The sequence below is a fragment of the Musca autumnalis genome, unplaced genomic scaffold, assembly GCF_047663935.1.
Source record: "Musca autumnalis isolate F117 unplaced genomic scaffold, ASM4766393v1 scaffold_4, whole genome shotgun sequence".
In the NCBI taxonomy this organism is placed as follows: Eukaryota; Metazoa; Arthropoda; class Insecta; order Diptera; family Muscidae; genus Musca; species Musca autumnalis.
Genome location: NW_027411977.1, coordinates 11,560,318 through 11,704,496, shown reverse-complemented (window position 1 = coordinate 11,704,496; position 144,179 = coordinate 11,560,318). Strand labels below are relative to the sequence as shown.

At 34.6% G+C, this 144,179-nt stretch overlaps 1 long non-coding RNA gene and 1 pseudogene across 1 annotated transcript; both read right to left on the bottom strand.

Annotated features, from left to right (window-relative positions):
• Positions 1-26,687: 26,687 nt before the first annotated feature.
• LOC141401819 (lachesin-like) lies at positions 26,688-115,006 on the bottom strand (annotated as a pseudogene).
• A 608-nt stretch (positions 115,007-115,614) lies between these two features.
• LOC141402015 (uncharacterized) lies at positions 115,615-116,860 on the bottom strand. The gene is made up of 3 exons (XR_012412497.1): positions 116,850-116,860; positions 116,741-116,761; positions 115,615-116,076 (listed from the first exon to the last, which is right to left on the bottom strand). It is a non-coding gene; the product is annotated as an uncharacterized lncRNA (long non-coding RNA).
• Positions 116,861-144,179: the final 27,319 nt, after the last annotated feature.

Below are 144,179 nucleotides of genomic sequence, written 5' to 3'. Positions count from 1 at the left end.
TTGGTTTCCTACACTTGCATGCAAAAATAGCATCGCATACAGTGGTCAAAGACTGTTTCTGCTATAATTTCGACCATCCCAAAAATAGCTGTTCATCCTTTTTGCTGACTTGATAATAATATCAACATTTGATTTGTTGTCGTTAAAATTGGTTTCTGACCCAGATCCTCGCTACTGTTAACCCAAATAGACCTAACGATTTTTTGAAGAATTTCCATCTTAAAATCCGAAGCGAAAGCAGATGAGGCCGTACTTGGTCCTCATCTGACTTCGCTTCGTTAATTTAAACAGTATGTTTTGTGCACAGTAGCATCTGTATTTTTAATCCTTTAAGTTTGTAACTCATCAAAGTACTCATTTAAGAACTAACAAGGTATGGATATTTATTAGCAGCATTGACTTCTACTTCGTTTTATTCACATACGTCCATTTGTGTGTGTATATCACTTTACCTTCAAAACGGATCGAAGTTCCTGCATACAATTTCGTTAAGTTAGTAGAATTTTTGGGCCACCGTGGGCCAAACAAGTCCACCCCATACACAGTCCAGACCATGTATATACGAGCCCTAGCCATTAATTCGTACACCAGGTATTTTTTCTCTCTTTAACTTCAAACGCCAGAATAAAGGTTTAATTAGTATAATAACACAGACATATTTATACTTTTCTGAAAGGTCATTTTATTTCCTCTAATCTGACATAGAAATAATACTAAACCCGGTGTTAAAATGCTAAAAATATTAAGTAAACAAAAAGGTCTTTAATTAATGCTGCAAATTATTTGACCACTATTTATTCGTTCAGCTTATAAATTGCGCTGAAGCTAAACGAAAAAGCAAAATTTAATTAAAAAAATGTAAATTTATGGTTACAATCAGAGAATAGGAATGTAAAGCAGTCAAAAAAGATAAAATTTTCACTTTATTCTATTTTAATTTTCATCGTTTCTAAAAATAGCACGTGGCAAACCTATTTGGGACGAAATTTGAATTTTAATCGCCGATAAATTCAAATCTGGAAAGACATATGGACATTTTTCTACTGATCTTAAAAGTCCAAGACCTACAATCTATATATATAAAAGAGCTTAGTGATGAGTGAGTGAGTGAGTGAGTGAGTGAGTGAGTGACTGACATATCATCGCCCAGACGAAACGGCTGAAGCTAGAATGCTGAAATTTTGACTGTGGGTTGCTGTCGGTGTGTAGGGGTGAGATAAGGCTGGGTTTTTGGAAATTCGACCTAGAAGGGTACGAAAAGTACTAAAAGGTACTAAATATGGTACCCTTTGTATTAGGCAAACGGGAAGAGCTAGAATTCTGAAATTTGGAATGAGGGTAACTGATGGAGAGTTAGAAAGATGTAGCAAAGGGTTTTTGGAAATTCGACCTATAAGTGTACGAAAAGTTACTAAATTTGGTACCAATTGTATATTTTGAGCGGATATAGCTACAATCATCATATTTGGTATGGGAATCAAGGTTGGGAAGTGTTGTTGACATAAGGAAATGATTTTGGAAGTTCGTACTTATGTGTACGAGTAGTACTAAATGGTACTAAATTTGGTAGAATTTGGATTTGGGTGAACGGATAGAGCTAAAAACCTGAAATTTGGAATTTAGATTTCCGTTGAAGTGTACGATTGAGATATGGGGGTAGTTTTGGAAATTCATACTTATGTGTACGAAAAGTACTAAATGGTACCAAATTTGGTACAATTTGGATTTAGATAGACATGGAAACCTGAATTTTGGAATTAATATTACTGATGGAGTGAAGGATTTAGGTAATTTTGGAAATTCTTACTTATGGGTACGAAAAGTAGTAAACGGTACTAAATTTGGTACAAATTATATTTGGGTGAACGGATCCTGAAATTTGGAATTTAATTACTTTTGGAGTGTAGGATTGAGTTAGTACTAAATGTACTAAATTTGGTACAATTTATATTTGGGTGAACGGATAGAGTTGGAATCCTGAAATTTCGAATTAAGGTTACTGTTGGAGTGTGGGATTGAGGAAGTTTTGGAAATTCGTACTTATGGGTACGGAAAGTACTAAATGTACTAAATTTGGTACAATTTGGATTTGGGTGAACGGATAGAGCTGGAATCCTGAAATTTGGAATTTAATTTCTTTTGGAGTTTAGGATTGAGTTAGTCTTGGAAATTCGTACTTATGGGTACGGAAAGTACTAAATTTGGTACAATTTAAATTTAGTTGAACGGGTAGAGTTGGAATCCTGAAATTTCGAATTAAGGTTACTGATGGAGTGTAGGATTGAGGTAGTTTTGGAAATTCATACTTATGGGTACGGAAAGTACAAAATGTACTAAATTTGGTACAATTTAAATTTGGGTGAACGGATAGAGTTTGAATCCTGAAATTTGGAATTATGGGTACTGATGATGGAGTGTATGATTGATGTAGTTTTGGAAATTCATACTTATGGGTACGGAAAGTACTAAATGTACTAAATTTGGTGCAATTTATATATGGGTGAACGGATAGAGTTGGAATCTTGAAATTTCGAATTAAGGTTACTGTTGGAGTGTAGAATTGAGGAAGTTTTTTGAAATTCGTACTTATGGGTACGAAAATTACTAAATTTGGTACAATTTGGATTTGGGGGAACGAATAGAGCTGGGATCCTGAAATTTGGAATTATGATTACTATTGGATTGACTTAGTCTTGGAAATTCGGAAAGTACTAAATGGTACTAAATATGGTACAATTAAATTTAGGTGGACGGATAGAGCTGGAATCCTGAAATTTGGAATTATGATTACTTATGAAGTGTAAGATTGAGGTAGTTTCGGAAATTCGTACTTATGGGTACGGAAAGTACTAAATGGTACTAAGTTTGGTACATTTTAGATTTGGGTGTACAGATAGAGCTGGAATCATGAAATTTATAATTAAGATTACTTATGGAGTGTTGCATTGAGGTAGCTTTGGAAATTCGTACTTATGGGTAGAAAATTAATAAATGGTACTAAATTTGGTAACATTTTGATTTGGGTGAACGGATAGAGGTGGAATCCTGAAATTCGCAATTACTGTTGGAGATAGTTATTGAAATTCGTACTTTTATACGAAAAGTATTAATGGTATTATGAATAGAAGTGAAATTCGGAAATTTTGTATTATAGCCGCTGTTGGTGTGTAGGGTTGAGATATGGATGTGGTTGTGGATATACATACAATAAGTGTACGAAAATTACTAAATGGCACAGAATTTGGTTCAAATTGTTATTGTGTAAAGGGGTAGAGCTGAAATTGTGAAATTCGGTATTAGTATAGGAGTTGACGTTTAGAGTGGAGATAGAGAGGAAGTTTTGCAAATTCGTACTAATGTATAAGAAAAATACTAAATCGCGGTTTGGATATAGTTTTGGAACTTATATATACTATTAGTACTAAATTTGGTACCAGTTTGGTGTTGCACGATGGGATATAGGTGGAATTTCGAATTGTTGTATGAGGGATTGTGTTGGTGTTTAAATAAGGATTTTTTGAAATGCATACAAATTTGAAAATTAGGCTGAGGGCTGGTTGATTTATTGAGAAATACGAAATGTACTAAATGGTATTAAATTTGACGTTGGGTGTAGCAATTAAGATGGAATTATATCATTAATGCGTGAAAAGTACAAAATTGCAATACATTTGATACAGAAGTGAAATTCTGATATATTATTGATTTGTCAGGTTCATTGTTAGAGGTGGTCGTACAATAAGTGTACTAGAAGTATTAAATAATACTAAATATTGAAGCACTGGTACTGGGTGAATCGATAAATGAAATTTTTTATGAGGATAACTGTTGAGATTGGATCAGAATGTTTATTTAAATCCGCCTTTAAATGTATGAAAGGTTTCAACATGTAATACCATTGACATTGGGTGAACAAATATTTGAGCTATTGTTTCTATGTTAACACGAATGCGGTTTCTAAATAATGTACTGAAATCAAAAAGTCAAACGTACCTTTTCAACAAAATTGTTTTTATCTTTGTTGTCTATTCTAAACCTCATTGTAAGTTCATTTGAAAAGGTAGATCTATGCGGCTAATGTTTTACAAGAAGGTTTTTACATCCTGAGAAAAAAGGCCTAAAATAAAATGTTTCAAAAATTAACTGTTATATAGGGTAACATCTTCTGAATAAAGGTTTTCAACATTTTGATATCACAAATTCCAAAATTCGGTTGAAAAATGTGGATAAAATTTTCAAAATACCCACACCGTTCTAACAAAACATGGACTGGAATTTAAAATGTAGGCCGCTGTTGAAGTGTAGAGGTCTTTTTTCGAACAAAACGTATACGAGCAGTACTTGAAAGAAATTAAATATTAATTCAAATAAGTATTAGTACATCAAAATTTTCAGTGTTCTCCATTATAAATAATGTTTATTTGTATATTATTCCTTTTCCGCTTACGAAGTGGCGGGCATTTTGCTAGTCTATATTAATAAAAGAGTAGAGTGACTGATTCACTGACTGACTGATTGATTCATCAACGCCCAGACGAAACGGCTGAAGCTAGAATCATGAAATTTTGGGTGAGGGTCACTCTTGGTCCGAAGGTGACAGATAAGGCTTGGTTTTTGGAAATTCGTACTAGAACGGTACGAAAAGTACCAAAAGGTACTAAATATGGTACCATTAGTATTAGCCAAACGCGAAGAGCTAGAATTCTGAAATTTGGAATGAGGGTCGCTGATGGAGAGTTAGAAAGGTGTACCAAATGGTTTTTGGAAATTCGAACTATAAGTGTACGAAAAGTACTAAAAGTTACTAAATTTAGTACTATTTGGTATTACGTGAACGGATAGAGCTAAAATCTTGAAATTTGGAATGAAAATCAAGGTTTAGAAGATGAGTTGATAAAGGAGGTGGTTTTGAAACGTGTACTCATGTGTACGAATAGTACTAAATGGTACTAAATTTGGTACAATTTGAATTTGGGCGAACCTATAAAGTTGGAATTCTGAAATTTGGAATTACTATTACTGTTGGGGCATAGGTTTGAAATATGGAGGTAGTTTTCGAAATTCGTACATATGGGTACGAAAGGTACTAAATAGTACCAAATAAGGTACAATTTGAATTTGGGGGAACGGATGCAGCTGGAATATTGAAATTTTGAATTAGGATAACAGTCGGGGTGTAGGATAGAGGTATTTTGGAAATTCGTACTTTTGGGTACGAAAAGTACTAAATGGTACCAAATTTGGTACAATATGAATTTAAGTGATCGGATAGAGCTGGAATAGTGAAATTTGGAATTAAGATTACTATTGGAGTGTGGAATTGGGATACTTTGGAAATTCATACTTATGGCAACGAAAAGTACTAAATGGTACTAAATTTGGTACAATTTGGATTTGGGTGATCAGATACATTTGGAATCCTCAAATTCGAAATTAAGATTACTTTTGGAGTGCTAGATAGAGGTAGGTTTGGAAATTCGGACCTATGGGAAAAAAGTACTAAATTGTACTAAATTTGGTACAATTTTGATTACGGTAATCTGATGCAGCTGTAATTCTGAAATTTGGAATTAAGATTACTGTTGGCGTGTAGGATTGAGGTAGTTGTGGTTATTCGTACTCTTGGGTACGAATAGTACTAAATAGTACCAAATTTGGTACAATTTGGATTTGGGTGAACGGATATAGCTGAAATTCCGAGATTTGGAATAAGGAGTACTATTGGAGTGTAGGATTGATAAAAATTTGGAAATTTTTAGTTATGGGTAGGAAAAGTACTAAATTTGGTACAATTTAGATTTCAATGATGGGATACATTTGGAATCGTGAAATTCGGAATTAAAATTGCTGTTGGAGTGTTGAAAGAGGGAGGTTTGCAAATTCGTACTTTGGATACGAAAAGTACTAAATGGTATCAAATTTGGTACAATTTGGACTACTGTGATCGGATGCAGCTGTAATCCCGAAATTTGGAATTAAGATTACTGTTGGCGTGTAGGATTGAGGTAGTTGTAGAAATTCATACTCATGGGTACGAAAGTACTAAATGGTACCAAATTTGGTACAGTTTGCATTTTGGTGAACGGATATAGCTGGAAACCCGAGATTTGGAATAAGGAGTACTGTTAGAGTGTAGGATTGATAAAGTTTTGGAAATTTGTAGTTATGGGTAGGAAAAGTACTAAATAGTACTAAATTTGGTACAATTTGGATTTCAGTGATAGGATACATTTGGAATCGTGAAATTCGGAATTAAAAGTGATGTTGGAGTGTTGATAGAGGTAGGTTTAGAAATTCGTACTATGGATACGAATAGTACTAAATGGTACCAAATTTGGATTTGAGTTATCGGATATATCTGGAATCCTGAAATTCGGAATTATGCTTATTGTTTGAACATAGCACTGTGGTAGTTTTGAAAATTTGTACTTATGGGTACGAAAAGTACTTAATGGTACTAAATTTGGTACAATTTGGATTTCGGTGATCTGATGTAGCTGCCATCCTCAAGTTTGGAATTAAAATACCTGTTGAATTGTAGGATTGATAAAATTTTGGAAATTTTTAGTTATGGGTTGGAAAATTACTAAATTGTACTAAATTTGGATTTGAGCGAATGGATAGAGTTGGAATCAAGAAATGTGGAATTAAGATTACTGTAGGAGTGTAGGATTGAGATATTGAAGTAGTTTTTGAAATTCGTACTTATGAGTACGAAAAGAACTAAATTTGGTACAATTTGGATTTAAGCGAACGGCTAGAGCTGGAATCTTGAAGTTTGGAATTAAGATTACTGTTGGGGTGTAGGATTGAGGAAGTTTTGGAAATTCGTACTTATATGTACGAAAACTACTAAACGGTACTTAATTTGGTACAACTTGGATTTGAGCGAACGGGTAGAGCTGGAATCAAGAAATTTGGAATTAATATTACTGTTAGAGTGTAAGATTGAGATATGAAAGAAGTTTTGGAAATTCATACTTATGAGTACGAAAAGTACTAAATTTGGTTCAATTTGGATTTGAGCGAACGGCTAGAGCTGCGATCTTGAAGTTTGGAATTAAGATTACTGTTGGGATGTAGGATTGAGGAAGTTTTTGAAATTCGTACTTATATGTACGAAAAGTACTAAACGGTAGTATATTTGGCACAACTTGGATTTGAGCGAACGGTTAGAGCTGGAATCTTGAATTTTGGAGTTAATATTACTGTTGGGGTTAGTTTTGGAAATGCGTACTTAGTTTTGGAATTGCGTACTTATGCTTACAAAAAGTACTACATTTTGTACAATTAGGATTTGGGTGAAATTATAGCGCTCGAATCCTAAAATGTGGAATTAGGTACACTTAGGGGTACGAAATGGTTCCATGTATGGTACAATTTTGTATTGGATGAACGGATAGATCTGGATTCGTGAGATTTGGAATTAAGATTACTGTTATCATTTGCTTATAACGTCCGATTTAAGAAATATGTGCCATAAATATACGAAAAGTTGTCAATGGCACAGGATTTGGTACAATTTGTTATTATGTAAAGGGAATTTTGAAATAATAGGAGGAGGTTCGTATTTATGTATTTACATGTAAAGTACTTAATAGTTCTATAATTGGTTTTAGGGGAACAGATAGAGCTGAAAATGAGGATGGCGGTTGTTGGGTTAGGCCGTATTTGCGCTGAGAACCTCAATTAAAATATCTCAAAAATGTGGATTGCTCTTGATGTGTAGGCGTGACGAAAATCGAACTAAAGTGGTACGTATTAGTACACAAAATGTTTCCACCATTCTATATTATATATTGTTTATTTGTTTTGTATATTTAACGCATACGAAGTAGCGGGCACTTTGCTAGTACAAAATAAATATGAGAAAAGAAAATATAAAAAAAAGAAAATGTGAAAAAGTGAAAATATTAAGAAATTTCAGCAATAATATTTCAAACGGAGGCCGGACTTCCAAAATAAGTCCTTGCGATAAAAGAGCTTCGGCAAATATCATTAAACCAAATCGTAGAAGCACTTTTCAAGATATAGCCATATAGTGGTCTGAAGCAATTGGAAAGCCCTTAGATCGTGTGTGGACCCGACTGCATATGAAAAGGTTATATAATTTATATAATTTGTTATGCCAAGGAAAAGGCATTGCTTACAGCGCTTAAAATGAAATAAACGCCTATTATGGACTAAAAAGAGAAGATTTTGAGTACAATGGGACATCAATATCTTTAGTGACGAATCCAAGTTTGATATATGTCTGTTTTGGTGATGTAAGAAAAAGGGTAGTACGTAAAAGCGCCAAGGCATACAATAAAAACTGCTTAAAACGTACAGTAAAGTTTTTAGTTTGCGTTATGGTATAGGGATGTATGTCTTCAAAAGGTGTTGGAAGATATGCATATTTTAATATCACGTTGTTGAAAAATGCTATGTGTATGAATTAATAGTGGTTAGGGCTCGTAGTTTAGAAAATGTTTGTCACTCCTAACAGATTTCACTAATGAACTGATAAGTCTTATTGACACCAACAACAGGCCGTGAATAGCTCGACTGGCAGATAATCAGCTATTGTTTTTAAGCCGATTAATTGCTGTATGACCAAATTTCGACTAGTGTAAGTCATTTAATAATTTGTATTGGTTTATTGCCGCCAATATATGTCAGTAGTGCAATTTTTTTTTTTTAAATTCAATCTCCACAAGGATTTATGTAAATTGTGGGTCACTGTACACTACCCACATACGCACTTATGTACGTACGTACATAAACAATTTACAAATACAACATTTCTTGCATCGATTCTATATTTATTCAAGTAAATTGAAATTCCATGGAGTTTAACGAATATCATTAAAAGTTGTGCTATAAAATAAATATGTAAGTAAAAAAAATAACACACAGCTACAACAATGCATTTTATGATCTAGACAAAGAATATATCGCTCATTTACTCAAAGAGTGACACATCTCAAAAAATCAAGTTTCGAGAAAAACACGTTTTAAGTTGGCGATTGAAATTTGACTTCCCAACTTATAAAGATTATAACACAAAAAGTAAAATAACCACTTAGACCATATTTTGTAAACAGCTAGCCAGATATCAGTGCTAAATTTCTGTGCAAGACCAATCATATTCGGAAGTGTTTCAGTGCTTCATAAACTAATTTTTTTTTTTTGTTGAATTATGCCATACCAGTAGTATGATTCTGTAATTACTTAGCGATAAAATTTGAGATATTCATCGATACCTGAACATATTTATTTGGTTATAATTTCTCTAATTAATGAAATTTGTCTGAAAGTTAGAGATTAGAATAAAGAAGTCGTCAATACCTACTGATACGAGGGCAGTTCGGAAACTTCTTAGCCTAGCACAAAAAGCGCGGTATAAACAGAAAAAAGTTAAGTGTTTTGGAAACTTTCATCTCTGTTATGAACACATGTTAAATTTTGTTTCGATCTGGCAACTCCTTCATATATTTTTTTACAATGGAAAAATTAGAAATGCGTGCTGTCATTAAATGTTTACATAAGAAAGGTTTATCGGGAAAAGAAATTCATAATGATATGGTGAATGTGTTAGGTGAAAGTGCTCCTTCATATGCAAGAGTTAAAAATTGGGTTGCTGAAATTAAACGTAGTCGTAGTCCACGTAGTGGACGTCCAAAAACAGCAACAACAACAGAAATTGTAGCCAAAGTGCATGATATGGTATTAAATGATAGACGAATAAAAGTGCGTGAAATTGCTAATATCATGGGCATCTCAAATGATCGAGTCCATTTAATTTTGCATTAAGAACTACAGATGAAAAAGCTTTCTGCAAGACGGGTGCCGCATTTGTTAACAGTCGATCAAAAACGCATAAGAATGAACATTTCTCAAGCTTGTTTGGATCGTTTTAAGCGAAATAAAATTGAATTTAAGCGTCGTTTCATAACTGTTGATGAGACATGGATCCACCACTATACTCCAGAAACAAAAGAACAATCCAAACAATGGACTGAAGCTGGAGGAAGTGCCCCAAAGAAGGCAAAAACAATTCAATCGGCTGGTAAGGTTATGGCAACGGTTTTTGGGACTTCAAAGGTATTTTATTGATTGACTATCCGCAAAAGGGTAAAACAATAAATTCAGAGTACTATTGCAACCTTTTGGATCAATTAAATGTACAAATTCAAGAAAAACGTCCTGGCTTACAACACAAAAAAATAATTTTCATCAAGACAACACAACAGCGCACAAGAGTGTTTTAACAATGGCTAAAATCAACGAATTAAAGTACGAGTTGCTTGACCACCCACCTTATTCTCCTGATTTAGCTCCCAGTGACTTTTACTTGTTCCCAAATCTAAAAAAAATTCCTTGCTGGCAAGCGTTTTACCTCAAATGAAGATGCAATTACAGTTGTAAACCACTATTTTGAAGACCTTGAGGAAAACTATTTTAATCAAGGGATAGAATTGCTAGAAAAGCGTTGGACTAAGTGTATTGAAGTTTCAGGAGATTATATTGAAAAATAAAAATATTTTTGAAAAAACTAACTATTCTCCTTCATTGATAGGCTAAGAAGTTTCCGAACCGCCCTCGTATGTAAAGTGCTGATAAATTTTGTTCAACATTTTAGTTACCGATTTTCGGTAATAGCGTTAAAATTTTTAAGAATTTCACTGCATGGTAATTTAATTTTCATTTAAAAGAAAATAAGTTGTTGACCTTTATTAAATGTGTACTTACATAGATACATAAACGTGGCACAAAAAAGGATTTTTTTCAAAAGCTCAACCTCTAAATTTTTTCCATTTGATTAACCTTAAATATGAAATTGGATGGCAACTGAACACTAAAAATTTTGAATTGAGTATTCGGTTTGGACGTAACTTTTCACATCGTAAAATGTATCCCTAACGTACATCAAGTTCTAACAAGGATTACATTGGAAGACAAGTTCGGTTACCTCCCTCACAAATGATCTACATTTTTCGCAAAAGTCTATTTACAGAAAAGGCTCACAGCTCTCCTATGGTTTTCATAGCAACAGGTAATTTTCGTGGTCCATACTTTCCTACCGGACGAAAGCTATAAAAACTCTGCTGTCATCAACTATAGTTCTTACAGTGAGTCGTCGATTATGTCAAATCTTTGCACATCGTCCTTCCAAAATTACTTAAAATTAAAAGATGGACTATATCGGTTTAAACACATAGGTTTAAGAACTGGCTCAGCCGTGATCGCGGATAAATTTTGCGTCTTCTATTAGGCTGAGGGCATATCTCTGTCAAAGCTGACTGAAACTTTTTTAATTGTTTTAATTAAGTTTCAGATGTTTCATTAATTTCCCAATATTGGAAAATACGTAATTTTTGCAAATTTTTGGAGAAAGAAACATCTATTTCTCGGAAACTTTAACAGATACTGTCTTTATTGCATTTGTTAGGTGATTGTTTTTAAAGAGTAGTTTTATAAAATTACCATAACATGAAGTGAGCTATTTTATTATACCCTACAACACTATGTGGGGAGGGTATTGTAAGTTGGTTTTGGCCAAAATGTGTGTAATGCATCGAAATAATGGTCGTAGACCCATACTTATATATACCAAAATGAATGTTTCGACGAGCTCTAAACCTTGTAATCACGCTACAGGTCGCAATTTTGATCGGATCGTCACCAAATTTTGGGTGTTGATGAGGGTCCCGGAGGGGAAGAAGCCTATTAAGTTTGGTGATGGTCGGATAATATTCAAGAGTCGAAATAAGCAAAAAGTTTATGTGGAGAAAAGTCAACTTTATTCTTATGCAAGTATCTCCGCTTCTGGTAGGAGTATTCCAAAAGGAAAGCCCGTCAATGGAAGAAGAAAAGATCTCCTTTATACTGATGTAAAGTATGTTGGCGTAAGTGGGCAAATAAGTCAGTAATATATCCAATTTTTCCATTTTTTATAATCACGCTACAGGTTGGAATTTTGATCGGATAGTCACCAAATTTTTGGCGTCGATGGGGGCCCACGGTGCCACCGTGGTGCAATGGTATGCACGTACACCTTGCACGCAGAAGGTCGTGGGTTCGATTCCCGGGCCAGCCAACATCAAAAATTTTCAACGGTGGCAAAATACCCCTCAGTAATGTTGGCGACATTTCCTGAGTATCTCAGTCACGAAAAACTTCTCTAAAGACACGCCGTTCGGACTCGGCGATAAACAGTAGGTCCCATATCATTGAGCTAAATATAAATCGGGGTGCACTCATTGATATGAGAGAAGTCTCCCTTGTCCCGTATGGCATTTTGTGGAATTTTTGTTTTAGATAATATTTAGGGGTCGGAATGGGGAAAAACTCATGTGGAGACAAATTCAAAGTTTAATTCTTTGTGAATATATCGGCTTCTAGTAGGTGTATTCAAACGGCAAGGCCTGTCAGTGGAAGAAGAACATATTACATTTACATTGGTGTAAAGTAGGTTGGCGAAGGTGGTCAAACAAGGGAGATACTACAATAGTCGGTAATGCATTCCATTCTTAATTTTTTTTGCAATCACGCTACAGGCCTCAATTTTGATCGGATGGTCACGAAATTTTTGTTGCTTATGTGGGTCCTAGAGAGAAAGAGGCATTTTATGTTTGGTGGTAGTCGAATTATATTCCCTAAATGAAATGTTTACCAGTAAAAGATTATACACAGGGGTAGTGGTATAGGGTATCACATGGTCGGCTTCGTCCCGACTATAGGCTTTGCTCACTTGTTTTACCTCGGGTACTAAATTTTAGTAAAATTCCAAGTTTAGTGGACTAGAACTTTTAGGGAACGCCTTGGAGCAAAGTTCCGTTTTCACAGAATGGTGCCTGAGAGTGTTCTCTTTAAGTTGATATATACTTTTGTAGCCGTCGCGTTCAGTCCGTTTAACACTTTTTTAATTTTTTTGAAATTGCATTGGTTAAAATTTGTGTTTTTTTAACAGTTATCATATAAATTTCAGCTTTTTCACACAAATTGACGTTTTTTAATATGTGAGATTTTGTTTAAATTGTTTGAAAGTGTTATCTGTAGAACAAATAAAGAATTATGAAAATATCTCCGCCGCCGTTTTAACTTTTTGGTATTTACACGATTTTACCAATCGAAAAAATTTAATATTTCGTCATATAGCATTTTCTAAAAAAAATCTATTTGTAGAAAATTATCGATACAGGCTCATGTTTTAATATAGTCCCCGCAGATTGGGTAAGGGTATTTTAAAGCGTTTAGGCGCAATATCCAGTTAAACCTTTACATGGCGAGGCAAATGTATTTAATTTTGCTTCAATATATTTATTTTTGGAGAAGAGTATAAAAAATTCTCTCCAGGCCAGCTTAAAGTAGTTTCAACAAGTTTTCTTGGATACAACGAGTTTTAATGTCATTGTTTATTCCATCGCAATCTTTACCTTACCAAGTGTTGATTCCATATGACTTGGTATTAGGGAAATACCCATTCATTCTCCTTCTAATTAGATACGTTTAACTACCAATTATTTTATTGACCTTCAACCGAAAGACACGCCGACTATATGGTACCATACACCACAACGATTTTTATCCAAATGTTATCAAACTGTCTGTCTAATATATTTATTGTCGTAATTGCTGTTCTTTTTATTCTCTTGTATTTGTCACTCGTTGGTTCACGTATGTATGTGTTTGTTCCCAGCAAAAAAAAATCATTACCAAGTAATGACTTTATTCAGTAAGTTTTGGCAGTAGTAGCTACTTACAAATTGACCGTAAAAGCCATTATTTTTACATGGGAATGTCATAGGAAGGAAGCACTTCCGTAAATATGTTTTTAAGTACATAATTAACCGGTATAGTCAAAAAAGCTAAAAAGCATATGTTCTATTTTTAGAACAATTGAGGTAAAATTATATTCAAATTCAACACTCCACATTGTGTAGAACTTTTGAAAATTCTTTGAAATTATATGGTGATATAATTGTATGTATGCAAATTTATGTAAATACACACTTTTGTTCCTTGTACCTTTTTTCGGACAAAAAAAATCATTCTGCTGTATTATTTTTGGAATATTGTGATACATTTTGCAAATGAAAAATCTCTTAATACCCTATACACTTTGTTGTATAGGGTATTAAGATTTACTTTAATACTTTGCTAAATACCCTGCTTTTAGGAAAATCTTTTATTTTATGTTATATTTTCCTAAATTTCGGTACTGAAATCGGTATACGTATTGATGTAGTTCCCATATACATTTTTTTTTTTGAAACTATATGTTGCAGTTTTTTTTAGTTGCTCTCGGTGTTGCTTACAGTTTTTAGTTACTCACTAACACAATTAGAAAGGAGAGATTTTGTTTTTGAAATGAAAATTTTCAATACACAATTTTTTCCATTACACAAGACAACCCAACAAATCAAATTTCTTGAGAAAATATTATATTAGAATTGTAAATGTTTGTGTAGCAACTGGAGAAAACGAATCTTGAGTATATCGAAAATATTGAGTGTGCATTCTAATTATTAGTTTATCCGTGTAGATGTAGGATGTGACTATTCAAATTATTTTTCGTAAATTTTATTAAATCAGACTTAACTGGGAAACTATAAAAATGTTCTGTTTTAGAACCAATAAACAAGCTTGTTTTAAACCAAACAAAATACAATTTAGCATTATGAGTTCTTATAGTCACTTTCCCAAAAACATATTACCTCATAATTTGAGTAAACTCCGGTAAACTAAAATTAAGACAAAAACATATGAGTCTTTTTTATCAATTATTACCAAAATCGGGATCAGATTCTATTTACAATTTCGAAACGACCTGTTCACGAATGCAATCTGTAGTGGACGGTATGGACATTGACCATCCTTTGTAGTCTTGGCCTTCCACAACATTTATGTGACATTTTACAGTTACGACTAAGCCAAAGTAAACACTGATTACATATAACATAACACTGATACAACTCGTGGTTCTGACGATACCTATATTCACAATCAGCTCTGATTGGTTAATACCTATGTTTTGAAATGATTACAGAGTCTAATCTAATGTCCTCTTTTTTTAAATTAGGTTGTTGGAGGAGGGAGGATGTAAGGGTTTCATTCTATTATTCTATTACTTTCTCTACAAATTACCACTCATTCCAATACATAATTTTTTTTAAACTGTAATAAATAATTTAAACTTACACCTGAAACCTTAAACAAAAAAATATTTTTCCCTTTAAGCACACCAACCAACGTCCCTCCACCGTTATTCGTTTAAAATGTAGGCTGTACCATCATCATTAAATTATTAACATGTTGCCGCTATTTACCTCTTTGGGTTATTAGAGTTTGTAACCATTATGCATTACCTTTTTTTACAGACTTCATTGATGTGCGACGAAGTTTGACCCAGACACGTTTACAACTTTATAACACATACCATTTGCGATATTGGCTTAATGCCAGCTGCCAGTGGCAACACAAACGTTAATGATTCGTCGCACGCCAAAGAACCATGACAGCAAATATCAACACAAGCTAACGCGTGACAAGAAAACATGGAAGGATGTTACTCTAAATGTTGCAAGCGTGAATTTGTTATGTAACATATACGAGATTACATAGGCATACATATTTATTTCAGTATATACATGTGTATATTTTTTAATTGAAATGGAAGAGCTTGTAGAGTTGCCATCGTCGAAATGAAAGGAAAACTTGGGGAAAATATCAAAAGAAGTGTCAATCTACTAAGATTAATCCAACTTTGATTTTGTGTAGAGAGCTGGACTCATGATTTCTCATAATAATGTGGGTTATAACATTTTTGCAGAAAGTGTTTGCGGAAAAAGTAATTATTCGTGTGACTATGGCAGAACATTTGTTTTAGAAGCCGAATTGACTTCATATTAAATCGATGTTTTGCCCTACCTCCGGCATTAAACCACTCTATGGCCAACTCCTTTTGTATGTAACCTAATTTAACCAGAAATACGAATCCGACAATCTATGTCCAGATCCAACTCAAGGTTGAGAACAAAATGTCCTTTGAATAAAATTACACTTATATTTCGAAAAACAAAACATTTAAAAGTGTAATCAGGAGGCCTATTCTGTAACTTTTATCGATTAAAAAGTTGTTAAAATTTCTTTTGTTTTTGTAACAACTACAAAACAAACAAATGAAATTGTTGTAAAATAAACAATGAGTAAAGTTGTTAAAAGTTACTGAATAGGGGGGCTGGATCATAAAAATAAGATGCCTTAAAATCGAAATAATCCAGGGCTTAAACTGCTTCCAACAAAGGCAACGGAATTCCGTCCACAATTAATTAAAAGATTACTATTTGGCTTGGCGGCCGTATAGTTTCTATTTGTTGAACTGTCTACCCTTTATCGCGGGAAGTACACAGAAAAAAAATACTGTATTTTTGGAATAGTTTTCATAATTCAAATTGCTGAATTTCATGAACGCCTTTCATAAAGCAAAAAAAGGTTTCTTCTGAGAGATTGAAAGAAAAAACAATTTTTGGCGAGTTGTTTTGTTTTTATTGACTATTATGCTTTTATTTTGTATTATTGTAATTTACCAAACCAGAGAAAAATTTTGATGCTTTTTATAAAGCTTTTATTTTTATTATTGTAATTTACCGTTTCTTCTTATGATTTTCACTGTACTCGTAGTTGTTATGGTCTTGTGAGAATAGCAGAACATATGGCTCATGTACATATATGTTGAGTCTATCAACACTAGTCTGAGATATTAGATGTTGCCTTTATATTAAAGAATTTAAAAAATTGAAGATGAGAACTATAACGTACAGCCAATCACTTTGTTTTTTCGACACCAAACGCACTGTAGTTGTTTGGTTTGTTAGTTGTTATGACGGTGGTAGTTAAGTGTGAAGCGTTTAGTTGCATTTAGTGAGGTTGTGTGTTTTGTAGTTTGTTGATATAGTCGGGGAGGGGAGGAAAAACCTCGTTTGTCTGTATTTCAGTCAAGTTGTCATATTGTTGTTTGTTGATACAGTGTCAATGTGATGGTGAAACGGTGAGTCCATTCAAAAGAAAAAGCCCGCCGATAAACTAGTTAGGCATCAGTAACTCGTCGATTCTTAGGGTTACAGTAACTAGTTCCACTTTAGACCCCTCACAGTGCGTTGAACTGTAAACTTTAACATGGGGATGTCACAGGAGGTAACCAATTGACTTTTAATGCATTTCCTGTAGATAGTATTGTACTAGTTCCAAGTTTACAGTTATATACCAGTTTGTTTATCATTCCTCTCTTCTGTTGTTGTTCAAAAAAATTGTGGATTTAATATAAGAGTAAATAGTCGCAACTGACAAATTGTATATTTCCTTTGTATTCCTTTTTTATAACAGAACAATGTGAATAATACGTACAAATATTTTCAGTCTATCAGCACTAGCCTCTGTTATTGGATGCTGCTTTTATATGTAAGTTATTAAAAAAATGCAAATGTGAATTATTTATACAAATCGTCGTTTACGAAAAAAATGGTGGATTTAATTTAAGAGTGAATAATCGCAACTGACGTCTCGTCGTTTACTTGGGGGTAAAGAGGTGTCAATTGGTTCCCTTCGCATTACTTAGTGGTCATTTGTGTACTAGTACCGCTTAGAACTAGTTCTGGACTACTTAAATTACAGCAAATGGAATTTCCATTGCAAGCTTCAATATATAGCTTCAATATATGTATGTATATTCGGCCGATTTCATGCACTGTTTGAATTGGAATGGTGATGGTGCATGGAAGATAAGAGAAGATTCGCAGATCGTTGTCTATAAAACGTTTGAAGGGTGGTTAATATTAATAAAACAAGTAAAAAAGTATCAGTCGGCTTTGCCGACAGCGATATACCCTCAGTCTGTGTGGATAGAAACACTTTTTTCCCAAAAAACTTATGTATTTAGGGTGGGGTTTTAAAAATGTTGGGCTTATGAACCGACAAAAATATGGATTGGATTAAAGCTCAAAAAATTGCTGGGATATCTATAGATAGGGCTTTTGTGCCATACTTGCCTAATAAAAATATAATATCGCTGTAAACAGGGCCACTAGGAAAACCTCTGCTAAAAATTTCCAAAGGATCCTCGAACACACCATAAACCACACAAAAATTTTGAACATTTGACATAAATTAAGTTTAAACCAAATCGGTTGCTACGTTTATGAGATATCGCGCGAATATTTTCGAACTTTTGTGAGGGAGGTACCGGAAGGAGTGGACCTATAAGCACCACATACGAATTTAATTTAATATTCAAAGAAATATTACGATATCCAAATTGTGCACGAACACAGTCTTCTTTGAGGCAGCGAGTACAAGTTGTTTCACCAAAAACCAAAGTGATTCGAGAGCAGGTATTGAAGTGAACTTTTTCGAAATTTTGTGTGTGAACCTGATCTATATCTGGCGGATATATTAGGATGTGTAAAGTATGGACCAAATCGGTCACATCCTTCAATAGTTATAGTGCGCACAATTTTTCCGAACATTTTTTAACTTTTGTGGGGAGTTACCTGAAGGAGTGGACCGATATGCCTTATCTTCGATCTTAAACTATGTTTACACAAAATATTACCAAGGCCATATATTGGACCGTTCATCCGTTCGAGAGTTATCGTGCGTACCAGGCAGGATTTCCAATATATGGATGTGCACTTTTCCGACCTCAGGGACCTTTGTTTTAAATGAAACAGAACTGAAATTACGATAACCCTGCTTCGCAGCATTTCGCTTGCATATTCTCACCGGCAAGCTGACAACGAACGACATTATCAAAATATTGACAGAAGGTGAAATGTTTGCGTCACATAAACAGTTTATGCTTTGTTAAAATGAGCACGACAATGAAAATATTAGCAGTTGCAACACCACCAACACGAATATCAGCAACAAAGTTTTTATGCCTATTGGCGAAGAAATACTTACCGTGCACCACATCTTCGTTCATGGTATACACCTGTTTTTAAGTCATTAAAATAAGACATACAACAAAACAGCGTTTTTTATATTACATTTAATAATTTATTATTTTAAGTTTCTTTCCATTTTTTTTAATTTATGTATATTTTTTCTTTATAAATATTTGTCTGTCTATTATACATATCTTACTAACCCCCATTATTACAAGTCTTCTTTTGTTATATTTTGAATTTATCGAACAGATATAAAGCGTTCCGCTTAACTTAAAGTTAAAAGTGATGATTGAATTTCACGGAGGAGCTTTTTGGCATTAACTTTCAATGTAAAAATTATATTTTTAATGCTTTCAAATTGTTTTTTTGCGTTTTCAAATCCATCAGCTAGTAATAGAACACATATAATAATGGCCCTAAATGTTTAAAATGTGTCTGTATTTTTTTTAATTGTTGCTGTTTCCATTTAATTATGTTGTTATTTCTTGTTATATTGTTGTTTTTAGAATTAACAATTTTGTTGTGCCAAAAACTCGAATGATAGCTGTTATTATCAGATAAAAAGATTAAAATTAAATACGGAACAAATTGAAAATGTATAAAATTTATGAGTTTTAGTTGTTTGTTATTTTATTTAAATAATAATAACTTTGAAAGAGGATGACATTATTTATAACATATATTATTATACCCTACACCACTATGTGGAAAGGGTATTATAAGTTTGTTTTGGTAAAAAATTAATGTAACACCGCGAAATATTCGTCGGAGGTATACCAATGTGGTATACCAATCTTCATATCTCGGCGAGATAAAGCGTTTTTGAGATGTTTGTCCGTCCGTCTGTCCATTATAAATTGTAATCAAACTACAGGCCGCAATTATGGACCGATCGTCACGAAATTTGGTATGGAGGTCGGTTTTACATCAGAATAGATCGCTATTGTAATTGGTGATGATCGCGAAATATTTAGCAGGTGAAATGGGCCAAAAACATAATTTTTATCCGATTTTGTAGCTGCTCTGCAATAATAGGGACCACAACTTTTGTGTGAAAATTTTTAATATACAGCTTATATCTTTTTTCCTGGAAAAGACGTTCCGGGCGTGTAAGCTATATTTGGAAGAGGAACGCTTGACCTTTCTATTGATGTCAATTGTGTTGGTGTACATGATAAGATAACAGAGTTACAACCTAATATACCCAGTTATTTGTTTGTAGTGTTATCATAAACACGATAGAGTTCGCAATTATAGCTCAATAATCACGAAATTTTGCACGAGGTAAAAGTTTAGGTAGAAGAATATGCTTACAATTTGATGATGATCTGATATTATTTAGCGGGTGAAATGGACCATTACTTTTGTATGAAAAATACAAAAAAAATTGTTGATCTATATTTTATTTCCTGGAGGGCATCTGCCGGCAAAGTAGACTACGTATGGAAAAACAACTACTGATCTTCCCCCAGATGCAAATTGCAATCACGTTTCTGCTAGATAATGGGCCTACTGCTTAATATATAATGTGTTTTGTGTAGAGAACCACATTTTCCTATTCACAGTTTTTGCATTATTGCAAATTACTTTGTGCCCTAACGTTTTAATTGTCCAATTGGATTTTTATATAAACAATTGCAGCATGGGTCGCTTTGCCACCTTTTTGCAAAACGATTCCCCGCCAGGTAAAATCAAATTTTCAACGGTGGTAAAATATCCTACAGTAAGGTTTGCGACAATTTCTGAGTATTTCAGCCAGATAAAACTTCTCTACAAGTGGTGTCTTAGGGCACGCTGTTCGGACTCGGAGATAAGCTGTGGGTCCTATATCATTGAGCGAATATGAATCGGGGTACACTCATTGATATGAGATAAGTCTCCCTTGTCCCTTCTGAGATGTTTGTGAAACAATTATTATATTATTATTTAAGCTTGGTGTGATACGGTACCAGAATCCACAAATTTATTTCTTACAATAAGTTTATTTGTTCCATGAAGAAATTTTGATTTGTGAAAAGCTAAAGTGTAGGGTATCACATGGTCGGCCCCGTCCGCCTATAGCTTTGGCTGACTTGTTTGAATTATAGTTGAAATAATAAGCGTAATAAGCGTAATTTTTTTATAATTAGGGGGCTTTATAAAAGGAACAATAAATTTAAAAAAAGTAGTTTAGTTGCCAGACTAGATTTGAGTAGTAATATTTAGTTTTATTGTTCACACATATTCCACAATGTGGGAAGGGTATAAAAAGTTTGTGTTGCTAAAAATTCATGTAACACCGCGAAATATTTGTAGACTTCAAACGTTATATACCATTTTTCAAATCTCGATGAGATATAGCGATATAGCGATGTGTGTCCATCCGTGTGTCCGACTGCCCATTATAAATTGTAATCAAACTCCAGGCCGCAATTATAGACCATTTGGAATACAATTTTAATATATATCTTATACATTTATTCCTGGTAGACAGATTCCGCTCACGTGAGTAATGTTTGAAAGAGGATCTCTCCACCGTTCCATAGATACCAATTATGTTGATGTGCATTCTCAGATAACAGAGTTACATCCTAGTATATACAGAGATCCCACAATTTTAATTATGTGTAATGTAACCATAATCACGCAGGGGATCGCAGTTATAGTTCATTGCTGAAACAATTTTGCACGAGGCAAGTGTTTAGCTGGTGAAATTGACAATAACATTTGTGGAAGGAATTTATAAATTTAACTTTTGATCCATATTTTAAATTCCGCAAAGTTACGAAAACGACACTTGAAAACCAACTCTTGCATTTCTCGTAATGCAAATTACATCAATGTAGAGGGTAGATAATGGAACTACCGTCTAACATATAAGTGGATTCCTTTAGTGTTTTGGTTTGCTTTTAAAGTACTACATTTACCTTTCATGACACAAAAGCTTTGAAATCATCATAGAGAAATGTCAGGTTTTTTAAATTGGTGCTAATTAGAATGATGTACGGGGTCTTGAGATTTTTGAGCTATATTTTGTCAACAGTAATATATAGGCTCGAAATATTGGTCGCTTTTTCATTGGTTCTTTTGGTAAAAATCGCCGAAACCTATTTCTATTGGTATCTTGAACTTTTTTGTAACGATTCTCCATAAAATTTCTTTGGAATACATTTGGAGGCTGGACATTCTTCTCATTGACGATCTCTGAGTAATTTGATTTTGAAAATTACAAAATTCCCCAGTTGCCTATTCGCTAAACATGTACGAGTATGTACACATACCCAGCAAAATGTTCGATGCCAAGGATGCTATTAAATCATGGGTGCAAGTGATCTGGCATGTCATCTTTTTAGCATTTTCACTCATGAATTTTATATGAGCGTGACCACCATAAGATGACATTCATTTTTGGATCTAAGATGACATTCATTGTCGGATCCTAAGCATGTCATTTTGACCAATGCTTTGACATGTCATTTTCACCAACCCTTTGGCATGTCTTGTTAGGAAAATGGAAAATTCTGTATTGAAATATGATTTTCATGACAAACCAAACTCTTTATTACACTGTGCAACACTGAAAATGCAAACAACTTCTAGTGGACATTTACTGAAAGTACATATTAAGATTACAAAACCCCTAGATGGGTTTCGTGTTTTTAGATCGGGTTTGGACTTTATGGCCTCATCAATACCGGGCTAAAACGGCGCTTTTTTTAATTGATTCGTGCATTCAGAAAACTAATAAGAATTTTGCTTTGCGATCTTCCGCAATATTGTAGTCCTAAAGTAGTAGAACTTATGTGTATGACATACGAACTACGAAAAACCGCATATAGCTCATCAAAATTGATAAAATATAGGAAAGATTACATAATTTCTGGAATTATGGTCAGTAACTGCCAAACTATTGAGAGTTGAAGTAGCCTTTCGCAAAAACTTTCCAAATAATGTCCTTAGCAATTCTTCAGAACATTCTGAAACTGTAAAACACTTATTTCATGTTGTTTAGGCGGTATTTCATATCATACTTTCTACAAAACATATTTCAAACAACGTTCACACAGGCTGTTCATTCTCATATTTGAAATTGTTGATATATTTATCAAATTGTCGCTGAATAATATGCTAGAAACAACGCAATAGAGGCATTTTAAAACAATTTTATGTTCTGAAGATTTGTGTATTACATTCCAGTGAATATTTTTTCCCTGGATAACATTAAGAAAAATTTGACTGTTTTGGAGATACGCTGCGAAATGTATACAAATCACGGAAATTTTAGATATATTATAACATTTGAGGCAATAAATGAGGTTATTCGTGTTCATAATGTTTCCAAGTACATTCTTCTTGTTCTTATCTACAAGTTTGCTGCGGGTGTCATGGTTTCAAAGATATAGCCCCGATTTTCTTTAAAAAGTCAATATCTAGCCATGTTTAGATAGGGCCATAAAATCCGAACCCGATCTAACAAAACAAAATCCAAAGAGGGTTTTTGTCTATTGCGTCTGTATTTTCATGAAAACCCTATATGAAATTGTTTGCACAAAATTACTCCTTTAAGAATTTCTAGTTCGTGAACCTACATTTAGTTTGTAATTTTGTAATTTTATAACAAAAATTTTGGAAATGTATACTCTTTTGTTTTGATGTCGCTAGTTGTAGGGATGTACAAATCGACTTGTTTGTTTGTAGTGATCTGTACAAATGATTCAAATGCTGATGGGTTTAAATGCTAATGAAAAGATCGGATCTTTCACGACTTGCTTTGAACCAATGCAAAATATGCCATGAAATCACGTCATCGCATAGAACCCCTTCCTTCAAATTTTGCTGGGTATGTATCCCAAACTGTCCCACTGTCCATTATAAAATAGGTTTCCAGCAATGACGGTATATGTATGTGCTATATATCTGTTACGGTTGAACACACGATCCAATCTCTATAAGCCTTCTGCAATCTAATTGTCTGTCTACTACGGCTATCTTTTCCTCAAATTGTTCTCTTTCAGCACACTAGCAGGATGAACACAATGGACAATAATGTGTCCGAGTGGAGCGGGTGTCTAGTATGACATACGAGTATAAAAGAAATTCCGTGGAAAACTAGTGCACAGTAGAGGTATGACTTTTTGACGTTTTTTTCTCAAAAATTATTTCCTGTACTGAGAATGAATGAAATTTTGTCTATTAATGTCTAGAATATATATCCCATTTTATTATAAAACAAGTAAAAAAGTATCAGTCGGCGTTGCCGACAGAGATATTCCCTCAGCCTATATAAATTGAAACACTTTTTTCCCAAAAAAATTATGTATTTAGGGGTTTTTTAAAATTATGGGCGTATGAACCGGCAAAAATGTGGATTAGTATTAAAGTTCAAAAGTGCTGTGGAGAAGGTACTTCAAGAAATGGACCAACATAGTCCATTATGGAAGTGGATCTTATTTTCGGACTAATATATTTTTGATAGATATCGCGCCAACTAGTCATTTCAGTTAGGACCAGAATGCCAGGAAGCATGTATACATTTCCAAAAGTTCTTCGATCACACCCTAAACTGCACACAAATGTTGAACTTTTGTGGGGGAGGTACCTAAGGAGAGAACAACAGCGAATGCAAGTTGCTTCAAGAAAAATTAAAGTGAAGTGAGGGCAGGTCTTAATGTGAACTTATCCGAAATTTTGTGTGGCAGTTACCCGAAGTAGTGGACAAATATTGTCCATTTTCGAACCTGATCTATATCTGGTAAGTTTGGACAAAATATTACGAATCCCATATTTTGGACCAAATCCGCAGATCCGATCGAGAGTTACCTTGCGCTCCAACCACTACAATCGGTGTCATAGGCTTTTTTGCGACTTTCGGGCTATTTTCACAGGAAGTATGGACTTGTCCCTAATGAAACTTATACCGTCGTATGGAGGGCAGTGAATAAAAGCTGCTACAACAAAAATCGAAGCGCTTCGAGACCTGGTCCTTAACTGATTTTTTTCCGAAATGTTGTGTGGGAGTTACCCAAAAGAGAGTATCCGTTGAGTCCATATTGGAACCTCATCTAAGTCTGGTAGAAATTTTACGATGTGCAAAGTATAGACCAAATCGGTTACTCCCTTCAAGAGTTACCGTGCGCACAAATTTTCCGAACATTTTCGAACTTTTGTGGGGGAGGTACCTGAAGGAGTGGACCGATAAGGCCCATCTTCGAAATTAAACTAAGTTTGGACAAAATATTATGAAGGCCAAATTTTGGACCAAATCGGTTTATCCGTTCGAGAGTTATCGTGCGCTCCAGCCAGCCAGCCAGCCAGACAGACGGACGGACATTGCTTAATCGACTACAAATTGTCTGGAACGGATTTTCGTCCATACTTGAGGTCTAAAACCATTATTTTGATGAGGCACTTTTTGCCGTATGAAAGTGAATATACCCTCGTTAGCCAAAATGCTGAGGGTATAAAAAGGTTCCACACAAACCATTTTTTTTTTGAATAAATAATATGAAATGAAAAATAAATTCTAAAAAAATGATTTCTTGTTGCATGGATGAATGACCTTTTGTCTATTAATGATTAACATAACTTTTATTTCATATAAATATTGAAAAAGTTCCCGCACAAACCACTTTTAATTTTTAATTTTTTTTATGTTATATATAACATTGAATGATGTATATTTAATAATAAGACGATAAAATAGTGAGAAACCAACAGTTATGTCATATCGGTTATGTCGTGTGTTCCTATACCATGTTTTCAGCTAAATATCTGCTAATAGTAAATTCAAAAATTTTCAAAAGTTCTGAAAAATTAAAAATTTTAAAAGCTTATTGTGGGGAAGCTTTTTTATCAAATTACTTTATAATTAAGATTTTATGTAATCTTATATAGAAAATCATCACGCTTTGATACATGAGGTTGTAAAATGAAATGGTCGGCGCCTTCCTACTATCCCTCTCTTACTTATTTATATTATTGTCATTTTAACGAAGAGGAAATAATTTATAATCATTTGCCGTTTCCCCTTCCTTCCTTTCATCCTTTGAGCCGTTATGGTGTTATAACACTTTACCGTAAAGTCTTCACACAGAGCTTGTGTATCGAGCTTTGATCCATCACTTTTGACCTAGCATTCTTTGTATAAGTATTCGCACAAAATAAAACGGAAAAATAAATTAAATTAGTCTCCTATTGCCATTCGCCATTATTATGGCCGGATATGACTGCCAATTTCACGTTGTCCACCTTAAGAAAATCCACGTGAATCCACTGCAACAAATTATTATGTACAGTGGAGGTATGGGCACCCATGCAAGTAAAATATACAAAAAACGAAAATATGTGTAAGTTATATGAATATAAAGTTAGGATGTACTTTCAATTTGTAACAAATACCAAATAATAAAACAACAAGATAATAGTATCTCACGCTGGGTGACCCATGTTGCCGCTTTTATAGATATCTTTAAATGCTCTTGCTTATATTTCTACAGCGAATCACATGTGTGTTTCGTGTTAGCAAAAATAAAAAATACCCTTTTATTATTTATTTAGCAATAAAACACCGAATTTGGAAGTAAAATAAGATTTTGTACTTTTATTTTTATTTCTACATATAAATTATAAAACATAAAACTAGAACAATTTACCTAATGAATCTTTTAAGTGATTTGGTGGAAGTTCGGTTAAGGTATACTCGTTTTAGAGAAAAAGTTTTTTTTTTTTAAATGATTAAAGAGTCTCATAAATAATTTTAAGTTTTCTCCAAAAAAAATTCCCAGCGCTAACTGGGTCAATGATGGCACTAATGAAGTTGCACTTGGCAAAGCGGGCGATGTGGAACCACTCGTACCGAGTAATTAATTATTCAGTGATTGAGCATCAGTTTGTAATGACTCCAGAGAATCATTACGTATCGGTATGATATTGTCTGCGGAAAAGAAAAAAAATTAATTTCCAATTAATAATTGTTATAATGAAATATTATAATATTTAACCATACATTTGATTTGAAAAGTTTACTCACATTCTCTCGTATCTATTGTGGAGGGGGTCACCTGCTTTGAAGGTGTTGATGCAAGTTGAATTTCTGAAAATAAAGAATAATAAAAGTGGTTATGAATTATTTTAAAAATTTGTTCGATTATTATTATATTAATAATATCGCTTATTTACTCAAAGAGTGGCATAAGTAAAAAAAATCGTTTCTACTTTATCTTGTGTCAAATTTTCATGTTGATATTTCTAAAACTCAAGGAGGTACAGCCTATTTACTAGGAGTTTGACATAAATCAACAAAAAACTTTTTTGAGTTTATGAAGCACTAAACACTTCAAATCATGCTTGATTTTTCACATAAATTTAGCAATGTTATCTAGCTGTTTGCCAATAGTTATCCAACAAGTTAAATTATGTTTTGTGCAATAAGCATTTTAATTTGAAAAGTCAAATTTCCTGCAGCAGCTTAAAAGGTGTTTTTCTGAAATTTGAAATTTTTGAGATGGGAGTATATGAGCAATGTTAGTTCATATATCATTGTTTAAAAGTCTTTCGTCATATCCCATCGAAATCGCTTACAAAGTCTGTCTGTTGAAAACCATACGTATAGAGCTCGCAATATTTAAAACATAGTCATATAATTTAGTACAGAAGCTTACTTTACTTTTTTTAAGATAGACGTACCCAGCCACTGAAAGTAGTAAAATAATTCTCAAGCATAAAGTCCAAAAAAATATATCATTAAAACTCATTACAACGTGCCAGCACCGCGGACCGGTGTCTGCTAAAGTAAAAGAAAAATATATTTTGTGTTTGGAAACCTGTTTCTTTATGTGGGCATTAAAGTGAAGAATAAATGAAACCCGAACGTATGAACCACGAGCTGTACCAGTCGACCGACATCGACATAGTGCTGCCTCTTGCAGAACCTGCCAAAAGCTACTAATTATTATTACCATATTTTTATACCCTCCACCATATGGATGGTATAAATAAATTTGTCATTCCGTTTGTAACACATCGAAATATTCGTCGGAGACCCTATAAAGTATATATATTATTCATCAGCATACAATTCTATGTCGATTTGACCATGTACGTCTGTCTGTCTGTTGAAATCATGGTACAGCTCGCAATTTTAAAGATAGAGAGTCAAAATTTGGAACAGAAGTTTTTATTACTTGCAGGATGGTTGGTACTAAAAATGGGATATATCGGTCCACGTTTTGATATAGCCCCCATAGAACGGTACCTCCCGATTTTCGGTATTTTTAAGGTTTACCAAAATGGCTGAAATTTAATACGTAGACTTCTTTATGGGTATAAAACTTTCCCCCAGAATTTTGTCGGTATCGGTCCACACCTTCATATAGTCCCCATAGAACGGTACCTCCCGATTTTCGGTATTTTTAATATTTTAGCTTCATTATCCTACCAAAATGCCTGAAATTTGGTACGTAGTGTTCTTTATTTTGAAGGTTTTAGCTTCATTATCCTACCAAAATGGCTGACCGAAGTGGCTGAAATTCGGTACTTAGTCTACGTTATTGGTATAAAACTTTACCCCAGAACTTTGTCGGTATCGGTATAGAACGGTACCTCCCGATTTTCGGTATTTTGAACGTTGTGGCCTCAATATTCCACCGAAATGGCTGAAATTTGGCATTTAGACTTCGTTGGGGGTACTCAAACTTCCCCTTTAAATTTGTCGGTATAGGTCCACGCCTTCCTATAGCCCCCATGGAAAGGTTCCTCCCGATTTGTCGTATTTTGAAGGTTGTGTCTTCAATATTCCACCAAAATGGCTGAAATTTGGTATTTAGTCTTCAATGTGATATAGAACTATTCGCCAGAAATATGTCTGTACAGGTCTACGCTTTCATATTGCCCCATTTCTGAATAAAATTCGTCGGTATAGGTCCACGTTTCAATATAGCCCCCATAGGACGGTACCTTCCGATTTTCGTAATACTGAAGATTGTGAGGTCAATATCCAACCTAAATGGCTGAAATTCGTTATTTCGTCTTCCAAGAGTTATAAAATATTCCAGGAGAGTATTATCAGTATAGATCCACGTCTTCCTATATCCCCATAGAAGCGTACTTCTTGATTTTCGGTATTTTTAAGTTTTAGCCACATACCGAAATATTTGGTATTTAGTCTTCTTTGAGCCTAATTTGAGAAATTTGTCGGTATAGATCGACGTATTGAAATAGGCCCCGTAGAATAGTGCCTCACATTGTTTTACCGAAATTGCTGAAATTTAGCATTAAGTCTTTCATTTTACTGCAATACAACTTGTGGTGGAGGGTATAACAAGTTTGACCCAACCGAACTTAATTAAACGTATCGAGTTAAAATTATTGCGTTGGCAATGTCAACAGGATGGATAAAGATGCCCCCGCCAGAAAGGCATATGGATACGACCCATTTGACGTCCCAAGGGAAGGCCAAAACTCTGGAAGACCAAGTTGAAGATGACATCACAAAACATGACACCCAAAATTGGAGACGCAAAGTAGAAGATCGGTGCGTTTGGAAATTTATTCTTAATTCAGCTTATAGAACAAAACGTCTTGTTTAGAAAAATACAATTCAGAGCCTCCAAAAAATAGTTTCTATTACAGAATAAGTTCTTTAAAGATAACATAACAGAATTCAAATTATTACTAGATTTTCTAAATGAGGAGTCTGGCGCCGACTGTTGGAAAAAACGGAACGTAAGTTGAAAGAAATATCTTGCAGACGTCGAAGGAGACAATTATGCTTTTGGCAAATCAATGTAATATGTAATCTTGAACATTAAATAAAAATAAATTAAAACAAGTGAGCAAAGGCTATAGTCGGGATGGGGCCGACCATGTGATACCCTACACCACTACCCCTGTGCATAAGCTTTTCACTGCTAAACATTTATTTTAGGGAATATAATCCGACTACCACCAAAAATAATATGCCTCTTTCTCTCTGGGACACCCATAAGCAACCAAAATTTCGTGACCATCCGATCAAAATTACGGCCTGTAGCTTGATTGCAAAAAATGGAAGAATTCGATGCATTATCGACTATTGTGGTATCTCCCTTGTTTGACCACCTTCGCCAACCTGATTTACACCAATGTAAAGGTTATATTTTCTTCTTCCATTTACAGGCTTTGCCGTTGGAATACCACTAGTAGAAGCCGATATATTCACAAAGAATAAAACTTTGAATTTGTCTCCAAATGAGTTTTTCCCCATTCCGACCCCTAAATATTATCCGACTATCACCAAAATCAATAGGCTTCTTCCTGTGTGGAGCCCCCATATACCCCCAAAATTTCGTCACCATCCGATCAAAATTCCAACTTGTAGCGTGATTACTAAAAATGGATAAATTGGGTTTATTACTGAATTTTGCAAAATCTCGGTTTCCTCACTTACGCCAACATACTTTGCATCAATATAAACGAGATCCTTTCTTCTTCCATTGACGGGTATTCCTTTTGGAATACTCCAACCAGAAGCGGAGATATTCGCATAAGAAAAAAACGTTGACTTTCCTCCACATAAGCTTTTCGCTTATTCCGACTCCTGAATATTATCCGACCATCACCAAACTAAATAGGCTTCTTCCTCTGTGGGACCCGCATCCACTCCCAAAAAATTCGTGACGATCCGATCAAAATTGCGACCTGTAGCGTGACTACAAGCAAATCAGAAAATGGGATGCATTACCGACTATTGCGATATTTCTGTTGTTTGAGCAGCTACGACAACCTACTTTACATTGTTGTAAAGGTGATATTTTCTACTTTCCTTGCCAGGTTTTGCTTTTGATATACCTCTTAAACAAACAGAGATATTGGCTTTGAAATAATACGTAGACCTTTTCTCTAAATATGTTTTTGCACATTCCGACCCCTGAATATTATCCGACCATCATTAAAATCAGTAGGCTTCTTCCTCTGTGGGACTCTCATTAACCCCCAAAATTTCGTGACGATCCGATCAAAATTGCGACCTGTAGCGTGATTACAAAAAATAATCGGAAAATGGGATGCATTATCGACTATTGCCATATCTCTGCTATTTGATCACCTACGACAACCTACTTTACATCGTTGTAAAGGTGATATTTTCTACTTTCCTTGCAAGGTTTTGCTTTAGATATACCTCTAAAATAAACAGAGATATTGGCTTTGAAATAAAACGTTGACCTTTCTCCAAATAAGTGTTTGCCCATTCCGACCCCTGAATATTATCCGACCATAATCAAATTCAATAGGCTTTTTCTCTTTGGGACCCCCATTATCCCCAAAATTTCGTGACGATCCGATCAAAATTGCGACCTGTAGCGTGATTACAAAAAATTCGGAAAACGGCATGCATTATCGACTATTGCCATATCTCTGCTATTTGACCACCTACGACAACCTACTTTACATCGTTGTAAAGGTGATATTTTGTAGTTTCCTTGCCTAGTTTTGCTTTTGATATACCTCTTAAACAAACAGAGATATTGGCTTTGAAATAAAACGTAGACCTTTTCTCTAAATATGTTTTTGCCCATTCCGACCCCTAAATATTATCCGACTATCACCAAAATCAATAGGCTCCTTCATCTGTGTGACCCCCATTAACCCTCAAATTTTCGTGACGATCCGATCAAAATTGCGACCTGTAGCGTGATTTCCAAAAAAATAGAAAAATGGGATGTATTACCGACTATTGCGATATCTCCGTTATTTGGTTACCTACGCCGACCCAGTTTGCATCATTGTTAAGACGGGATCTTCTGCTTTCAAAGTCAGGCTTTGCTTTTGGAAAGTTTACAACTAAAGCTGTGATATTCGTCAATATAATTAAAATCGCAAAAATGAAAATTGGGGTTTTATTTGCTACTATTTTGATATCTTCGTTGTTTGATCACCTACGAGCACCTATTTTACATCAATACACGCAAAAAAAAAAAATCGGCCTCTCTAACATATGTCCCAAACATATTTTGCAGCAAACATATATATGTTTGCAACAGTCCCAAACATAATATATGTTTGGGTGGAAACAAATATATGTTTGGGTGGAAACAAATATATGTTTGGGTGCAAACATATATATGTTTGGGTGCAAAGATATTTATGTTTGGGTGCAAAGATATATATGTTTGGGTGCAAACAAAGATATGTTTGGGTGGAAACAATTTTATGTTTGGGTGCAAACAAAGATATGTTTGGGTGGAAACAATTTTATGTTTGGGTGCAAACATTTTATATGTTTGGGTGCAAAAAAATACAAACCCAAAAGGCACAAAAAAAAAACAAACAAATGAACCAGTGGGCGCTTACTGAGAGCAAGGGAGCGTAAAATTCAATGTAAAACACTTTAAAACGTGTGCTCACTTGCTCTCAGTAAGAGCTCACTGTCTATATCTATAGTATACACACAAATGTTGTGGTTTTTTATTAAAAGGCAAAAGAACAATAAACACATAGGTACATACAAAATTCCAAAGAAAAACATAACACACTTTAATAAAAGAAAAAACTGATTGAAATAATTTGTAGTCACACTTTTAAAAAGGAAAAATATATAAAAACGTAGTTGAACGCTTCTCCTTAGTTGTGAAATAAAACAAATTGTCCTATTAGTTGAAATCATCAGCGGGGAATCGGCATCTAGAATCAAATGATTATGTAATGTAATAAATAAATATGGATATGCCATATTTCAAATATACATAAGTATGTATGTAATTACCAATATTAAATACGATTTCTTCCTTGTCCAATAAAATAATTCCATTCAACTTTCCGATTCAATTATAAAATGTATTGGGCATATAATGTACTAAAAACACAATTTCTTTAAGAAAACACAAAACACTGATTTATTCACTCACTTTACCGTCTTGACTCTACAAAGGCAATTAAAACACTGAAGAAAGAAAAAAATATAATTCATATCATTTCTTCTTTTCTTCTTCGTTGGTTAACAACAACAAAACAAGAAACACACGAGTTTGACGCATACATGCCACCAAAGCCCCCTTCTTCGCTTCTACGTTTTCTATTATACAATACACACAACTCTTTATTATAAAGCAACATTCCACAGCCGCGAGAGCACTGTTATTACTCTCGTTGACAAACATCCTCTCTCCACCCATGAAAAAAATGTTCTAACATAAAAAATATGTTTTACCCAAACATATCAAATTGAGATATGTTACAAAATGTTGCAAACATATATTTGTTTGGACCCAAACATATATTTGTTTGGACCCAAACATATTATGTTTGGATCCAAACATATATTTGTTTGCAACCGGTCCCAAACATATATTTGTTTGGATCCAAACATATTTCTAACATAAATTTTTCTGCGTGTAGAAAGGTGATATTTTCTACTTTAATTGTCAGCTTTTGCTTTTGGTATACCCCATATAGAAGCTGAGATATTCGCTTTGGAAAAAAACGTTGTCTTTTTATCCACCTAAGTTTTTTGCCCTTTCCGACCCCTAAATATTATCCGACCATCACCAAAATCAATAGGCTTCTTCCCCTCCGGGACCCCCATCAACTTGCAAAATTTCGTGACGATCCGATCAAAATTGCGACCTGTACCGTGATTACAAGGTTTAGATGGACAGACGGACACACATAGCCAGATCGACTCAGCTCGTCGAGACATTCATTTTGATATATATAAGTATGGGTCTACGACCACTATTTCGATGCGTTACAAACTTTTTGGCCAAAACCAACTTATAATACCCTCCCCACATAGTGGTGTAGGGTATAATAACATGGTAATTGAAATCATATGCGCATTTTATTTTTATTAGTCCAACAAATTACATAATTGGACTGAAAATTCTATTCCTGATTGGTGAAAATCCGTATCCAAAGCATTGGTGCCATGACAATGAACCGGTGCTAAATGCCACGATAATGAATTCGTCAAAGCGTGTGTAACTCCCTTGAAAATGTCATCCTAAATTTTCATCGATGACATGTCACTTGCACCCATGATTGAACCCATGATTTGTAATGGAACATTTTGCTGGGTAAATCCTAAACGGAGCCCTGAAATCAAAGAGATATTTTTCCTATTCACTCAAATGCCAAATATGCAATCCCCATTCTACCACGATTAAGAGATCGAAAAACACTATGCAACACTGAAAATACAAACAACTTTCTAGTATGCATTTTTTGAAAGTACATGTTGAGACTACAAAAACCCTAGTAGGGTGTTGTCCTGTCAGATCCAGTTCGGATTTTATAGCCTCATCTAAACCGGGCTAAAGCTACAGTTTTTTGTTTTTATCGAGCCTTTATCTCAGAAACGAATAGGAATTTGGCCTTGCAGTGAAAATTTTTCCAAAAGAAAACATTAAGAAAAAATTAACGATTTTGGAGATGTGGTGCGAAATGCATACAAATTATGGATATTTTTCGATATTTTGTACAATTTGTGGAAATAAATGTATTTTTTTAAGTCCATGATTTCTCCAGATATTTTACTCTTGCCCTTATCTACAGATTTGTTTCAGAGGTCAGATGAAAACTCAAGTAGGTTTCAGAGATATAGCCCAGAAATGCTTTATAAAGTCCAACCTGGATCTGACACAGAAAAACCCAACAAGGATTTTTTGTCGTTTGGGTCTGTACTTTCAAAAAATCCTCAGCTCAAATTTTTTGCACAAGATTACCTTAAACATGTTGCACAGAGTAAATACCCCTGACCAAATCGTTGCACACTACACATGTCGCAAAATATTTGAGAGCAGTTGAGGCCTTAATTACACCAATACTCATATATAGAGTATTCCTGTAGTGTATATGCAATAAATATCTTTTTTCGCGCCATAGCTTTGTTTTACATACTTTACTCCCATTATTAAACAAAATATTATATCACAAATGAACTATCTTTGTCTACTTACTATAAACTCGTTTTGATATGTCTCACATTAAGGGGTTAGTATGTATTCCCATCTCTTTACTTTACTTTCTATTAAGACCATCACGTGGGAATTTTTCAATAGCGCAAAATTCCCCATATTATGGCTGTCTCAGAAAAATAATGTGTGGCAGCGCAATTTAATTTTTTTTCAATTTAAGTAATTACAAATTTGATTAAAAGTTCTTATGAGTGACAGACGTGTTTATTGCTCCGAAATTTATGCACACCTTAAACTTCTGAAACTATTTAAAAGTCTTTAAAACATTTTAAAAGTGTTGGAATTTTCTGTTGCCCCATTATGTTTGTCTATTTAACATTACCAGTTAGTTGTCGTCCTCATACGCTTCTCTCTTCTGACTATTATTCATTTCCTTATATAACGAACAAAAATAAAACTTTTAAAAGTCTCTTAAGACATCTTTAACAGTTTTTGCTACTCCAGAGTATTTGCCACAAAGAATGTTCTGCCGTTGTTCAACACACCCGCTCAAGAAAATTACACGAGTCGGTCTATAAAGTCATAGACTTTATTTCATGTGAGATATCAAAGTTTTCAATTCACAATATGACAATATTATTTTTGTTGTTTTACATACTTTTAAAATTTACACTATGATGAAGAGTCACAGCCATGGGTCGTTGAATTTGTACACACATACTAAATATGTCGAATCTGGAACTCGAATGGCGTTCACACTGATTAAAACAGGAATAGTTTTCTGAATTAAGGGGTGTCATAGTTGTGCAACTTTAGCATGTTCACCTTGCACACAGAAGGTATTGGGAATACTACATAGAAGTAATGTTGGCAACATTTTCTCAGTATTTCAGTTAAGTAAAACTTCTCTATAAAATAGGTCGTACTTTATTTAACATTTATTTGGGACGTGGTGAAAAAGAAGTCGAATATCACGGAGAGGACTAGAAGCGGTAATCCATCATTTCCCTTCGAAAACGTTCTTGGGATATATGTAGTATATGAAGGGTGTAAAGGGTTTTCATAAGGTAAATCGGCCGATGTAATATTTTCCTTGCAGGAACAGCGATGAAAAAATGTTCATGTTCTTATCGGTAGGTATATCCTTTTATATTTTACCTACACTTACTCTAGATCCTTTAGGTATTCTTTACTACTTTGCCATGATTATTTTTTTTAAATTTGGCCTTGATAAATATAGAACATCATCAACTGTCATTCGAACACAATAATGTTCATTGCTAATATAATCTCCACCAAATTTCTGGATGCCACGACATTCAGAATGACTTTGAGACTGTTCAACATATTTGTTCAGAACTCCGAAAATTTATTGGGTATTATGTCCGGTAAGAATTCCAGAACATAACTCTCAATAATTATATTTTAAACAAATGTTGACCCGAAAGTAATTATGTACGCGTATTCGAAACCTGTATATGTTCACAGAAGAAGAAAGTTTTAAATACCAGAGGAAGGTCTTTCATCCTCCTCCAAATTTAATGTTAGCAACAAATATTCTGTACGTGTTGTTGTAAGAACATAAGAAATGTTTATACCCTCAGCATTTATGCTAACGAGGGTATATACACTTTCATACGGGCAAAATGTGCCTCATTGAAATAATGGTTTTAGATCCCAAGTATGTTTGAGCGAAATCCGTTTCAGACAATTTGGAGTCGATTTAGCAATGTACGTCTGTCTGGCTGGATGGAGCGCACGATAACTCTCGAACGGATTAACTGATTTGGTCCAAAATTTGGCTTTCGTAATATTTTGTGCAAACTTACTTTAAGTTCGAAGATGGGTCATATCGGTCCACTCCCTTGGGTACCTCCCCCACAGAAGTTCAAAAATGTTCGGAAAAACTGTGCGCCGCACGATTGCTCTTGAAAGGAGAAGCCGATTTGGTTCATATTTTGCACATCGTGAAATTTCTACCAGACATAGATGAGATTCCAATATGGACTTTATCGGGTACCTTCGGGTACCTCCGATACAAAATTTCGGATAAGTTCAGTTTAAGACCTCCTCTCGAATCGCTTTGTATTCGCTGCCCTCATTATGACGGTACAAGATTTTTTCAGGGGCAAGTTCATATTTCCTGAAAAAATGTCCGAAAGCCGTAGAGCGCCATGTGTAGTTGCTCCGGCCATAACTCCAGACGAATCAGCTGATTCGATCCAAAATTTGGCCTCCCCAAAATTTTGTCCAATTTAGTTTAAGGTCAAAGAAGGGCTGTATCGGTCCACCCATTCCGGTAAATCCCCCTCAAAAGTCTAACAAAATTCACTAAAATGGTACGCACGCCTATCTTGAAATTATCTTTAAACTTAGTTTACCTTCGAAAATGGCCCATATCGGTCTAAGGAGAAGAAGACGGTACCCATCCATGTTTTTTAAGTTCTGTTCAGAGTCTGTTCGAAGATCCTTTCAAAATTTATACCTATGCTTTTCCATGTGGATCTGTCCAAAAAAGGCCACAAAATCTGAAAACCTCTAATGCATACTTATCGGGGAAAAGGATTTTGGTTGCGTAGCCGGTATTCGATTCGATATTGTAAATAGACGACTGATACTTCATTACTTATTTTATGTTAGTTTTTATTAATCTGGCTTTTGCTCCATCTCCAGGTCTAGGATGGGGCTTTTTCGAGCTGTTTAGAGCTAATTGAGTTAGTTGTGTAGGTTTTTCGAGGCAGTTGAAAAGGTGCAGTGTCTCGCTCTGGTCTGTACTGCATGCTGAACAGATATATTGTACGATTTCATCAATCCTTGTCCTATAGGAATTTAGACAGCTGCTTCATCCCAAACGTAGTTGAGCCAAAACTGCTCTGGTATATAGTGACAGCTGAAGTTCCTTAGCTTTGGAAGAGGGAGGACATAATCCGACGACCACATAAACATGATTATTGGTATGGTATCTGCGACTGCATCTTTGTGAATGATATTCAAACCTGATTGATGGGCTTATCTACGACTTCTCTCTTGTAAAAGTACCTTCCGACATATCCGGGTGAGGAGGTCCTATTCAGCATTTGGTGATAAAGATAACACTCAAGGTAACACATTTGCTATTCCCGCTGCCTCTCCTCTGAAAATTGGTCTCATCCGGGGTGTTAGGTCGTCAGGTATACCACTATATCAGTGTTGATGTGCCGGAAAGTCTCTTCTGCTACCCGATAATCAGAAAATTGCAGTTCTCTGAAATGGTGATTATCTTTCCAATTATCTTTCCAATGATTGATGAAAGTTCGGCGTTCAGAGGTGATGAAATCGGGCGCTCTGCTGATAGAGACAATTATGGGGAGATGGTCTGATCCAAGAGAAACGATGGCTTGCCAAGTTACGACATTTGTCAGACCAGGTGACACCATGGATATGTCTGACGAACTGTGACGCTCTCTGCTAATTATCGTAGGAGCGTTCTTATGGAATGTGCAAAACGTACAGCTATCAATTTTGCTCAGCCCACGCTATAACCCTCTTGTCATTACCCAAAAGCGGGATAATGTAAGGCTTGTAACCTAGAGTACAGATGTTTATTGGAGGGATAAATACGTAAAGCAATTTTACCTCTTCAATTCCACACATCATTGCTACCCTCCTACGTTCAATGTAAATTAGAGCCAGGCACAAGCGTAATTTGTACAACAGGAAAGCTAGTCCCCCCACCTTCTCTTGCAGATTTGAGATATCAAAATTCTGTATGCTACAGTTGTTGTTACGTTAGGGTTCCTGTACCGTCGGGATCATGACTATCTCCCAACTTATAAAGTCCACTATTTTCACGATTTTATCTTGGAGCCAATTGCAATTATTTACAAAAAGTTTGAATTTTTAGGAATTGGAATATCAATGTCCGATGTTATCTGTTGCCAGTGTGGGGACTGCAGTGGATTATCGTATTCTGATAACATTGATGACTCACTGGGGGCTGTGTTACGCGGAATGCACCAAAGGTAGTATGGACGAGGCCAAAGCAGCTTCTGGGATGTACAAATTCCCGACATCTATTGCATCTCACTGAAGCTAGAGTGTATATACGGATGTCACGAACCAAGCACATCCATGTTTGTTCTGGGATTTCCTCTGAAAGAATCCGCATTAGGGATTCCAGGACAAAGTGTTCCCAATACAGGAAAACTTATGTACAATGCGGTGACAGGCACTGGTCGAAACACGGATGTTTTGTGGATCTGAGTCAATCCGGTGTCGAAAAACAACCCGCCGTGGATTGTACCTATTGTCGGGTAGAAGTCTTAAGTCCCGGACGAAGATTCGCCGAATAATAATATAGAATACGATTTTACATATGAAAACAACCATTCCAAGGTCATCACCAATATCTACAACATTGATTAGATTCGATAGTAAAATACATATCAAAACTAAGGTAGACCAAAATTTAGGTAAATTTGTTGAAGCTATAGGCATGATAAACTCCTGGTAAAAATAACCTTCTGTCTAACAAAGAATTATAAAAATACATGTTCATTCGAAAGTTAAAGAATTTAGATCATTAAAAAATATTCTGTCATTATACATTATACACAATACATATGTCACTGCACTGTTTCGGATCCATTACTATAAGATTTCAAGACAATTAACGCGTTTTCCCGAGAGCCGTGGGACCATTTTTCGCAGAGTAAATATTGATTAAGATTGCTTACCAAGACCTGAGATTTTCCCCTCAATAAAACCAGTATAAATGACACTTTTATTTATTTATTTCAAATTTTTATTATAATAACAAATTACAATAAAATTATATAAAAATAACACTAGTATCTAAGGCTATCGGCTATAAAAGACAGTTTTAATCTTGTCGGCCGTAATTCAAGTAACCACTCTATGTAGAACTCGAGCATCTACTTCATGCATCAACTTCAAACTCATGGGGCAAGTTTTGCTAACTTTTGATAAAATGACTTTTGTTTATTAGTTTAAAATACATGGGAGAATATTAGCAACTAATGTGTGTCTATGTGTATGTGAGCGTATAAGAATGTATAGTTGACTTAAGACATATTTAATATTTGTCTTCGTATATGTATTATGTGTATGGAGGTCTATATGTCTGTCACGAGCACATATGCCATAAATTCCCATCATACACTTTTCAACGGTAAATAGAAATGTTTGTGATTTACCTGTAGGAATTTTCCGTATAGTCTGTTTTATCACTGAATTGTAGACCCAATAGCAATATATATAAATAGAAATAGCATGAAAAGTTTTTATGAAAGAAGAAAGAAAAAAATCATACAAAATTGTTTAATAATTAAAAGCATTCTCCTTTCTACTTCATCTGTTGCTGCTTGTTGAGACATTTTGCTCCTCCAAGTGGCTGTGGGAGAAGAAAACACAATAGAGTTAATAAATGTCAACTTACTTGGATTGTGCTTCCGTATGACAATCAATGGTAACATCAGTGCCAGCAGGAGCTCCAACAAGTTGATTGGGAACCCAAATCATTTGTGAAACTATTATTGCCAAAGGTGAGTTAAGCCGAGCCATTGATGATGATGGTAAAGTAAGGAGCAATAACAAAAGAAAACATTTAAAACATCTTGTCTAGTGTTCTGGTAAAGTGAGTGAGTGAGTGTGAGAGTTAAAAGAGAAAAAGGGGTTGGCGAGAAATGCTGAAGCCCTATAAAACATCTTGTTGTTTTTAATTTCACGGAAAATAAATAAAAACTTTCAAAATTTACGTGCGCAGCTTAAAATGGCTTTTGTTTGAACGAAGAACAATTTACAAGGAATCTAATAATATTTGTGGTGTCTAAAAAGAAAACAGAAACAACGTGTATTGAATTACAAACCAGTTTTTTTTTTTAATTTTAATAAAAAATGAACTTTAAGCATAAATTTTACGTTGATTTTCCGCTCTGTTTTTTAACATTACTTTTGTTTTAGCCACAAACACCACCTTGAAATGAATGAAGTGCAAATTGTTTGTTAAAATTTTGTGTACGTGACTTTTGTTCTAATCCAAGAGTTTTGTCACAGTTCGATGTTCTGCACAAACTGCTCTATTATCTTGGAAAATAACTGACAATTTGGCATTTACAAAACAATTTCAACAACCCCAGCATACCACCTGTTGAGGTTTTACGACAGATCTAAAATGAAGAGCGTTTTGGAATGTTTCGCAGTTGTTTTTGCCTATACATGAAAATGATTACTTTTATGTAATTTTAATATAATTCACATATACATTTTTCAAATACTTTTATATTCACTGTGTTAAAAAAAAAAAACCATAAACTAAAAACAAAATTCACAAAAACAAGTACAAAAGTATCAGTCGGCTTTGCCGACAGAGATATATCCTCAGCCTGTGTGAATTAAAATACTTTTTTCTCGAAAAAACGTATGTATTTAGGGGGGTTTCAAAATTTTGGGCGTATGAACTTCCCTACAAAAGTATGGACTAGGATAAAAGCTCAAAGCTTCGAGAGTTGTCATGTGCTCCAGCCACTACATATGGTGCCATAGCGATATTTTACACTTTTCGGGCTGTTTTCTAAATAAGTATGGAGACAGCGAATGCAAGTTGCTTCAACAAAAATTAAAGAGATACGAGAGCAGGTATTAAAGTGAATTTATCCGAAATTTTGTGTGGGAGGTATCCGAAGGAGTGGAAAAATACAGTCCATATTCGCACATGATCTATATCTGGTAGATATATTGCGATTTGTAAAGTATAGACCAAATCGGTCACTCCCTTCAAGAGTTTAGTGCGCACAATTTTTACGAACATTTTTGAACTTTTGTGGGGGAGGTACCTAAAGGAGTGGGCCGATATGGCTTATATTTAAACTTAAGCTATATTTTCACAAAATATTACGAAGGCCAAATTATGGAACGAATCGGCAGATCCTTTCGAGAGTTATCTTGAGCTTCAACAACTACAAACGGCGTCACAGGGATTTTTTGTACCTTTCACGCTATTTTCTCAGGAAGTATGGGCCTGTCGCTGATGAAACTTGTAGCGCCGTATGGGGGAAGTGAATACAAGTTGCTACAACAAAAAACGAAGCGATTCAAGAGCAGGTCCTAAACTGAACTTCTCCGATATTTTGTGTGGGAGGTACCCGAAGGAGTGAACCGATTGAGTCCATATGGGAACCTCATCTAAGTCTAGTAGAAATTTAACGATGTGCACATTATGGACCAAATTGGTCACAACCTTCAAGAATAATCGGGCACACAAATTTCCGAACATTTTCAAACTTTTGTGGGGGAGGTACCGGAAGGAGTGGACCGTTATAACCCATCTTTGAACTTAAACTAAGTTTCGACGAAATATTGCGAAAGCAAAATTTTGGACCGAAGCGGTTGATCCGTTCGAGAGTTATCGTGTGCTCCAGCCAGCCAGACAGACATACAGACGGACGGACATTGCTCAATTGACTCCAAATTGTCTAAAACACATTTTGTCCAAACATACTTGGGGTCTAAAACCATTATTCCGATGAGGCCCATTTTGCCCGTATGAAAGTGTATATACCCTCCTAGCATAAATGCTGAGGGTATAAAAATCCTTTTCTAATACTAAAAAGAGTATCAAATTATTATTATTTGGCCAACACTTCGAAAAAACAGATTTTGCTGCCACTAAACAGCCAACGACTTATGTCTGATTTATTATATTATGGTACTAGCTGAACCCGGTGCGCTTTGCTGCCCCGACTACGATAAAATATAATGGAATGCCATAATTACATTAACGTTTTTAATATTTTAACGAATAAATATAGGAGATATGAAGGCGTTATATACCTATTCAGGGTTGTTATGGAGCAACTATGGTACTTTTGTATGTTTCAGGAGGTAACACTCCTCCGAAAGCATTTCTGCCTATAAGTATTACAAATGATTTAGATATATCATCATAAAACATATATCTTAAGAAGTCTCTCGAAGATATGATACTTAATACCTGTAGCCTTGGTCAATTCCTTCCAAACTATAAGTACTGCTGTAAATAATGATGACTTCTACTGACCGCTAAGTCTTCAAATTTTCATTGAAATTGAACATACGTAACAAAAACATGAAATCGACCGAAAATATATATGGGAACTATATTCCTATATGAACCGATCTCGACATAATTTGTCAAATTTATTTTTAGACCAAATCCCGTCTCACATTCCAAATTTCATTGAATTTGAATATACATAGCGTGTTTTGTGCATAAAATACAGGAAATCGTCCGAAAAAAATATATGAGAGCTATATGCAAATCTTAACCGATTTGAATATAATTTCGCACATTTATGTCTAGACCAAATTCCGTTACACATTCCAAATTTCAGCGAATTTGGACATATATTGCGCGTTTGGTTCATCAAATACGGGAAATCGTCCGAAAATATATGTATACAGAAAATCAGCCGAAAATATATATGGGAGCTATATTCAAATCTGAACCGATAGAGTGTCCAAATCTGAACCGGCCTCGATATAATTTATTTTTGGAACAAATTCCGTCAGACATCTCAAATTTCAGCGACATTGGACACATATGGCGTGTTTGAAGCATCAGATATAGAAAATCGGCCGAAAATACATGTAGGAGCAATATCCAAATCTGAACCGATTTCGATATGATTTGGCACATTTATGTCTAGACCAAATTCCGTTACGCATTCCAAATTTCACCAAAATTGGACATATATAGCGACTTTGGTGCATAAAATACAGGAAATCGGCCGAAAATATATAAGAAGCTGTATCCAAATCTGAACCGATTTCGATATATTTTGGAACATTTATTTATAGGCCAAATTCCGTCACACATTCCAAATTTTATTGAAATCGGGCACATATAACGTGTTTGGTGCATCAAATACCTCAAATCGGTCAAAACTATATATGGGAGCTATATCCAAATATGAACCGATTTCGATATATTTTGGCACATTTATTTATAGTTCAAATTTCGTCACACTTTATAAATTTCATTGAAATCGGACATATATAGCGTTTTTGATGCATCAAATACTGAACCGATTTTGATATATTTTGGCACATTTAGTGATAGGCCGAATTCCGTCACACATTCCAAATTTCATTGGAATCGGGCATATATAGCGTGTTTAGTACATCAAATACTTAAAATCATACGAAAATCCATATGGGAGTTATATCCAAAACTGAACCGATTTCGATATATTTTGGCGCATTTAGTTATAGGCCAATTCTATCACACATTCCAAATGTCGTTGAAATCGGACATATATAGCGTGTTTGGTACATCAAATACTTGAAATCGGATGAAAATATATATGGGAGCTATATCCAAATCGGAACCGATTTCGATATAGTTTGGTACATTTAGTTATAGGCCAAATTCCATCACACATTCCAAATTTCATTAGAATCGGACATATGTAGCGTGTTTGGTACATCAAATACTTGAAATCGGACGAAAATATATATGGGAGCTATATCCAAATCTGAACCGATTTCGATATAGTTTGGTTCATTTACATATAGGCCAAATTCCGTCACAAATTCCAAATTTCATTAGAATCGGACATATGTAGCGTGTTTGGTACATCAAATACTTGAAATCGGACAAAAATATATATGGGAGCTATATCAAAATCTGAACCGATTTCGATATAGTTTGGTACATTTACTTATAGGCCAAATTCCGTCACACATTCCAAATTTCATTAGAATCGGACATATGTAGCGTGTTTGGTACATCAAATACTTGAAATCGGACGAAAATATATATGGGATCTATATCCAAATCTGAACCGATTTCGATATAGTTTGGTACATTTTGTTATAAGCCACGTTCCGTCACGCATTCCAAATTTCATGGAAATCGGACATATATAGCGTGTTTGGTACATCAAATACTTGAAATCGGACGAAAATATATATGGGAGCTATATCCAAATCTGGGCCGATTTCGATATATTTTGGCACATTTATTGTTAGGCTAAAATCCATCACACATTTTAAATTTGGAGTCTGTATTTGTAACCGTTCTATAGATATTTGCATACAAAGTTTAAAATTTTTGGAGGTACCTCCGATTCTGATGCTATATCTCCGGATCAGAGCGGAATTTCGAAACTTTTTATGGCCTATGTTACTTTCAGGCGATGTAGTAATATACCCTGAAAATTTCAGCAAGATCGGTTCAGCGGTTTTTGAGTCTATAAATTTCAAACAAACAAACAAACAAACAAACATACAAACATTTTTCTATTTTATATATATAGATTATATTATGGTATTATGTTAAATAGTTTCTCACTCCCAGACCTGCAAGAATCTGCTATTTTTGAATTTATAAAGGAAAAAATGTCAAAAAAGTAGGCTCTTGCACGTTCTGAAACAGAACAGTAATAACATGTTACGATACAAATGTATTTATAAATATTAATCGAAACCCATTAAATCACATATTGCTAAACATAGACTACCAGAAAAATAAATTTGAACTAGATCAATCTATATATATAAAATAGAAAAATGTTTGTATGTTTGTTTGTTTGTTTGTTTGTTTGTTTGAAATTTATAGACTCAAAAACCGCTGAACCGATCTTGCTGAAATTTTCAGGGTATATTACTACATCGCCTGAAAGTAACATAGGCCATAAAAAGTTTCGAAATTCCGCTCTGATCCGGAGATATAGCATCAGAATCGGAGGTACCTCCAAAAATTTTAAACTTTGTATGCAAATATCTATAGAACGGTTACAAATACAGACTCCAAATTTAAAATGTGTGATGGATTTTAGCCTAACAATAAATGTGCCAAAATATATCGAAATCGGCCCAGATTTGGATATAGCTCCCATATATATTTTCGTCCGATTTCAAGTATTTGATGTACCAAACACGCTATATATGTCCGATTTCCATGAAATTTGGAATGCGTGACGGAACGTGGCTTATAACAAAATGTACCAAACTATATCGAAATCGGTTCAGATTTGGATATAGATCCCATATATATTTTCGTCCGATTTCAAGTATTTGATGTACCAAACACGCTACATATGTCCGATTCTAATGAAATTTGGAATGTGTGACGGAATTTGGCCTATAAGTAAATGTACCAAACTATATCGAAATCGGTTCAGATTTTGATATAGCTCCCATATATATTTTTGTCCGATTTCAAGTATTTGATGTACCAAACACGCTACATATGTCCGATTCTAATGAAATTTGGAATTTGTGACGGAATTTGGCCTATATGTAAATGAACCAAACTATATCGAAATCGGTTCAGATTTGGATATAGCTCCCATATATATTTTCGTCCGATTTCAAGTATTTGATGTACCAAACACGCTACATATGTCCGATTCTAATGAAATTTGGAATGTGTGATGGAATTTGGCCTATAACTAAATGTACCAAACTATATCGAAATCGGTTCCGATTTGGATATAGCTCCCATATATATTTTCATCCGATTTCAAGTATTTGATGTACCAAACACGCTATATATGTCCGATTTCAACGACATTTGGAATGTGTGATAGAATTGGCCTATAACTAAATGCGCCAAAATATATCGAAATCGGTTCAGTTTTGGATATAACTCCCATATGGATTTTCGTATGATTTTAAGTATTTGATGTACTAAACACGCTATATATGCCCGATTCCAATGAAATTTGGAATGTGTGACGGAATTCGGCCTATCACTAAATGTGCCAAAATATATCAAAATCGGTTCAGTATTTGATGCATCAAAAACGCTATATATGTCCGATTTCAATGAAATTTATAAAGTGTGACGAAATTTGAACTATAAATAAATGTGCCAAAATATATCGAAATCGGTTCATATTTGGATATAGCTCCCATATATAGTTTTGACCGATTTGAGGTATTTGATGCACCAAACACGTTATATGTGCCCGATTTCAATAAAATTTGGAATGTGTGACGGAATTTGGCCTATAAATAAATGTTCCAAAATATATCGAAATCGGTTCAGATTTGGATACAGCTTCTTATATATTTTCGGCCGATTTCCTGTATTTTATGCACCAAAGTCGCTATATATGTCCAATTTTGGTGAAATTTGGAATGCGTAACGGAATTTGGTCTAGACATAAATGTGCCAAATCATATCGAAATCGGTTCAGATTTGGATATTGCTCCTACATGTATTTTCGGCCGATTTTCTATATCTGATGCTTCAAACACGCCATATGTGTCCAATGTCGCTGAAATTTGAGATGTCTGACGGAATTTGTTCCAAAAATAAATTATATCGAGGCCGGTTCAGATTTGGACACTCTATCGGTTCAGATTTGAATATAGCTCCCATATATATTTTCGGCTGATTTTCTGTATACATATATTTTCGGACGATTTCCCGTATTTGATGAACCAAACGCGCAATATATGTCCAAATTCGCTGAAATTTGGAATGTGTAACGGAATTTGGTCTAGACATAAATGTGCGAAATTATATTCAAATCGGTTAAGATTTGCATATAGCTCTCATATATTTTTTTCGGACGATTTCCTGTATTTTATGCACAAAACACGCTATGTATATTCAAATTCAATGAAATTTGGAATGTGAGACGGGATTTGGTCTAAAAATAAATTTGACAAATTATGTCGAGATCGGTTCATATAGGAATATAGTTCCCATATATATTTTCGGTCGATTTCATGTTTTTGTTACGTATGTTCAATTTCAATGAAAATTTGAAGACTTAGCGGTCAGTAGAAGTCATCATTATTTACAGCAGTACTTATAGTTTGGAAGGAATTGACCAAGGCTACAGGTATTAAGTATCATATCTTCGAGAGACTTCTTAAGATATATGTTTTATGATGATATATCTAAATCATTTGTAATACTTATAGGCAGAAATGCTTTCGGAGGAGTGTTACCTCCTGAAACATACAAAAGTACCATAGTTGCTCCATAACAACCCTGAATAGGTATATAACGCCTTCATATCTCCTATATTTATTCGTTAAAATATTAAAAACGTTAATGTAATTATGGCATTCCATTATATTTTATCGTAGTCGGGGCAGCAAAGCGCACCGGGTTCAGCTAGTATGAAATAGAACTTCCTTCTACGGTGACGTAGAGTTGTAATCGCCACAACGAGCTTCTTTTTAAAAAGAAACAACAAGCACGGTCAAAATGGAGAAGACGACGAAAAACGCATGGCTCGTTTAAAAATGGAAGCAAGCTATGCGGGATGAACTCGATAGTGAGTGATGCGAAAAACATCCACAAAATCGTCAGAGATAACCTCATACAGGCTGTAGCAATATACCTAGGACGCACAAAAGAGTACTCTTGCGTCGATTACTCTTAATCGCAGCCATAGTTGGCACAACTACAATTGCAAATATACAATTTGTATTGTAAATATTTTTAAACAATATGCAATTTTTAATATTTTAGAATACAATTGAAGTTTTAAAGCACAAAAAAAGATAAGAAAAGCCAACAAAATACAGTTTGAAATATTTAAGAGAAAATGTGTCCGATTCTCCTTGTGCATCCCTTTTGTCAAATTTTTGAACCGAGATTTCTGTAATGTGTTGTCATGACATTTGAGGTTCTTAGTGGTCACAGCACTTCTCCAACAAAAATTTATTATATAGATCCATGTTTTAATACCGGTCTTCGGTATTTTGAGGATTTTAGTTAAATTTTTTTACCGAACTAGCTGTAATTTGACATTTGAGGTGCTCTATGATCATGAAACTTTGCCAACAAAATCGTCGAAATTTGTCTATGTTTTGATAAAGACCCCATATAACGATAAATCCCGACTTTCGGTATTTTCACATTTTGTCGGTGTCATGCATGACTTTAGTCAGATATCTGTTGTAGTCTAGAAGTTATGGCCAATTTTTATAATTGAAAAAAGTTGCTGATGTGTTCATGGGTTATTTTTTTCATGTTTTTGGCAGTTTTCTTCACATGGACTTGACATAACGTCACATTTTACCAAACCAACTTTTTGAAGTGCTATTTACGTGAAGTGCTACCGTGAACCGGAAATTCTGGGGGTTAAATGAAACAGTTGTATGAGAAATAAATACATTAAATACCATTTTTACATGTTTCCTTTACACTTGTCACTTTGAAGATGGTAACCCAGCAAAATTTGAAGGAAGGGGTTCCATGCTATGACGTAATTTCATGGCATCTTTTGCATTGGTTCAAACGAAGTGTTGAAAGATCCGATCTTTTCATTAGCATTTGAACCAATGCAAAGGAAGTGGTGAAAGATCTGATCTTTACATCAGCATTTGAACCGATGCAAAGGAAGTCGTGAAAGATCCAATCTTTTCATCAGCATTTAAACCCGTTCCATCGATCCAATAGAGATGAATTTTTTGTTTTTATTTATACACATTTTTCTAAATATATAAGATTAATTACCTACAATAGGCTTGATGTTGTCGGAGACTCGAAATCACAACAAACGTTGTTAAAACTCTTGTCGTAATGATAATGTCATTGCAAAGGGTTGGTGAAAATGACATGCCAAAGCATTGGTGAAAATGACATGCCAAAGCATTGGTTTAAATGACATGCTTTGTATCCAAAAATGAATAGCATCTTTTGGGGTCCACGCTCATATAAAATTCATCGATGAAGATGCTAAAAAGATGACATGCTAGATCACTTGCACCCATGATTGACTGGCATCTTTGGCATCGAACATTTTGCTAGGAAACATTTGATGGGAACAAAATTAACTGATACATGAGCGTTGGAAGGTTTTATACATAACATAAAAACTTTAAACGTGTTTTTCTCAAAATAGCATTGTTGAAGTCGGTGTTCAATTTAGATATAATACGAAAATCATGTGTGTAATGATCGGTTCGTTTTCGTGTTAGAGTGAGCACCGCAAAACGCGTTTTAGAAGCTGTGCTGCGTAGAAAATATGTATTTTTAACAAGATCTACCAAAAAAGATTTTCTTGGAAAAAATCAAGATTTGTTTTTTTGGTCTGCACGACCGGGGTTAACCTATTAAAGAAAAATTAAATTATCTGTAGGTTTACACTATAACTTACACAATAAGTGAGAATTTTAAGAAGGCAATAAATCAGTTCGAAAAATCTAAAAAATAACAAAGTCAAGCAATCGTTCTTTTAACAACTGGCAGTGGCTGTGGAATTGTATTAAAAAAAATTTAGTCAATTTTATCAGAGCAAGAGTAGCTGCCATCATTATAGTATTTAGGACCATGCCAATATCATGCATGTTAAGACTCATATGTTAGATATATTCACTGGACAATAGCCGTAGACAATCCCCACATTTTCACATACAATATCAGGAACCTATGACTTATCCTGATGACTTTATTTTAGTTTATAGGACTAAAATACGTAATTTTTCAAAGTCCGATCTGGGTTATCAATATTTTCCCTATATATCTCATAATAAAATTTGATTTGGAACATTTCTTCTTTTCGCACAATCCCCAAAAAGTGAAGTATTTTAAAAGTTTAACAATAAATTTAAAAGTTTAACAAATAATTTCTACTTTTAATATCTAATTTTGTAACTAGTTTGTTCTGGGACTTACAGTGAAATTGTGTCTAGAACATTTCTCCTTTTAACACCTTTCGTCTAGAACTGAATTTCATGTTACTTTCATGCATCAACTCAAAAAAAAAAACAAAACAAATGTATTCAAAAAATATTTGGGTGTTGTGTTGACAAAATTGATGTATGTACATATTTTCTTGATATATATTGTAAATTCATATCTATATATATAAAAGAGCTTAGTGATCATCGCCCAGACGAAACCGCTGCAATTTTGACTGTGGGTTGCTGTCGGTGTGTAGGTGTGAGATAAGGCTGGGTTTTTGGAAATTCGACCTAGAAGGGTACGAAAAGTACTAAAATGTACTAAATATGGTACCCTTTGTATTAGGCAAACTGGAAGAGCTAGAACTCTGAAATTTGCAATGAGGGTAACTGATGGAGAGTTAGAAAGGTGTACTAAACGGTTTTTGGAAATTCAACCTCCAAGTGTACGAAAAGTACTAAATTTAGTACCAATTGTATATTTTGAACGCATTTAGCTAGAAACTTGGAATTTGGTATGGAAATTAAGGTTGGGAAGTGATGTTTATAAAAGGAAATAGTTTGCGAAATCCGTACTCGTGTGTACGAACAGTACTAAATGGTACTAAATTTAGTACAAATTGGTTTTGGATGAAAGGATAGAGCTAGAAACCTGAAATTTGGAATTAAGATTACTGACGGAGTATAGGATTGAGATATGGGGGTAGTTTTGGAAATGTGTACTTATGGTTACGGAAAGTACTAAGTTTGGTACAATTTGGATTTGGGTGAAGAGATAGAGCAGGAATCCTGAAGTTTGGAATTAAGAGTACTTATGGAGTGCAGGATTGAGGTAGTTATGGAAATGCGTACTTATGGATACGGAAAGTACTAAATGGCACAAAATTTGGTACTATTGGATTTGGGTGAAAAGTTAGAGCTGGAATCCTGAAATTTATAATTAAGATTACTTATGGAGTTCAGGATTGAAGTAGTTTTGGAAATTCGTACTTATGGGTACGGAAAGTACTAAATGGTACTAAATTTAGTACAATTTGGATTTAAGTGAAAGGATAGAGCTGGAAACCTGAAATTTGGAATTAATATTACTGACGGAGTATAGGATTGAGATATGGGGGTAGTTTTGGAAATTCGTACTTATGTGTACGACAAGTTCTAAATTTTTTACAATTTGGATTGGGGTGAAATGGTAGAGCTGGAAACTTGAAATTTGGAATTAAGATAACTGTTGAAGTGTACGATTGATATATGGGGTAGCTTTAGTACTAATGTTTACGAAAAGTACTGAATGGTACTAAATTTTGTACAATTTGGATTTGGGTGAACGGATAGGACTAGAAACCTGAAATTTGGAATTAAGATTACTGAAGGAGTATAGGATTGCGATATGGGATAGTTTTACTACTTATGGTTGCGGAAAGTACTAAATGGTACTAAGTTTGGTACTAAGTTTGGATTTGGGTGAACAGATAGAGCTGGAATCCTGAAGTTTGGAATTATGGAGTGGAGGATTGAGGTAGTTTTGGAAATTCGTACTTATGGGTACGGAAGGTACTAAATGGTACTAAATTTTGTACAATTTAGATTTGGATGAACGGATACAGCTGGAATCCTGAAATTTTGAGTTAAGCTTACTGTTGAAGTGTAAGATTAAGGACGTTTTGGAAATTCGTACTTATGGGAACGAAAAGTACTAAATTTGGTACAATGTGGAGTTGGGTGAACGGATGGCGCTGGAATCCTAATATTTGAAATTAAGATTGCTGTTGGAGTTTAGGTTTGAGGTGGTTTTGGAAATTCGTACTTATGGGTACGGAAAGTACTAAATATGGTATAATTTGAATTTGGGTGAACGGAGAGAGCCGAAATCCTGAAATTTGGAATTTAGATTACTCTTGGAACTTATGTATATGAAAAATACTAAATGGTACTAAATTTGGTACATTTTAGATTTGGGTGAACGGATAGAGGTGGAACCCTGAAATTCGGAATTTCTGTTGGGGATAGTTATTGAAATTCTTGCTTTCACACGAAAAGTATAATGAATATAGGTGGAATTCGGAAATTTGGTATTATAGACGCTGTTGGTGTGTAGGGTTGAGATATGGATGTGGTTGTGGATGTACGTACAATAAGTGTACGAAAATTACTAAATGGCACAAAATTTGGTTTACATTGTTATTGTGTAACGGGGTAGAGCTGAAATTGTGAAATTCGGTATTAGTATAGCAGTTGGCGTTTAGAGTGAAGATAGAGAGGAAGTTTTGGAAATTCATATTTATGTATACGAAAAATACTAAACCGTTGTTGGGATATAGTTTTGAAACTTATTCATATTATAAGTACTAAATTTGGTACCAGTTTGGTGTTGCAAGAAGGGATGTAGGAGGAATTTCTAATTGTTGTATGAGCGTTTGTTTTGGTGTTTAGATAAGGATTTTTTGAAATGCTTGCAAATTCTGAATTTAGGCTGAGGGATGGCTGATTTGTTAATAAATACGAAATCTACTAAATGACGTTAAATTTGACGTTGGGTGTAGTAATGAAGCTGGAATTATTTAATTAGTGCTATAAAAGTACAAAATTGCAATAAATTTTGTATTGGGCTAAGGAATAGATGTGGAATTCTGATTTATTATTTATTTGTCAGGTTCATTGTTAGAGGTGGTCGTACAATAAGTTTACACGCAGAAAAAAATTCAGCAAACATATAATGTGTTTGGATGCAAACATAAAATATGTTTCGATCGAAACATATTATATTTTGCAACAGTCCCTAACATAACATATGTTTGGATCCAAACATATTTTATGTTATAACATATATTTTTATGTTAGAACATATATATGTTTGCTGCAAAATATGTTAAAAAGGCCGTTTTTTTCCTTCGTGTACTAGAAGTATTAAATAATACTAAATATTGAAATTCTGCTATTGAGTGAATCGATAAATGAATTTTTTTTTATGAGGATCACTGTTGAGATTGGATCAGAATGTTTATTAAAATTTTCCCTTAAATGTATGAAAGGTTTTTACATGCAATATTATTGGCATTGGGTGAACAAGTAGAGCTAAAACTGTAAAATTTAAGCTAAGGTCCTGGATTTTAAAAATTGTACTGAATATTGTACTATTTTTTTATGTTAACACGAATTCGGTTTCAAAATAATGTACTGAAATCAAAAATCAAGCCTATCTTTTCAACAAAATTGTTTTTATTTTTGTTGTTTATTCTGAACGTTATAGTAAGTCCCTTTGAAAAGATAGATCTATACGGCTAATGTTTTACAATAAGATTTTACACCCTGAGAATAAAAGGGCCTAAAATAAAATGTCTCAAAAATTGACTGTTATATAGGGTAACATCTTTTGATTAAAGGGTTTCTACGTGTTGATATCACAAATTCCAAAATTCGGTTGGAAAATGTGGATAAAATTTTCAAAACACCCTAATAAAACATGGACTGGAATTTAAAATGTAGGTCACTGTTGAAGTGTAGAGGTCTTTTTTTGAAATTCGAACAAAAAGTATACGTACTGATATTAAATATCAATTCAAATATCAAATTTTCAGTGTTCACCATATTAAATATTGTTTATTTGTATATTATTCCGTTTTCGCATACGAAGTAGCGGGCATTTTGCTAGTTGCATATATTTGGCGACTTATATTGAAATTTGATGGAGACTATTTTTGTCTTTGACGTCTTCTATCTAGAATGAATTTTGTGGGACAAAACTTAATAAGCTCATATAATGTACAACATTAACCCTAAAACGTGATTTTACTTTTCAAAAACTCATTTAAAATGTGATCTTATCAGATCAAAATATTCTACACAATTATTTGTCATAAAACTTTACTATAGGTCACCGAATACACCATAACTCTAATCTGACGGTACGATTAGAGTTTTGGTGTATTCGGGGACCTATAGTAAAGTTTTATGACAAATAATTTTGTAGAATATTTTGATCTGATAAAATCACATTTTAAATGAGTATTTGAAAAAAGGGGCCAAAAAGACCTGTTTAGTGACTCGCATGAGGTTGATTTTTTTCATAAAAAGATACCCCGCATTGTTGTCAGTAATATTGCCAAAGACACTTTATACCTAAAATGCAAGGATTCCAAGGAATCTGGTGTCGAATATTTCAAAACCCGTAGAAATGGGCGGAACTTGTCAGGCCTACTTAGGTAACTTCCCGACGCACAATGGTTCAGGAATCGATTTTCCTGGCCAAAAATCTAAATTTTGTTTTGTCAAAGATATTTAATTTCTAATTGGGATCCGATAGTAAACATATTGAAACTAAGGAAACCAAAAAATTAGGCCCAAATATTGGAAGGAGTGGGCGTGGCGTGCCACTAAAGACGAGCATTTTCCCCATTTTTGGGAAATACGTAATTTTTGCAAATTGCTGGAGAAAGACGAAGCTATTTCTCTGAAACTATAACAGTTATTGTGTTCACTGTTTTTTTGTAAGGTAGGTTAGATTGTGGTCTTTAAAAATCGTTTAAGTAAATTACCGTGGCGTTTACACAACATGATCTATTTTATTTTTACTCGGGTAATAAATTTTATGAAATTCCAAATTTAGTGGACTAGAACTTTTGTGGAACAACATGGAACAAAGTTCCGTTTTCACAGAAAGATGCTTTTGTACCCGTCCCGTTCCGTCCGTTTAACACTTTTCTCAATTTATTGAAATTACATGGGTACAAATGTGTGTTTTTCTATACTGTTTCCATATGATTTACAGTTTTTTGACACAAATTACAACTTTTTTGAGGATATGAGTTTTTATACGAGTAATATAAGTTTTATTAAAACTCAAGTAGATTTTTTTTAATTTTTGAAAAAATTTAATTTTTTTTTGTAAATTTTTTTTATAAATTTTTGAAAAAAAAAAATTTCGAAATTTTTTCGAATTTTTTTTTATTTTATTTTTTGGTAATTATTTTGTTTATTTGTTGGTGTTTGACCATCTTTAATACATAGGAAGATATAAAAACCACAAAAACACTCATATTTTGATGAAAAATAGTTAAAAAACTCAAAAGTTTAACTTTGACCTTGACCTTCTCTGCAACTACCAAACCGAACTTTACCGCTTATAATTCGTCTGAAAGCTGATTGTGTTATCTGTCTAACAAAAAAAGAAGTATGAATATATCTCTATCCGTTCAAAAGTTACAGAATTTTGACCAGGAAAAAACGATTCTGAACCACTGTGCGACGTAGACTTTAAAAACGTCGATACACGTGTCTTCTTTTTTTTCGGTCCTCTTTCATAATCTGGCCGGATTATCTTGAAATTATTTTTTGTGTTGTACAGTGTTATATTAACAAATGCTTTGTCTTTATAATTGCTGTTCAATTTTCGTTTGGTGCTAAAATTCTTAGTATTTTAGCTAATTTAATTTTTTAACACTGCAATCAGGGTTGATTATTTTCTTATTTCATTATTTTAAATTGTCGACTGTATGGACTAAGAAGCTGCGTAAGTACTTTCTTCATATCTCTTTTTGCGTCGGAGATATAAGCCAATTAAATCATATTAATTATCAATAGTTAGCTGTACGATTTTAGCTTGGATCCCCTGTATATAAGGTCGCACATGATCGAAGAATATTCCAGTATAGGGCGAACAAGTGTAATGTATAAATTGTTTGTGACATAAGGATCCTTGCTTTGTTTATTGTTACTGAAATGTGTGCATTAAAATTTAGGTTACAATCCAGCAAAACTCCAAGATCAACAAAGGTGTTAACTTTTTCCAAAGAATAGTCGTTGAGCGTATAACAAGTATCGAATAACTTCTTTCTCCTAAAATCTCATAAGTTTGCATTTCGAATGATTAAGTTCCATAAGGCAAATATTACACCAATTAGCAAATTAATTCAGATAATTTTACAAAAACTGATTAAATGACATATCTGCAAAACTGAGGCATATTTTCACATAGTCGGCTTACATCAAGATATTTGAAAACTTTATTGTTTGAGGCAAGTCATTTATAAATAAGTAAAACAGAAGTTGGTTTTATCATCATCTACTTACATCCTTTAGTAGAGACAAGTAAGCCATGGCTATAGTCGGACGGGCTGACCATGTGATACCCTACACCACTACCCCTGGGAGTTAGCTTTCCACAAATCAAAATTTCTTTATGGAACATATCGACGCCTCCAAACAATAGTATGCTAAGTCGACTTAGCATGTTTTCAAGTTCTTTACATTTTTATATTTAACGTCCTTTAACTTAAATTCTGTCAAATTTTGGTAATAATCGGACAATCCGAACAGAAGTTATAAACAAATATTTACTTAGCATATTACTGAAGGTCAAAGAAATTTCCAAACTTTTAGAGCTTGTCCTGCAAAACTCACTGTTCAGAACTAGCAAACTATTATTTGGAGGTGTCGAACGTCCTTTAACTTAAATTCTGTCAAAGTTTGGTAATGATCGGTCAATCCGAACAGAAGTTATAAACAAATATTGACTTAGCATATTACTGAAGTTCAAAAAAATTTCCACACTTTGAGAGCTTCTCCTGCAAAACTCACTTTTTAGACTTAGCATACTATTATTTGGAGGTGTCGATATTAACTTATTGTAAGAAATAACTTTCTGGATTCTGGCACCGTGTCACACTAAGCTTTAATAACACTGTGCAACACTGGAAATGCAAACAACTTCTAATGGGCATTTTCTGAAAGTACATATTGAGAATACAAAAACCATCATTGGGTATTGTGTTGTTAGATCGGGTTTGAATTTTATGACCTCATCTAAACCGAGCTAAAATGAATTTTGCTTTGCAGTCTTCAGCAATATTTTAGCTCTAAAGTAGTTGAAATTATGCGCATCAAAATCGTTAAAATATAGAACAGTTTACAAAATTTCTGGAATTCTGGTCCGTAGCAACTAAACTGTTGGAAGTTGAACCAAGTAACCTTTCAAAAAAATTTCGAAATAATGTTTACATCAATTCTTCAGAATTTTCTAAAACAATAAAATGCTTATTTTACGTTGTTTAAGCGGTATTTCAAAACATACCTTCTACAAAACATATTTCAAACAATGCTCACACATTCAGTTTATTATCATATTTGGAATTTCAATGCATTGTTGACATATTAAAAAAAAAAAAAAAAATTGCTACAAAAAATGCGATAGAGGCATTTTATAAAAATAACATGTTCTGAAGAGTTGTGTATAACATTCCAGCGAACATTTTCCCAAAAGTTAACATTAAGAACAATTTAATAGTTTTGGAGATACGCTGTGAAACATATACAAATAATGTAATTTTCAGATATATTTTAAAATCTGAAGCAACAAATGCAGTTTTTCGAGTTCATTATTCCTCCAAATATGTTCATCTTGTTTTTATCTACAAGTTTGCTTTGGATGTCAAAGCAATATTCGTATTGGTTTCATAGATAAAGCCCTGATTTGTTTTAAAAAGTCGATATTTAACCATGTTTAGATGAAGCCATAAAATCCGATATAAGAAAACAAAAACCCAAATATGGTTTTTCTCTATTGGTCCTCTACATTCATAAAATTCTCTCTGCACAGTATAATAATATAATAATTGTTTGACAAATATGCCAGACGGGACGATAGAGACTTCTCTCATATCAATGTTGTCTGGCACTGAGTGTACTCCGATTCATATTCGCTCAATGATATGGATAGGTCAGTAGTTCCTTTTCCATATGTGGACTATTTTCTCGGTATATGCCCTCCAGGAAATAAAATATATACCGCTAAATAATATCAGGTCATGATCTAAAATTGTAGGCATCTTCTTCTACCTAAACTCTTACCTCGTGCACAATTTCGTGATTTTTGACCCATAACTGCGACCTCTAGCGTGTTTATGATTGCACTACAAACAAATAACTGGGAATTTTATGATGTAACTCTGTTATCTTATCATGTACACCAACACAATTGACATTAGTAGAAAGGTCAAGCGTTTTTCTTCCAAGTATAGCCTGCTTACCCGGAATGTCTCTTCAAGGAATAACGATATATGCTGTATATTAAAAATTTTCACAAAAAATTGTGGTCCATTTAACCCTCTAAATATTATCTGATCCTCATCTCAAATTGCAAGCTTCTTTTTTGTCATATACTCTTACCTTATTTAAAAATTCGCGTTGATCGGTCTATTATTGCGACCTACAGAGCCGCTACAAAATTGGATAAATATTATGTTTTTGGTCCATTTCACCCGCTATATATTTCACGATCATCACCAATAAAAATAGGGATCTATTCTGGTATGAACCCGACCTCCATACAAAATTTCGAGACGATTGGTCCATAATTGCGCCCTGACGGACGGACGGACACACATCTCAAAATCGCTTTATCTCGTGGAGACATGAAGATTTGTATACCACATTGGGGGTCTCCGACGAATATTTCGCGGTGGTACATGAATTTTTACCAAAACAAACCTATAATACCATTTGCACATAGTGGTGTAGGACATAACAATCGGTTAATGCTATCTGAGTTGTTAATCTACTTTTTTGAATATGCCATGAACCGATGGGCTTCCATGGAAAACTCTTTTTATGCACAATAAGAGGACGTCTGTTCATACTTACCGCATTGCTCGACAAGAATATACATATGTATGTAAGTACAAATTTTTCAAACATAAATAAACATATATGCCAGTAACTGCGTCAGAAATCCGACTGACACATACCTCACAAATATAACATGGCGCCTCCACTTTCTATAACTTTCATTTCATTGCCAATGAGGTAGACATAAACATGTCCCAGAAATCATTCACCATATATCAAGATTGTCATAGACAATAATTCATATCGTTCTGCTCAAAGCTTCGGATTTAATGATACAGCATTTATCTATAGCAAGAAGGTGGGGAGACATACAAATAAATGAACATAAACTCTTAGGTGTCTCTTCCAGTTTTTTTCCCTCTCTCTTCTCACTCGTAAATGTCAACCAAGCAAACGAATAAATCACCATCAATGGATATATGAATGACCACCACAAGTTAAAAGTCATTAATCTATTACTGACGCTCGACATCCAGTATTATACGATTTGATACCGAAGGTGGTACACCGTTGGTGGCAATGCACAGATAGGCACCCATTTCGTTACGAAAACTGTGCACAGAAGCAGCAGCAGCATTACCAATATTTTGGTAATAAAATATTTGCATTGGGTTTAAACAAAGTATAAGATCAGAATGGTGCGTGAGAAAATAAAAAAAAACAACAAAAAAAGAAACAGAGAAAAAAGACATTATACCGGACATTCATTGATGATAGTTTGCCAGGACCAAAAGTTCATGTTTTTGTTTTTTGTGATGTTGCAGTATTTCCAAAACAAAAAGCAAAAGGAAGAAGAACAGGAACCCCACAACAACAACTCCAACATATAAATTGATGGCATATTGTTTTGTTTGCAAGAGCAGCAGAGGAATTTGTTATTCGCAGCAAGAAGGATCCAATACAAAACACATCTGTGATGGTGGCAATGGTTGTTTGCGACGATGAGACCATGTCATTGGGACAGTGGCATTAGATGAATATGTGCATTGGTGTGTAATAGATTCATCCATTCATACAGCATGGTATCCGTGGCATATTGCAAGAGGGATTAAAGGGTTTGTTTTTTTGTCATTGTTTAGGTCCAAAGGGTTGTTTTAGGACAGTCAACAAGAGCACCGAAAAAGAAACAAGAAAACGCAAAAGGACATAACGTTATGGCGTTTCATTATTTGTTCGTTGTACCGAGGATTATATTTGAATTACCTTTATTTTTCTTTTCGACGGCAATTTCTTCGCCACCTTCTCGCCGCCATATTATTTTTGGAGCCGGAAAGCCATCTGCCCGATAAGTCATGTTGATATTTTGGTTTTCCCTTACAGCAACTGAGGATGGAGAGCTCTCAATGTCCAATATATTGGGTGGCACTACAAACAATGGAAAAAGAAAAAAACGTGGGAAAAAAGAACAACTTATTTTGTTCCTCTTAAGTATGACAAAAAGTACACAGAAACATACCCACTACCTGCAGATAGTCCACTTGACTTATCATGGGATTTGTATTCACCTGGTACATGTAGGAACCAAGATCGTACTGGTGTGCCTGGTTTACATGCAGGAGCCATGTGTTGGCATTGTCGTAGGTTATGCTGTACGTGGTATTCTGGAGAAAACATGTCGATGTATTGTTAAAATCATTTGTCTGTCAATATGTATCCAGGCAACCTGCGAAAGACATTAGATACAAAAGTAAAAAAACTCTGTTCGCCATTGTGTTTCCACACAAAGAAAGAAGCAAATGTATGAGAATAGTTTTCAAGGAATGCAAATTGTCAAGTGAACATTAAACAAGAAACAAATTTTGCTACAAAGATATTTATATTGGCCGTATTTCCCATAACTGTGAGGAATGCCAGCTCTTTGTCTGATTGAAAAGGATATAAAAGAAGCAATATAGAGCTTTGTTTGCTTCAAGGAGTTGTAAATGTTAGTATATCATAAAAACAAAATTGTGAAATACAGTTGATTCAACACTCTTACAAGGGATAACAAATTGTTGGCAATTGCGACATCGAGTGTTTTGCAATACAAAAAAAGAATTGTCTTGAATAAGTTTATTCAGACCCTTAGGTAGATATTTATTTATTTTTTTTATTCAACTATTATTTAGTGCTTGAAAAAGCTTATATTTTTAGTTTGGTTTGATGTGTTTCACAAGAACCTAAAAGAAATAAATTTTAACATTCCCCAGCAAAATGTTTGTAGCCAAAGAAGTAGTTAAATCATGAGTGCAAGTGATTTCGGACTACATCTTTTTACGTGAAAGAAGTCATGATTTTTACAAGGGCATGGTGCAGTGAGGATACTGTCTAATTTACTTCTTAAGCACACATTTTGCATTAGTTTTTGTAGTGAATAAATCACAACAACATATGATTTAACTATTTCTTTGGCTACAAACAAAGATGTAGTTCGAAATCACTTTTATTATTTTTTGTATACAAATTACTTTTTATGGATGCAAACATATTGCTGTTATTATAATTAACAAGAAAAAATTATGTTCTTTGTCTTTTTAAGTTTTTTTTTTGCAAAATTTTGAAATTTCTAAAATGTGAAAAATTTATGAAATGGATTCAAATCGGACATTGTCAAAATGTGAAGAACGGACTGCATTTTTCATGACTCTGCGTGGACTGCTTCAAAAAAAACTATTCAATCACTACTTCACAAGGAACAACTTCAAATAAATTTTGCTGGGTCCGTTTACCCTCCGGCATCCAGCGATGAGTACATTATGTTGGTTTCTAAGAAGATTTTTAAGATGGACTACTAAATTTTTATATCACAATTTCGAGTATTTTGCAGAATCCCAGGGTATATTGCGTTTGTTTTTCGATCGTAACTCATACGCATTTGCGTCTCCATATATTCATGATCAGTTTAAAATTCTGTACATGTAGTCATGTTCGTCTCGCCGTCTGTCGTAATCACTCTAGCGTCCACAATAATTGCTTTAGAATGCTATATTTTGCACCCGGGTGTAAATTTTTTCAAATCCAGGTTGAGTTCGAATATCGGTTAACGTTTGGTATATCCCCCATATAATGGTACCTCCAGATTTTGACTATTTTGAACATTTTAGCTGCATTTTTTGTCCGCACTAGCTTTATTTTGATATTTGAGATTTGAATAGGTAACAAAACTTCTCCACCAAACATTATCAATGTAGGAGCAATGTATGGTATGGCCCCTATATAACAATATCACCCGATATTACGTATGTTGACGATTTTTGCTACGTTTTTTGATCGAACTATATATAATTTGACATTTGAGGTTTCCAGTGGTAACATAGATTCCAGATTTCAACATAGATGCATATTTTGGTTTAGAAAGAATGAGGCTTTTTTTACCAGTTGGATAAGCGACATATATGTATATATTTACACATTTATATCATGGTTGTGAGTAAGTTGTACCGAGGATGACTAGTGTGTTATTATTAATATTTATTTATTAGTAGTCTAGCCTGTGCGATCCGTATTATGTACAAAAAAAAGATTTTTTTCTGAACTTAGTGGTCAAGGTTTCTAAATCACGTGATTGCTTAAGTCTGGAATATTACTCCAATGGCTTATATTCATACTACGCTCTATTACAGAGATTAATTATTTAATGATTTCTACCAATATCGTGACTTCATCCCGGCGAAGGGAATTTACAATTGGCTTCTTCAAGTTTTTAATATTATATTTTTAGTGAAAAGGGATAACTTTTTTAAGTGTCGAGTATATAAAACAGATTTGAAACCACTGCAAATAGTTCAAACAAACAATTATTTCCCATTAACCACGGGTATTCCACATAGTTATAATAATTAAACAAACATCGTCATGTTCAATGCCTAACAGACTGCGAGACGAAGTTCGCGGGGTCCACTAGTATATAATAAACAAATAATTGTTCCTTAAACATCCCAGAAGGGACAAGGGAGCTATAAATGGAAAAAAACTACAAATGAAAAAACCAACCCCCAAACAGAACCCTTCGGTTGCAATCTGGCAACTGAGTGCAGTCAGTACTGGAAACAGTTTTGAAACACATTATTAGCAAAATACAAAAACTACGACACTGTCCGTCCCGAACGATAGACAAACAACTATTTAAAAAAAAGACCGTCCGACGATTGGAAAGCCCTATACTAAAAGTCAATACACATTCTCAAAAAAATCGTCAAGAATGGTGCAAACGGTACGGTGTACGAACGAGATGAGGCGGACAAGCTCACGTATTCTAAAAGTGTAAATGATAACGAGAAAGCCAATATCTCTCAAAACCATCTACGTTCCCGGACAGTGGATATAAAACCTGCTACACGCAGAGAAAAAATATTTTTCGCTTTTGTTGGAACAAAAATATATGTTTTGGTTCCAAAAATGTATTTGTTTTGTTCAAACATTGTAATCCAAATCCAAAAATACCATCTTTTGTTCCAAACATAGAAAACAAAAACAACTTTCGAATTTCCGCAATATTGTTAAAATCGTTAACAATACCGATTGTAGGAACTATCATAATCTAATTTTGTTTACAAAAAGTATTGTCAATACAGAAAACCAGCCCAGAAATTTTTGATTTGAGTGCATATACTTCTCATATACACTTGGATATAAATGTCGCGTATAATATTGCAATCATTGATGAACACAATACATGGTTTGCTGCATTGGCTGACAACAAAGACAAACAAAAAGAAACAAAAAGAAACAAGAACCCACCACAACATAAGGAATAATTAAACACCATAACAAACATGAAAAGGAAAGAAGAATGAAACAAAACAGAAACAAATAAAAACAAGTAAGAAAAGTCTATAGTCGGACGGAGCCGACCATGGGATACCCTATACCACTATCCCTGGACAATCGCTCTCCACGGAACTTCCTTTCAATGATTGTGAAAATTTAATTATCAAATATCAGAGATGTAATGTATAATACTTATGACCAAAACCAAAAAGTTATCTAGCATGACAAAGACATTTTTGTAGCAGGAAAGGAAAATTTAGTTCACACAAACTAAAATGTAATGAAACCCACTTATGTAGTACTACCACTTCCGTTGTTTAACCGCTACGTTATTGAATTTTTTACCAATTTCACACAAAAAGTTTCAGTCCATTAAGCGCGCTAAGTATTTTCTGATCTTCAAGTTGGTTTGTACGCTTCTTCTTCATCACAAACTCAAACTTTGTTTAAAATTTTGCGGATTATTATTTTGACCAACAGAGCCGCTACAAAATTGGTTAAAATTGTGTTTTTGGTCCATTTCATCCCCTGAACATTTCACGATAATCACCAAAAACTAATCATTTCTATTCTGGCCCGAACCCAACCTCCTTAAAAAATTCGTTACAATCGGTTCATAATTACGGCCTTAAGCTTGTTTACAATTTTTAATGGACGGACACACATCGCTAAATCGCTTTATCTTGTCGAGATATGAATTTTGGCATACCAAATAAGGGGTCTAGGACGAATATTTCGTGGTGTTACATAAACTTTTGGAGAGACAATATGTAGCATGGTATAAAAATTTAGTTCTCTACACAGAACCCATTATATATTAGGCAGTAGGCCCGTTATCTAGCAAACACTTTATTGCAATTTACATCAGAGGAAAGGTCAGTAGTTTTTTTCCATATGTAGGCTACTTTGCGAAATATATATGTCATCAAGGAATTAAAATATCGACCAAAAATAAAATTTTTATATTTTTCATACAAAAGTAATGGTCCATTTCACCCGCTAAAGAATATCAGATCATCATTCAAAATTGTAGGCATCTTTTTCGACCTATACTCTTACCCGGTGCAAAATTTCGTGACTCTTGATGTATAATTGCGTCTTCTAGCGAGTTTATTATTACACTACAAACAAATAACGGAATATACTAGGCTGTAACTCTGTTATCTGATCATGCACACCAACATAATTGGCATCAATTGAAAGGTCAAGCGTTCCACTTTCAAGTATATCTCACTTGTCCGGAATGTCACTTCCAGGAATTAAGATATAAGCTGTATATTAAAAATTTTCACAATTTTCACACAAAAGTTTTGGTCCATTTAACCCGCTAAGTATTATCTGATCTTCACGTTGGTTTGTACGCTTCTTCTTCATCATAAACTCAAACTTTGTTTAAAATTTTGCGGGTTATTATTTTGACCTACAGAGCCGCTAAAATTAATTAAATTTTGTTTTTGGTCCATTTCATTCCCTGAACATTTCACGATCATCAGCAAAAATTAATCATTTCTATACTGGCCCGAACCCAACCTCCTTAAAAAATTCGTTACAATCGGTCCATAATTGCGGCCTTAAGCTTGTTTACAATTTTTAATGGACGGACACACATCGCTAAATCGCTTTATATCGTCGAGATATGAATTTTGGCATACCAAATAAGGGGTCTAGGACGAATATTTCGTGGTGTTACATAAACTTTTGGAGAGACAATATGTAGCATGGGATAAAAATGTGGTTCTCTACACAGAGCCCTTTATATATTAGGCAGTAGGCCCGTTATCTAGCAAACTCTTTATTGCAATTTACATCAGAGGAAAGGTCAGTAGTTTTTTCCCATATGTAGGCTATTTTACGAAATATATATGTCCTCAAGGAATTAAAATATCGACCAAAAATAAAATTTTTATACTTTTCATACAAAAGTAATTATAGAATATCAGATCATCATTCAAAATTGTAGGCATCTTTTTCGACCTATACTCTTACCCGGTGCAAAATTTCGTGACTATTGATGTATAATTGCGACTTCTAGCGAGTTTATTATTACACTACAAACAAATAACGGAATATATTAGGCTGTAACTCTGTTTTATGATCATACACACCAACATAATTGGCGTCAATTGGAAGGTCAAGCGTTCCACTATCAAGTATATCTCACTTGTCCGGAATGTCACTTCCAGGAATTAAGATATAAGCTGTATATTAAAAATTTTCACAATTTTCACACAAAAGTTGTGGTCCATTTAACCCTCTAAACATCATCCGATCACCATCCCAAATTGCAAGCTTCTTCTTTGTCATATAATCTTACATTATTTAAAATTTCGAGGCGATCGGACTATAATTGCGACATACAGAGCCGCTACAAAATCGGATAAAAATTTTGTTTTTGGTCCATTTCACCCGCTTAATATTTCTCGATCATCACCAATAAGAATAGGGATCTATTCTGATCTGAACCCGACCTCCATACGAAATTTCGTGACGATCGGTCCATAATTGCGGCCTGGAGCGTGTTTACAATTTATAATGGACAGACGGACGGACGGACGGACGGACGGACAGACACACATCTCAAAATAGCTTTATCTCGTCGAGATATGAAGATTGGTATACCACATTGGGGGTCTCCGACGAATATTTCGCGGTGTTACATGAATTTTTACCAAAACAAACTTATAATACCCTTTTCCACATTGTGGTATAGGGTATAACAAGAGTCTCACAAGTACATACACACAAAAACAAAGGTAAAGGCAGCATGTCATACAAACACACCACAACTCACCAAAATTGTTTTTTCAACACGGCATCGAATAGCGAGAGAAGAGAAACAAATTTTCGAAGAAAAGAGAGAAATATTGTTCAGTTGACACAAACTATTTTTGGATTTACAATACTACATGAGGAATCCAACAATATGTTAACAATACATATTTTGCTCTTGGAATATTGTTGGATCAAACATATTTTTTTCTCTGCGTGTAGAGGAATAAACTAAAGCAACACTCCGGTGTCAGATGGTATTATACCACAAATGCTGTAAAGTATAGCTAGTGCATTGGAGACAGGTAGACTTCATACCCAAAGCAGGACAACGTAGTCGCGAAACTTCAAAAGACTTTGGACCCCTAAGCCTTCCATCATTTCTGCTCAACATGCCTTAAACATCTTAAAGGACGCTCGACAGATAAATCCTACTGAGAAGTTCTTTAAACACGGACAAATTCGACGAGTCCATGTATCAGCCTTTTTGGATATATAAGGGGCCTTCAATAACGTCAGCACCTCAGCAATTGAAAACTTCGATGTGAGTCCATTCATCAGCAGCTGGATAACTATCGGCTGAGTAGAGTCATTATTGCCACAATGGGAAATAACATGATTTTAAGGCACGTTAATCGAGGAACTCGACAAGGAGGTATGATCTCGCCACTGCCTTAGGTCCTACTAAGCAAACTTGACCACATGTGGATTAAGGTGGTTGTATAAGTGGACGACGTGGTAATACTAGTCTCTGGTTCGTTTCGTTCCGTGCGTAGTAATATCATGAACACTGGATACTTGGGCCACAAGAAGTGGCCAGATCACGCCAACTACCTAAGCATATCCTTACTTAAGACTGTACTGGAAACCTTCATATGGAACATCGTGCGCATAAATCAACCGTTGCATACTTCACATGCCGCAGAATGTTTGAGAGGCGCTGGGACCTTAAACCTAGAATGGTGTTATGGATGTACGTCAGCATAATTAAACCCATACTCACATATGGAGCACTATTACATTGGCCGACAGTGGAAAAAACAGAAAAAAACTATAAAAACTAACTAAAACTATATTAAAAAAGCAAAAGCTGAAGAGCCAATTGATAATTCCCTTCGCCGGGATGAAATCATGACATTGGTAGCGATCAGTAACATTTTGCAACACTGTCAGTTCGTTTTGAAATACATTACTCTCTGTAACAGAAAGTAATGATGAAGTTTAAGCCATTGGGGTAATAATCCAGACTTGAAAACAATCAAATGAGATTGAAACTTCAACCAAAACAAGACAAAAACTATACAGCATACAGAGATCTGCATTCATCGGGGTGACAGCGGCAATGTGGACTTATCAGGCTTAAGCCCTTAACATAATTATGTATATTTTTATTTTTGCCTTATTAAGGCGAAGGCCATTTATAGTGATATTTAATTAATTCTCTTTCGAGTTGAGCTGTTCGGCCTTTAGAGATACATTGAAAAATTAGGAGTCCACCGAAGCTTAACTCGAAATTGAATTAATTAAATATCACTATAAATGGCCTTCGCCTTAATAAGGCAAAAATAAAAAATAATTTCAGCATGAGCCAGGCTGGGATTCGAACCTGGGTCTCCGACAACTGAGTGTCAAGGTTGCCGGCGTCTTAGCGTTCTAAGCCACCATCAACTTGTCAAAACTTTAGTAGACAATAATTGATGATCAAATCAAAAATAAAATCTTCTGATATTGAAGAGCAATTACTAATGATGTAGGAATAAAACTTACCATAGTATTTGTGAACATTGAAAAATGGGATGACCAAGCAGGACTATAGGAAAAGTTTGGAGTTTCAATTAACTGACATAATTTCGCATATACATTTATCTAATGAAGTGCTATATATATATACTAGTTTCCAAGCTTTGCCTTCGTCTGCCACAACAACAACATCCTAATACACCTGAAGATCGGCTTTACCACCCGTGAAACGTAGTGTGATGGTTGGATGCGTGGGACTTCGGTAGACTCCTAATTTTTCAATGTATCTCTAAAGGCCTTACAGCTCAACTCGAAAGAGAATTAATTAAATAATTATGTATATTTTACCAATGTATACGTCACACATCAAATCATGTGCGGCTTGTAATACTTGAGTGGAGTGGCTTTATAACGGTATATTACACATACACGCAACAAAAAAAAACGGCCTCTCTAACATATGTCCCAAACATATTTTGCAGCAAACATATATATGTTTGAAACAGTCCCAAACATAATCTATGTTTGGGTCTGCAAACAAATAGATGTTTGGGTGCAAACAAATTAAATGTTTGGGTGCAAACAAATTTATGTTTGGGTGCAAACAATTTATGTGTTTAGGTGCAAACAATTTAAATGTTTGGGTCCAAACAATTTAAATGTTTGGGTGCAAACAAATACTAACCCAAAACCCACAAAAAAAAAAAACAAACACAAGCACCAGTGGGCGATTACTAAGAGCAAGGGAGCGTAGATTTCAATGTAAAACAGTTTAAAATGTAATATACACACAAATGTTGGTGTTTTTGTTTATTGAAAGGCACAACAACAACAGACACATAGGTACATACAAAATTCCAAAGAAATACATAACACACTTTAATAAAAGAAAAACTGATTGAAATAATTTGTAAATAGTCACACTTTTATAAAGGAAAAATATATAGAAACGTAGTTGAACGCTTCTCCTTAGTTGTGAAATAAAACAAATTGTACTCAAAGTTGACATCATCAGTGGGGAATCGGCATCTGGAATCAAATGATTATGTAATAAATAAATATGGATATACCATATTTCAAATATACATATGTATGTAATTACCAATATTAAATGCGATTTCTTTCTTGTCCAATCAAATAATTCCATTCAACTTTTCGATTCAATTATAAAATGTATTGGACATTAAATTTACTAAAAACACAATTTCTTTAAGAAAACACAAAACACTGATTTATTCATTTACTTTACCGTCTTAACGCTACGCTGACAACTAAAACACTGAAGAAAGAAAAAACAAAGTAATTCATACCATTTCTTCTTATCCTCTGCGCCTACTACATTGGTTAACAACAACAAAACAAGAAACACACGAGTTTGACGCATACACGCCATCAAAGCACCAAAGCCCCCTTCTTCGCTTCTTCGTCTTCTATTATACAATACACACAACTCTTTATTATAAAACAGCATTTCGCAGCCGCGAGAGCACTGTTATTACTCTCGTTGACAAACATCCTCTCTCCACCCATGAAAAAGATGTCTAACATAAAAAATATGTTTTACCCAAACATATCAAATTGAGATATGTTACAAAATGTTGCAAACATATATTTGTTTGGACCCAAACATATTATGTTTGCATCCAAACATATATTTGTTTGCAACCGGTCGCAAACATATATTTGTTTGGATCCAAACATATTTCTAACATACATTTTTCTGCGTGTACTAATTGAATCTAAGAAGATTATAGCCACCACGTAAATCAACGAACCATTGCCCCACGTTCGGATTCTACGAAAAAAGGAGGCCGCGTGTCGTTAATCTACCAGGAATATTCGGGTTTTTATCAATTCCAACATCCAATTTCCTACATTTAAAAATTTTAGCAGTATTTCACTTCAAAGTATGGCATAAAAATTCACTTTCTGAAATTGTTCCTCCACGTTTTTGGATCTTTTGTTAACTGGTGGGTAATGTTACGTATTTTTTAATCTGCATAACATAAACGCTTTAAAATGGACAAACTATGACAAATTGCTGAGAAAAATCTTCTCTAATCTCTCCCAAAAATATTATAATTATTCCATTTGAATTATACCGACCTTTTAAATAGTTGCAATAACCCTTTTCTCTCCAATAAATTTATTACTTTGGGGTTGTGTGTTTAAAGCCAACGTACGCTCTACCCTTGTTTTACAATAAACAAATGATGGGATAATTTATTTTGATGACTGGCATATTGCAGAGGTCATTAAATTAACGTTTGTTTGTAATTCATGCAAAGATAGCCCTTTTCGAGATGTTCAGTTCATGGTATGGATAGGAAAAAATGTTTAGCTTACCTTATAGCCGCCCAAATGCTCCACTACACAGGGTAAATTGGCATCACGTCCAACAGGCACTGTCACATTTGGTATTGGTTGAGCAAAACGAGGTTCATTCGTCATAACTGGAAATGAAAAAAACAAGCAAAAATATCCAACACAACATAACATGGCTAATATGGTATGAATAACAAACGACAATAACAAAAAATAAATAAAAGATATAATTAATTTTTGGAAATATGCCTCTGTATGGTCAGCAAATAGAAAACACACACGTCTCCAATTATGTCTATATTGGGAAGTAAGTCTTATCTGCAGGGAGCCTCTGGCGTAATAAATAAAACAAAAATCTTCGCGAAACATGTCCTAATACCCATGATAGAATTGTGTGGTAACGTAGACTTGCCAATAATAATGTGATTTATATATGTTCGAAGGAAATAAATTCAGCCCGATCATGAATATCAACTCCCCGTGAGTTTTCTCACCATCTCCTTTAAGTAGCAACGGCATAGAGACAAAATTCACGGGTTTTTTAATTCATGATCGGGTTGATTAAGTATTAGAAAGCTATAGGGAAGATCGAAGAAAAAAACACTCGAATTTTAAAGAAAAATTCTTAGATACATTAATCTTTCCAAGTGCGGAAATTCTGTCGAGCTCAATGAGATACGTACATTAATGATAAATTTACAAAAATGATAAATTTAGTGAGAAACAAAAGGTTATGCCATATAGTTTATGTCGTGAGGCTCCAAAGCTTATTTTCAGTTATAAATCAGCTTATCATAATTCCAAAAGTTTGTCAAAAAAGCTCAACTAGAAATATTTTTAATTGAATTTGTGCGTGAGCTGTTTTTATTCCCTCCACCATAATATGGAGGGTATTTTAAGTTTGTTTTTTCATTTGTAACGCATTGAAATAATCACTTGCGACCCTATAAAGTACATATGGTAATATTCAAAAAAGTTTTACAATCGTTGAAGTTGAGGTTCACCATTTAATAAGTCGCGAACTGTTAATATATTTTAACAAGTGAGCAAAGGCTATAGTCGGGACGGGGCCGACCATGTGATACCCTACACCACTACCCCTGTGCATAAGCTTTTCACTGGTAAACATTTCTTTTAGGGAATATAAACCGACTACCACCAAAAATAATATGCCTCTTTGTCTCTGGGACCCCCATAAGCAACCAAAATTTCGTGACCATCCGATCAAAATTACGACCTGTAGCTTGATTGCAAAAAAATGGAAGAATTGGATGCATTACCGACTATTGTGGTATCTCCCTGTTTTGACCACCTTCGCCAACCTGCTTTACACCAATGTAAAGGTAATATTTTCTTCTTCCGTTGACAGGCTTTGTCGTTGGAATACCCCTACTAGAAGTCAATATATTCACAAAGAATAAAACTTTGAATTTGTCTCCAAATGAGTTTTTCCCCATTCCGACCCCTAAATATTATCCGGCTATCACCAAAATCAATAGGCTTCTTCCTATGTGGGACCCGCATCAACTCCCAAAAAATTCGTGACGATCCAATTAAAATTGCGACCTGTAGCGTGATTACAAACAAATCGGAAAATGGGATGCATTACCGACTATTGCGATATCTCTGTTGTTTGAGCAGCTACGACAACCTACTTTACATCGTTGTAAAGGTGATATTTTCTACTTTCCTTGCCAGGTTTTGCTTTTGATATACCTCTTAAAGAAACAGAGATATTGGCTTTGAAATAAAACGTAGACCTTTTCTCCAAATAAGTATTTGCCCATTCCGACCCTTGAATATTATCCGACCATCATTAAAATCAGTAGGTTTCTTCCTCTGGGACCCCCATTGACCCCTAAACTTTCGTGACGATCCGATCAAAATTGCGACCTGTGGAGTGATTACAAAAAAATCGGAAATGGGATGCATTATCGACTATTGCCTTATCTATGCTATTTGACCACCTATGACAACCTAATTTACATCGTTGTAAAGGTGATATTTTCTACTTTCCTTGCCAGATTTTGCTTTTGATATACCTCTAAAAGAAACAGAGATATTGGCTTTGAAATAAAATGTTGACTTTTCTCCAAATAAGTGTTTGCCCATTCCGACCCCCAAATATTATCCGACCATCACCAAAATTAATAGGCTTCTTTCTTTTTGGGACCCCCATTAACCCCCAAAATTTCGTGACCATCCGATCAAAATTGCGACCTGTAGCGTGATTACAAAAAAATCGAAAAATGGGATGCATTATCGGCTATTGCCATATCTTTGCTATTTGACCACCTACGACAACCTGCTTTACACCGTTGTAAAGGTGATATTTTCTACTTTCCTATCCAGGTTTTGCTATTGATATACCTCTTAAAGAAACAGAGATATTGGCTTTGAAATAAAATGTTGACTTTTCTCCAAATACGTGTTTGCCAATTCCGACCCCTAAATATTATCCGACCATCACCAAAATCAATATGCTTCTTCATCTGTGAGACCCCCATTAACCCTGAAATTTTCGTGACGATCCGATCAATATTGCAACCTGTAGCGTGATTTCCAAAAAAATAGAAAAATGGGATGTATTACCGACTATTGCGATATCTCCGTTATTTGGTTACCTACGCCGACCTAGTTTGCATCATTGTAAAGACGGGATCTTCTACTTTCATAGCCAGGCTTTGCTTTTGGAAACTTTTCAACCAAAGCTGTGATATTTGTCAATATAATTAAAATCGCAAAAATGAAAATTGGGGTTTTATTTGCTACTATTGCGATATCTTCGTTGTTTGATCACCTACGAGCACCTACTTTAAATCATTGGAAAGGTGATATTTTCTGCTTTCATTGTCAGATTTTGCTTTTGGTATACCCCATATAGAAGCTGGGATATTGGCTTTGGAAAAAAACGTTGTCTTTTTATCCACCTAAGTTTTTTGCCCTTTCCGACCCCTAAATATTATCCGACCATCACCAAAATCAATAGGCTTCTTCCCCTCCGGGACCCCCATCAACATCCAAAATTTCGTGACGATCCGATCAAAATTGCGGCCTGTAGCGTGATTACAAGGTTTAGATGGACAGACGGACAGACGGACAGACGGACGGACGGACGGACTGACGGACGGACACACATAGCCAGATCGACTCAGCTCGTCGAGACATTCATTTTGATATATATAAGTATGGGTCTACGACCATTATTTCGATGCGTTACAAACTTTTTGGCCAAAACCAACTTATAATACCCTCCCCACATAGTGGTGTAGGGTATAAAAAATATTAATATATTTATATTAATTGAAGTGTTTTAGCCACGATCTCATAATATGGACCATAACAAATAATTTTCGTGGAAGCTGCGTTGGTGGTAATATAAAAAAATGGGAAAAAATGTGTTGAAGTTTACAAGTTTTTTTGTGTTCTTTCTTGATTTCTGTCCAAACCACGCAAAACTCAAACCTGTGCTCAAAGAGAGAACTAAAGAAGACCCCTTGGGCAACATGGTTCTAGTGTATGACTTTTCGATATATACACTGCATCCCTCTAAAATTGATGCTGACATTTTGAAGTTTTGATTTCAGTGTTTTTCGAATTTTTCTTATAATTAGAGGGTGCAACTCGATAATAATCGAAACTAGTATATAGGATTGTAGAACTCGCGATTCCACGTCGTTCGATGTATATCTCATGAGTGTGCTCCGTACAGCTTCCTATTAATAGAAGTCCAAAGGCGAAAATTTGGTGCGTAAATTTTTTGAAAAAACCTATTTTTTGGCTTTAAAATTTACAAATGTCGTACATGTACCCCTCAACCCCGCGTGATTTTAGTTTTTTACGTGCCGGATCTAATAAGCCCTTCCGCGTTCGAATGCATCCACTAAAACGCTAGATACAGATACCCTGAAAGTAGGAAAATCTGCAAAAATATATTTTGAGAATTCCGCGAATTGAACCGCGATTTTCTTTGATTATTTTTACAGAAATGTAATCCTTTATACGCGCTTATAATATTTGCCAAAAAGGTGTGTCACAAATTACAAAGATTCGGGAGTAATATCCCTATTTATCCCAAAATAGAATGTGGTGGCACATCCGCAGTCCTTGGCGAATCTGTCTAAAATAAGTTATATTCACGTATTTTTAATAGGCGACCATTGAAATAGGATGCACCTTATACTCATATGCACATCGCGTAATTTTTGCCCACTTGAAGGTTTTTTGAATAGCAAGATGCAACTGATGGCACACTTTGGCCGCTGAATGAAACATGAGAAAATCCATGCATATTGATAGACATGGACTCCCTGTATCCGAAAATCACGTGCACCTCAACTGATTTAAACGGATTCGCGGATTATACGGTTTTTAACTTCTATGTTTTTTTTTTGATTGTATTTTCAATATTACTCTCTACTTCTTATTTCTATTGCTTATCACAGAAAGCAAATATACTTTCACGATGACTAATTACTTTTCTTGTAGAAGTTTAAGCAAAATACTTCAGGATTTGTGTGGAAATTTAGCGAAATCATAGAATAACTCCCAAATTTTTTTTTTCAAATTTTTCGTACTTAACCAAAAACAAGTAAGAGAGGACTATAGTCGGACGGGGCCGACCATGTGATACCCTACACCACTTCCCCTGCGCACTAGTTTTCCACTGAAATAATTTTATATGATTGCGACATATTTTTGCCCTCTGGTCATACATACAAAAATTGATATACACGATAACATACCAGAGATATAGCACATACATACACCGTCATTACTGGAAACGTTAGGTGTTATTTTGTTTTATGTTATAATGTACTCATATACCGTTTTGGCTATATGTATACATACATGTTTTTTTCCACAAATTAACATTTCTATAAAGAAAGAAATATCAAAAGACATTTAGAAGTAGTTTTCGCTGATTTTTACCCAATCACCCAATGGAAAAACGACAATTTTTTAGGCATTACATTACTTTTGACGAAAGGAAGCACAAACATTTCAAGAATACTGTATCATTGCAATTTGCAACAATTTAAATTGTGGGAATTTCATTTTGTAGCATAACAACTAAATGTAGTTCGTTACAAGCAAACCAAAATAAATTGGTTTATATGTTAGACAGTGCTTCCGTTATCTAACCGCTACATTGATATAATTTACATAAAAAGAGAGACCATGTGGAGCCAAAATTTAATTTTTATATCTTTCTTACAAAAGTTTTGGTTTAATATTATCCGATCATTATACAAAATTATTAGCATTTTCCTTGACCAAACCTCTTACCTCGTGCATAAATTTGTCCGTATTGAACTATAACTGCGAGCTTTAGAGTGAATGTAATTACACTGCACACAATTAAAACTGTGGGATCCTCGTATATAATAGGGTTAACTTGTATATAATAGGAATTTGTGGGATCCTCCTATATAATAGGGTTAACTTGTATATAATAGGGTATATCAGACCACGTATATAAATTATGTTAATGTATGTTAATAGATCGTCTTCCAAATATAACTCACGTTGACGTTCAGGATGTAATACAAATTTTACACAAAAGTTTCTACCATTTAACACCCTAAATTTTATCTGATCATCATCTTAAATTGCAAGCTTCTTCTTTGGCGTAAATCCAAACCGTACATAAAATTTCGCGCCGATCAGACTATTATAGCAAATTTGTAGCATCGGAGGAAAATATGGTTCTCTACACAAAACCCATTATATAATAGACAGTAGGCCCGTTATATAGCAGACACATTATATGCAATTTGCATCAGCGGAAAGGTCAGCAGTTCTTTTTCCATATGTAGGCTACTTTGCCGGTACATGCCCTCCAGGAATTAAAATATTGACAAAAATAATCTTTTAATATTTTTCATACCAAAGTAATGGTCCATTTCACCCGCTAAGTAATATCAGATCATTATCCAAAATACCAGTCATCTTCTGCGACCTAAACTCTTACCTCCTGCAAAATTTCGTGACTATTGAGCTATAATTGCGACCTCTAGAGTGTTTATGATAACACTACAAACAAAAAACTGGATATATTAGGCTGTAACCGTGTTATCTGATCACGTACATCAACATAATTGACATCAATGGAAAGGGCAAAAGTTGGCCTTCCAAATATTATTTCCGTGGGCGGGATGTGTTTTCCAGGAATAAAGATATAACCGGTATATTAAAAATTTTCACAGTTTTCACACAAAAGTTGTGGTCCATTTAACCCTCTATACATCATCCGATCACCATCTCAAATTGCAAGCATCTTCTTGGTCACATACTGTTACCTTGTTCGAATTTTCGATGCGATCGGGCTTATATTGCCACCAACAGAGCAGCTACAAAATCGGAAAAAAATTTTGTTTTTGGTCCATTTCACCCGCTAAATATTTCACGATCATCACCAATTAAAATAGCGATCTATTCTGATATGAAACCGACCTCCACACCAAGTTTCGTGACGATCGGTCCATAATTGCGGCCTGGAGTTTGATTACAATTTATAATGGACAGACGGACACACGGATGGACGGACGGACACACATCTCAAAATCGCTTTATCTCGCCGAGATATGAAGATTGGTATACCACATTGGGAGTCTCCGACGAATATTTCGCGGTGTTACATGGATTTTTACCAAAACAAACTTATAATACCCTTTCCACATAGTGGTGTAGGGTATAAAAATATTTTTGAAATAATTCCCAACAATAAGTTTCCGTTATTTGTTGTTGCTGTAATATGCAAGTTATAAACACGATCTTTATAATTTTGGTCTCACATTTTTCTACGTGTTGTCTAGATTATGTACGTATTTTTAAATTATTTGTTTAGAGATTTTTATGGACTCTGAGTTAGAATAAATAAAATTTACTCCATGATTTGTTCATTATTTGTTGATTTTCCGCGAAAATAAAAATAAATTTAACAACTATTTTAGCATCTACGCATAGATATCAAATGCTGTTAACGATTCATATATACATGTTCTTATTACAACACAATAGGAATTTTCAAATATTTTTTCTTTATAAGAGATTAAAACCCTCCATAACTTTTGAGTGCAGCATCCAATTTTGTGAACGCGAAAAGATTTGAAACCACGATTTTTTTCGTAACCCATGTACCAAAAATGGCGGATGTGCTCGCCAAAAAAATATTTAATTTTTTTTCTATGGAATTTTAAAAGAAATTTGAAAATTACCATATAGGATCCACTAATATAGAAGTAGGGCGCTCTTTTGTTTGCAGACATCATGTTAGATGATGGGCTATATCGGTCCACGTTTTGTTATAGCCCCCATATAAGGGTACTGCCCAATCTCTGGAAGTTTGATGGTTCGGCCCCATTTTCAAACCGTAGTAGCTATAATTAGATATTTAAATTTCCTGGTGACCAAGAAACATGTATTCCAAAAATTATTATTTGAAATTTGAAGTTCTCAATGCCCACGAATTTTCTCCACCAAAAATCTTCAACATAGGTCCCGTATAACGGTATCTCCCTTGTTTTTTTTTTTTTTTGAGGATTTTAGCTACAATATTTAACCGAACTAGCTGTAATTTGACATTTGAGATTCTCAGTGGTCACGAAATTTTCCACCAAATCGTCAACATAGGTCAATGTTTTGTTATAACCCATATATAACGATACTCCCGATTTTCGGTATTTTGAGAGTTTTAGCTACAATGTTCGACGGAATTACCCGTAATTTGACATTCTCGCTAAAATATTTTCAATATTTTTACTTTTTAGTATAGGCCCCATTTAAGCGTACCTCCCGATTTTCGGTATTTTGAGAACTTTTGCTGTATTTTTTGTCCGCACTTGTTATAAGTTGACATTTGATGCTTCTATTGCGCGGAAGACTTATCTACCAAGAGTTCTCAATATTGAACAAAACATTTTTCTTTATACCCCGAAGGAAACACCCACAAAAAATTTTTGTACCCTATAAAATATAACATATTTTAGCAAAGCAAATCAATTGCAGCTCTCTCCCTCACTATATAAATAAGGCTCCAAATTATGACCTTTCACATTATTTTTGTGTCAAATCCAGATTTTTATTTGTTAACGGTCTCTTTAGGACTGAGTACATCAACATAAAAATCTGGAAAAGTTACATTATGAACAGGAACAGAATATTTTAATTTAATTTTTATTAGGCACTCGATAAGTTTGGAAAAGGCCTAAAAGTCTTATAACGGGAGAATATAATCTAGGATCATCCTCAAGAATAGCTTATAGTTGAATACGAAGCCCGCACAACATAAATTTAATGTTTTTTTACGTTTTTGGGTCCATAAAACGAGGATCTGCTATGAAAAACGGCCCCATACTGGGCTCATTTATGGAGGTTCCATAAAACGACAGAAGTGAAAAATGTTAGTTTTGTATCGGAGTTGACCTTAGAAAAAATATACAGACTAGAGTTGTGTGTATACAGACTAAAGTTGTGGCAAACTAGTTCAATTGGACGATCTAGTTCACTACGCAGTTCCTATCGTCCACATCGTTTGTATGACAAAAAACTGGGTATACGTAATTTCGCACGGTATTTTGTTTTCTTCGAAGTATGAAGAATATTTGAATGCTTAAAACCTGGAAAAGCTGGTTTTTACAAATATTATAGTTGTAAATTTAGTTGTAAATTGTAAATGTGTCAGTTGCAAATGTTTTGTTCGATACTGTAGTACCATGTTTTGGTGTAGACCCCATATAACGCTACCTCCCGATTTTCGGTAATTTGAGGGTTTTGGCAAGTTATACAGCTAATTAATTTAAAAATATCTCCGACCCAAAAAGAGGTAGTCCATTCTGTCGACAATTTAAAATAATGGAATAAGAAAATAATCAATCCCGTTTACATTGTTAAAAAATTAAATTAGCCAAAATACAAAGAATTTTAGTAACAACCGAAATTATTTGTTAATATAATTAATACTTGAGCATATTCCTAGCTTCAGTTGAATTCTGCAATCGATTTAGAATATTTTTAGGCGGTTCTGTACAACTGTACTATAAAATATGTCGCCGTTTGTTTTGAAAAGCTCCCTTAGAACAGAAGAACAGGTCATCTGGAGAAGTTCTCAAGCTTTACAACCACTACAGATGGTTTATTATTTATGATTGAACTACGGTTTAATAAATAAATTGTATGGCTTTGTAGGTATTATTTTGATATTCTAAACGGTGCTCTTGGGTAACATTTAGTACAGTTTTTTTTTTTTTTTTTTTTTTTAATTTTGTTATCGCCAATGGACAACTCATTGATGGGGTATTAACTTGACTGCATATTGGAAAAATAAGCTTCCAAATATTTTTCTCAATCGAGTACAGTGTCGGGACACTAAAACTCAACTCATTTTGAACTTCATGTATTAAACTATCCACAAGAAAATATATTTAATTTAATATGCGAATTATTTTATATGCTTTTTTTATACCCTCCACCATAGTATGGAGGGTATATTAAGTTTGTTTTTCCGTTTGTAACGCATTGAAATACTCATTTGCGACCCTATAAAGTATATATATTCTTGATCAGGGTAAAATTTTAAGTCGATCTGAGCACGTCCGTCCGTCCGTCCGTTCGTCCGTCCGTCTGTGGTAATCACTCTAGCATCCACAAAAATGGAGATAGGACGCTGAAATTTTGAGAAAATGCGTCTTTTGTTTGCAGGCAGGTCAAGTTCGATGATGGGCTATATCGGTCCACGTTTTGGTATAGCCCCCATATAACGGTACCCCCCGATTTACGGTATTTTGACGTTTTTAGCTACATTTTCAGACCGATTTGGCTATAATTTGACATTTAGGGTTCTTAAGTGTCAATAAACATATATAACAAAACTTGTGGACATAGGTCCACGTTTTGGTATAGCCCCCATATAACGGTACCCCCCGATTTGCGGTATTTTGACTTTTTTAGCTACATTTTTAGACCGATTTAGCTATAATTTGACATTTAGGGTTCTTAAGTATCAACAAACTTATATAACAAAAGTTGTGGACATAGGTCCACGTTTTGGTATAGCCCCCATATAACGGTACCCCCCGATTTGCGGTATTTTGACGGTTTTAGCTACATTTTCAGACCGACTTAGCTATATTTTGACATTTAGGGTTCTTAAGTGTCATTAAACTTATTTAATAAAGCTTGTGGACATAGGTCCCCGTTTTGGTATAGCCCCCATATAACGGTACCCCCGATTTGCGGTATTTTGACGTTTGTAGCTACATTTTCAGACCGATTTAGCTATAATTTGACGTTTAGGGTTCTTAAGTGTCAATAAACTTATATAACAAAATTTGTAGACATAGGTCCACGTTTTGGTATAGTCCCCATATAACGGTAGCCCCCGATTTACGGTATTTTGACGTTTTTAGCTACATTTTCAGACCGATGTAGCTATAATTTGACATTTAGGGTTCTTAAATGTCAATAAACTTATATAACTAGTGGAAATAGGTCCATGTTTTGGAATAGGCCCCATATAATGTTACCGCCCGATTTCAGGTATTTTGAGAATTTTACCAACAAGTTTTAACCGAATTATCTGTAATTTGAACATTTGACATTTGAAATTCCTAGTGGTCACCACACCTCTCCACCAAAAATTGTCAAGAAAGTTCGATGTATTGATAAAGCCCCCATATAACGGTACCTCCCGATTTTCAGTAATTTGATGATTTTAGCTACAATATTAAAAAGAACTAGCAGTAATTTGACATTTGAAGTTCTTAGTGGTCACAACACCTCTCCATCAAAAATTGTCAACATAGGTCCATGTTCGGATATAGCTCCCATGTAACGGTACCTCCCAATTTTCAATAATTTGGCAATTTTAGCTAAAATTTTTAACAGAACTAACTGTAATTTGACATTTGAAGGTTGTAGTGGTCACCACACATCTGCATCAACAATTTTGAACATAGACCCAATATAACGATACTTCCCGATTTTCGGTACTTTGAGGATTTTACTTAAAATGTTTAACCGAACGTAGGTCCATGTTTTTGTATAGCCCCAAAACAAACCGCCCGATTTTCCGTACCTTAGCTTTATTTTTTGGACGAACTTTCTGTAATTTGAAATTTAAAAGTCAACAAAAATTCTGCAACAAAAATTGTTCTTTTAAGTTCATATTTTCGTATAGCCCAGATACCTCCGAACTAGCTGTTAATGACATTTGAAGTTCCCACGTTATGTTCCCATTTTTGATATTTTGAGGATTCTAGCTAAATTTTTTTACCGGATTAGGAGTTATTTGACATTAAAGGCTCCCATCAAAAACTGTCAACATAGGCCCATTTTTTATTATAAACCAAAAATTGATATAGGCACCATAAAAAAGTGCCTCCCGAATGAAGCATTTTATGTACATTTTCTGACATTTTAACGTACTCACTTAAAGTTGGGGAGAGGAATGAATATTTTATGGTGGAGGGTATGAAAAGTTCGGCCCGGCCGAACTTAACGCTTTTTTACTTGTTCTTTTTAACACACATCCGTGGTATAATGCACACATTAAGGTATTGGATAGTGTTGTAGTTTTATTTTTCAAAATCTTCTATATAGAAAAAATTGTTTTTGTAGAGTTAATTATTTTCTCATTTGGTTTCAAGTAAATAAATTTTTACGCTTTTGTCCCATTTAACATGATTTAAGTCTCCAGAATTGACCCTATCCATTGCAAAAAGTACAGATGTTGCGCTAAATTGATCGTAGGATTTAAAAAAAGAAACACATGTACTAGGATTAATTGGATTTACAAATACTTTGTCTTTATAATTGGTGTACGACTTTCGGTTGGTGCTTAAATTCTTAGTATTTTAGCTAATTTAATTTTTTTAACAATTTAAACGGGGTTGATTATTTTCTTATTTCGTGTTTTTGAATTGTCGACTAAATGGACTAAAAACCTGAGTAAATACTTTCTTCATATCCCTTTTTGTGTCGGAGATATAAGTCAATTAAGTAAATATCATTAGCTGTACGACTTATGCTTGGATCCACTGTATGTATGCGTACACATACGACGACTATGTGTACATTTCTGTAATATACTCCGTTTCTAAAATTTCAATCGATTTAAAACACTTCTGTGACGTTTTCATTTATTTCAATGCCAAGCAACCGCATGTTTATCGATGTGCTACGGGATTGTAAAACCTTGAACAACGAGAAAAATACCCATCTCATGGCATTGCAACAGTATCCCTCATGGTGCTAAACCAAAAACCACCTAAAATCGTCCCCTCCACATCGTTATTTTGTTCCCATGTACAAATAATTTCCATTTTGTAAAGTAACATCAACGAAACACTAAAATCCCACATTGTGGATAAATTTGTCTGTGGCGAAACCGCAAATCACCAATTAAATATTTATACTTCAATCTACTCAGTGAGTATGGAAATATAGAAAGGAATGTGTAACAAACAAAACAACTACAACAACAAAAACACTCACGTTCACACAAAACCGCAACATTATTTGATTGTTGGTGTTTTTCAGTTTTATTACATATATTCTTTTTTTCTTGTTTCTTTAAAGATATGTATATCTGAAGTTATGATATGGAAGACACCAGCATATTTACAATGTATATTCACATATACGTATGTGTGTGCACATGTGTCGGTTTAGATCAGCCAACATTGGCCTTATTATACTCGTATGGTAAGCTTAAAAGATTACTTTTATTTAACGCGTGAAAACTTCAAGAATACGTAAATCTCAGAAATTATGATAATGCAAATATAATATTTCAACTCCCAATTTTTTGGATTAGGGAGATCATAAACATGACCATAGTGAGAGCCTGTTGTAAACCAACATGTATTGCATAATACATGATTCTAATAATTTTTACAGGAAAAGTTTCATTCCAGGGAAATTTTCGGGAAATTAATGTCACGAATTTACTTATTCAAACTTAAGTATATTCTTCAAACTTGTGTATTCTTGACCATGATAAAATTCTAAATTGACATAGCTATGTCCGTTTGTTGTAGCGTCCATAATAATTGAGCTATAACGCAATATTTGTGCACCGGACTGTATTTTTTCTATAGGCAGGTCAAGTTCGAAGATGGGCTATATCGACCTACGTTTTGGTATAGCCTCCATATAAGAGTATCTTTCGATTTTCGGAATTTTGAAGATTTTAGCTACAATATTTGGGGGTTTTAGCTACATTTTGCTATTGCTCCAATATGCATATATAGCCAATTATAGGATATTTGGGCCCTATAATACACCTAATATTAAAATCCGAGCCTATTTCATACATTTTTGTAGGATTCATTTTTAAATACAACAAAAAAATAAATTTTGTTTTCTCGGGTCACTCTAATATCCATTATTTTGGTATCCCACCCATATAACGGTAACTCCCAATCTTCGGTAATTTGGCGATTTTGGCTACAAATTTAACCGAACTTGCTGTAATTTGACATTTGATGTTCTTAGGGTTCAAAACACTTCTTCACCAAAAATAGGTTCATGTTTGGTGTTGCCCTCATATAACGTTACCTCACGATTTTCGGTGTTTTCAGCGGTCCGTCTGTCTGTCTGCCTGGCAGGAGCGCACGATAACTTTCAAACGGATGAACCGATTTGGTCCAAAATTTGGCTTTCGTAATATTATTCCAAACAGAGTTTTAGTTCGAAGATGGGTCATATCGGCCGACTCCCTCGGGTACCTCGCACACAAAAAATCGATTTTTTTCTTAAATGTTAATTCAAGTTCTGGAATGGGCCTTATCGGTCCACTCCTTTGGGTACCTCCCACAAAAGTTCAAAACTTTTCGCTAAACTAGTACGCACGATATCTCTCGATGGCCCATAATTTGGACATCGTAATATTTCTACGAGCCATAGATCAGGTTACAATATGGACTATATATTTCAACTCCTTCGGATACCTTCCACACCAAATTTCGGAAAAGTTCAGATTTTTCTTGCAACAGGTTGCATTCAAGGCCCCTATTACGATGGAGCAAGTTTTTGCAGTGGCAAGTCAATACTTCTTGAGAAAATGACCCTTAAAACGTAAAGAGGCTTACGGCCAGCATGTGTAGTTGCTGGGGCGCTCGACAACTCCCGAACCGAATACTACGTTGGTCCACGATTTGCATAAAGTAATATTTCTTCGATGATTAGATGAATTTCGATTATGCTGCCTATAGGTTTACTCCTTGCGGACCTCCCCGACAAAAGTTCGAAAATATTCGCTAAAATGGTAAACGCGATATCTCATAAACGGAGCAACCGATTTGGTCCAAGTTTTGGATCTCGAAATGTAATGTCCAGATATAGTTTATGCTCAAAAGTGGGCCCTATCGGTCTATTCCTTAGGCTACCACCCACACAAATGATCAGCAAATTTTTACCGAACGTATTCCTAGTAGCCCTATTACAGCGATATGATGTCTTTAGTAGGCAAGTCCATGTTTCCTATTATAATATTTCTATCGAGAGGAATGACTTCCAAAATGGACTAGGTCTGCCCATTCCTCTAGTACATCCCCCGCAAAACTTTTCAGATTTTATCTTATCTTTGTCGGCAAGTTCATACGCCCAAAATTCTAAAGACCCCCTAACTACATACGATATTTAGGCAAAGGTTTTTCAATCCACACAGGCTGAGGGAATGAATACCTCTGTCCGAAAAGCAAACTGATACTTTTTATACACTATACCACAATGTGGAAAAGGGTATTATAAGTTTGTTTTGGTAAAAATTCATGTAACACCGCGAAATATTCGTCGGAGACCCACAATGTGGTATACCAATCTTCATATCTCGACGAGATAAAGCGATTTTGAGATGTGTGTCCGTCCGTCCGTCTGTCCATTATAAATTGTAAACACGCTTCAGGCCGCAATTATGGACCGATCGTCACGAAATTTTGTATGGAGGTCGGATTCAGATCAAAATAGATCCCTGTTCTTATTGGTGATGATCGTTTAATATTTAGCGGGTGAAATGGACCAAAAACATAATATTTATCCAATTTTCTAGCGGCTCTGTAGGTCTCAATAATAGTCCGATCAATTTAATTTAAATTTAATTTTAAATATCACAAAGGAGAAGCTTGCAATTTGAGATGGCGATCGGAAAATTGTGAAAATTTTTAATGTACAGCTTATATCTTAATTCCTGGAAGTGACATTCCGGACAAGTGAGATATACTTGAAAGTGGAACGCTTGACCTTTCAATTGATGCCAATTATGTTGGTGTGCATGATCAGATAACAGAGTTAAAGTCTAATCTATTCCGTTATTTGTTTGTAATAAACTCGCTAGAAGTCGCAATTATACATCAATAGTCAAGAAATTTTGCACCGGGTAAGAGTATAGGTCGAAAAAAATGCCTAAAATTTTGAATGATGATCTGATATTCTTTAGGGGGTGAAATGGACCAAAACTTTTGTATGAAAAAAAAAAACATATTTTTGGTCGATATTTTAAATCCTTGAGGACGTATATATTTCGCAAAGTAGCCTACACATGGAAAAAACTACTGACCTTTCCTCTGATGTAAATTGCAATAAAGTGTTTGCTAGTCAACGGGCCTACTGCCTAATATATAATGGGTTCTGTGTAGAGAACCACATTTTTATCCCATGCTACATATTGTCTCTCCAAAAGTTTATGTAACACCTCGAAATATTCGTCCTAGACTCCTTATTTGGTATACCAAAATTCATATCTCGACGAGATAAAGCGATTTAGCGATGTGCGTCCGTCCATTAAAAATTGTAAACAAGCTTAAGGCCGCAATTATGGACCGATTGTAACGAATTTTTTAAGGGAGGTTGGGTTCGGGCCAGTATATAAATGATTAGTTTTTGGTGATGATCGTGAAATGTTCAGGGGATGAAATGGACAAAAAACAAAATCTTAACCAACTTTGTAGCGGCTCTGTAGGTCAAAATAATAACCCGCAAAATTTTAAACAAAGTTTGAGTTTATGATGAAGAAGAAGCGTACAAACCAACGTGAAGATCAGATAATACTTAGGGGGTTAAATGGACTGAAACTTTTGTGTGAAATTGATAAAAATTTCAATAACGTAGCGGTTAAACAACGGAAGTAGTAGTACTACATAAGTGGGTTTCATTACATTTTTGTTTGTGTAAACTAAATTTTCCTTTCCTGCTACAAAAATGTCTTTGTCATGTTAGATAACTTTTTGGTTTTGGTCATAAGTATTATACATTACATCTCTGATAATTGATAATTAAATTTTCACAATCATTGAAAAGAAGTTCCGTGGAGAGCGATTGTCCAGGGATAGTGGTATAGGGTATACCATGGTCGGCTCCGTCCGACTATAGACTTTTCTTACTTGTTTATTTATTTTGTGTTTCAATTTTTATAAAATAACATAAACTAATTAACGAAAGAACTAAAAAACAATTGAAATTATTATTCAACATGTGTAACAAGATTTGTTAGCTATATCGCTCGTGAACCAATTTTAAATGAAAGGATCATACACCTGGGAAGTTTTTGCAGATTCTGAAACTTCAGTGTTCATAGATGAGAAAATTCAAAAACGAATAAAAAATCGCCGGAGTGCGTAAAAAACTCGGACAAAGTTCACATTTTTAGAGTTTTTTTATGTTTTCACGATTTTGCTGGGAAATCGCAACCCCTAGCAAAATGGAACTAAGGAAGATGTTGTAGCAGTGAAAATTCTCTACAAGACTGACATTCATGATATTTTCGTAGGTTTTACCATTTTTGAGATAAAGAAGTTCAAATTGGGGCAATGCACTGACTGTATTGCCTCCTCAAAAAACCATGTCATATACGGTGCGGCTTAACTAACTTAAAATAAAAACCGCTCACACCTGTGAATTTTTTGCATATTTTGAAATATTAATGTTCATAGATAAGAAAAATCCAAAAACAAGAAAAAAATCTCTGGAGGGATTTTTAAATAAACCGCCGTCAAAGTTCACATTTTTAGATTTATTTTAGGTTATCGCGATTTTGTTCGAAGTAGGACTAAAGAAAAAGTTGTAGCTGTGAACATTCTCCAGAGGATTGACTGTTGTGATTTTTTCCTATGTTTTTCAATTTTGGGGATATATAAGTTCAGGTCACATTTTTAAGTTTTTTCTTAGGTATTCACGATTTGCTTGAAAACGGTAAGACCTATCGAAATGAGACTAGAAATGGGACTAGCTGTGAAAATTCTAAACAAGATTGGCTTTCGTAATTTTTTTCCTAAGTTGCACCATTTTCATATATATAAGTTTAAGTTGGGAAATTGCAGTCATTACATTGTTTTTTAAGGAGACGATACGAGTACAGTCAGTGAATTGTCCCAATTTGAACTTTTTTTCTAATCCTATTTCGATAGGACTTGCGGTTTCCAAGCAAACTCGTGAAAAACTAAAAAACCCTACAAATGTGAACTTTGAATGCTATTTATTTAAAAAGCGCTCCTGGGATTTTTTGTTTTTTGATTTTTCTCATCTATGAACATTTTAGTTTCAGAATCCTCAAAAACTTCTCAGGTGTAAGTTCCTTTCATTAAAAGTTGGTTCAAGAGCTTGGAAATATATTCAGTTGGAAATATATTAACTGCTATGAGAAAAACTTTAACTACAGTCATTAGGAATACACTGTGCAACATTTTTAAACTAATCTTGTGCAAAAAATTTGAGCTGAGAATTTTTTGAAATTACAGACCCAAATGACAAAAACCCTAGTTGTTGTTGTTGTAGCAACGCATGTATGTTCGTTCGTGTATTATTTTAGTTAACCTGGACTGGTTGCGTCCACAAAAAATGAGGAGACAGGTGAGCGGGGTTAGCTGGGCAGTTGAATAAATGCAGAGTATCGTGTTGTCCCAGTCCACATGCTGGGCATATGTTGGGTATCGTGGCGTCAATTCTGGCCCAATACGAATTGGGCGACTGCATCGTCCGGGTCTTAACTGAGCTAAAACCACTCGTGTTTGCCTTGGCAGCTGGCGTTCTTCTGCTGCGATGGATGGGGGATAGACTCCAAGTACGGCATTTACACTGTATCTTCGCACTGCTTGCGCAACCATGTTGGTGTGAATGCGAGTCAAGCCTGCCTGATAGGCTCGTTGATCTAGCGGTTCTCTTTTATACCTTTGGACCTCCCTCTCTAGATCATGAAGGTCTCTCCTGACGTGGCTGGGTGGGGGGAGCCTGTCCATTAAATCGTGACAGGGATGCTCACTGCGATAACAACCAAGCATGTACTGCATCTTATTGTGCTGACGCACCGGTAAAACCCTAGTGGGATTTTGTTGTGTCAGATCCAGCTTGGATTTTATGGCCCTATCTAAACATGGTTAAATATTGACTTTTTAAAGCAATTCTGGGCTATATCTCTGAAACCTATGTAAATCTTCATCTCACCTCTGAAGAAGATAAGGACAGAATAAAATACTTGTAGAAATAATGAATTCGAAAATCTACATTTATTGTCTAAAATTTTATAAACTATCGAAAATTTCTATAATTTGTATACATTTCGCACCATATTTCCAAAACCGTTAATATTTTCTTAATTTTTTTGTATATTTTGTTTTAGTTGAAGATTCAATCATATGATTGTTTAAGTCTGGAGTTTCCCCCATTGGCTTAACTTCATCACTTTCCTCTTTGCAGAGAAAAATTTTTACAAAACGCACTGACAGCTTGCAAAATTTACTGATCGCTACCAATATCATGATTTCATCCCGGCGAAGGGAATTATCAATTAGCTTTTCAGTTTTTGAAATGATGATTTTTTAGTGAAAACCTGAACTCTTTAAGCATCGAGTATTCTCATGTTAATGAGAATGATGCTCACTTTTCGGCTTTCCCAAAAAACACCAGAACAAAATATTTGCAAGCTGACAGCACGATTCAACTAAGAAATCATCGATTTCTGTTAAGTTGAAATAACATCAACACAGTTACCTGTGAGTATGTCGTTGGAATTTTATTTACAAAATTCCGTTTTGCGCGAGCCTTCGCTGTTTTTTGTTTTTTTTTTTTTATTTATTTTTTTTTTTTTTTTTGAAAAATATTCGCTGGAATGTAGCACACTCTTCAGAACATGGCTTTGTTGTAAAATGCTTCTATCACGTTGTTTTCAGTTTATTTTACAACGTATAAATATGTCAATTATGTGGTGAAATCCGAAATGCGAGAATAAACAGTTGGTGTGAACTGTGTTTGAAATACGTGTTGTTAAAGATATGATGCAAAATACCGCTAAAACAACATGAAATAGGCATTTTAGAGTTTCAGAATGTTGTGAAGAATTGTTGAGAATTTTATTTGGAAGATTTTTGCAAAGGCTTGGTTGGTTCAACTCCCAATAGTTTTGCTGATACTGACCATCATTTCAGCAATTATGTAAAATTTTCTGTATTTTATCGATTTTGATGCCCGAAATGGATTTCTTCTTATGTGGTCTGTTCGAAAGATAACTTATATTAGTTTAAGGCTACAATATTGCCAAATACAGCAAGGCTAAATTCTTAATAGTTTCTGAGATAAAGGTCCGATAAATGCAAAAAAACTGTAGTTTTATCCCGGTATAGATGAGACCAAAAAATCCGAACTTGATCTGACAGGACAAAACCCTACTAGGGTTTTTGTAGTCTCAATATTTACTTTCAAAAACTGCATACTAGAAATTGTTTGCATTTTCAGTGTTGCATAGTGTTATTCTAGCTTCTCCAAGTTCAGTTCAGTTCTATTTTTGTCCTCCACATACCTACAACTTAAAGTTGAATAGGTAGCGTTGGGTGGGATGAATATTTGATTTAATTTGTTTCCTTTAGTTACCAAAATTGGAATTATTAACCAAACCAAACTAAATGAAGTGGATGTGTTGTTTAAACACTTATTCTTCTTCTTCTCTCTTTTTGAGTACGAAATTATTTTCGTGGTATTGAAACTACATTAAAATCTCACAGGGCTATTGTTCCAGTTTGCAGAGGTATTTATTTATTTACCATTGTAGCTGCTGTTATTTTGGTTGGTTTTGTTGAAGTTTCGTCCGTTCGTTGTCGAAGTAAAATGATTGAGATGCGTTGCAATTGACAACCATCAGGGAATCAGTGTGGAATATCATTGATGAAGCAGGCGTTGACAAGTGCAAAACAAATCTAGGTCGTTGCGGCAGTTGTGGTTGGTTGTCGCTCATCGATATTTTGTCCTGGCAAATGAACTCTTTTGGCCGCCGAATCTACCAAAAGTTTATGTACAATTTATATAGTGCATTTATATGCTTCCTTTTTGCCTTGCATTTATTTCTGTTGTTCTTGGGTTGATATTTTTGTGATTCTTATTGTTGGACATCATTGTTGTGCCACAATTTCGGATGTTGTTGCCACAAACATACACGTGCTACGGAAAGAACAAGAGAGTAAATGGAAGTTTATTGTTGATGTTGGTGCTGCTGTTTCAGCATCAATTTTCCAAATAATTTATGATTGTGCATGCGACACAACTTCCTGCCGTTGCTATTCCTTGCTGGTGTTGTTTTTTTTTTGGTCATTATTTACACAAAATACTGCCAGTATCGGGACGAATCAGGAGCATACATTCTTCAAACTCATTGGCAATGAATAGTAGCTGTAGTTTTGCATTCACCTGCATCAGTTGCTGATTTTTTTAAATAAAACAGAAAATGTTTTGCTTGAGTTTTTCTCTGAATGACTTTTTATTTATGTTATACTCCTGGATTCAGTTTTCAGTTTTGTTGTTTTTGCTGCTGCAATACATATACAGTAGTTTTGCCTGACATGGCTTATGTGCGGACACGCTGTTAAGGCAACACTTGCAGTTTTACAGACGGGTTTTTAACTTTCATATATCACATTTGCCGCTCGAATACCTTCCATATGTTGTGAACTTTGCCATGTAAATTTGTTTGTAAACGAAACAAGTAAGAAAAGCGTTAAGTTCGGCCGGGCCGAACTTTTTATACCCTCCACAACGAACTGTTTTGAAGTGAATGGGAACAATTATTTTAATTTCTCAAATGATATATCTCAAATGATAATACTACCTTCAAAACAGCTCTTATGGGGCGACATTTACATTTAAATTGAGCGAAATACCGTTCTATGGAGGCTGTATAAAACGTTGACCTGTACCGATAAATTTCTGGAGGAAAGCTTCGTAACTCCAGCGAAGACTAAATGCCAAATGTCAGTTATTCCCGTTGAATAATGTGGTTAAAACTGTCAAAATTTCGAAAATTGGAGGGACCTTTCTATGGGTGCTACATAAAAACATGGAACAATACCGGAAAATTTCAGGTGGAAAGTTCCATACCACCAACGGACTATTAAATATCATCCGATTCGATGTGCTTATACTGATACTTATCTTCTGCAATATTTTATATACCCATGACAGTTTAAATACAAAATTTAAGTCAAATCGGGGGTATATTGTGGCCACAATATACCCCTATCAAAAACTTAATACCAAATATCAACTATGGGGAACGAAGACTACCAAATGTCAGTCATTTTGATGGGATATTGAGCAGCAACCTTCAAATTACCGAAAATCGGGAGGCACCGTATGGGGGCTATATGAAGACATGGACCTATACCGACATATTTCAGGTGGAAAGTTTTATACCCTCAACGAAGACTAAGTACCACATTTCAGTCATTTCGGTGGGATATTGAGGTCACAACCTTTAAAATACCGAAAATTAGGAGGTACCATTGTATGGGGCTATATAAAGACATGGACCTACACCGACATATTTCAGGTGGAAAGTTGTATACCCTCAACGAAGACTAAGTACCAACTTGCAGCCATTTCGGTGTTATAATGAGGCTAAAACCTTCAATATACCGAAAATTCGGATATACCGTTTTATGGGGGGTACATCAAAACATGGACGTATACCGACAAATTTTTGAGGGAAATTTTTGTAGCCCAGAAAAAGACTAAATACCAAATTTCAGCCACTTCGGTGGAATAATCAAGCTAAAACCTTCAAAATACCCAAAATCGGGCGGGAGCTATATGAAGACGTTGACCTATACCGACCAATTTCAGGTGGAAGGTTTTATACCCTCAAAGAAGACTATGTGCCAAATTTTAGCCATTTCAGTGTTATAATGAGGATAAACCCTTCAAAATACCAAAAATTGTGATGTACCGTTCCATGGGAGTACATCAAAACGTGGACCGATACCGATAAATTTCTGGGAGAAAGTTTTACATCCCAGAGGAGGACAAGATATCAATATTCACCCAATATAGCTAAAACCTTAAAAAAATACCGAAAATTGGCCGATATCGTCCTATGGGGGCTATATGAGATCGTGGACCTATACCGACAAATTTCAGGTGGAAAGTTGTATACTTTTGTCGAAGAATTACTACCACATTTCAGTCATTTCGGTGGGGTATTGAGGTCACAATCTTCGAAATACCGAAAATTAGGAGGTACCGTTGTATGGGGGCTATATGAAGACGTGGTCCTATAATGACAAATTTCAGCTGGAAAGTTGTATACCCCAACGAAGACTAACTACCAAATTTCAGCCATTTCGGTAGGATATTGAGGTCACAACCTTCAAAATAACGAAAATCGGAAGGCACCGTTCTGTGGGGGCTATATGAAGACATGGACCTATACCGACACATTTCATATGCGTTTAATACCCCAAATGAATACCAAATTTTAGCCATTTCGGTGGACTAATGTGGCCACAACCTTCAAAATACCGAAAAACGGGAGGAACCGTTCTATGGGGGCTATATGAAGGCGTGGACCTATACCTGAAAATTTCTGGGGGAAAGTTTTATACCCCTAACGAAGACTTAGTACCAAATTTCAGCCAGTTCGGTGTGGTAATGAGGCTAAAACCTTCAAAATACTAAAAATCGGGATATATCGTCCTATGCAGCTATATCAAAACGTGGACCTAAACATTTTATGGTAGAAATGTTTCTTAGCCTCTGGAAACACAAAATGCAAAGTTCAACCGATTATGTGGTCAAATGGGACTAATATATTCAAAATATCTTTAAGTGGCGCGTACTTTAAATGGGGCGTTATATGGGGGCTATACCAAAAAAAAAAAACTTTGGTAGAAATGTTTTTTAGTCTCTGGAGACACAAAATACCAAATTACAACCAAATGGGACACATATCTTAAAAGTTCATTAAAAGGACAGCGCGTCACTTTGTATGGGGGCTATATGAAAACGTCGACCAACATAGCCCGCTTTCAATACCAAAAGTCCTACGTACATATAATAGTTTTAACAAAAATTTCATCTACCTAATTCAATCCTTTCGAACGCTAGAGTTATTTCCACAGACGGACAGACGGACAGACGGACGGACATGACTATATCGATGTAGAATTGCACGCTGATCTAAAATATATAGTTAGTGGGGTCTACAGTGATTACTTCGAGTAGTTACAAACGAAATGACAAACTTAATATACCCCCATCTTATGGTGGAGGGTATAAAAAGAAGAAGTAGAAAAAAGGGAAAAACGTGTGCAAAAATGAGACATGGTCATAATTTAAAATGTACAGCATTATCTAAAAGAAAATACATATTTAATCGAAAAAATGTTCACTACTTTTGACATTTGAAGTGGAGCTGATAAAACGAAGGTATTTTTTTTTTTTTCAATGTCATAGTATTTTCCATTGTTTTGTCTTAACATGAAAATCTGAAATGAAAAATTATGATGGATGTGTGTATTCACATACATACATATGTAGGTTGTTGCTGTGTAAATGATACATTGTCTTGATGGATATGAATGAATACATATGTATATGTTTATGGATAGCACAATTGTGCCTCAACAGATAAACTTCCCTTTTTTCTGCTTAATTTTAACAAAAAAAACTTTGCAGTTCAGTAAACCTTTTGTGAAAATTAAACTGTGAGCCCTATGTTTCCGCAAAACAAACAAATTCATGGAATAAATGTGACATTGATGTGATAAAGGTTATGACACCGGACGTCGGTAACACCGTATTTCTTCAATTTTAATTGCATGAAACATTTGCCCATGGACATACATAAGTTCAAAGTTTAACTACTGTTATGGTTTATTTTTCAGTTCTTAGTAAAAGATATTTAACTGGTCATAAACCAACACTTTTAATAAAAAATGGATAACCAAAAATTGAGACTTGACTTTTTGTCAAAAGTACAAATGCACAGTGGTTCCGCCCGTGGACAAAAATCGAAAATTTGATGGCGACAAATTTTATTGCGATTGAAATAAATATTCTCTAAACATATCAAATTTTTAACATCCAGCCTTATTTTAGTACATTTACAGCGGTTATATGCCAAGTTAAGTCGACGAAATTGTGATTTGTATGTGAGGCATTAAAAACGAAAAATACATCCGCATAGCATTCGTAGGTTATGAGTAAAATTATAAAAAATTGGTGAGGTAAATGTGCAATGTTCAAAATGAAACTTATAGGTGATGGCATTGGCAATGTTTTTACGAAAAAACAAATTCATAATTCGTTTTCTAACTTCATTTTTAATATAATTACTTTTAATTTATGTTGAGTTTTACTAATGTTGTGAGCATTTGTGAGTCTCGAAATTTTTTTTAGAATACTGGGGAAAGTCTCTAGTTTACGATTAAAAAAAGTCCAGCTGCCCCCATCTGCCACCCCCTAAGTTATTCCTCTTACACCACGCCTGTAAAATCGTCAAAATTCCGAAAATTGAGAGTTACGTATATATGGGAGCTATACCTAAACTTGGACTTATACTGAACACTTTTGGCAAGGAGGTATTTTGCTCACTCAGAACCCAAAATGCAAAATTACAGCCAAATCGGATGGAAAACATGGGTAAAATCGTCAAAATTTCGAAAATCGGGAGGTACGTTTATATGGGAGCTATACCTAAACGTAGACCGATATTGACCATTTTTTGCATGGAGGTATTTGGTTCACTCAGAACTCAAAATGCCAAATTACAGCCAAATCAGTTGGAAAATTTCGCTAAAATTGTCAAAATACCGAAAATCTGAGGGTACATTTATATGGCGGCTATACCTAAACGTGGACCTATATTGAATATTTTTTGCAAGGAGGTAGTTTATTTACTCAGAACTCAAAATGCAAAATAACATCCAAATCGGTTGGTTAATTTGGCCAAAATCGTCAAAATACCACAAATCGGGCGGTACCTTTCTATGGGAGCTATACCCAAATATGGACCTACATCTACTAAAAATGGTGTTCTATCTTTTTGGCTTGTTGTAAACCTTCGTTTCAAATTTGGAGGCGGTAGCTCGATTATAACTATTTTTGGCACTCTTTTCCATACAAGTGGGACCACTGTGAAATGTCCCCATAATATTGCCTAGTACTCATTATTGCCTTTATAAGCTATAATTTGCAGCTTTTTAGATTATAACAAGTAAAAAAGTATCAGTCGGCTTTTCCGACAGAGATATACCCCCAGCCTGTGTATATTGAAACAATTTTTCCCAAAAAAAGGAATGTATTTAGGCGGTTTTAAAAATTTTGGGCGTTTGAACCGACAAAAATGTTGATTAGGATTAAAGATCAAAAGTTTTGCGGAGGACATACTAAAAGGAATGGATCGACATTGACCATTATGGAAGTGGATCTCCAGCCATTACATATGGTGCCTATGGGGTTTTTACACCCTTCCGGCTGTCTGCTCAAGAAGTATGGACTTGCTCATCGTAATTACCATCGTAATTGAGGCAGCGAATGCATGTTGCTTCAACAAAAATCAAAGTGATTCGATATCAGGTCTTAAAGTGAACTTATCCGAAATTTTGTGTGGGAGGTACCGGATGGAGTAGAAAAATACACTGCCGCTCACTTGAATAGAACCCACCTGCAACATTTTTTTCAACCTCCATTTTTTCCGAATTACACAAGATATGAAGTTTTTAAGGTTTATTATATTTTACTTCATGTGTTTGGAGTAAACTGAGTCATTCATTTGCATTCAAATCCAATTTATGTATATAGGAATTATACAAGAAAAACAAAATAAAGTCAAAAATTAGAGTAAAAAAATTTGGCTAATTTGAATAGAACCCCCCTTTAAAACTTGGGAATACAGAAGGATTGTGTTAGAATATCGATGCATATTCACTCTATATTGAAAACGAAGTACTTTCAGTAATATTCCGTAAAAGTATATCCCTCCTGATTAAGGATACACCCGTATATCCTGCTTTCGCAAGGATTCCTTAAATAATCACGTGTAATGCCAACAAAGCTTGCTTTTTTTTCAACAAGTTTATTTTTGGAAGCGTAGTCGTATATTTTAAGCATAAGTCATTTCCATACATTTTAGAGAATATTTACCACTGTAGAACATGGCGGCCCCTCCAGGATATCCGCATTTCTTGTCAAAAAATTAAGTTTTGATGACTCGAAGTGGCATGAAACAGGCATTTCCAGTAGTGAGTAACATTTTTGGATGTCAGGAGTGGAAATTTCATCATGATTTTATAAACTTTTGTAAACTTCGAGTCATCAAAACTTAATTTTTTGAAAAGAAATGCGGATATCCTGGAGGTGCCGCCATATTCTACAGTGGTCAATATTCTCTAAAATGTATGGGAATGACTTATGCTTAAAATATACGACTAAATGAGACAGTACGCTTCCAAAAATAATGTTGTTGAAAGAAAAAAGCAAGCTTTGTTGGGCATTACACCTGATTATTTAAGGAATCCTTGCGAAAGCAGGATATACGGGTGTATCCTTAATCAGGAGGGTTATACTTTTACTGAATATTACTGAAAGTACTTCGTTTTCAATATAGAGTGAATATGCATCGATACTCTAATACAATCTTTCTGTATTCCCAAGTTTTAATGGGGGGTTCTATTCAAATGAGCCAAATTTTTTACCCCAATTTTTGACTTTATTTGGTTTTTCTTGTATAATTCCTATATAAATTGGATTTGAATGCAAATTAATGACTCAGTTTACTCCAAACACATGAAGTAAAATATAATAATCCTTAAAAACTTCATATCTTGTGTAATTCGGAAAAAATGGAGGTTGAAAAAAATTTTGCAGGGGGGGTTCTATTCAAGTGAGCGGTAGTGTATATACCATATTTGAACCTGATCTATATATGGTAGATATATTAGGATGTGTAAAGTATGGACCAATTCGGCCACTCCCTTCAAGAGTTACAGTAGGAAAAATTTTTCCGAATATTTTTGAACTTTTGTGGGGGAGGTACCTGAAGGAGTCGACCGATATGGCTTATCTTCGAACTTAAACTATGTTTGGACAAAATATTACTAAGGCCAAATGTTGGACCGAATCGGCAGATCCGTTCTAGAGTTATCTTGCGCTCCAACCACCTCACACGGTGTCATATGGGTTTTTTGCAACCTTCATGCTATTTTCTCAGGAAGTATGGACTTGCCCCTAATGAAACCGTCGTATGGGGGACAGTGAATACAAGTTGCTAAAACAAAAATCAAAGCGATTCGAGAGATGGCCCTAAACTGAACTTTCCCGAAAATTTGTATGGGAGGTACCCGAGGGAGTGGACCGATTGAGTCCATATTGAAACCTTATCTACGTCTGGTACACATTTCAGGATGTGCAAAGTATGGACCAAATCGGTTACTCCCTTCAAGAGTTATCGTGCCTACAAATTTTCCGAACATTTTCGAACTTTTGTATGGGCGGTACCGGAAGGAGTTTACCGATACAGCCCATCTTCGAACTTAAACTAAGTTTGGGCAAAATATTACGAAAGCCGAAACTTGAATCGAATCGGTTGAACTGTTCGAGAGTTTTCGTGCGTTCCAGCTAGCCAGACAGACAGACGGACGGACAAATTGTCTGAAACACATTTCGTCCAAACATACTTGGGTTATAAAACCATTAAAACCATAAAAGTCGAAAATGATGTAAATACATATATCAGGAAAAATGTCTAAAATTGTCTTTTCCATTTCAAAAAAATCAAAAATATTTTTTGATACTACATCAATGATTTTTGGTACATAGATTAAGAAAAAAATCAGCATTCCAAATCTGTTTTCGTTACTAACTTTGATCGTTGCGCGCTAAAGATATGACCGTTTTAATTATGATAATAAGAAAAAATTCTAAAAAAATCGCGGCTTAATATTATTAGCTGTTATATCCTATTATCGTTAACTGAATTCGTACCCTTTGCGATGATGCAAAAAATAATCGCAAAGTCTCAATGGATTCGCGAAAAATCAAATTTGTTAAAAAATTTCATGTATTTACAAACATATTTTCGAAAAAATAGCGCTCATAGTTACGAAAAATATATAAAAAAATTATAACAGCATCCAGACATTATGAGGAATAAAATGAAACCTAAGTTGTGAAAGTTGGAGCTATAGTATTCATGTTATTTGCAAAAATACGAAGAAAATATTACGAAAAAAATTAAAATCATATTATTCTAATTTTATTTTTTTATGGTTTTATAGGAAAAGTTGGAGAAAAAATGTTTGAGTTCTTCGGCATTTTCGTCAAAATTTCACGCAATAATGATGATATTCCGTTGTAACAAATTATTAGAACCTTATATTAAATCACAAGGAATTCCAACTGTGGCATAACGTTAAAATAATGTTATATTGAATATTATAACATTTGAAACGCATATAATTCGCGTAATTATGAAAATGACGTGATGCGCATCCGATTTTCCAACACAGCGAATCACTCCCTTTTATTTGATGTACAGTTTGTCAAATTCTATTTGGCGGCCACGATGTAGCATCTGCTGCATTTAAGGGTGCAAAATACAGTAAAATGGTCATAATTTCCGCGAAGTTCATTTACATTTTATGCGCATCCGATTTCAATAATCACCATTAAAAAATACATCCTTCTATACCGTTTCAATGCGATCCATCAAGAACCGTGGATGTAGCTTCGCACTTAATTTTTAGAAAAAATCTATTATATCTCTGGATTAGCGATAGTTTTGAAATATATGTTTTCGCGCTGTTTAAACACGCGTATCGATCTATTTAGTTAAGTAGAACTGAAACATCCAAAACGCGTTTTAATATGCGATATTTTCAAAATAATTTTTTGCAAATTTTCGAAATTTGAGGGGTATCATATTCGCCGATCTAGTGGCTGGATTTTTACGCGTCGTGGCTTGTTAGATTCAGAACGTAAAAAAACTAAATTTACGCTGGTTTCCACGGAAATCCAATGACGTTTGTAAATTTTAAACCAAAAAAATAGGCTTTTGTGAAAAATTTACGCACAAAAATTTCGTGTTTAGGCGCAGATTACTGTGATCCTGTGAGGGCTACACAATCATGTTATACATTAAAAAATGCGAAATCGCGAGTACTACAATCCAATAATAAGCTTTTAGGGAAATCCTGCTGCGCGTCCCGATTAGAGCAAAAATTCAAAAAACCCCATTTTTCAGGTTTCAAAATGTCAGCATCCGTTTGAGGTAGATACAGTGGATATATTAAAAAATCATACATTATAAACTTCAAGTCTGAAGTGTGCTCTTTAACTTTTCCTTTGAGCATTAAGCTCTACATTGTGTTGTAAAACCACTAATTGGAAAATAACATAATGAAACTCGTTTATTTCAACGATTTTTTCCGATTTTTTTACATTAGTACGACCACAGCTTCCGCTCAAATTATTATTTTAAGAAACCCCTCGGTAAATCGGGCTAAAACATTTTAATTTGCCGAAATGCGGTCAAAAGTTATGGTATAGTAAAACTGATCGCGAGTTACAATACCCCATACCTCAGTTTCAACATAAGTTAATTTTCTACAAAAAGCTTGATATACATGAAACTGGATTTATGTTCATTTAAATAATCTTTACCGATTTTTGTTAGGCAATCATCGACGAGATAATTAAAATTTGACAATATCGCTTGTCCTTTAAGACAAAAAAAAAAAAAAAAAAAAAAAAAAATCCTATCCTTATAAGTTATCACAGTAAGCAAATAAGCTTTCACGATGGTAAACTATATTTCTTGATGAAGTTTTAGCAGTAAACATTAATTATTGTATGGGATTTTAGCAAAATAGTTGGAGAACTCCCAAATATTTTTTCTAATTTTTCGAATCAAACCAAAGAATATGTTTGCAACAATATTTTCCAAAAATAAGTTTTTCTCTTTTGTTGTTGCTATAATATGCAATTTATTTTCCCTAATCTCTATAAATTTGGTATCATATTTTTCTACGCATTGTCTAGATTCCGCATATATTTTTTAATTTATTTTTTGAGGGTTGGTACGGACTCTGGTAAGGATAATTTGGATTTACTTTAAAATTTTTTTATTATTTGTTGATTTTCCGCGAAAATAATAATAAATTTAATAACTATTGAAACATCTACGAATAGATATGGAATGCTGTTAACGATTTATGCATTCATTTTCTCATAACAACAAATAAGATATATAACTTTTTCGCGCATCGTCCAATTTTGTGAACGCGAACAGATTTGAAACCAGAATTTTTTTCTTAACCTTTATGCCAAAAAATGTAGATGTGCTCGCAAAAAATTTTTTTAATTTTTTTCGAATGGAATTGCAAAGGATTTTTGGTTTTTGCCATATACACATGAAACCGGATTTATGTTCATTCAAATAATCTTAACCGATTTTTTTTAGGTAATCTAGACCGAATAATTAAAATTTGACAATTAATATTACTTTAATCCAAAAAGATCATTCGAAATTGTTAGGATAAAAAATACGACCTTTTCTTTTTATTCTTCGAAAGTAACCATGCCCAGCAAAAATACTCTTTACTAAACCCCCTACGAACTTATTATTTTAACAAGGGCATGAACGCGAAATATGTACTTATTTTTGTACGACTTTAATAAGCAGCAACTATTTGTTATGTACTTCCTTAAGTGGCAAAAAATAACTACATATTTGGCGCGAAATGCCCTTGTTAAAACAGTGGACTTGTAGGGGTTATGTAATGAGTATTTTTGCTGGGTGGGTTCATCTCGTTTCCTTACTGACAGACCAAATGAACACAGTCTTCACCCAAAAGAAAAACAAGTAAATAAGCGTTAAGATCGGTTGAACTAAAATGTAATAACTAGTTGTCTTTTTACACCCTCATAATAGCTTCAGCCTTTAGGCTAAGAAGGGTATATATGGCGAAAAACAAAAATCCTTTGCAATTCCATTTGAAAAAAATTAAAAAAAAATTTTGCGAGCACATCAACAATTTTTGGCTTAGAGGCTAAGAAAAAAATTCTTGTTTCAAATCTGTTCGCGTTCACAAAATTGGACGATGCGCGCAAAAGTTATAGCGGTTTTTATTCTCATATAAAGAAAAAATATTTAAAAATATCTTATTTGTTGTTATGAGAAAATGTATGCATAAATCGTTAACAGCATTCCATATCTATTCGTAGATGTTTAAATAGTTATTAAATTAATTATTATTTTCGCGGAAAATCAACAACTAATACAAAAAAATTGAAGAAAATCCAAATAATCCTTCCCAGAGTCCGTACAAACCCTCAAAAAATAAATTAAAAAATATATGCGGAATCTAGACAATGTGTAGAAAAATATGATACCAAATTTATAGAGATTCGGTACATAAATTGCATATTATAGCAACAACAAAAGAGAAAAACTTATTGTTGGAAAATATTGTTGCAAATATATTTTTTGGTTTGATTCGAAAAATTAAAAAAAAAATATTTGGGAGTTCTCCAACTATTTCGCTAAAATCGAATACAATGATTAATGTGTACTGCTAAAACTTCATCAAGAAATATGGTTTACCATCGTAAAAGCTTATTTGCTTACTGTGATAACTTATAAGTATAAGAAATAAAGAGTAATATTGAAATTACAATTATTAAAAAAATGTGGAAATTAAAAAGCCTATTATTCGCGAATTAGTTAAAATCAGTTGATGCGCATCTGTTTTTGGATACAGCGAATCAATCTCTTTCAATAGCTATGCATATTTCGATGTTTCACTCAGCGGTCAAAGTGTACCGCCAGTTGCATCACACAATGCAAAAAACCTTAAAGTGGGTAAAAATCGCGCAATTTGCATACGATTTTGATGCGCATCCGGTTTTAGTAGCACCCATCAAAAATAGTCTATATACACATATTTCAAACAGATTCTTCAAGAACCGCGGATGTGCCTCCACATTCTATTTTTGGTGAAAATCCCATATTACACGCGAATCTCTGTAATTTATGACACGCGTTTTCGCAAATATTATAATCGCGTATAAGGATTCCATTTACGTAAAAAATTTTAAAGAAAATCGCTGTTTAGTACGCGGATTTGTCAAAATACATTTTTGCTGATTTTCCTATTTTCAGGGTATCTATATCCGCGGTTTTAGTGGATATATTCGATCGCGGATGGGCTCATTAGATCCGTCGCGTAAAAAAACTAAATTCACGCGGGGTACAAAGGAAATTGAATGGCACTTGTAAATTTTAAACGCAAAAAATAGATTTTTTAAAAAAAATCACACATCAAATATTGGCCTTTAGACTCCAATTACTAGGATGCTGTAAGGAGCACACTCATGAGATATGCATTAAACGACGTAGAATCAAGAGTTTTATAATCCTAATGTGAGTTTTGAATATTATCTTGTTGCGCGTCCGAATTATTAAAACAATTCAAAAAACCCCGAAATTCCGGCTTCAAAATGTTAGCATCAATTTTAGGTGGATGCAGTGGATATATCGAAAAATGATACACTAGTATCATATTGCCCATGAAGTATTCTTTGAGTCTTTCTTTGGGCATATGACTATAAAATGTAAGGTTAAGCCTAAAATCGGAAGGGAGCATAAAAAAACTTGTTGGCTTCAACCCATTTTTACCTATTTTTCTACATTGATGCCAACACAGCTTCCACGTAAATTAATTTTAATGGTCGTCCTTATGGGATTCCTCCTAAAACACTTCATTTAAAAGGATTTCAATCATTCTATATAGAATATGTTAACAGTTCGCGAATTCTGAATGGGTGAAACTCGGATTCATCGATTGTAAAAAATTTTTGTTTTTCGCCATATACTTTATACGACCAATACACGTGGTTCCAACAATTAGCCAACAATAAATAACTGAATGTGAAAATTTTTTTGCACCTTCCGGCAACTCCGACGGCTGCGACATGGTCCTTTTTTAAAATATATTAGTTTTTGTTTCATTCGAACGCGATCTGGTTAAAAATAGCCCCAAAAGTCGGAACATTTGACTAATATTTTTTGTTGTGAATACAACTTACAATTTATGAGCTGCCATATAGTGCCAGACTTTAAATGGTAGCCCGCAGAATAAAGCTGCCCCAAAATATGGTTTTTATGGATATATTAGGGTATAACTCTGTTATCTGACCACGTACTTTAACAAATTTTGTACCACTGGAAAAGGCAAGAATTGTACTTCCATATATGACTTGAGTTAGATACAATTCGGAAATTGTGCATATCGATCCACTCCTTCGGTTATCTCCAGAGCAGTCGATTTGGTGCATCTCGTTATATCTTGTCTAATCTTACTATCAGTTCGAAAACGGGTAATTTCCGTTCACACTTTAGGGCACTTTCCTAACAAAAGATCAACTCAAAAATGTTGATCTTTTGTTATGAAGGTGAGGCATATGGTAACCCTTTGCCTCTTAACGCCATCTCTCACCAACACGCTGACAATTGCCGCAAGGAAAATTGTTTAATGTAGATATTGACATAGCCATTCCTTTCAGTAGTTATCGTGCTCACCAGCCATCTTAATGTAAGATTTTTTTGGAGCTTTTGGGTCATTACGTCAGGAAATTTGTGCTTGTCCACCAAAAACATTGTATCTCTGTAAAAGAGTTGTGCCAAATTAACTATCTAGTTCACTACGCAGTTCCAATTGCCTATATCATTTGTATGAACAAACTGCGTATACGTAATACCACACGTTAGATTTTATGACGTTACTCATAAGTTTTAGAACTACAGTGTACTAGGAACTAGATTACCCAACTTTACTCTGTAAACAGGGCCAATCTCGGTAAATATTTCAAAACTATCCTCGAACAGCTCTTAAACTGCTCTTTGTAGAATATTTTGAACATAATAAAAAATCGCCCGAACCTAACAGAAAACTTAATGTACGTTTGGAAGAAATTTAACTATGTGCAAAGTTGCGGCGAAATCGGATGCTCAATTTGTAAGTTATGGTGCTCATCAATAATTTTAGTCACTGCCTGTAGCGTTGTTTGAGCTTTTGGTTTTAAAAAATTCAAAACTGCGATTTTTTTATTTGTGTGAGACGTACCAGAAAGATTGGACTGATAATGTCAATATTCGAATTACTATAATTGGACCAAATCGGTTCCTCCCTTTGAGGTTTATAGCGACTTCCATTTTAGTGAAATATTGTAGCCCATCCTCGACATTAATCCAAGTTTAGAAAAATATTAATAGGAGCATAGTTTGACAAAATCAGTTCTACTGACTTCGTGCTCATTCCTTACCGGTAACTATCACCTCTTTTTTTTCTACCCATCACATATTCTGTAAATTTAGTGCGATTTATTTTGCAAAAATAATATTTTCCCACTGTTTCTGGCAGCTTCCAACTCCAACTACTGTCATTGTGTGTTATAAAAGTTTCCTACTATTCTGTGGTCATGACAGTTAGTTGTTTGTTTGTCGGTTGTTTTTTTTTTTTTTGAAGTTTGTATGACTATCATGGTCTGCCGGATTAAGCGTCTGTATACTTTTTGCACTTATGTTTGATATTTGAAGAGAATACAAACATTCAAACACAGATTGTATTCAATTCAATTTTTGCCCTTGTTTTCTTATACACACATATGCACAGATTCATATATGTACATGATTTCGAAGCGAACCAAGCCACCTAAAGCACACACACCCTCCATTAGGGGTTTCAGAAAACAATGATGTTGGTTTTCTAAATGACCTACTTTTAACTTAAATATTTTTCGAATTTTAAAATGTATTGTAATTTAATTTTACGAGAATAGAAATGGGGTTTGAGTAAAGATGTGGAAAGGATATAACTACTTAGGTGTTAGTCCATGGAAATGAAATATAAACCAACTAAAAGAAACAATGCCGTTTCACTTAATTAATAGCAGCACAGAAATTATAAGATTTAAAATACAAGATTTTCATGGGAATTAATAAGGGTTTCCCTCTTTTTTGCCATTTTCAATTTTTTAGGTTAAAAAATAAAAAAAAAAATATGCCACACTTTTTTATTAAGAAAACGCGTTTATTAACATTCACCCCTTCCACAAGGATAACAGGCAGCTAAAGGCTGCATTAAATTAATTTGTGTCCATTTAACACAATTGTTAACTAATGCAAATTTTCTTTGGAGACTTTTTCATGCCGATAACTTATTGCTGCACTCAATTTGCCCAGTCACAAAAAAATATTACAAAATGAAAACTTTCTACTTCGACTAACTTCCGTTGTAGTCGTGAAACGACACTCACAAAAAACAGTGACTAAAACTTTGTGCTACTAAAATACTACAAGACGGTGAATGTGAATAATGGTTGGCGGCAAAACAGAAGATGCTGTTGCAGAGTGCCGCCCACTTATTTCCTTTCTGAATAATGGTCTTGAACAATGACAACCACTTTAGGCAGGAATATTCAAAGAATGTTTTACCCTCAAATAAGTTATTTTTAATGGTGAACAGGAAAAAGTATTTTAAATAAAGTAAAAACTCGATTACAAGGCTTACTATCTGTTCGGTGACCTACCAACAAGCCTAGATAATTGAAATTAATGGCTAATAAAAGTTTGTGGTTATATTTAGCATGGAATATTAAGAACAAAACATTTTATGATACATATTTTAGTGACGACATATGTGAACTATTTTATTTTGATGTATAGTAAATGTTAAAACATTTTCAATATTGACGAATTAAAATTAAATAAAGGACAAAACAAATTAGTGATTCGGTCCAGAGTATTTAAACAGTTTGTTTATTAAATAATATTAATTATGCATGAAGGAAATTGATTTGTTAAGTTTGTCCAGGATGAACATTTTACATCAGTCAATATAAGAAACAACGTTCCTTTTCAATGAAATTGCGTTACTTAACATTAAACATGGTGAAAAAGCAATTGGATACGGGTATTTATTGTGCTTAAGTAGTTCTGTGTTGTGGTCACAAGACATATTGTCACCAACACCGGAAATATACATCATATGCCTCACAATTTAGGAAAGATCATCTCCCAAGATGTCACTAACCACAAGCTTTAGTTACATCTCCCCCGTTCTAAGCAACGACGAACTGAACAATTAAAAAACGTTGGAATGGGCCGAAGTTTTTGTACCCTCCAAAATGAAATATTCTGTACTTATATGGAAGGAAAATTAATTTGTTTTCTGTTACGAAAGTACCAATACCAACCGTTATAGGTGGCGAATTTTTTTGATCACTGGAAACTCGAAATGGCAAAGGACATGCATTTTTGCCGCAAAATGTAACTTCTTATCTCGTTAACCAGACTACGGTTTTTAAAGCTTTTGGATCATTATGTCAGGAAAAACACATCCAGTAAAAATGTTACTAATGGTCCTCGAATAGTTCTTTAATTTCACTTAGACAATATAGACCTTCTTGGACATTTATGTAGTTTTGGTGAAGTTCCGACCATATGGCATAATCAACACGTAAGTTACCGTGCTCGACAGTTATTTTACTTAGCGCCACACACTAGTCGAAACCATTGATCTAGCGGCGCGAAAGTTAAAAAATCAAAGTATAAAATTGTAAAATGTTTCCATTGTATCGATTACACACACTCTGCGGACTAAAATTTTGTTTTTATTTTTTGTTGTTGTAAATATTCACTCAGTTATTCACTGTCAATTGCAAGAAATTTTGATTTTAACCAAATTGTTGCAAAAACCTAATTTCATATTTCTTTAATAGTTAAATAAATAAAACTAAACAAAGTAAATTTTTTATTGATAGGGGAGGGTGTACGTTAAATTTTAAAAATAATGTTTGGGGTCTGAAGTTACATAGTTATTCTCGTATACCAATAAATTTTCAAAAATTATTTTTTTTTATATTTTTAGTGCCATATACTTTTGTTGAATGGAGCGGAACTACAAAGGTTCTCTAAGGTCCAATTTTTGTTTTATCAATTTTTGTTTTACTAAGTACACTGAAAGAAAAAATGCTTCGTTGTATCAATGAACGGGTTTCATTGATTATTTTTCATTGATGCTATGAAACGTTCCATTAATATAATGAAATGTTTCATTCATGCAATGAAACTTTACGTTATTTAAAATTCAATGATTTTTGGTTTCATTCATGGTGGAATAAGAAGGTGTTACATCAAATCATACCAAACGTCAAAATTGTTCACAATAACGCATTACTGTGAATTGCTTGTTTACCTTTTGTATGTAATTTTATTCACAAAAATGTATTTTGACAACTAATGTGATAATCAGCTGTTTTTGTTGTACCTGTATTATTGTACCATGGTATCATTGTATAAACGAAACGGATTTCATTGATGCAATGAAACTTTTAATTTCTATAAATTTAAGAAAAATATGTATTCTTTGAATTCAAACTAAATATAATGGACAAAAAACAATAGTGCGCAATAACCTTTTTAAAAAATGGCGAAAAATGTATATATTTGATGTATTTGGTTTACTTTAAAAATGAATGAAACAGTTTCATTAAATAAATGAAAGAGTTTCATTAGATAAATGAAAGAGTTTTATTAAACAAATTAAACATTTTTGAAATTCCTTTTTGGGTTTTGTATTCTTTGTAAATCTGTTAAGTTATAAAATTTGTCTTCTAACTATTTGTCTTTATTAAACAAATTAAATTTTTGACAATCATAAAAAGAACACATTTATATATTGGCTACATATATATGTATCGAATCACATACACAAATATGTATGCATGAATATTTGCCAAAACTAGCAGAAACGTCATCAACTGTACAAAAATTCGCTACTGTCGCCGATTGGCGTTGGTATACATAAATATTCATCCACATTAAAAATAATGCTATTCTCAGTTCATTGTTATTGTTTGTATTGTCGTTCATTAAATTCCATTTGTGGTTGTGTGTGAGTATTTAAAAGCAGAAAAAAACAGTGTTGGCAAAACAACCACCGCTTTCTTATCTACATCAAACGATGTTCAAGAACATTGTTTTAGTTTGCACTAAACCACAGTCAAGTGTGGATGAAAAAAAGTTATTTTACGTCTGGTGTTTTCAACTTTAAAAACTGTGATGTGTTTAACATGAAAAGAAAATGTAAATATTATTTTTTAGCTGTTCAGTTGTTCTTTTAAATGAATTTTCATGTTTATTTTTGTTGTAATGGAAGCATTCAATAGAAAATCTAAAGATGAGAGGAATGACGGAGAAACTGTTACCATTGGCCAACGAATCAACTCTCACTTAGAAAAAGAACATGTTGTATTGTTGTATAGTTTTCTGTCCAACGGCGAAGTTAAAGGTAAGTTAATGTTTAGAAAGAAAACCAGATAAATTACTAAAAATCAAAAGGATAACTAACTTCGCTGAAAGTAAATACTAATAATAATATGAAGTTTTAATAATGTGAAATGAATATTCAAATATTGGTTAAATTATTGTTTGTAGTTTTATGTGTTCGTTTGTTTACTTTTTTTAATTTTCATTTATAGTTGCAATAATATATAAATCCAATGATCAGTGGAATTACGGAGACTGTCCGTGGCCAATGAAACACTACTCCCTTAAGAAAAAAATGTTGTATCCTAACATCGTAGACGTACACAGGGAATGACTCAGCGGCAAAAGTTGGAGGTAAGGTAAGTTATTGTTTAGAAAACCAGTCAATTTGTTAGCAATTTGTTTATTGTTTCAATATCACTTACAGATGACAACGCCCAATACTATAATTAATGTGCTTAATACCTGACTTGTTGTATTAATGGTCAAAACTAATTGCAATAAAATGAAATAAACATATTTAGCATTGACTTCATTTTTGTTCATAACGTGAGTATGAAATTACTTCATAACAAGAATGAAATCCTACGTTGTATCAATGAAATTTTTCTTTGATTTTGAACCAATGTAAGGCTTAATAGCATTAATGAAAAAGTTTCATTGCATCAATGAAAGAGTTTCATTGCATTAATGAAAAAGTTTCCTTGCATCAATGCAGGAGTTTCATTGCATTAATGAAAAAGTTTCATTGCATTAATGAACAATTTCGTTAATTTTACTTCAATGAAACATTATTCATTTATTCAATGAACGTTGGCTCAAAATCAATGACAAATTTCATTGATACAACGTAGGATTTCATTCATATTACGTAGCTTTTTTTTCAGTGAGTAGGTCGCAATAATAGTCCAATCAGAGAGAAATTGAAAGATAGCTTTGAGTTTCAGACAAAGAATATGTCCTGTATTAATTAAAATATGCACCAATATTTTAATTTATACAGGACATATTTCGATAAAGTTGCTAAAAAATATATGGAAAATAACTTTTGACCTTTCCATTAAAGTAGCTGTTAAATAACGGAATTGTCAAATATATATGTGGGTTAAAAGTGCAATGCAGTTATTCCATTATTAATTTTTTGAGGTGAACTCTTCAACTGATTCGAAAGGATCAGTTTAAACAATTGATCTCAATTTGACATGTATTTAAAATCACACAGAGCCATCATTTTTGCATCATCGACCAGATCGAACATTTTTAATGAAAGTTACGTTTTCAACACTCTTAAAATTGTATGATTCAAATACTTACAATTGTAAGATCATACGGCTCGGGATAATGACGGACTGCTTTGCAAATGCCAATATAATCAGCGAAAAAATCAACCCTTTTATTTTGCAAAGCACAAATGGCGTATTACATATAAGCACCACATATATTTTCAAGTAAGATATACGACAAAAAACAAAAAAAACTTTTTGCAATATGCGTGGTATTTGGACACATACATCATTACAATTGGCATCAATTATAAGGCCAGAAGTTTACCATTGGACTGATAAAGCAAAATAGCTGTGAAATATACTTTCTCGTTGCAAAATAAATATTTAAATTTTTAAAAGGAAATTATCAGATTTTTCTTCAAAAATTTGTTCCATTGGCTCCGCTAAATATCATCCGATTACACTGTGCTACAAAAGTGGACAAAATTTTTTTGCAGGGGTTCTGATGCTTAATTTCGGTATTGTGGGAATTCATGGTAGACGGAAATACCTTTGGTTTTTTTGGGTTAGTGTTTTAACTTTTTGGTTTTTCCTTTATAAAAGATTGGTACCTTGTGCGTAATTGTTAACTAGACAAATTCAAACTACAATCTACCAACTTTTATAAAGGAAAAACCAAAAAGTTAAAACACTAAAGATGGCATAACTCACGCATTTTTCAACCAATTTCATTGGTTTTCCCCATTTTTTAAAGCTAACTAAACTTCCACCTTGATAAAAGTAAATAATTACAATGTTTGGTGTCTTCTACGCAGCCTAGAGCGCGAGGAAAAGCATTTTCCTGTTTTTAATGCGTTGTTGTCACACTTAAATCACTATAACATAACCATAAGTTACCGGATTTTTAAAAATTATGGCATTTTCGAAAGCCATGATTTTCACCTTTTAAATAAAATATAAGCTATAAATTTCCTTTGTGGAAAAAATAAGTTATGCTTGTTTAAATTTGAAAATCCAACAAACCCCGTTTTTCACTACATTTACCGTTATAAAAACAAAAAACGAAGTGACCCAATAAAACCAAAGGTATGTATTTTCGTCTTCCATGGACTCCCACAATACCGAATTTATGCATCAGAACCCCTGCAAATTTTCACTGTAGCACAGTGTTATCATCCAAAGGTGTAGGGTAGTTCTTTGCAATGTACACCAACAATGGATGGCGTTAAACATTATATGTGAACTTCATTAGCTGCAGTATTCTTTTAAATTATTAATTTTCCTGTGGACCTTTTCGTACTCAAATTTGTACGTTTTGTGGACTTACGACTTTTACCGACAAGGACAAAACATATAGAAAAAGGCAACATACTACAAATTTCTTTGTATCATACGACTTGTGCTATCATTCAGTAACAAAAACGCGATTTCCAAAAAAGTGGACCTACGACGATGTACTACTTAAAAATGTCGATTTGCGTAAAAAACTGTAATAAAACACATTTTTACGTATATAAGTTCAATAAATTTAAAAAGTGTTAAACGGACGGGTACATATGTATATATGGACTGAAAGAGGATACTTTCGGGAATCTTCTTGTGAATACCAAACCTCGTTCCTTGTTCAATCCTACCTACATAACAAAAAAAATGAACACAATATCTGTTATAGTTTTTTTTCTGAAACAATAACAGATATTGTGTTCATTTTTTTTTTTTGTTATGTAGGTAGGATTGAACAAGGAACAAGGTTTGGTATTCACAAGAAGATTCCCGAAAGTATCCTCTTTCAGTCCATATGTACCCGTCCGTTTAACACTTTTTAAATTTATTGAACTTTCTCCAGAAATTTGCAAAAATTACGTATTTTCCAAAAATGAGGAAAAAGGTTCGTCTTTAGGAGTATGCCACGCCCACAACTTGCAATATTTTGACCTAATTTTTTGGTTTTCTTAGTTTCTATGTGTTTACTGTCAAATCCCATATAGAGATTAACAAGCGTTGACGAAGAAAATAGGGTTTTGGCCAGGAAAATAGATTCCTGAACAACTGCGGGCCGGCTGGGTTTTCTGGAATCCTTGGGCAATTACAGCTACTCGGGTCTAAGTAAACATACTGCCAACAAAGCCATCTCTATTCAAACAGCCCATGCTGATGAAGATGAACAAACTACATTTTTTTCATTTCATTCGACATTTTTCTATCATTTCATTTGATATTTCCAGTGGATGGTTTGACGGTTTGACATACGATCATGTGTTACGTTGTTTGCCGTGACCTGACAAATCTATTTGCAAAAAAAAATAGAATTTAACTGTGAACATTTTCCTCCGATTATTTTTTTAAAACTTATCACGTGGATTATAAGAGAATCGTTCAAAAAGGTATCGTTTCGATTGGTGCAAAGAAAATTTGAAAAAAATACGATCAAAAAAGAAAAGGTTTATAAAATCTCACAGATGACATATCATGTATAAAACAGAAACCTACAGTATGGATCTTCGAAGACGAGTCAAATCATACAAAAGTTGTTAGTAGACGAAGGACATTCTTCCGCAAAACGTGTCATGTGGCGACCGTTCCGCATAATAAATTCTGAATTATCCACCACTCTTTGATTCGCTAAACTCTTCGGAAATATTCGAAAAACGAACAAGATATGACGAAACGTTTTGCACCATGACAATGTGCGTCTCGGATACCGGCTCAAAACAGCGCATTTTTTCCGGGCCAAAACTTAAAATTGATGGGTCACCCACCATTCAGCCTTAACTTATTCCCAAACGTCGGCTCAAACCAGCGCCTTTTTGACCGGCCAAATCTTAAAATCAATGGGTCACCCGCCATAACGCCCTAACTTTTTCCCGCACATCAAAAAAAAAAAAAAAAAAAATAGATTTTCGTAGCAAGAAAATGCTGTTGAAGCCAAACCATGTTTTGGAGATGTCCCAAAAGTGCACGGGAAAGTGTAAATCATGATGGGTAACACTTTGAAAAACAATAAAACTATTTTTAATGATAAATATTGGCATCTCCATTATTACACCAGGAACCTATATATTAACCCCCGTATACTTTCATGCGGCCAAACTGTGTCTAAGGGTTTCAGACAATTAGAAATTGATTTAGGTATGTCAATCAGTCTTTTTGGTTGACTGGAGCGCACGATGACTCTCGAATTGATCACCCGAATAGATCCAAATTTTGGCACTCTTTATTTTTGTCCAATTTTAAATCAAGTTCGAAGATGGTACAAACCGGTACACTCTACCGTGTACCTCCCCCACAAAAGTTCAACACATTTCGCAAAAAAATGCGCACGATAACTCTCGAAGAAAGAAAACCATTTAGTCCAAGCTTTGTACATAATTGTAATATTTCCACCAGACATAGATCAGGTTCGAATTACAGCTGGCAAACTATCGATAGTCAAACTATCGTTTTGTTTATTGTGATAACGTTTATTGTGCTAAGTCTGCCTCCAAAACAGGTTATTTGGATTATGTGACGCAAGTTATTTAAGAGGATTTGAAGACTGGCATATACATAGATTTTTGATAGCGATTGAAACGATAGTTCGACTATCGATAGTTTGCCCGCTCTTGTCCGAATATAGACTATATAGATACATTCCTTCGGTACAAGTTCAGGGGCAAGTCCAAACTGTCTCAGGAAATGTCCCGAAAGCCATGCAGCCATCATGTGTAGCGGCTGATGAGCACGACAACTGGATATGCGTTGATTCAAAGTAATATTTCTGTGAATCTTAGATAAAGTTCGAACTAGATGCTTATCCGCCAACTAATTTCGGTACCTTCCCCGCAAAAGTTTATAAATGTTCGCTAAAATGGTACGAGGGCCACCTTGGCCACTCCTTAGTGTACCAGCTTTAAAAAATTTCAACATTTGTGTTTAAGTGCAGTTTAGGGTTGTAACGTGACAAGTGTCACATACGTACAATAACACCTATGGTCTTCCCTTACCACCATAGTAGCAATGAGTCGATGTGCACTCAACAGCACCTCCATCTACGCCAGTCATGCATTGAAGTCATTTGCTTGCTGTACTCAATACACAATAATTCGCATTCACTTCATTCCAGTTTATACTTTAGTATTCCAGTTTTCGCCGTTGAAGTCAGCTTGCTACAGCTGGGGGCTTGCTATCCACGAAGGCATTCCTGGGTGGCTTGTTGCATTGGCAAATTTTGGAAGGGACTACCCATTGTGGCTGTCCCATTAATAAATTGCACACAGTGAATTCTGTTTACTGTCCCCCACAGAGACTTCGGTTTCTTGTTCCACACAGAGACTTCGGTTTTCTGTCCCACACGGAGGCTTCGGATTTCCTTCCCACACGGAGACTTCGGTTTCCCGTCCCCCACGGAGACTTCGGTTTCCCTCCCACACGGAGACTTCGGTTTCCCGTCCTACACGGAGACTTCGGTTTCCCGTCCCACACAGGGACTTTGGTTCTTTGTTCCTAGATATACGCAGTAGTCTGTATGAGTTCGTAGCTGTAATTAGTGTTGTATAGTAGTCGTTCCGAACAGCAGATGGTCGTCAACCCGCCCGACATCAATCAACACGTTCCCGATCACTACTGAAACGAATCAGCAACCAGGATCGTCGCTTCCGATCATCGACAACTATCGTTATCAGCCAGCATCGTCATCGCCGATCCCCGCCAACCATCGGCGTTCCCGAACAGCTTCGGACGAGTTTCCGAACATCACCGAATCGTCGTCACCGAGCTTCAACCGTCGTCGTTGCCGAATAACATTTGCCGAGTTGTCGAATCGTCGTCACCGATCTTCGTCAACCATTTCCCGAACATCACCGAGCTGAATCAACCATCGTCGTCCCCGAACAGCTTTTGCATAGTTGCCGAACTCCAACACATACGATCACCTATAAATCGTCAGCATCTGTCCTATCAGCATCCCCCCCCCCCGTAACGTAATAATATCGCATATCATTGAAGTAGAACATACTAGTATTTAGATCAATAAATATCCGATTGAACCCCTAGAAGGAATAAAACTAGTATTTTATTTCGTAAGGTTTTGTGGGTCCTTATGGAGACCTTGGACGCGACTGGAATTATCCCAGCCGACGAGAAAACCACGTTGCAGGGTCTGTTCAAGAATCCTTTTGAAATTTTTACCAATGCTACTCTTTGTGGGTCTAATTAAAGCAATATTATAAGACAAACATGTTTTATACGGCAGCACGCCAAGTCCAACCAGTCGAGTTAACCACAGTTTTATAATATGATGTTGGCTCTTGCACCACAGTGACACCCGATAAACATACATATATACATACTTTGAAATACTATTTTCAACCCACTCGTAAGTATTGGATTTATGCAGTGCACGGAATAATATTTCGTTATCAATCCGACCTCTATATTCATCGTTGCATTTTTTTACCACATGTTGTTTTATTTTCTGTTTTCTTCTTTTTCTTTTTGTTTCAACAACATTTTGTAATTCGTTTCCTTCACATCAGTCTGTTTTCGGTTCAGTGAATGTTTTGCTACTAACAGATGATATCATATCACTTTTTCAACATTATTTTTTTTAAATTTTGCCTCACTTTTCTTGCCTTCTTTAAATAGTTTGCCCGCTACAGAAAAAAAAACTTTTTGTTCTTGAATGCATTCATTTGCAGTCGTACTCGAGATGAAAGTGGAGATAATTTTCACCAATGCATCCATCTTCGGTAAACATTCAAATGCGTGCATTGAAGTACTTGTTAATTTGACCATTCAATTTGAGTCCGAAATTTGATGAGAAATAAACATCAAGTATACGCAATGCTTTCCTCTCCTGGGGAGACACTGCAATTTAACATCATCTGTACATGCATATAGCTCCTTGCATCAGCATCAGAATCATCATCGTTGTCGTCATCAAGTCTGGTCTTGTTTTCCCCAGTAACCAGTAACTATAATCCTATATGTCAGATGGTAGTGTGTGAACTACTGGATGCCCCACAATGAAGAATATATGCTATTTGTCGTTGTACATAACCTCCCCATTGTAAGTCATGCCTATCCAGTGCACTCCAACGTAAGTGGATGAATGCATGATATACAGCTGCTGAAGAGCATGGCGTGTAATGGTAAATGAATGCATGTGCGATTTCTGCATTTAGTGTATGACGCGTTGAGATATTAATATTGTGCTTGTTGAATTAGACACACCACATGCTATGCATTCGTCATTTTATCTTCCACCCGTTATTCTGGAACGATTGCTTGGAACGTGGCATGGTGTATAAACTATACTTGGATTCATTAGTCTGTTTTCTATTAAGGTAAATGTTGATACATAATATAAGAATATGTCCAAGTTACAGTTATTCTATGCGAAACAGATGCAGCCAATGGGTATTACATGAATTTTTCAGGTTCCTGCTGAACAAAAATTATCCATTTCCATCTTTGTTTCCATACACTGAAAGAAAAATGCTTCATTGAATCAGTAAACGGGTTTCATTAATTTGTTTTTTTCATTAATGTTATAAAATGTTGCATTAATATAATAAAATGTTTCATTCATGCTATGAAACCTTAAGTTGTTTAAAATTTAATGATTTTTGGTTTCATTGTATAAATGAAACAGATTTCATTGATGAAATGAAACTTTTTATTTTTATAAATTTTAGGAAAATATGTGAGTATTAAAATCATGCTAAATAGTATGTGCTTAAAATACTAGCTCACAAACATCTTTTAAAAAATGGCAAAAAAAATTGATATATGGTAACATGGGGCGCCTTCGCCACTGGGGCGGGTACGCCATCGCCAATTTTCTCGCAAAATACAAGTGCTAGAAAAAATCCGTTAAAGGCAAAATTGTGAGTGGTGCAATGGTATGCACGCCCGCCTTGCACGCAGAAGGCCAGTGGTTGAATTCCCCGGCCAAGCTACATCAAGCATTTTTCAACGGTGGCAAAATACCCCTCAGTAATGTTGGCGACATTTCCTGAGTATTTCAGCCTTGAAAAACATCTCTACAAGTGGTGTCTTAAGGCACGCCGTTCGGACTCGGCGATAAACAGTAGGTCCCATATCATTGAGCTTAATATGAATCGGGGTGCACTCATTGATATGAGAGAAGTCTCCCTTGTCCCGTATGGGATGTTGTGGAACAATGTTTGTTGTTGTTATGTTGAAGATCTATCATCTCCCAAAAGTTGGCAGTTTTGTCATAAATATGATAGCGGACGCACGCAGTTTTGTGTTTTGAGGGTATTGGGAAAAATAATTATGGTGGATGTTTTTTGTGATATCTTCTTTACCTTTTGTCATATCAAAGACATATTTTATACCGTTAGAAGACAACTATTGAAGAATAGAAATCCCAATAATTTGCATGAAAAAAAAACAATAACAAATGTCAATATATTCATATTATGAGATATGTTGGGGGTGAGGCGCCTACGCCATGATAGGGGTGTGGTGGGTTAATGTCAGAAATTTGTCATGTTTAACTTCAATTCTTTATGCCATAGATATACCACACTATAATGTGAAGTTAAAATCTAATAGTATCATAAACGTATCTTGTTTTGTTTATATTATGATTTTTATACCTAAATTCAAGTAACCTATTTCAATTAACCGCTAGAATCGGTTACTATTTGTGAATTTTAGAATCATTTTTGATTATTCAATATAAAACATGTTCCTTTTTCGCATAATGTTGATATTTAAGGAAAAAGTATGGTAAATTACAGTTTTAGAGTCCGTTGGAAATTTTTCAGTATCGATGGCGAAGCTGCCCCATGGGTGGGGAGGCTTCGCCACTTTTTAGACATTTTGTAAATTCTCAAAAATAATATTTTAAAAACAAAATTATAATCACTTATATATCAAAACTTATAGTCAAGATAGGCTAATATTTGTACCAAAAATCATATTTGAAAAAACTTTAACGGTGTCGGTATGAGAACATTTTGAACAAAAACGTGGCGAAGGCGCCCCATGTTACCATATTTGATGTTTTTGGTTTGCTCCAGAAATTAGTGAAACAGTTTCATTTAATAATGAAACAATTTCATTTAATTAATGAAACAGATTCATTACATAAATTAAAGATTTTCATTAAATAATGAAGTGGTATCTATATTATCGTCCTTTCTGTGTTTTGAATTCTTTGTAAATAGGTGAATATATAACATGTTTCTTCTAATTATTTTGTCTTACTTAAACAAATGTCCACAATTATAAAAATAACACACAGGGTGCGCCTTAACTAACTTTAAATGAAAAGTGGGAAGTTTTTGCTGATTCTGACCACAACGTTTAAAGATGAGAAAATTCAAAATTCACATTTTTATGATTTTTTTTAGGATTTCGCGATTTTGCCTGGAAACTGCAAGTTCTATCCAAATGGGATTAGAGGAAATGTTGTAATGGTAATTTCGTAGGTTTTACCATTTTTGAAATATAGAAGTTCAAATTGGGACAATGTACTGACTGTATCGCCTACTTATTAAACAATGCCATACAGGGAGCACCTTAACTAACCTTAAATGAAAACCGCTTACACCTGGAAAGTTTTTGCGGATTCTGAAACACCAATGTTTATAGATGAGAAAAATCCAAAAACAACAAAAACAAGTAAGCCAAGGCTATAGTCGGACAGGGCCGACCATGTGATACCCTACACCTTTAACACTGGGAAGTAGATGTTCAAAAATCAAAATTTCGTTATGGAAAAAATAAACTTATTGTAAGAAATAACTTAGTGGATTCTGGTACCGTATCACACCAAGCTTAACTAATAATATAATAATTGTTTCACAAACATCTGAGAAGGGACAAGGGAGACTTCTCTCATATCAATGAGTGAGTGTACCCCGATTCATATTCGCCTTATCTCCGAGTCCGAACGGCGCACAGTGGTCGAAACCACTGATCAAGCGGCGCGAAATTTATAACTTGGAAACGAATGAAGATATCTTTCTGAAATTTTGCGCAAACTCAATCTGTGTCCGTGGGTAATTATGGACTAAATATGAACAACATAGGCAAATATTTTGGTATAGCCCCTATATCAGTACCTCCTGATATTCGATATTTTGAGGATTTAAGCCACCTTTTCCTTCCAAATTAGTTGTAATTTGGTACTTAGGGTTCCTAGTGATCACTAAACCTTTCCACCAAAAATTGTGGACTTTCAGTAGTTTGGGGATTTAAAGCTACATTTTCCGACCAAATTAGGTGTAATTTGGAATTTGGGGTTCCCAGTGGACACAAAAATTCTCCACCAAAAATTGCGAACATAGGTCTACATTTTGATATAGCCCCCATATAACCGTACAGAAAGATTTTGGGTATTTTGAGGATTTAAGCTATTTTTCAAGACCATTTATCAGCAAGATTTGCAGCTATTTGCAGCTAAATTTTGGTTATTCGGAATTTAGGGAGTCCAATTTAGTTATTAAAAAAATAACTGGACCGAACCTCGGCGGACCTTTGTAGTTACGCTCCATCCAACAAAAGTATATTGCACTGAAAACATACAAAAAATAATACTTTTGAAAATTTATTGCTTTACAACTATGTAACTTCAGGCCCCAAACATTTTATTTTAATTTAACTTAAACCCTCCCCTATCAATAAAAAATAAACTTTGTTTAGTTTTATTACGAATTTATTTAACAATTAAACAAATATGAGATCAGGTTTTTAGCAACAATTTTATTAAAATCTGATCCGTCAAAATTTCTTGCACTTGACACTGAATAACTGAGTGAATATTTACAACAACAAAAAAGTAAAAACAAAATCTTAGTCAGCAGAGTGTCTGTAATCGATATAATGGAAAACATTTCGCAATTTTATACTTTGATTTTTTGACTTTCGCGCCGCTAGATCAATAATTTCGTGCTCTGTGCGGCGTGCCCTAAGACACCACTTGTAGAGAAGTTTTATATGGCTGAAATACTCAGAAAATGTCGCAAACATTACTGAAGGATAGTTTGCCACCGTTGACAATTTGATTTTGCCTGGTTGCATGTATGTATAAAAATCCAATTGGACAACTAAAACGTTAGGGCACCATGTAATTTGCATAATTTGCATGGGAATAGGAAAATGTGGTTCTCTACACAAAACACATTATATATTAAGCAGTAGGCCCGTAATCTAGCAGACACGTGATTGCAATTTGCATCTGGGGGAAGATCAGTAGTTCTATTTCCATATGTAGTCTACTTTGCCGGCATATGCACTCCAGGAAATAAAATATAGACCAAAAATATTTTTTGTATTTTTCACACAAAAATAATGGTCCATTTTACCCGCTAAATAATATCAGATTATCATCCAAAATTGTAAGCATCTTCTTCTACCTAAACTTTTACCTCGTGCAAATTTTCGTGATTGTTGAGCTATAATTGCGAACTCTAGCGTGTTTATGATAACTATATAAACAAATAACTGGCTATATTAGCCTGTTACTTTGTTATCTTATCATGTACGCCAACACAATTGAAATCAATGGAAAGGTCAAAAGATCATCTTCCAAGTATAGGTTACTTGCCCGGAATGTCCCTTCCAGGAAAAAAGATGTTTTTCACAATTTTCACACAAAAGTTGTGGTCCATTTAACCCTCTAAATATTATTGAATCGCGATCTCAAATTGCAAGCTTCTTCTTTATCATATACTCTTACCTTATTTAAAATTTCGATGCGATCGGACTATTATTGCGACCTACAGAGCAGCTACAAAATCGGATAAAAATTATGTTTTTGGTCCATTTCACCCGCTAAATATTTCACGATCATCATCAATTAAAATAGCGATCTATTCTGATGTTAAACCGACCTCCATACCAATTTATAATGGACAGACGGACACTCGGACGGACGGACACACATCTCAAAATCGCTTTATCTCGCTCATATATGAAGATTGGTATACCACATTGGGGGTCTCCGACGAATATTTCGCGGTGTTACATGAATTTCTACCAAAACAAACTTATAATACCCCTTCCACATAGTGGTGTAGGGTATAAAAATCACTGAATGGATTTTTAAAACCGAAAACCAAAAAAAGTCTTAAAAATATGAACTATGACCGCGATTTAATTGAAAATCCCACCAGCGATTTTTTTTGATTTTTCTCATCTATGAACGTTGTAGTTTCATTATCCCCAAAAAACTTCCCCAGATGTAAGCAGTTTTCATTTAAAGTTAGTTAAGGCGCACCGTGCCAATTAATGTATTGGCCATATACATTAGGGATGTTACTTTTTGCATTTTTTTGTAAATATCAAAAATACCACCACATAGCTGTGTAGAGCATGGAAAACTATTATGAAATAAGGTGTAATTTTTTCTCTGTTGCGAAAAAAGTTTCCGCAAATCGCGCCATATCGGACCATATTAGGAACTTTTGACACTATTGCAATTTTTGGTTTTTCTTTATAAACTCGTGAATTTTATGTTTATATTTATTGTACCTATCGGACAAGAGAATATGGTGCCATTTGCACCAAATTCGCGAAAGTTACAGACCGTTTTAATGATCCGTTTTAATTTTGCCTGTGAGAATTGTATTTATTTTCTATAAATATTTATTCAAACAAACCAAATTTAAAATTTTAAGTAGAAAAAATATCAAAAGGTTTTAGTAATCACGGTCGGTGCGGAAACTTTTTTCACCGAATCGATCTTAGGAACGCGTTTTCATTATTAGGACAAAATTCCCCACATGGTCCTGGTCAACAAAAACAACCTGTAACTTTCGCGAATTCGTTGCAAATGACCCCATATTCGCTTGACCGTTAGGTACAAAGAATATAAACATAAAATTCAAGAGTTTATAAAGAAAAACCAAAAATTGCGATAATGTCAAAAGTTCCTAATATACTCCGAAATGGCGCGATTTGAGAACAAATTGGTCCAGAACGGTTTGATAATGATTTTAAATTAGATTACAAAAAAATAAAAATTTTAATGAAAAGCAAATATGTTGTTATAACAGATAAAATTAAAAAATGCATTACTAAACTTCAATGCATTTGGTGCGAAAACTTTTTTCGCGAGAAAAATTGACACCGTATTTCATAATAGTTTTTCATGCTCTACACGGCTATGTGGTGGTCTTTTTTGGATATAGCCCTAATATACATGTGTACGTATTGAATCACATACATACATATGTATGCATGAATATTTGCAAAAACTAGCAGAAGCGTCACCAATATAATAACCGTATAAAAATACTGTCACCGATTGGCTTTAATATACATATGTACATAGGTACATACATATTCATTATCAATAAAATATGTTCGTCTCTTTTTTTCTACTTGTGTTTCAAAACAAATTCCCTCTGTAGAGGAATGTTTTAGCTTATTTTTCCATAAAATAACTGAATTTTCTAGTGTATGTAGAATAACTAGTTATTCTGTTACGATATGCCGTAGTTACGACTACCAATAAGTACTATAAAAACCCAATATTTAGAAAGGATTTTTTGCTGAGAATGCACGATTGCAATGTTACATATCGTGAGATAGAGGCATACCTGGGCATTTCTTCCACCTCCACACATTCAATATTGCATGAACACCTGTCCGTAAGAAGAGTTTGTTCTCGTTGGATCCACCACAAGTTGATAATCGCTCAAAAAAGGATCTTGTCGATTGGAGCAATGAAATGTTAAATGTTAATTATGGATGTATGCGTATGATCCCGAAACCAAGCAGCAGTCGACGGTGGGGGTCTTCGAAGATAAGCCAAGTCCAATGAAAGTTTTTCATGAAAGAATCACTTTGAAACAAATGATCGCCTGTTTCTTCGACAAAACTGGTCAAAATGCGACTATTCTGCTTAAACACCGTAGGACGGTCACTTCAGAGTGGTACACCATAATTTGCTTGCCTGAATTCTATGGAGACATTCGAAAAACGAACAAGAGAAGACGAATCGCCATGACAATGCGAGCTCTAAAACATCGCTTCAAAGCATGCCTTTTTAACCTCACAAAACGGGGAATTGATGGGTCATTCGCTGTACACCCCTGACAGGAAATCAAGGCGTGGTCAACGATCAACATTCGCCAGAAAATGAGGTGTCTCATTCGGAGTGAAAAAAGTGCTTTTACAATTGGTTTAAGCGAATGCAAATGTGTATAAATCATGCTGGAGAATACTATAGAATACAAAAAACTTTATTTTTGATGATAAATATTCGCGTTTTCATTATTAAGCCAGAAACTTTCGTTCAACGTACATTACAATAGACGGAAATAGCTAGATCGTCTTACAATTTTATCTTGATCAAGAATATATATACTTTATAGGGTCGCAAATGATTAGTTCAATGTGTTACAAACAGAAAAACAAACTTAATACACCTTCCATACTATGGTGGAGGGCATAAAAATGTTAAACCCATTCGATTCAAATGAGAGGATAATTAATTGCACATGCGTTCGTGGGTGGCCCAGTTCCAAAACGGCCTAACCCCAACGTTCAAAAAAATTAAACTACTATCTTCAAATATTTCTCAAATAAAAACATTTGCCGCCGTTTACTGTCATTTAATTTTGTCACCATTTCTAGTTTATATGCAAGCGTTTTATTTCAGAAATTCCATCATGAAGAAGAATGTACTTTATTATTTCTTCTTAAATGTTTGACATTGAATTTTCATTGAAATTTCTAGTGGTATTTCATGAACATCTTTTATGATCCCAAATTCCATGTTTCAATAATGACATTTAAGGAAAGGATGATGATATCGGTTCGGGCGTACTAGCTTTAAAATGCATTGTTTGGCACGTACATTCTGCTTCGGTAGTACATCCTTACAATTTCAATTAAAATTAAAGCTTTCTCTGGGGGAGGGCCGACTCAGGGAAGCCACGAAACAAACAACACAACAAGAACTGATGCAAATTCTGACTATAGTAGAGTAGTGGTAACACCATCCTGTTAGCTGATGTTCGCCGAGAACATGCAACTCATAAAAATAAACAATTCTCTGCAATGCGCTTTTCATATCCCAGATCAGTGTTTGTATGTGTGTGGATTGTACAATGGCATCAGTATTCCCCAGTTTCCCACCAAAACAGAAAAAATATCAACATAAACACGAACGAAATGAACAACATTCTATGGACTTAAATAAAGAGGCAAACAAGTTAAGATGCGGCACACCAGAATCAGCAACGCCCTAGCAAAGCGGGCATTCAGTGGTATTTGATACTTTGTTACCAATGCCGAAAAGCAGGTAAACCAAGAGAGTGAATTCGCCCACATACGAATGCAATAATGCTGAGCACTATGAATAGTGGGAGTATGTGGAAGAATGTTAAGAAGAAGATGTGTGAACTTAAAAACATTATGTCTCACCAACGTTCTAGTATTAGGAATTTTAATTGAAAATTTTTAAACAAATAATCTTTATTATCATTTATCTTATCAAGTAATAATTTTAATCGATATTGGAAATAAAGTTCCGCATTAAAAATTAAAAAAAAAATAATTTCAATAAATTGACTACTGTTTTATATAACACTTGAGGTGAATGCATTTTCAATGTAAACACACCCATTGAAGATGTGCCACAGTGAAGAACTATTTTGAAAGAAAAAACAAATCCCTCGCATTATCTTTTAATACTTTTTTTCTTCGCCGACGCTAAGTGTCGAACTCACAAACCACGGTTTTGTGGTTTTTCGCCTTGAAATTAAAACATAACCCATTTTTGCTTGTTGAAGGTAGCAAAATAAATTGGAAGTAGTGCAATGTAGACTAGTTTTTTCACGGCATGTTTTGATGAAGTTCAAACGGAGGCGTGAAAGAGGCACTCCATTCCTTACATTTTAACCGCATTCGGATGCGATCCAATGAATGATATCCTTTCCTCACATTTTAACAGCATCTGGATGCAGTTCAATCGGAGTCGTGAAAAAGGCACTCCAGTTCCTTACATTTTAACAGCATTTGGATGCGATCCAAGGATTGACATCCATTTCTCACATTTTAATTGCATCCGGATGCAGTTCAAGGGAGTCGTGAAAAAGGCACTCCGTTCGATACATTTTACAAGCATTAGCTTAGTGATCCCTAGCAAGCAAGCCAATTTGTACAACTACAGATTTTTTTCAAAGATAGATAGAAGTATATACAAACATTGGGCCATATCGGTTACTTAATATGAGCTAATATACCTTGCAGCGGTAAAAACCATTCGTTAGGACATATGACGCTCAGCATACCAAAAAAAGAAACCAAATTGATACCCTTATAATAAACCAGAGGAAGGCACTCATCGATCATGCTGGATGAACGATCTATCCGTGGAGCAAGAAATGACTTGAATCAGTACCTTGTTGCAGCAAAGGAACGTACGCCATTAGACGTAGCAAATAAAGTACGAACATACATAACATGGAAGTTGGATATCGGTAAGCTGCAAACACAACTGATAGTCACAGAATATATCCGCTAAACTGGTCCAATTGTTTAATTAAAGCGCCTCTCGTCCCGAAAGCATATCACTTGCCCACTCCATGCAAACATCCTCAAAACCGATACTTTGATACAAGAGGTCGTGGTTAGAGTTGGGCAATCTCGTTCAATTGAACGATCCGGATCACTTTCCTTTTTCAAAGACGAATGAGTAACATCATAAAAACCAACGTGTGAAATTAAGTATACGCAGTTTTGTCAAAGAAATTACCGGTGTCCATTGAACGAGATAGTGATCCGGATCGTTCAATTGAACGAGATTGCCCAACTCTAGTCGTGGTGCTACATGTATGGGTATACAGGACCCATACATATAGCGCACGAGAAAGGTATGGGAAGAAAAGGGAAAAAGGAGAAACGTCTTTTCCGCAAAAAAAAAAAGAGACGGAAAAGGAGGAAAATGAAAAAAATAATTTAAAACAAGTGAGCCAAGGCTATAGTCGGGATGGGGCCGACCATGTGATACCCTACACCACTACCCCTGTGCAAAAGCTTTTCACTGCTAAACATTTCTTTTAGAGAATATAATCCGACTACCACCAAAATAATATGCCTCTTTCTCTCTGGGACACCTGTAGCTTGATTGCAAAAAATGGAAGAATTCGATGCATTACCGACTATTGTGGTATCTCCCTTGTTAGACCACCTTCGCCAACCTGCTTTACACCAATGTAAAGATAATATTTTCTTCTTCCATTTACAGGCTTTGCCGTTGGAATACCACTACTAGAAGCCGATATATTCACAAAGAATAAAACTTTGAATTTGTCTCCAAATGAGTTTTTCCCCATTCCGACCCCTAAATATTATCCGACTATCAACAAAATCAATAGGCTTCTTCCTCTGTGGGACCCGCATCCTCTCCCGAAAAATTCGTGACGATCCGATCAAAATTGCGACCTGTAGCGTGATTACAAAAAATCGGAAAATGGGATGCATTATCGACTATTGCCATATCTCTAATATTTGACCACCTACGACAACCTACTTCACATAGTTGTAAAGGTGATATTTTCTACTTTCCTTGCCAGGGTTTGCTTTAGATATACCTCTTAAAGAAACGGAGATATTGGTTTTGAAATAAAACGTTGGCCTTTCTCCAAATAAGTGTTTGCCCATTCCGACCCGTGAATATTATCCGACCATCATCAAAATCAATAGGCTTCTTTCTCTTTGGGACCCCCATTAACCCCCAAAATTTCGTGACGATCCGATCAAAATTGCGACCTGTAGCGTGATTACAAGGTTTAGATGGACAGACGGACAGACGGACGGACGGACGGACTGACGGACGGACACACATACCCAGATCGACTCAGATCGTCGAGACATTCATTTTGGTATATATAAGTATGGGTCTACGACCATTATTTCGATGCGTTACAAACTTTTTGGCCAAAAACAACTTATAATACCCTCCCCACATAGTGGTGTAGGGTATAAAAATTAAGTTTCAGTGTTTTATTTAGAAATTCACTTAAAACAAGAAAATAATTTGTCGCTTAGCCTCAATAAATATATTCATTCTCATGATGGAATCTCTTAAATAAAATGCTTGCCGTTTAATTTTGCCACCATTTATAATTTAAATGCAAGCGTTTCATTTGAGAGTTTCCATGATGAGAAAGCATATCTTTATTGAGGCTAAGCGACAAATTATTTTCTAGTTTAAAGTGCGTTTCTAATTAAAACACTGAAACTTAATTTTTCTAAATTATTTTTTCATTTTCCTCCTTTTCCGTTTCTTTTATTTTTTTTCGGAAAAGACGTTTCTCTTTTTAGTAAATACATTTTTTTTGACCACTGAGAACAAAATTTTAGTCAATTTAGGCCGAAAATTCAGATAAAAACATTGAAATGCCTGAAATCGTGTAGTACAGTTATATAAAGACTATACCAGAACCTCCAAATGTCAAGTTACAGCCAATTCTGGCTAAAAATCAAGATAAAATCCTTAAAACACTTAAATTGGGTGGTCCCACTATATAGGGCTATACCAAAACCTGGACCTATGTCAAAAAATTTTGGTGGAGAAGTTTCTGTACCATTGGGGAATCCAAATACCGAGTTACAGCCAATTCGGTTTAAAAATGAAGATAAAATCCTTAAAACACTTGAAATCGGGCCGTACCGCTATATGGGGGCTATACAAAAACCTGGACCTATGTCCATCATTTTTAGTGAGGAAGTTTCTGTACCAATGGGGGGTCCCAATTCCAAGTCACAGCCAATTCGGCCTAAAAATGAAGATAAAGTCGTCATAGTACTTGACATCGGGTGGTACCGCTGAAGGAGGCTATACCAAAACCTGGACCTATGTTCACAATTTTTTGGTGGGGAAATGTTTCTATCATTGGAAGTCCCAAATGCCAAATGACAGCTAATTCGGGCAAAATTAAAGGTAAATCCTCAAAATACCTGAAATCGGGTGGTACCGCTATATGGGGGCTGTAAGAAAAAATGGGCAAGTGTGCAAGGTTACAGCTCGGTTGGCCAACTGCGTTAAAAATGATTTACTAGATTTGAACTAAATGGGGTGGTAACGCTATTTGCGGCTATAGGAAAAAATGGACCCATATTGGATTTGGTTTCATATTCATGTGTTGTCATCCAAATCTGAAAAGTGTGCAAAGTTTTAGTCCGGTTAGTCAACTGCAACTGTGTCGAAATTGAGTTACCAGGTTTGAAGTGCAATTTAAATAAAACACAATTAAAACACTATAAAAATGGACCAATATTGGCTTTGATTCCATATTCATGTATTGTCATTTAAATCTGAAAAGTGTGCAAAGTTTCAGTTCGATTGGTCAACTGCAACTGTGTTAAAAAATGAGTTACCAGATTTGAACTAAACGGACAGCAAAGCAAGTTAAATAAAACACTGTAAAAATCGAAATATTCCGGAGCTAGAATGACGCCTGAAAATTCTATCAAAGTGTCACACATCAAACTGATGTCAGATAGACAGTAAGGTAACCTGATTACAGATACTGATAGCGTGCTCAGGTAATGTAAAGAGCATTATCTAAACTTTTGGTATTCTGTGCTAATGAAGAGGACGAAGATACTACAGAACAAATCCCAGAAGAGTAAGTGTAAATCGTGTGTAAGTGTAAGTGTAAACCGCCCGACCAGGGTGAGATAAAACAGCAATAAACCGGAATAATAAGGCCGCAGGAGCCAATGTTTTCTTTATTTATTTTATAATAATAATTGTTCCACAAACATCCCATAATGGACAAGGGAGACTTCTCTCATATCAATGAGTGCACCCCGATTCATATTAGCTCAATGATATGGGACCTACAGTTTATCGCTGAATCCGAACGGCGTGTCTAAGACACCACTTTTGTACAGAAGTTTTACATGGCTGAAATACTCAGGAAATGTCGCCAACATTACTGAGGGGTATTTTGACACCGTTGAAAAGTGTTTTGATGTTGCCTGCCCAGGGAATCGAAGCCACGACCTTCTGTGTGCAAGGCGGGTGTGCATACCATTGCACCACGGTGACACCCAGTTTAATACCAGAAGAGGTTTCAGATAAATAGACAGGATTTAGTGTGATATTTTCAACATTCTTCTAGAAAAAGTCATTCGAGGTGCAAACTTTAAATGACATGGCACAATAAACCCCTTTGTATCGTGGGTTGCCTTTGACTGATGATGACTGATGCCTTTAAACAATTCGAAAAAGAATTTGCTTAAGTGGGAAAAGACAAAGGTGATAATATTGGCGTGTAATGCGTCTATAGAACTCGTACCAACTGTGGATGATTTTAATTACAAGTTTAAGGTAGTTAAATACTGCATCTACCTCGGATATAAGAGGAAGAATTATACGAAAGCAATTAAAAATCAAAGCCACAAGTCTTCACAAGTGGATCTAGCAGAAACCCCGATACGAAAATGTAGATGACATTTACAATGGAGTGACCACAGACATTAATATACAAATTGGAGAGGTTAAATAAACTATGGGGCTACTTTGAATTTATTCTTACTCTTGTTAATATACTTAAAATACTAAAATACTGAACTCAGCTGACAAGTGCTTACCAAGGCTTATTTGGAATTCTATCTACTATTTTATAAAATTCCACTACTTTATACTTTTGCAGCTATATACGAACTCCTAAAATAAATCTAAACTAGAATATCATAAAATTCTGTATGTGAGCATCTTTCTCGATATGCCGGACAATAGTTGATCCAATCAGGGTGCCGTTATTGCATTTATGTAACATTGCCAACAGTGTTGAATGTACACCTGCTGTTTTGCGTGATAGCTACGTGTATTGTCGCCTTTAAATAAACAAAAGAGCCAAAAAGACCCACAAAAACTCCATATCGTTGTTCATGGTCATACTAAAGTGCAGCAAATGGATGTGTTATTGCTCTTGATATCGTTGCGCTTAATCGTCTGTTAAAACATTTTACTTTGTTATTTATGTCCTCACAATGTGAATTATAGTAATCCATTGTCAATAACTCCCCAACACAATGTACACTTGTACGTATCGTATACATGTATGAGATGAGGTCGGCATTCAATGTTAGCGTTATTGAGTTTTTTTTTTTTTGACACAAACGTGTATGGTTTATAGAAAGTTCTGCAAATTTTCATGAAATATTATACCTTTCTTGAAATATCCTTTTTCGTAGAATATTTTTCGTATATTTAAACAAATTTTAGAAAAACATTCACTTTATGCACTTTAAATTCTATATTAAACATTCAATGCAAAATTTAAGTGCAGCAACTACCGCCTTTTATTTGCGATAACCACAAAACGTTATTTAAAATACATTTTTTTCTTCATACCATTGCATTCATTAATCCTTTGATGGGTTTATTAACGAATTTAATTTTTTTATTTTCGTACCACAAATTATGATATGTTAAGATCTTTGAATAAATGAATACTCTTTATATCTCTTATATTGTTGATATGAATTATGAATGGCCGTTCTATTCGAAACACGTCTATGACCGGCGCAAGCTTTAAGAAAACTGAATTTTCATAACAGTCTGCTGTGTTTAACATTTTAGTTCCTGGAGCCAACTTCGCGAGTTATCGTGTGAACTTCGTGTCTTTGTTATTGTTTGTTCCAATCAGGGAGTTTCGTTGAGTTTCACACATACACACATTGGCTTAATATATGTGTAAATGAGAGAAATGCGCATTGAAAGGACATTACAGAGAGAGAGAGAGTCTAGGGATAAAAATAAATAAACATTGAATAACAGTGTAGAGCAACACTGTCAGTTTGTTTTAATGTTACTTTCAATCATATGAACAACTATGACCTACATCAAGGATAATGAATAAATGCCAATGTGTTTATGTTGTTGTTGTTAACGTTGTACTCTGGACATCGACCATAACAGTGGTAGGCGCTTTTCTTTGTATTCACAAAAATTGAATGTAAGATTTAATTAGTGGATTATGTTTGGTGTTTTCACATGTTTTTAACATTTTAACCCATTGAGAACTCTTTTTATATGAGCATACAAGGATTTTAATATAATTTGGCAACATTTTTTCACCACAATGTCTCTTTACTTGTTTGGACGTTTGGAGTTTTTTTCATACTGAGAAAATGACCGAAAATCTACAAAAAGTCCCTACGGCACCATGTGTACTGGCTGGAGCGCATGATATCTGCCGAACGGTCAGTCTATTCGGTTCAAAATGTAGCCTTAGTTATATTTTGGTCAACTTTATTTTATGTTCGAAGATTGGCCAAATCGATCAACTTCTTCGTGTACCTCCCCCAAAAAAGTTCAAAACTTTTCGCTAAAATGGTGCACAAATTCTCGGAAAATTGCAGTTTAAGAGCTGCTCTCGAATCATTTGATTTATGTTGTAACAACTTGTATTCGCTGCACCAATTATGCTTTTTGGGAAGTCCATACTTTCGTAGGGAATGGAAAGAATCAGCCGATTCGATTCCAAAATGGTAAAAATGGTCCATATCGGTCTTCTGTTATGTTAAATGCAGATTACGGCCTGCTCGAAGATTTTTTTTGGAAATTTGTACCGATGCTACTCCTTGTGGTCCTATTTACAGCGGTATTATTTTTTTCGTGGGCAAGTCCATGCTTTCTGACATAGCAAGCAGATTACGGCCTGTTCGAAGATTTTTTTGGTTCTGTTTACATCGGTATTATGTTTTTTCGTGGGCAAGTCCATGCTTTCTGACATATCAGTCCAAAATTCCATGAATGTAGGTTACGCTATATATAGAAAAGAAATGACTCCCAAAATAAAACCCACTTCCTAAATGTACTATTTCGATCCATACTTACATGTACCTCCTGGGCAACACTCTTGAGCTTCAATCCAAATATATATATTTTTTTAAGTTTTTGCCTTTTTAGGGCGAAGGCTGTCATTTGTGAGATTTTTTAATTCATTTAATTAATCGAACTATATGACCTAATAATGGCCTTCGACCTAAAAAGGCAAAAAAATTAAAAAAATGGGATTTGAGCCTGGGACGTCATCAAACAATAGAAATGTTGTTAACGTCTTAGCGTTCTAAACCACAATCCACTTAAAATCTTTCGACATGAAACGATGCAAAAAGCCATCGATTGTAATATGATGCAATATTGAAAAAAGTGATTTCTAATAAAGAATGGGGACAAATGACTCGTCTTTAAAAATAAAAGGCTTCAATTTAAAATGCACAAATGCAAATTTGCAATATTGTCTAGCAACAACAACATCTATGCAACAACAACATGCCTGATGATATTAACCTAACCAGTTAACGAAACTATCGTCGCATAAAGGTTGATGTGTGTAGGGCTTCGCTAGATAGCAATTTTTTAATAATAATTAAATTAATTGTAAATCTCATAAATAATGACCTTCGCACCTAAAAAGAAAACAAAAATGTATATGAACCCGAGTTTCACCTTCAAAGAATTCGCGAACTATTGACATATTCTATATAATATGACTTTAAAATGAAATGTTTTTGGAGGGGTCTATTAATATCGACCATTAAAAATAATTTACGTCGATGCTGTGCTCACATCAGTGTAGAAAATGGGTAAAAATAGGTTGAAGCCAACATGTTTTTTAATGTTCCTTTCCGATTTTTGGCTTTACCTTAGATATCATGGACCAATGCCCAAATAAAGAACAACAAAATACTCCATGGGAAACATGATACTAGTGTATGACTTTTCGATATATCGCTGCATCTACCTAAAACTGTTATTGATATTTTGAAGCCTGAACTTCGTTCGAGGTTTTTGATTTTTTTTTAAATCTAGATAATATTCAAAACTGATAACAGGATTGCAGAACTCGCGATTATACGTCGTTCAATGCATATCTCATGAGTGTGATCCGTACAGCATCATAGTCAAATTGCTATAGTACATTTTTCATAAAAAACTCTATTTTTTGGACGTAAAATCTGCAAACGTCATTAAATTTCCGTTGAACCCGCTTGAATTCAGTTTTTTTGCGCGATGGATATAATGTGAAAAATAGAAAAATCTGCATAAATAAATGTTGACAAATCCGCATTTTAAACCGCGATTTTCTTTGAAAATAAATAATGGAATCCTTTATACTCGATTATAATATTAGCGAAAACGTGTTTAATAAATTAATATGGGTATTTTACCCAAAATAGAATGCGAGATTGATTCGCTGTATCCAAAAGCGGATGCGCATCAACTGATTTTAACTATTTTTTAAATTTCAAATTTTTTGATTGATTGTAGTTTTAATATTACTCTTAATTTTCTATCCTTATAAGTCATCGCAATAATATGAATATTATAAACCCAATTTTTAAATTTTTATTTAATTTTTTTCTACGCGTTGTCTAGATCCTTTAGATATTTTTAATTTATTTTTAAGGTTTGTACGGACTCTGGGGCAGGATAATTTGGATTTACTTCAAGATTTTTTTTTTTTTATTGATTGATTTTCCACAAACATAAAAATAAATTTAGTATATATTTAAGCATTAACGAGTAGATATAGAATGCTACGAGTTATGCATAGATTTTCTTATAAAAACAAATAAAACATTTATAAATATTTCTTTTATGAACGTGAATGGATTTAAAACCTTTTTTCCCTTAACCTTAAATGGGAAGAAGTTATTTTAGTCATTAATAGGCAAGACATTTTATAACTTCAAATGAAGAAAAAAAAGACGTTTCTTAAATTTTCAACTTTAAACATAACATAATTATACTCTTCTAAAGAAAAAGCAAATTAATAAAAATTCGTTGTGAAAAAGATGGTACATCAAAAAAGATGGCACATCATAATTATTAGTTTTTTTACGTTTTGTATTGAAATACAAGTGAAAGTGTATATCACCAATATTTTTGAAAATTTAACATAGCTTAAGCCAAGGTTAACCTTTTTATGAAATTATTATTATTATACAAATTAAATATTTTTGGATAAAATGAAATGTTTTTGGACGTGGCAAAAAATATTGGCCTTATAAGATAATTTGCGTGAAAGCTTTGGCCATATTTATGTTAAAAAATGGGTAAAAATGGGTTGAAGCCAAGTTGTTTTTTTTTTGTTTTATCTCGATTTGTGAGTAAACCACACTTCTCACGATTTTCCTGTCAAAGTAAAAAGAGAAGCGAACATAAATAAAGATAACCTCCCTAATGTATTTCTTTTCAAAATTTGATCTGTTTCTACCACTAAGTGATGCTGACATATTGAAGCCAGATTTATAGCGTTTTTTTTAAATTTCTTCTAATATCATTCCGCTCAGGTTTTTCAAAAAATCATATATAGGATTGTAGAACTCGTGTTTCTGAGTTATTTGATATATGTGTCGTGAATAGAAATCTGCCTCCTAATTATCTAAAAATCCTATTTTTCGGGTCTAATATTTGCATTGTCATTGGAATACCTCTTACTCCATTGCACATTTTGGTTTTTTACGTTCCGGATCCAATAAATCATTCCCCGTTAAAATCCATCTACGAGAAATTCCAAAGTAGAAAAATCATTTAAAATTGTTTTTGAAAATATCGCGTATTTTATCGCGTTTTCTGTGGGTCGTTTCCACTGAAATGAAAAAACTAGTGCAGCATCTTCGTTTTAGGGGAAAAGAGATTTAAAAACTTCACTGATAAGGGAGCTATATTAATTTTATCCCAAAAACTAGTGTGTGATGCTACACGTACGGTTCTTGATTGATCGCCCTGAAATAGGAATATATATATATATCGATGTAGTTTTTCATGGTGAACACTGAAATCGGATGCGGATAAAAATTGTATGCACTTTAGGCAAAATAGCGATGTTTTATAGTTTTTTTTTAATGCTAAAATGCAGTCGATGCTACATCTTAGCCTCCAAAATAAATTTCGAAAAATATATACAATTTAAAAGAGATGGTCTTTCTTTACATGAAAATCACATGTGGAAAAATGAATATAAATTAAAAAGGGTTATTTGACCTCTATATCCATATCAGAAGCCTTGAGATATATCCTCAACAACCCAATTATCTTCCTCAATGGATAATTGGGTTAATGTCTATAAAGCAAAATCTATCTATTATATTGGGAAGTATTCATATAAGGAAGTATTCAAAAAGAGAGAAATGGAAAAGCGGGAGTGTGAAAAAATCGAGATGTACAGGAGCCAGAATGAAGTCCGAAAATTCTACCAAAGAGTGAAGCATCAAAAAGATGGCTTTGGTACAAGCACATCCTCCTGTAGAGACCAGCAAGGTAATCTGGTAACAGATACAGATAGCGTGCTCAGGATATGGAAGGAACATTTCTCCAATCTGCTGGTATCCCATAGTAGCGAAGACGATGATACCACAGATGCAATCCCAGAAGATGGTATAGAATGTATACCGCCCGGCCAAGATGAGGTAAAAACAGCAATCAACTGGCTGAAGAATAATAAAGCAGCAGGAGCCGATGGCTTACCAGCCGAGCTGTTTAAAACCGGAGGCGACGCGCTGATAAGGTGTTTCCATCAGCTAGTTAGCACCATCTGGCAGGAAGAACGCGTACCCGACGATTGGAACCTGAGCATCCTATGTCCCGTCCACAAGAAAGGAGATAAGACTGTATGCTCAAACTATAGGGGCATAAGTCTTCTCCCTATTGCCTATAAGATAGTGTCAGGGATATTGTGCGAACGACTAAAGTCAATGGTCAACGAAATAATTGGACCATACCAATGTGGCTTTAGACCTGTCAAGTCCACCATTGACCAGATATTTACTCTGCGACAAATCCTAGAGAAGACCCAAGAGATGCAGATCGACACATTTCATCTTTTTGTCGATTATAAAGCAGTATTCGACAGTCCCCTCCGATCAAAGGTATTCCACGCAATGTCTGAATTTGGTATCCCCGCAAAGCTCATCTGGCTTTGTAAGATGACATTAACTGATACTAGGTCCTCAGTTAAAATTGGAAAGAACCTCTCCGAAGAATTTTGTACCAAAAGAGGTTTCAGACAAGGAGACAGCCTTTCGTGTGATCTTTTCGACATTTTGCTGGAGAAATGCAAATGTCAAAAGAAATGGCACAATTTACACCAATAGCCACATGTTACATGCCTATGCTGATGACATAGACATCATGGGACGATCAGTAAAGGAAGTAACTGATACTTTTAGGAAGGTCGAAGCAGAATCTGCGAAAGTGGGTCTGGCGGTAAACGGCGAAAAACCAAATTGCTGGTGTCGACGCGCAAAGCGTCCATAGAGCTCGGACCAACTGCGGAAGTTGGTACATACAATTTTGAGGTAGTTAAAGACTTCGTCTACCTCGGCACTGCCATAAACACAATAAACAACATCAGTTGTGAAATAAGAAGAAGAATTGTATTGGCCAACAGATGCTACTATGGTCTAAGTGAGCAATTTAAAAACAAAGCCACATCTCGTCAAACAAAAATAACACTATACAAAACGCTTATACTACCCGTGCTAATGTATGGCTCCGAAGCATGGGTACTTGCGCAAGCAGATAAGGCAGTGCTTGGTGTGTTTGAGAGGAAAATTCTTCGAAAGATCTACGGGCCGATTTGCGTGTACGGTGAATATCGACGTCGTATGAACCACGAGCTCTCTCAGCTATACAAAGACATGAATATAGTTAAACGTATCGAGATGCAACGATTGCGTTGACTAGGCCATATCATGAGAATGAGCGATGATGAACCCGCTAAAAAGGCGTATGAATACATGCCACATGGCGGTGCACGCAGAATCGGCAGGCCTAAGCTTCGATGGAGCATACAAGTGGATGAAGAAATGAAAAGGCGCGGTATTCCAAAAAGTCAAGCGAAAAACAGAGAGGAATGGAGATCTTTTCTTAGTTCAGTCTATAGAACAAATGTTCTGTAAAATGCAGTCGACTAAGTAAGTAAGTAAGTAAGTAAGTCAACGGCGTGTTTAGCTATAGAAACTCTTCAAAAATTTATTTACTCAGAAGATGTTACAAACAAAAATGTATTTTGGAAACCCTTTCAAAACTCAGATCTGAGTTAAATTGAAGCTTATGTCGGAATTCAAAAGCCCAAACTACAATAACAGAAATAAAACCATATCCTATATTTACGTAATATATACACTGAAGAATAAATTTAATATTGCTATTTTCTATTATTTTGTTTTTAGCCATTTATACTTATGTATATAGAATGAAAAGTAAAAAATTTAATTAAATTTATTTATATACTTAATAAAACAACATATTTATCAAAAAGTGACTATACATAATATAATTTCACCTCTTTTATAAATATCGTTTATAACGTCTATCGCTTATAGCGTCGGATTTTGCTCGGCCCCTTGACCGACGTTATAAGCGATTTCGACTGTATTTGCTAAACTTATGAATGCATCGGCTTGCAAATTATTTTTCGAGACAACGATGGTTGCGGTCCCAATCAAATTTTCTTTCTGGTGCCCAAAGTCCCGACCACGACCAATTAAAACTAGCGAACCGATTTTGTGGAATGTGCCGTGTAGGCATGAATTTCGAATTTGGCACGGTATCTCCCCTATTAGGAAAACCGGAATATTTAAAAAATTCTTTAGATGGTTAAGTTCAACGGTCCATCAGCCATGAAAAACTAAAAACGTACGTCTAATTAAGCGGAGGAATTTGACTCAACCATTTTTTAACTTTTATTATTAGATCGCTTTAGGATGATAATATGTAAATCCTAAACTGTATCAATGGGCAAAAAATCCGACAAAGTACGTAAGGGAAATGAATAACTCGGTTTAACATAGGACCCGAAGAAATGAGGTAGAATATACATATTTTTGAATTGTGAAGCATAAACTCAATAAAAACTTATCATTAAAACGCAATACGACGGGTCAGCAACGCGGACCCGGGTGTGATTAGGGTGTCCAAAACCGAAACCGGTTAACCGGTTTTGAGTTACAAAACCGAAACCGGTTTTCGCCAAAAACGTCATTTTCGGTTAACCGAAAAAACCGGTTATTTGTGTCGGTTAACCGGTTTTAAAAAAGTAGTAATATTTTTAAAATTTCAATACAATTGTATTCTTGAAAGTAAAATAAACTTAACTAACAAAAGGTACGACAAAATTATAAATGTCAGATACCTTTAAACTTGAAAAATATTTTGTGTAAAATGGCAAAACTCCAATATAGTTCAATTGAACGATCTATGAAAAAACTGCGTATACGTAATATCACACGTTTGTTTGAATGACGTTATTCATAAGTTTTTGAATTAGTACTGTGAACTAAGAACTTGTCGAATTTAAGGTTATAAAGGGTAACGATAACAAAATGCATTTTGATTCCGGCACAATAATTTGAGGATCTCAACGCAAGAAGGAGAATCTAGACATAATAAAATGTAAATTTAATTCCTTTGGTACACAATCTTATATTTGTAAGGGCTTTTACTATTCTTAGAGCATAATTTCTGACTTATCTTTGCTGTCTCCACTTTAAGCTTGAATGTTAAATAAAAAGAGAAAAACAATATTTTTAAACTGACTATCAAAAGTTAAAAATTATTAGTTACAAATTAGTCGAAAACTGTTGGTTTATAACTAATTAAAAGTAATGCAGAGATGGACAATTGTCCACTGCCTAGTTCAGACCCATGTTAAAATAGTTAGTTGGCGTAATGGAAATTAATCGAAAAATAAACAGTTGTGGTTGTTTTTTAACTATGTAGTTGTAAACTACTTTTAAACTAATTTATTTCCCCCTTGGGGACTAATAGGTATATTTTTAAGTCCTGCAGAACATTTAACAATCATTGTTGACGGCATGAGCAGACATGTTTACCCCGTGTTGCTACTAAATCGTTTTAGAGTCTGCATTAAATAGAGAATTTAAAGCGAAACCTGCATCACTTTATTTTATCCTTTTAATGTGAATAATATAATATTCATGGGTAAGCTTGTTTTGTGCAAGTAAGTATGTATGTACTCGTATGTCTGTTTTGATCGCACCATCTACCATGGTCAACCTTTATAATGCTAATGTATTCCAAAGCAATTTTTAAAGTCTACCTTGACTACCTTGCTATCGAACCCATTACCTTTTTGGCATTCTTTTGTTCGATGTGCACTTGGGCCTAAAGCCATTTAACAAAACATACAATTTCAATGGAAGGAAGAAAGTGGGATGGGGAAGAACTTTTTACACTTGTAAATTATGGCATTTGACCTTAATTGAATTTTCAGGCAACAGAAGAATTTCGAAGCATCAGGTTATGGTGTATTTTTGTTGTTTCTTCTTATTCTGCTACAATGTGAATGCAATTTATTGCCATTACCTCTTTGCTGCCAAGGCAAGGCAACTTTTCATAATTTTAATTTATACATACATATGTATATTTACCACACAAAAATTGAAATTTCCTCCCAATCTATTTACAATAAAATATTTCAATTTACATTATTTCAAGGAAATACAATTGCTATATTAAAACAAGTAAGCAAAGGCTATAGTCGGACAGGGCCGACCATGTGATACCCTACACCACTACCCTGCGAATTAGCTTTCAGCAAATCAAAATTCCTTTTGGAACATGGCAAATATAATCCTTAAATGTCGCCAATATTACTGAGTGGTATTTTGCCATCGTTGGGAATTTCATGTTGGTTGCCCGGGAATCGAACCCCCGACCGTCAGCGTGCCAGGCGGGTGTGCATACAATTGTATCACGGTGCCACCAATAAATAATTTTACCATAGAAATTTGAGGATGTTGAACTATAGCTCCACTCTTTGGCATAATATTATATTTTTTGGTATTGATCTTTAAAAATCAGAAAATGTAAAAAATGTAAAAATTTGAGCCAGGCTGGGGTTCGAACCCACGTCCTTGAAAAACACATGGAAAAAGTGTTGTCACGGCGTGTTAGTGTTCAGAACCAAACTCATAACTTTCAAAGGCGACGCTAAGCGTTTGTCATGAAAGCCATACAAAGATTTGAACAAAAAATTCAACTTTGTAAAAAAACAACTTGCATTTGAAATAGGAAATAAGTTAGAGGATAGCGAAGCCGCCCCACAGTCGATGTGTCTGAGGAGCCTTACTGAACCAAAGGCGAAACATGCATGTCACACAGTGGTGATTGTGTGGGTTCGTATCGTCGGCTTTCCTTTTTCAAAAAGCATCTTGGTCAGTAAGCTCGTCTCTAACGAGAAATTAATTGTAAAATTTCCATGTTATGACATTTCTAATAAGGTGCCAGCGTAGTGCAATGGTATTAAATTTTCAACGGTGGCAAAATACCTCTCAGTAATATTGGCGACATTTCCTGAGTATACCAGCCATGAAAAACTTCTCTAAACGTGGTGTCTTAGGACACGCCGTTCGGACTCGGCGATAAACAGTAAGTCCCATATCATCAGATAGCGGAATCCTATGCATGCATTTGGAATGCCGTAGAGGTAATATGATTAGACAAAAACTCGTTTTATAACAAAATGAAACGAATTAGTCTGGACCTATTTGTTTGCATATTTTGACATATTTGCATAAAATGAACATATGCAAAACCATATGCAAGGATTTGTGGCCTATGTATCCCACCGAATTGAATGAAATTTTGTATTAAGTCTTCGTTGGGGGTATAAAATATTCGACCTAAAATTTATCGCTATAGGTCCACGTCTTCATATAGCTCCCGTAGAACAGTAACTTTCGATATCCAATATTTTGAAGGTTGTGGCCTCAATATACCACTGAAATGGCTGACATTTTGTAGTAAGTCTTCGTTGGGGTATAAAACTTTCCACCCGAAATTTGTGGGTATAGGTCCGCGTCTACATATAGCTCCCATAGAACGGTACCTCTCGATTTCGGCATTTTTAAGGTTGTGGCCTCAATATCATTCTAAAATGGCTGATATGTTTTATTAAGTATTCGTTGGGGGTATAAAACTTTCGACCTGAAATTTGTCGGTATAGGTCCAGGTCTTCATATAGCTCCCATAGAACAGTACCTACCGATTTTCTGCATTTTGAAGGTTGTGGCCTCAATATCCCTCCGAAATGGATGAAATTTGGTACTAAGTCTTCGATGGGCGTATTGAACCTTCCACCTGAAATTTTTATACCCCCAGCCTTAAGGCTAAAGAGGGTATTTACAAATGATACGACCAAAAATGTGCTTCATCGAAATAATGGTTTTAGACCCCAAGTATATTTGTACGATATCCGTTTCAGATAATTTTGAGTAGATCTAGCAATGTCCGTCTGTCTGTCTGTCTGGCTGGTGCGCACGATAACTCTCGAACGGGTCAATCGATTCGGTTCAAATTTTGGGTATCGAAATATTTTGTCCAGATTTTATTTAAGTTCGAAGATGGGCCATATAGGTCCACTCCTTCAGGTACCTCCCCCGCAAATGTTCAAAAATTGTCGCAAAACTTGTGCGCACGATAACTCTCGAAGGGAGTAATCGAATTGAACCAAACTTTACATTTGGTAATACTACCACTAGGCATACATCAGGTTCGAATATGGATTATATCGGTCCACTCCTTCAGGGACCTCCCTCACAAAATTTGAAATAAGTGCAGTTTAGTGACAACTTACGAATCGTTATGAAATTTTATGTAACAGGATGTTCGTGCGGCCCCCGTTACGTCATTGTAATTTTTTCGAAGGCAAGTCCATAGTTCCCGAGATAATGGCGCATAACCTCAAAAAAACGCTGCACTATGTCGTGAGTTCAAATAAACGGTGGCCAAATATAAAAGGAGTTGGCGTTGGCAGACGAATTTTTGTATAAATACTTATAGTTCACTGACAATGTCGAGAGCAAAAAATTGGGAAGGTCTACGTTTTGGGATAGTCCCCATGCAACGGTACTTCTTAATGTTTCGGTATTTTGAATATTTTAGCTAAACTTATCAAGCAAATTGGTTGAAATTTTGATGCGGGGTTTTCACGTTACAAAAAACTTTTCCGATAAAAATTATGGACATAGGTCCACGTTTTGATGTAGACCCCATATAACGGTACCTCCCGATTTTCGGAATTTTTAAGATTTTACATATGTTTCACGCCCTGTCTGGCTGGCTGGTGCGCACGATAACTCTCGAAGGGAGCAACCGATTCGGGCCTAAATTTGGCTTTCGTAATATTTTGACCAAACTTAGTTTACGTTCGAAGATGGGTTATATCGGTCCACTCCTTCCGGTACCTCCCCCACAAAAGTTCGAAAATGTTCAAAAATTTGTGCGCACGATAACTCTTGAAGGGAGTAACCGATTTGGCCCACACTTTGTACATCGTTAAAGTTCTAAAAGACTAAGATGAAGTTCCAATATGGACCCAATCGGTTCACTCCTTCGGGTACGTCCCACACAAAATTTCGGAAAAGTTCAGTTTAGGACCTGCTCACGAGTCGCGTTGATTTTTGTTGTAACAACTTGTATTCGCAAAAAAACCCCCATGACACCGTGTGTAGTGGATGGAGCGCAAGATAAATCTCGAACGGTTCTGCCAATTCGGCCATAGTTTAAGTTCGAAGATACGAGTAAACCATATCGATCCACTCCTTCAGGTACCTCCCTCACAAAAGTTCAAAAATGTTCGGAAAAATTATGCGCACGATAACTCTTGAAGGAAGTGACCAATGTAATCCATACTCTGCACATCCAAATATATATACCAGATATAGACCAGGTTCGAATATAGACTATATTTGTCGACTCCTTTTGGTACCTCCCACACACAATTTCGGATAAGTTCACTTTAAGACCTGATCTCGAATCACTTTGATTTTTTTGAAGCGATTTGCATTCGCTACCTCCATTACGACGGTAAAAGTTTTTTCAGGGGCAAGTCCATATTTCCCGAAAGATGTAAAAAAACCCTATGTCACCATATGTGGCTCTCGAACTGTTCTACCGATTTGGTGCAACATTTGGTCTTCGTCATCATTTATCCAAACTTAGTTTCATGGAACCCATATCGGTCCTTCCTAAGGGTACCTCCCCCATAAAAGTTCAACATTTGTGTTAATTCCTAATCCCCATTTTTGTCGGCAAGTTCAAATGTTCAAAAAGGGCCACAAAATTCTGAAGAAACCCTAAATACATTCAATCTGTCCGTAGATAAAAGTTTCAATTCACATTGGCTGAGGGTATATCTCAGTCGGCAAAGCCGACTGACACATTTTTACTTGTTCGGTATAGGTTTAGGCCTTCATATAGCTTCCATAGAACGATAGCTCCCCATTTTCAATATTTTGAAGGTTGTGGCTGTGGTTACAGATTTCTCTGTTTATTGACTTGTCTGAAGAGAATTTTAAACAGAAAAAATGTACACATAAACATTTTAGAAGATATCATTGAAATATTTATTGCATACGAAAATGTTGCATACGAAAATATGTAAAATACATAAATTTTGCATATGCAAAAAATAATATTTGCATATGCACAATTTATACATTATCCATATTTTTGGGTATGTGATATATTTCGATTGGAATTTAATCAAAAGCCAAAAATATGCCCAGTCCCAAAATTTGACAAATATAGAGTTAGCATAAAATTCCGCCGTCTACATATCATTGAGCTAATATAAATCGGGGTGCACTCACTGATATGGGAGAAGGCTTCTTTGTCCCTACTGGGATGTTTGTGGAACAATTATATATTATGCATTTCTAATAAATGTTCTTAAATTTGAAAATTGTCTCCACGCAATTCGCAAAAACTGGG